This window comes from Poecilia mexicana, unplaced genomic scaffold (genome assembly GCF_051168715.1).
Source record: "Poecilia mexicana isolate PSO_F unplaced genomic scaffold, ASM5116871v1 scaffold_16, whole genome shotgun sequence".
NCBI lineage: Eukaryota > Metazoa > Chordata > Actinopteri > Cyprinodontiformes > Poeciliidae > Poecilia > Poecilia mexicana.
Window position 1 is genome coordinate 16,215,171 of NW_028263385.1, and position 133,597 is coordinate 16,348,767.

The 133,597-nt window shown below is 39.9% G+C and overlaps 14 protein-coding genes and 1 pseudogene across 21 annotated transcripts; 9 read left to right on the forward strand and 6 right to left on the reverse strand.

Moving 5' to 3' along the window:
- Nucleotides 1-10,927: 10,927 nt before the first annotated feature.
- On the forward strand, nucleotides 10,928-16,259 carry LOC148155034 (SUN domain-containing protein 2-like). Its single transcript, XM_088013838.1, has 6 exons — nucleotides 10,928-10,997; nucleotides 11,085-11,197; nucleotides 11,335-11,508; nucleotides 11,751-11,840; nucleotides 12,281-12,312; nucleotides 15,829-16,259. Exons 1-6 carry the CDS (start codon nucleotides 10,928-10,930, stop codon nucleotides 15,899-15,901), a joined length of 552 nt encoding a protein of 183 aa, XP_087869964.1. The 3' UTR covers nucleotides 15,902-16,259.
- A 474-nt stretch (nucleotides 16,260-16,733) lies between these two features.
- Nucleotides 16,734-18,815, forward strand: LOC148155035 (ribonuclease P protein subunit p38-like). 2 transcript variants are annotated; one of them, XM_088014210.1, is made up of 2 exons: nucleotides 16,734-16,925; nucleotides 17,716-18,815. In XM_088014210.1, exon 2 carries the CDS (start codon nucleotides 17,723-17,725, stop codon nucleotides 18,569-18,571), a length of 849 nt encoding a protein of 282 aa, XP_087870336.1. In that variant the 5' UTR covers nucleotides 16,734-16,925; nucleotides 17,716-17,722; the 3' UTR covers nucleotides 18,572-18,815. The 2 variants fall into 2 exon arrangements, with proteins under 2 accessions (XP_087870336.1, XP_087870335.1); XM_088014209.1 differs by having other exon boundaries at nucleotides 16,734-16,853.
- A 633-nt stretch (nucleotides 18,816-19,448) lies between these two features.
- Nucleotides 19,449-28,799, reverse strand: nmt2 (N-myristoyltransferase 2). Of its 3 annotated transcripts, XM_015005906.2 has the most exons (12): nucleotides 28,112-28,799; nucleotides 27,602-27,722; nucleotides 26,546-26,687; nucleotides 25,969-26,087; nucleotides 25,794-25,885; nucleotides 24,373-24,489; nucleotides 24,121-24,291; nucleotides 23,905-24,013; nucleotides 23,653-23,823; nucleotides 23,401-23,568; nucleotides 22,323-22,460; nucleotides 19,449-21,494 (listed from the first exon to the last, which is right to left on the reverse strand). In XM_015005906.2, exons 1-12 carry the CDS (start codon nucleotides 28,366-28,368, stop codon nucleotides 21,474-21,476), a joined length of 1,626 nt encoding a protein of 541 aa, XP_014861392.2. In that variant the 5' UTR covers nucleotides 28,369-28,799; the 3' UTR covers nucleotides 19,449-21,473. The 3 variants fall into 3 exon arrangements, with proteins under 3 accessions (XP_014861392.2, XP_014861391.2, XP_087869719.1); XM_015005905.2 differs by having other exon boundaries at nucleotides 23,401-23,823; XM_088013593.1 differs by having other exon boundaries at nucleotides 23,653-24,013.
- Nucleotides 28,800-28,904: 105 nt separating this feature from the next.
- Nucleotides 28,905-57,353, reverse strand: fam171a1 (family with sequence similarity 171 member A1). The gene is made up of 9 exons (XM_015005879.2): nucleotides 56,888-57,353; nucleotides 46,584-46,811; nucleotides 45,882-45,974; nucleotides 41,267-41,425; nucleotides 40,482-40,658; nucleotides 35,400-35,516; nucleotides 35,190-35,304; nucleotides 34,462-34,579; nucleotides 28,905-32,771 (listed from the first exon to the last, which is right to left on the reverse strand). Exons 1-9 carry the CDS (start codon nucleotides 56,997-56,999, stop codon nucleotides 31,233-31,235), a joined length of 2,658 nt encoding a protein of 885 aa, XP_014861365.2. The 5' UTR covers nucleotides 57,000-57,353; the 3' UTR covers nucleotides 28,905-31,232.
- Nucleotides 57,354-58,888: 1,535 nt separating this feature from the next.
- Nucleotides 58,889-60,702, forward strand: LOC106929183 (H-2 class II histocompatibility antigen, A-U alpha chain-like). Its single transcript, XM_015005894.2, has 4 exons — nucleotides 58,889-58,997; nucleotides 59,195-59,455; nucleotides 59,543-59,824; nucleotides 59,914-60,702. The coding sequence occupies exons 1-4, from the start codon at nucleotides 58,940-58,942 to the stop codon at nucleotides 60,039-60,041; spliced, it is 729 nt and encodes a 242-aa protein (XP_014861380.2). The 5' UTR covers nucleotides 58,889-58,939; the 3' UTR covers nucleotides 60,042-60,702.
- A 138-nt stretch (nucleotides 60,703-60,840) lies between these two features.
- LOC106929180 (H-2 class II histocompatibility antigen, E-S beta chain-like) lies at nucleotides 60,841-62,925 on the forward strand. Of its 3 annotated transcripts, none has more exons than XM_015005888.2 (6): nucleotides 60,841-61,195; nucleotides 61,336-61,599; nucleotides 61,719-62,000; nucleotides 62,344-62,454; nucleotides 62,579-62,604; nucleotides 62,681-62,925. In XM_015005888.2, the coding sequence occupies exons 1-6, from the start codon at nucleotides 61,135-61,137 to the stop codon at nucleotides 62,705-62,707; spliced, it is 771 nt and encodes a 256-aa protein (XP_014861374.2). In that variant the 5' UTR covers nucleotides 60,841-61,134; the 3' UTR covers nucleotides 62,708-62,925. The 3 variants fall into 3 exon arrangements, with proteins under 3 accessions (XP_014861374.2, XP_087870425.1, XP_014861375.2); XM_088014299.1 differs by having other exon boundaries at nucleotides 62,344-62,453; nucleotides 62,583-62,604; XM_015005889.2 differs by having other exon boundaries at nucleotides 61,336-61,485.
- Nucleotides 62,926-63,087: 162 nt separating this feature from the next.
- On the forward strand, nucleotides 63,088-65,816 carry LOC106929179 (H-2 class II histocompatibility antigen, A-U alpha chain-like). Its single transcript, XM_015005886.2, has 4 exons — nucleotides 63,088-64,011; nucleotides 64,093-64,356; nucleotides 64,443-64,724; nucleotides 64,824-65,816. Exons 1-4 carry the CDS (start codon nucleotides 63,852-63,854, stop codon nucleotides 64,949-64,951), a joined length of 834 nt encoding a protein of 277 aa, XP_014861372.2. The 5' UTR covers nucleotides 63,088-63,851; the 3' UTR covers nucleotides 64,952-65,816.
- Nucleotides 65,817-69,343: 3,527 nt separating this feature from the next.
- On the forward strand, nucleotides 69,344-71,632 carry LOC106929181 (H-2 class II histocompatibility antigen, E-S beta chain-like). Its single transcript, XM_088014007.1, has 4 exons — nucleotides 69,344-69,913; nucleotides 70,110-70,391; nucleotides 71,147-71,257; nucleotides 71,529-71,632. The coding sequence occupies exons 1-4, from the start codon at nucleotides 69,553-69,555 to the stop codon at nucleotides 71,630-71,632; spliced, it is 858 nt and encodes a 285-aa protein (XP_087870133.1). The 5' UTR covers nucleotides 69,344-69,552.
- A 3,359-nt stretch (nucleotides 71,633-74,991) lies between these two features.
- Nucleotides 74,992-76,174, forward strand: LOC106929178 (SPRY domain-containing SOCS box protein 2). The gene is made up of 2 exons (XM_015005885.2): nucleotides 74,992-75,715; nucleotides 75,791-76,174. Exons 1-2 carry the CDS (start codon nucleotides 74,992-74,994, stop codon nucleotides 75,919-75,921), a joined length of 855 nt encoding a protein of 284 aa, XP_014861371.2. The 3' UTR covers nucleotides 75,922-76,174.
- A 3,576-nt stretch (nucleotides 76,175-79,750) lies between these two features.
- Nucleotides 79,751-89,277, forward strand: msh5 (mutS homolog 5). Its single transcript, XM_088014015.1, has 25 exons — nucleotides 79,751-79,843; nucleotides 79,928-80,051; nucleotides 80,166-80,246; nucleotides 80,528-80,581; nucleotides 80,789-80,910; nucleotides 81,007-81,116; nucleotides 81,657-81,692; nucleotides 82,133-82,215; nucleotides 82,308-82,353; nucleotides 82,495-82,633; nucleotides 82,943-83,005; nucleotides 83,096-83,224; nucleotides 83,361-83,433; nucleotides 83,512-83,621; nucleotides 83,733-83,813; nucleotides 83,921-84,008; nucleotides 84,080-84,147; nucleotides 85,649-85,767; nucleotides 85,846-85,972; nucleotides 86,732-86,881; nucleotides 87,101-87,175; nucleotides 88,423-88,569; nucleotides 88,721-88,858; nucleotides 88,936-89,009; nucleotides 89,088-89,277. The coding sequence occupies exons 1-25, from the start codon at nucleotides 79,751-79,753 to the stop codon at nucleotides 89,206-89,208; spliced, it is 2,451 nt and encodes an 816-aa protein (XP_087870141.1). The 3' UTR covers nucleotides 89,209-89,277.
- A 100-nt stretch (nucleotides 89,278-89,377) lies between these two features.
- LOC106929182 (uncharacterized) lies at nucleotides 89,378-92,407 on the reverse strand (annotated as a pseudogene). Its single transcript, XR_015765633.1, has 3 exons — nucleotides 92,109-92,407; nucleotides 89,897-90,055; nucleotides 89,378-89,789 (listed from the first exon to the last, which is right to left on the reverse strand). The product of XR_015765633.1 is annotated as an uncharacterized LOC106929182 (transcript).
- A 50-nt stretch (nucleotides 92,408-92,457) lies between these two features.
- On the reverse strand, nucleotides 92,458-96,878 carry LOC148155036 (uncharacterized). The gene has a single exon (XM_088014014.1). It carries the CDS (start codon nucleotides 96,803-96,805, stop codon nucleotides 96,008-96,010), a length of 798 nt encoding a protein of 265 aa, XP_087870140.1. The 5' UTR covers nucleotides 96,806-96,878; the 3' UTR covers nucleotides 92,458-96,007.
- A 5,777-nt stretch (nucleotides 96,879-102,655) lies between these two features.
- l3mbtl1b (L3MBTL histone methyl-lysine binding protein 1b) lies at nucleotides 102,656-115,849 on the reverse strand. 2 transcript variants are annotated; one of them, XM_015005914.2, is made up of 22 exons: nucleotides 115,498-115,849; nucleotides 113,772-113,906; nucleotides 112,530-112,725; nucleotides 112,216-112,384; nucleotides 111,981-112,110; nucleotides 111,825-111,876; nucleotides 110,059-110,153; nucleotides 109,842-109,946; nucleotides 109,622-109,757; nucleotides 109,438-109,529; nucleotides 109,190-109,341; nucleotides 108,907-108,983; nucleotides 108,539-108,624; nucleotides 108,089-108,199; nucleotides 107,898-108,012; nucleotides 107,688-107,787; nucleotides 107,041-107,235; nucleotides 106,681-106,782; nucleotides 106,514-106,578; nucleotides 106,262-106,434; nucleotides 105,320-105,382; nucleotides 102,656-104,009 (listed from the first exon to the last, which is right to left on the reverse strand). In XM_015005914.2, exons 2-22 carry the CDS (start codon nucleotides 113,880-113,882, stop codon nucleotides 103,881-103,883), a joined length of 2,454 nt encoding a protein of 817 aa, XP_014861400.2. In that variant the 5' UTR covers nucleotides 113,883-113,906; nucleotides 115,498-115,849; the 3' UTR covers nucleotides 102,656-103,880. The 2 variants fall into 2 exon arrangements, with proteins under 2 accessions (XP_014861400.2, XP_014861401.2); XM_015005915.2 differs by lacking the exon at nucleotides 115,498-115,849 and adding an exon at nucleotides 114,796-115,236.
- Nucleotides 115,850-117,191: 1,342 nt separating this feature from the next.
- On the forward strand, nucleotides 117,192-120,083 carry LOC106929191 (putative transmembrane protein 244). Its single transcript, XM_015005913.2, has 6 exons — nucleotides 117,192-117,390; nucleotides 117,676-117,761; nucleotides 118,904-118,977; nucleotides 119,071-119,196; nucleotides 119,282-119,326; nucleotides 119,406-120,083. Exons 1-6 carry the CDS (start codon nucleotides 117,358-117,360, stop codon nucleotides 119,498-119,500), a joined length of 459 nt encoding a protein of 152 aa, XP_014861399.1. The 5' UTR covers nucleotides 117,192-117,357; the 3' UTR covers nucleotides 119,501-120,083.
- Nucleotides 120,084-122,949: 2,866 nt separating this feature from the next.
- Nucleotides 122,950-127,160, reverse strand: sgk2b (serum/glucocorticoid regulated kinase 2b). Its single transcript, XM_015005910.2, has 12 exons — nucleotides 126,950-127,160; nucleotides 126,304-126,379; nucleotides 126,144-126,213; nucleotides 125,996-126,021; nucleotides 125,587-125,644; nucleotides 125,425-125,508; nucleotides 125,202-125,333; nucleotides 124,995-125,107; nucleotides 123,781-124,000; nucleotides 123,547-123,702; nucleotides 123,375-123,464; nucleotides 122,950-123,294 (listed from the first exon to the last, which is right to left on the reverse strand). The coding sequence occupies exons 1-12, from the start codon at nucleotides 127,014-127,016 to the stop codon at nucleotides 123,133-123,135; spliced, it is 1,254 nt and encodes a 417-aa protein (XP_014861396.1). The 5' UTR covers nucleotides 127,017-127,160; the 3' UTR covers nucleotides 122,950-123,132.
- Nucleotides 127,161-133,597: the final 6,437 nt, after the last annotated feature.

The window sequence follows — 133,597 nt, forward strand, 5'->3', positions numbered from 1 at the left end:
TAGAAATCGACACCAGCCTCCACCCACTACCCAGATGTCGACACCACCCCCTGGTCAGGGCAAGGCTCTGACACCAACCACTGGTGAAGCCTAGAAATCGACACCAGCCTCCACCCACTACCCAGATGTCGACACCTCCTAGTGGTCAGAGCAAGGCTCTGACACCAACCACTGGTGATGCCTAGAAATCGACACCAGTCCCCACCCACTACCCAGATGTCGACACCACCCCCTGGTCAGACCAAGGCTCTGACACCAACCACTGGTGAAGCCTAGAAATCGACACCAGCCTCCACCCACCACCCACTACCCAGGGTCAGGGCAAGGCTCTGAGTCAAACCACTGGTGAAGCCCAGAAATCGACACCAGTCCCCACCCACTACCCAGATGTCGACACCACCCCCTGGTCAGGGCAAGGCTCTGAAACCAACCACTGGTGAAGACCAGAAATCGACACCAGTCCCCACCCACCACCCACTACCCAGATGTCGACACCACCCACCATCCCCTGGTCAGGCCAAGGCTCTGACACCAACCACTGGTGAAGCCTAGAAATCGACACCAGCCTCCACCCACCACCCACTACCCAGGGTCAGGGCAAGGCTCTGAGTCAAACCACTGGTGAAGCCCAGAAATCGACACCAGTCCCCACCCACTACCCAGATGTCAACACCTCCCAGTGGTCAGGGCAAGGCTCTGACACCGACCACTGGTGAAGCCTAGAAATCGACACCAGCCTCCACCCACCACCCACTACCCAGATGTCGACACCTCCCAGTGGTCAGGGCAAGGCTCTGACACCAACCACTGGTGAAGCCCAGAAATCGACACCAGTCCCCACCCACTACCCAGATGTCAACACCTCCCAGTGGTCAGGGCAAGGCTCTGACACCGACCACTGGTGAAGCCTAGAAATCGACACCAGCCTCCACCCACCACCCACTACCCAGATGTCGACACCCCCCACTGGTCAGGGCAAGGCTCTGACACCAACCACTGGTGAAGCCTAGAAATCGACACCAGCCTCCACCCACTACCCAGATGTCGACACCACCCCCTGGTCAGGGCAAGGCTCTGAGTCAAACCACTGGTGAAGCCCAGATATCGACACAAGCCCCCACCCACTACCTAGATGTCGACACCACCCACCACCCACTGATCAGGCCAAGGCTCTGACACCAACCACTGGTGAAGCCCAGAAATCGACACCAGCCCCCACCCACCACCTACTACCTAGATGTCGAGACCACCCACCACCCACTGGTCAGGCCAAGGCTCTGACACCAACCACTGGTGAAGCCTAGAAATCGACACCAGCCTCCACCAACCACCCACTACCCAGATGTCAACACCACCCACTCGTCAGGGCAAGGCTCTGACACCAACCACTGGTGATGCCTAGAAATCGACACCAGCCTCCACACACCACCCACTACCCAGATGTCGACACCACCCACTGGTCAGGGCAAGGCTCTGACACCAACCACTGGTGATGCCTAGAAATCGACACCAGTCCACACCCACTACCCAGATGTCGACACCTCCCAGTGGTCAGGGCAAGGCTCTGACAACAACCACTGGTGAAGCCTAGAAATCGACACCAGCCTCCACCCACCACCCACTACCCAGGGTCAGGGCAAGGCTCTGAGTCAAACCACTGGTGAAGCCCAGAAATCGACACCAGTCCCCACCCACTACCCAGATGTCAACACCTCCCAGTGGTCAGGGCAAGGCTCTGACACCAACCACTGGTGAAGCCTAGAAATCGACACCAGCCTCCACCCACCACCCACTACCCAGATGTCGACACCTCCCAGTGGTCAGGGCAAGGCTCTGACAACAACCACTGGTGAAGCCTAGAAATCGACACCAGCCTCCACCCACCACCCACTACCCAGGGTCAGGGCAAGGCTCTGAGTCAAACCACTGGTGAAGCCCAGAAATCAACACCAGTCCCCACCCACTACCCAGATGTCAACACCTCCCAGTGGTCAGGGCAAGGCTCTGACACCAACCACTGGTGAAGCTTAGAAATCGACACCAGCCTCCACCCACTACCCAGATGTCGACACCACCCCCTGGTCAGGGCAAGGCTCTGAGTCAAACCACTGGTGAAGCCCAGATATCGACACAAGCCCCCACCCACTACCTAGATGTCGACAACACCCACCACCCACTGATCAGGCCAAGGCTCTGACACCAACCACTGGTGAAGCCCAGAAATCGAGACCAGCCCCCACCCACCACCTACTACCTAGATGTCGAGACCACCCACCACCCACTGGTCAGGCCAAGGCTCTGACACCAACCACTGGTGAAGCCTAGAAATCGACACCAGCCTCCACCAACCACCCACTACCCAGATGTCAACACCACCCACTCGTCAGGGCAAGGCTCTGACACCAACCACTGGTGAAGCCCAGAAATCGACACCAGCCCCCACCCACCACCCACTACCCAGATGTCGACACCACCCCCTGGTCAGGCCAAGGCTCTGACACCAACCACTGTTGAAGCCCAGAAATCGACACCAGCCCCCACCCACCACAAACTACCCAGATGTCGACACCACCCACTGGTCAGGCCAAGGCTCTGACACCAACCACTGGTGAAGCCCAGAAATCGACACCAGCCTCCACCCACTACCCAGATGTCGACACCACCCACTGGTCAGGGCAAGGCTCTGACACCAACCACTGGTGAAGACCAGAAATCGACACCAGCCCCCACCCACCACCCACTACCTAGATGTCGACACCACCCAGCACCCCCTGGTCAGGACAAGGCTCTAACACCAACCACTGGTGAAGCCCGGAAATCAACACCAGCCTCCACCCACCACCCACTACCCAGATGTCCGGCTTTTGACCAAACGGTCCGCCTCAACCAAACTGTAGTCTCCGGGTTTTAAGAGCTGTCTGGGGGCCAGACTTTCAAGCAAAGTGAGCATTGGACCAAACGGCCCGCCTCAACTAAACTGTAGATAATCGAAAAAGATGTCTGCCAATCAGAATTTACACATCAATCTTAATTTCGGATCGTAAAATTATATATTTTTTTAAACTAGATTTGTTTGTTGTTTGTTTTATATTAGCTCAGGTCAATGCTATGCCATAGAAGGTTAAAGAATTGTAAAAAAGAGCAAAATCCAAAAATGTTTTCTGTTTTTTTCCTTAGTAAGAGATAAATGGTATATTTAATGACTCATGAAATGGTTAAAAGTTATAGAGTGAATTGTTAAAATGTAGTAAGATGCTAATTGAATGAAGGGTCAGGATATTATTTCAAAACTTAATAAAATGCAAAAGGAAGAAAGTGTTAGGTAAAATGCAAAAAGTCAACAAAATGTTAGATTGATATGTTTTAAAAGTTAAGAACTAAAACAGGAACCAAATTTAATAGAAGGTAAAATGAATAAAAGGTAGATATTACTGAAACGTTAATAGAATGTAAAATTAGAAATGTTAAGATACTATCCTTTAATGTCAACAATGCAATAAGGAATAATACGTAAAACAATATATTAGTGCGTTAATAAACCAAACTTATTTGAAATTTTAAGGTAATATTTAAAAGTTAATGAACCACAGAAAGGATGCAATGTTAAATAAAATGCTAAGAAAAGCTTAGAAGTAATGAGTCTGGAAAGGCACAGAACATACAATGAACACTAAACAGCAAACCAATAAATCAGGATCAAGGCAGCATAGTCAAAATATACTTGTATGAATGAACTATGATGAGGAAACAAGTAAAACTGCTTTCTAACTAAAATGTAATAATAGTAATGAAATCTAATCATATCAGATATATATATAGCGAGACCTCTCAATGTCAAATCAGTTTCTGCATGTGTCCAGATGTAGAGGCGACGCACCAGATGGGAAACCCTGACAGGCCTGCGAGGCTTCAGTGTGGCGTTTCAGCTGTAAATTGGTCCACCAATTGTGGAGGGCGCCCACAGTCTCACATCCCGGCACACTCAGAAAGAACTGGACTTCATTCTGCAACAGAAAAATCACAACAAAAAGCGAAATCAATGGATTATATAAAGAAAATTAAAGTGAAGGAAAACCTATATTTTTGTCACTAGATACTAGTACTGCCCTCAAACTCTGGAAAGCTGGAGTTCCACGGTCGTCTTTCGGTTCTGGGGAACCATCTGATAGGCAGGTGGGGTTCGACTGGTACCGCTGCCCTTCTCTATGTTGGAGGTGATGCACTGAACAGCCAAGGGCCTCAGGCAGGGAACATCAGCATCCACATGTGATGAGGAGAGCAAAGAAGATTCTTTAAGATTATGTTTACTAATCAGATGATGCACAATGTTTTTTTTATTATTTTTTATTTAAAGGCTGCTCCTTGAAGCTGAAGATCAAGCTTTTTTTTTTTACTAAGCCAATAGAGAATCAGTATATCAATAACATTTGTTCTTTAAGTTCTCCTCTTAATAATAGTTAAAGAAATGCTTAAATTAAGTAACACATTTCAACTTTCAAAAATAACCTTGCTTGTTTTAAGTGTTGCCATATCACCCGCTTCGGATGTTATCATCCCATAGAATGGCCATTATCAGTGGTTATCAGCCCCATTGAATGGCCTCAGTTGGTCCCTGCTCTGCCTGCTATCAGGCTCAGCAGGTGTTATCAACCATTCGTATCTGTGATTACAGCCGCTTGTCGCTGATAGAACCTGTAGCGGCTAAAATCCTATATTTTAGGCTACTGGTTGTTGTTGTTGAAAGGCATTGGTTTTACGTGCGCTCAATTAAGATTCAGCATGCCAATCTTCCGTTTGATATAAAATAAAGTCATTTATTTACAGTACAATGTCCATTGTCTTACTGTTTCCCTTGAGGTCCACATAAATTCGACATACATCCAAACCAAGCACAATAGAAAACTGTTTGCCTCTACCTATTAACAACACCTGAACAGAATCATGGTTGACCTTAAATAACCCATCCCCCCAGACACTCAGAACTCAAAATTAAATACGCCCCCTGGTGGCGATAAACACCAGAAAGGATAAATGGCTCCTACAGAACCTTTTTTCTTTTTCCTTTTTTTTTTTTTTTTACCTTTTTTAAAAACCTTTATTTACAGTGTATTATAAATCTTGGAGGCCATCATTCTTTATTTGTGGCCCCACCAGGCTAAGCATTGTTTATTTATTTAAGTCTTTGTAAAACGTTTGCATTTTTATGACTTTATAGTTATTGTTTAAGTATTAATCTTCCAATCTTTCAATAACACATAATTATCAAAATGTAATTTCAAATTTCCCGTCAACTTTAAACATTTTTTATCTCGAAAACATGTCCGGCCACAGGATGACTGACTGTCGTAAAACTCAACCACCGGGCTTATCATGTTTTCTGGGGGATACCCTGCAAGCACAATGCATGCTAATATTTATCACATACCAGAAAAAACAGTTACCTTCTGTTTACTCATAGTCATGGTGTCATAGGATGTGTGGTGGGTGGTGAGGAGAGAACGCTGAGACCCAGGTTATGGTGAAAAGATGATGATTTAATGAACTGGCTCAACACGGTCCAAGTCAGGCAGCACGGCAGGAACAATTAGCTCACAGCTAACAACCGGTAGCAACTGACAATGTGAATCTTGAGCTTAGCAAACCAGGACTGTACAGTTCTACTGGAAAGCATAAGACAAACGTTAGAACAGTAGACACGTTAGACATAGACAAGGACCCGACGAGGAACACAGACAACTGGTGGGTTTAAATACACACGGGGTAATTAAAGGAATGAGACACACCTGGGGAGCAATCAACGGGGAGGACAGGACAGAGACTCACAGGGAAACAGGAAAACATCGAAAACTCAAAACGCACAGAAAACCACGGATCATGACACATGGTTGTATTTTCTATCTTTGTTTTAGGTTCAGAGCTGATAAAAGTACAACAGGTTCAATCGGTTCGTGTCTCCAGCCACATGGTAGGAGCAACAAACCACACGAACCGATTCCAGTCACGAACATCGCGATTCCAGAAGAAAATCCACAAACCCCCCAACATAGCATGCGGGAATTTAGAAAAACCAAACACGGATGACGATGTAGAAGCAATAGTGATAGTTTGTGGAGTCATTTTAAGAGATAAAAGACATAACAAAAAGAAAAGGCGGTGGATAAGAGACGGGAGCAGCAGCTCTATTTGCTGCACTATGATTTTGAGGTGAGTTATGTTTTTTCATATTTTCATATTTTTAACTGAATAAACATATATAATAATGACCTTTACATATAATAATAAACATCCACTGGACTCAGTTGTGCGATATGTCAGCTGTTTGGGATTCCCCTCTGTTCTTACGTCACCGCGCTTTCTGATTGGCTACCTGTCACATTCAGCAGGTCGTATTCTCGTTCCCAGTCAGGGAAAACCCCACAGGCTGCGATAAAAGAGCCAAGACAACCCAAATAACCCTAAAGAATCAACCGGGCCCCTTGGAGTGAAACTGAAACTGTTGGGGGGGAGGGGGGTTTAACACTAAATACACCCTTCTCAACAGGCGAGGGCGCACTTTCTCTGTCTATAATCACATATTTCAATGACTTGAAGCCATTCCTCCCTCCCAGGCCCCCCTATAGCTCCGCGCCTGGCTCTACCGCTAGCAAACAACCGTACTGATTACTTAACATAAGTCAAGCAGTTCCCTAAACGTCCAACAGATGGAAGCAATGCGCCATGCAAAACAAAACACCCCCAGTTTACAGGACACATTCCTGCTAAAGAGCCCCTGGTGGTTGAAGAAAAATCCACATATAAACCAGAAAATACAATAAATGGGGAAAAAAAAAAAAAAAAAAAATCGGAATGCTCTCTGGTATTGTTAAGGAGGCCGGACCAAATGTGGAGGCGGGCCGTAGTTTGGGGACTCTTGATTTAGCGGGAACATCAACATTCACCCCGGCCCCCCTGGCCGCAGCAAAATTTTCCAAGTCTTGAAGGACAAAAAGTAATAAAGGACAAAAGAATACGTGCGCTCAGAATCTTTACTTTCCCTTAACTGCCTGAATTATTGTTGGCATGGTAACAGGAGAGAAATGTGTGATAGTTTGTTGCTTAGATTGCTCACTCGGTAATGTTCCTGCAAATATAAAGACCGTTTGTAATACATATGCCACACTCTGATCTAATTTCAAACTCATCATTGTTTGCTTCAGCTAGATCATTTGTGCTGCTGTCGTTTTAAAGATATTAAAGCTATTAAGAAATATTTCCAGAAGTCACAAAAGGTCAACCAGCCCCTCCCACCTTCTGCAAATCAGACAAAATTGATTTGGCTGCATTTCTGCTGGTTTGTGCAACAAATTTTGTTTGTGCTGCTTTAGCTTTGAAAATATTAAAGAAAGTTTAAAGGTCAAAAGGTCAACCAGGTACCCTCCTCCTCACTTTTACAAAGTCAAAATAACCAAATGTAGTCAAGTTGATTGACACCAAATTTGTCTGATTTGCAGAAGATGGGTGGAGTTGGTTGACCTTTCGTGACTTTTGGAAACATTTCTTAATATCTTTAAAATGATAGCAGCACAAATGAGCAATTTTGCTGCACAAACCAGCACTGTTGAGAATGAAAACGATCAGGATTTTCATTCTCAACAGCACAAAAGTAGCACAAATTTTTGACACCATTTTTGTCTGATTTGAAGAAAGATACATTCATTTGACAATATAAGAGATCAATTCATTTTTGCTGTAAGATTATCTAAAATTAGTTTTTAAACAGTCTCTAGAAGTCCAGTAGTTAATTATATGCGGAACTGTCCTGCTTAATATTGTGATATCACATAGGCTGATGTGTCATCAAAGGCTTTTGGAACTTCTGTCAATAAGAGAGCAGTTCTACGCAGAATTATCACATTTGTGTCAGTTCAGTGCAAGATACAAATCGCTCAACATGGAGAGACAAAGTGAAAGTAAGTATTTTTGTTTTTTAACTTAGTAAGACAAAGAAAACAGATGTAATTTTTGTGTTTATCTTTTGAAGAAATTGTGACAGCAATGTTAGAGATAGTTTACCCATTACAGGCTGTGAATAATCTGTTTTTTAGCTCCACGTCAAATTATTTTAGTTACTTTTGAGTCTCCATTACTCGTGTCCTTGGGTCACATTCACAATTTTTTCCCCCTCAATTGGCACAATCTGCAGTGCTCCAAAATATTTTTCTGCCTATGTAAGCCATGTAACCATATATAACACACAAATGCACCTCAGCAATTGATGAGGTGAATCAACAAAAATGCAAAAAACTTGTTTTCTGTTTAAGGCTGTGAATAATCTGTTTTTGAGCTCAACATCAAATCATTTTAGAAACTTTTGAAGCAAATATCAAAAGTGTCAGTTGTGCTTCTTGAACTTTTCTTGTATATTTGACAACTTCATTGAGTAAACATAAAAATGGCATCAGAAAAAAAAATTACATTGTTAAATTTAACAATTTGCTAAATTGCAATGCTTAAAGACTTCAACACTTGAACATTGATTTTACTTTCACTCTGGGCAAAAACAAAATATTCTGCAAACCCTAATTTAAATAATTAACCTTAGACAAGTGAACATGCTTTGCAAAATACTTATCCTTCACATTTTTTTCTTTGCAATTAGTGAATAAACTGAATAAAACACATTACATAGCTTCAAAATCACAAACTTCTGCAAGTCTAGGGGAGAATAATCTGTTCCACAGATTAACCTGGTGTCATGCCTTTAAGACAATACACAAGGCAAATCTGACCCGCCTCAACAGGTGTTACGTCGATTTGCGTTACCCCATCAGATACGTTCCTAGCGCTCATAACAAGCACGCACGTAACAAGCAAGCGCTTGTTCAGCGCTTTCACAGAGCGTGTTCATCTAGAGAACTACGTCTTTCAGCGAAGTTATATATATATATATATAAAACTTCTGAAGTTATATATATATATATATATATATAACTTCAGCGAAGTTATATAAAAAAAATTCCCTTCTCACCCTCAGGGGGTGGTCTCTCTCTCTCTCTCTCTCTCTCTCTCTCTCTCTCTCTCTCTCTCTCTCTCTCTATATATATATATATATATATATATATATAAAATTCCCTTCTCACCCTCCGCGGGTGGTCTCTCTCTCTCTCTTTCATCCTCTGAGCTCGGGTCCTCTACCAGAGGCCTGGGAGCTTGAGGGTTCTCCTCCAGTATCTTGGCTGTGCCTAGAACTGCACATTTCTGGACTGAGATGTCTGATGTTGTTCCTGGGATCTGTTTGAGCCACTGCTCCAGTTTGGGGGTGACTGCCCCGAGGGCCCCGATGACCACAGGCACCACTGTGGTCTTGACCTTCCAGGCCTTCTCCAGTTCCTCTCTGAGGCCCTGGTATTTCTCCAGTTTCTCGTGCTCCTTTTTCCTGATGTTGTGGTCACTTGGTATTGCTACATCCACCACAACGGCTTTCCTCTGTTCTTTATCCACCACCACAATGTCCGGTTGGTTCGCCATTACCATCTTGTCTGTCTGGATCTGGAAGTCCCACAGGATCTTAGCTCGGTCATTCTCCACCACCTTTGGGGGTGTTCCCCACTTTGACCTCGGGGCTTCCAGTCCATATTCTGCACAGATGTTCCTGTACACTATGCCTTCCACTTGGTTATGTCGTTCCATGTATGCTTTCCCTGCCAGCATCTTGCACCCTGCTGTTATGTGCTGGACTGTCTCAGAGGCCTCCTTGCACAACCTACACCTTGGGGCTTGTCTGGTGTGGTAGATCTGAGCCTCTATTGCTCTGGTGTTTAGGGCCTGTTCCTGGGCAGCCAGGATGAGGGCCTCTGTGCTGTCCTTGAGTCCAGCTTTCTCCAGCCATTGGTAGGATTTCCTGACATCAACCACTTCAGTTATTTGTCAGTGGTACATCCCATGTAGGGGCTTGTCCTCACATGATGGTTCCTCCAGCACCTCATCCTCTGTTCCCCATTGTCTGAGACATTCGCTGAGCACATCGTCCGTTGAGGCTCTCTCTCTCTCTCTCTCTCTCTCTCTCTCTCTCTATATATATATATATATATATATGTATGTGTGTATGTGTATTTAAAATGCTTTGTGACAGTTAGCGATCCCTCTTCCATGACTTTGTTTTTTCTCTTTTTGTGCAGCTACGCTGAAACGAAGCCTTCGTTTAGCAAATAATGGATACTACGACTCGAATGGGAAACCAACAATCTCATACCGAGACACGAGAGTCAGGTATTTTATATATCCATCCATCCATCCATCCATCCATCCATCCATCAGTTTTTTTTTACACCCTTGTCCCTTAGTGGGGTCGGGAGGGTATATTATATAAGCATTGTTTTAGCTATTATGTTTAACAGTCATCCGCTGATCAATGTACACATTTAAACATTTGTATTTTTTCCATCTTGGGCCAGGTGGACGCAAAGAAGACGCTTAGTAAGACGGGGACTAATAGATGGAGACAGTTTGGACAGCTACCAGGATAATGATATGATTTTCAATATAAAAGAGGAGATTGTCACTCTCATCCAACGTCACGGGATCATCTGTTTCATTTTGCTCCTTTTTGGTAAATACTCTCCTTCCACAAACAAGCAATTTGAAAGTGTTGTAGAAAGTCTGAATTTTTTATGATATGTCACTGACTGTCATCTTCTGCTCATGTTCATCAGGATGTAGCTGCCTATTTCGTGCTCGGCACTTGCAATCTTCCGAGTCATTTGTTACTCAACCTACAGTGGACATGGTAGTTTTCTCTTCCTAATATTAACTTTGATTTAAATATCCTGAACAAACTTGAGAACAATTTGTTAATTTCAATGTTGTGACAAACTTTCTATCTCTTTATAAGAATCCAGAAAAGATCCCAGAACCTTTCCACGAAGATCTGCAGGAGATGAAGAAGGAGATGAAAAAGAAATTCGACTACCTTCTGCCACCAGCGGATCTTTGGCCAAACTTTGCTCTGGAGTCTCAAGGTGAGCTATTAGAAATAATATCATAAACCAGATTGCAGATTTTCAGTATTAAGGTTTCTTGACTCAATATTTCGTTTTTTTGTGCAGGTGCAAAACTTCTGCCACAGATGACTTCAGCAACATTTCACAGCAACAGATCATGTAGATTGTTTGGGATATATGTTCAACAACCACCAATAGGCCCAAGCATAGCCATTCAGGTCTGAACAACCTCAGAACATTAAATGAATATTATGCAAAGTGGTATTCCTGTTTGATAAAATATTAGGGTTTATGATTTTCTTTTCTAATTAGTCTTGGTACCCCACCTAAACTTTGTTTTGTACTCTGTCTTCAGGGAAGAAATCATCCGAGTCCTGGACAATGTTGGGCCTTTGCAGGCTTCACAGGACGCTTATCCATCAAACTGTCCCACAGAATCACCGTTACTCATGTGTCCCTGGGTCACATTCCTAAGAGTATATCCCCGACTTTCACAGTCTCCAGTGCGCCGAAGGAATTTTCTGTCTATGTAAGTCAAGCAACATCACATGTATCATATATGTGTCCACCTATAGTGTGGAAGAAGGGGCTTTAAAATGTGTTAGCAATGATTTAGTATGACATCACTTGATCACATCCAAACTTTCTGTGTGCACAAATGAATTTTCTGCTTATCTCAGGGTGTGATATGTTTTTAGATACACCAACTAACTTTCACATATATAGAAAGAACAAGATAATGAACTGGATTTCTATCTAATTTTGTCTCAGGGAAAGAAGGATTTACACGATCAGGCGAGTTTATTGGGAACTTTTCAATATGACGAAGATGGCGACAGCTTACAGACCTTCAAACTTCCTGTAAATATGTCAAATTAATATTTTATTAACCAAATACAACAGTTCTTACAGAAGCCCAGAATGACTGACCCTGTTATAAATATTGGTAATTGTTCCTAACATACAACCATAAGGTTCTTCACACCAACTTTTATTATGTCTTATAACAAAATCTATCAATCTGTTATCACTAAATAGTTATTTTTGTTGTATCACAATAATAAACAAATCAAAATAAACCTCCAGTCTTACTAGATAAGATTTTGTTTTCTGGTTAGGAAGATATTAGTTTAATTCCATGGCATCTTGAGAAATCAATGCAAAATATATTTACAGCAAGGACAGTTGAACTGGGCTTCCATGCACTTTAAGCAGATCTCCTTTGTTTCCATTGTCTTGTCTATTTGTAGCTATGGATTATCAATATAACCCTCCTAATATGCATCTTTCTTGGCTAACAGGAAGAAAACATGGACTCCTTCAGCTACATCAGTCTAAAGGTGAAAAACAACTGGGGTCAACTGGACTACACATGCCTCTATAATTTTAGAGTGCATGGGGTAGTCGAGGCATGAAGAAGAAACCATCTTTCAAATATGTTTTGTATTTGTTTAATTAATTTTGTAAAAATATTTATTTATAGTGTAGCTTAGTTTTAAGTCCTCAATACAGCTAGCTGGTGTCAGAACCTGGGAAGTGGTGACTGGTCTGACAGCCTTAGCCTCGCCAGTGGGTGGTGGGCGGTGGTTGGTGGCTGGTGTCGATGTCTGGGCTTTGTTTTTGGCTGGTCTCAGAGCCCTGGCCTCACCAGTGGGTGGTGGGTGGTGTCGACGTCTGGGTGGTCGGTGGTGGGTGGTGGGTGGTGAGTGGTGTCGACGTCTGGGTAGTGGGTGGTGGGTTTTGGCTGGTGTTGATTTCTGGGCTTCACCAGTGGTTGGTCTCAGAGCCTTGCCCTGACCAGTGGGTGGTGTCGACATCTGGGTAGTGGGTGGTGGGTGGGGGCTGGTGTCGATTTCTGGGCTTCACCAGTGGTTGGTGTCAGAGCCATGCCCTGACCAGTGGGTGGTGGGTGGTGTCGACGTCTGGGTAGTGGGTGGTGGGTGGGGGCTGGTGTTGATTTCTGGGCTTCACCAGTGGTTGGTGTCAGAGCCTTGGCCTGACCAGTGGGTGGTGGGTGGTGTCGACGTCTGGGTGGTCGGTGGTGGGTGGTGAGTGGTGTCGACGTCTGGGTAGTGGGTGGTGGGTTTTGGCTGGTGTTGATTTCTGGGCTTCACCAGTGGTTGGTCTCAGAGCCTTGCCCTGACCAGTGGGTGGTGTCGACATCTGGGTAGTGGGTGGTGGGTGGGGGCTGGTGTCGATTTCTGGGCTTCACCAGTGGTTGGTGTCAGAGCCATGCCCTGACCAGTGGGTGGTGGGTGGTGTCGACGTCTGGGTAGTGGGTGGTGGGTGGGGGCTGGTGTTGATTTCTGGGCTTCACCAGTGGTTGGTGTCAGAGCCTTGGCCTGACCAGTGGGTGGTGGGTGGTGTCAATTTCTGGGCTTCACCAGTGGCTTGTCTCAGAGCCATGCCCTGACCAGTTGGTGGTGGGTGGTGGGTAGGTGCTGGTGTCGATTTCTGGGCCTCGCCAGTGGCTGGTGTCAGAGCCTTGGCCTGACCAGTGGGTGGTGGGCAGTGGTTGGTGGCTGGTGTCGATGCCTGGGCTTCGCTTTTGGCTGGTCTCAGAACCTTAGCCTCATCAGTGGGTGGTGGGTGGTGTTGACGTCTGGGTAGTGGGTGGTGGATGGGGGAGGGTGTCGATTTCTGGGCTTCACCAGTGGTTGGTGTCAGAGCCTTGGCCTGACCAGTGGGTGGTGGGTGATGGGTGGTGTCGACGTCTGGGTAGTGGGTGGTGGGTGGTGAGTGGTGTCAACGTCTGGGTAGTGGGTGGTGGGTGGGGGCTGGTGTCGATTTCTGGGCTTCACCAGTGGTTGGTGTCAGAGCCTTGGCCTGACCAGTGGGTGGTGGGTGGGGGCTGGTGTCGATTTCTGGGCTTCACCAGTGGTTGGTGTCAGAGCTTTGGCCTGACCAGTGGGTGGTGGGTGGGGGCTGGTGTCGATTTCTGGGCTTCACCAGTGGTTGGTGTCAGAGCCTTGGCCTGAACAGTGGGTGGTCGGTGGTGTCGACTTCTGGGTAGTGGGTGGTGGGTGGTGAGTGGTGTCAACGTCTGGGTAGTGGGTGGTGGGTGGGGGCTGGTGTTGATTTCTGGACTTCACCTGTGGTTGGTGTCAGAGCCTTGGCCTGACCAGTGGGTGGTGGGCGGTGGTTGGTGGCTGGTGTCGACGTCTGGGTAGTGGGTGGTGGGTGGTGAGTGGTGTCAACGTCTGGGTGGTGGGTGGTGGGTGGGGGCTGGTGTCAATTTCTGGGCCTCACCAGTGGTTGATGTCAGAGCCTTGGCCTGACCAGTGGGTGGTGGGTGGTGGGTGGTGTCGACGTCTGGGTAGTGGGTAGTGGGGTGGTGGGTGGGGGCAGGTGTCGATTTCTGGGTTTCACCAGTGGTTGGTGTCAGAACCTTGGCCTGACCAGTGGGTTGTCGGTGGTGTCGACTTCTGGGTAGTGGGTGGTGGGTGGGGGCTGGTGTTGATTTCTGGGCTTCACCAGTGGTTGGTGTCAGAGCCCTTGGCCTGACCAGTGGGTGGTGGGTGGGGGCTGGTGTCGATTTCTGGGCTTCACCAATGGTTGGTGTCAGAGCCTTGGCCTGACCAGTGGGTGGTGGGTGGTGGGTGGGGGCTGGTGTCGATTTCTGGGCTTCACCAGTGGTTGGTGTCAGAGCCTTGGCCTGACCAGTGGGCGGTGGTTGGTGGCTGGTGTCGATGCCTGGGCTTCGCTTTTGGCTGGTCTCAGAACCTTAGCCTCATCAGTGGGTGGTGGGTGGTGTTGACGTCTGGGTAGTGGGTGGTGGATGGGGGAGGGTGTCGATTTCTGGGCTTCACCAGTGGTTGGTGTCAGAGCCTTGGCCTGACCAGTGGGTGGTGGGTGGTGGGTGGTGTCGACGTCTGGGTAGTGGGTGGTGGGTGGTGGGTGGTGTCAACGTCTGGGTAGTGGGTGGTGGGTGGGGGCTGGTGTTGATTTCTGGACTTCACCAGTGGTTGGTGTCAGAGCCTTGGCCTGACCAGTGGGTGGTGGGTGGGGGCTGGTGTCAATTTCTAGGCTTCACCAGTGGTTGGTGTCAGAGCCTTGGCCTGACCTGTGGGTGGTGGGTGGTGTCGACGTCTGGGTAGTGGGTAGTGGGTGGGGGCTGGTGTCAATTTCTGGACTTCACCAGTGGTTGGTGTCAGAGCCTTGGCCTGACCAGTGGGTGGTAGGTGGTTGCTTGAGTCAATGTCTGGGGCTCATTTTTGGCTGGTGTCAGAGCCTTGGCCTGACCAGTGGGTGGTGGGTGGTGCCTGGTGTTGATTTCTGGGCCTCACCAGTGGTTGGTGTCTGAGCCTTGCCCTGACCAGTTGGTGGTAGGTGTTGTTGACGTCTGGGTGTGGGTGGTTGCTGGAGTCAATATCTGGGGCTCATTTTTGGCTGGTGTCAGAGCCTTGGCCTTACCAGTCGGTGGTGGGTTGTGGGTGGTGAGTGGTGTCGACATCTGGGTAGTGGGTGGTGTGTGGTGGCTAGTGTCGATGTCTGAGCCTCACCAGTGGTTGGTGTCAGAGCCTTGGCCTGACCAGTGGGTGGTGGGTGGTGACTGATATCGGTGACTGGGCTTCGCCAGTGGCTTCTGACTAGTCTCAGAGCCTGGACCTCGCTATTGGCTGGTAGCTACATTCAGGACTGACTCCAATGAAAAGTAGTTTCTTTTACTAGCTCACATTGTTTGGGGACCATGTACACTAATCACAGTTTCCTACTTTTTCTTCTTTCTGATATTTGTAATGTAAACTTATGTTGTAACTAACTGTGTTTTTCTTATTTCAGAGATTCAGTTCCAGCTTTATTTTAATGTGTTTCTTTTTGTTTGTTTGTTTTTTTTTATTTTTGCCCTCTTGAAACCAGCCAGCCTCGGCAGATGGCTGCTCATCCTGAGCCTGGTTCTGCTGGAGGTTTCTTCCTTTTAAAGGGAGTTTTCCTCTCCACTGTTGCCTTGTGCTTGCTCAGGATGGGGGATCCCTTGGTTTAAACATCCATCGCGATCTGCTGGTGACCCCTCCGCAGAATCGCCACCTTAACGTGGTGGAGGGGTTTGAGTATCCCAATGACCCAGATGGAGATTTTGTCTTGGGGTTCAGCCAGTAGCGAGGCTTCCCAGGCCAGGTTGCCATTGGGGAGGGATCAGACTAAGAGCGATTCAAGATTTTCAAAGGTATCAGGCGGATAGGAAATGGACAGGATCGCATATTTCTTCCTGTAAGTTCTTTGAGATTGTTCTTATACTTCCTTACTTAGATATTTTGTCTGTATGGAGGCCATGTGTGTGTTTGATCTTGGCAGTTTAGATAAACTGCATGGTAAGTCTGACTAACTTGCAGTACAATCTTGATAAAAACTATCAAGATTGCAGGTTATCCATCAAGATCCTGATAGGTTTGCAGTGCAGATAAACCCTGCACTGCACTGAAGGTTTTATCTGCAGTTCTCAAGTTAGTGCACTGCTCTGCTATGCATTGCTATTGCAGGCCCCAGCTAGAAAATTTCTGTAGAAATTTAAACAAGGCGTGCCAATGTGTGCCCATTGGTTGGAACTCTGAAAAAAATAGCTAAAATAATTATTTTATGGAAAAGGCTAATATTAATGCACCTCTTCTCCCACCAAATAGGAATCCTGCAAACAGCAAAAATAATTGCTGCCCCAGTTTATTTGATTTGGTGTGTAAAACCAGTCTTGTCTGCTCGTCTTATCAGTAATTGTCATGTTGCCTCCTTAACGCTAGTCGGCGCTGTTTCTGATTGCAAACTTTTCATTACAAACAAGATGGCAGCGCCCTGTTAGTCCCGTGCAGGACTGAAGACACGAATCCAACATTTAAAAAAATAAAGATAAACTAAGCGTGACGGCATTGTTAAATGCAGGTATGTTTAAAACAGTAAAATACTTATTTTATGCCTTTTATATCGTCAACGTGTGAACGTGGACAGCGAAAGGTAACGTCAGTTTATTTAAATCAGAAATGTGTCGATATAAACCTATTTTAAAACCGTCTCAGAATTACAGCTTCTGGAGCCTGCAGTAACAAACCCAACAAAGACAATGGGGCATTTTCATAACGATAAATTGTATATTTTGTTCCTACTCAGGATTAGTAACGAAGTAACGTTTAATACAGAACTGTTGAGCAATCATTTCATATAAAATAACTGATGGTTTTCTCAATAATAGCTGTCAGCCTGCAGTTACAAAACCCAAGAAAGGAATATGAAGCAATTTTCTTTATAACATAAACTGGATTTGATTTTGTTCTGTTCAGGCATGTGGCATTTAAGTTGAAGTTTCAGAGAAATATTTATGAAGAAATATAGACTTTTATATACGTTTTATCCGTCTGGTGTATGTATGTATATATATATATATATATATATATATATATATATATATATATATATATATATATATATATATATAAACTTAATGAGTTTTAATGACTTCTGGCGCAAAAGAAGCCTCATTTTGAAACAAAGGACAGGCTCATTCATCAAATTTGTGTTATTGTCATAGTATCAGAGAAGATTATGCAGGCTGAGGAAAGGATGGATTAATTTAATTCGGAGCAAATCAGCAATGGTTCATCCATTCTACTCTCACTGATGTAGAAAAATAAGACGGAAATATACTTAGGAATCCAGAGACAGCCTCAAAGACATTAGATAAAGATCATGGTGAGGAATGTTGCTGAAAATACAGAAAAAAGTTGATTTTTCTTGTTTTGTGATCTAGATGAGCCATGACATCTGCAGGAAAACCATCTAAGAAAAATCTCAAAAAGCATATCCAAAGTAAGGCCTCCTTCACATCACCCTTCAGTTCAAAATGGAGCCCACTTTTACCGAAGGACAAGGACTTCATCCTGAGAACTTTAAAGGACAAAATAATCGCCACAGGCCTGGAGAAGAAAGAGGTGAAAATGCCTCGTCAGTGGAGGAAAAAGAAGGAGAATAAACCAGATGCTGCTGCAGCTCCTGTTCCCCAGATAGGAGAGGAGGCGCAAGGGTCCAACCCGACCAGAAACGGCTGGACAGACTCGGCGGCCAGACGGCAGCTGGCCATCGGCATCAACGAGGTCACCAAGGCACTAGAGAGGAACCAGCTCCAGCTGCTGCTTGTTTGTAAGTCTGTCAGACCGCAGCTCATGACGAACCACCTGATCGCTCTGAGCGCAACGAGAGGCGTGCCGGCCTGCCAGGTGCCCCGCATGAGCGAGACTGTGGCGGCGCACCTGGGGCTCAAAAGTGTCCTCGCTCTGGGTTTCAGACGGTGTTCTTCTGAAGACAAGGAGATGTTCAGGGACACGGTGGATGCCATTAAAGCCAGAGTGCCTTCACTGGAAGTTGATTGGCTGACAGATGAAGCAGCTGCAGTGCCAGTTGAACTCACGGCCGACCTGGAGGAGGGAGAGGAGCAGATGGAGGAGGCGAAGGAGGAGGAAGGAGGGAGAAGAACACAAAAACGGAAGCTGGAGATTGAATCTGAAATCACAGACTCTGCCTTGTCCTGCGCTCTGCGGCCTCTGAAAGTAAAGAGAATTGTTCCAAACCCTGCTAAGAAAAGAACAAAACTGAAGAAACAGAAATGAAAGACTTTCACCTGTTGCTTCTGTTTTATTTTGTTTGCGTAATGTTGAAACTTTGACAGCCATCAAAACAGCTTTAACCGTATCAGTTTTGATGAATTGATCTGATCTTTTTACCGTTTTGTGATAAAACATTATAGTTTGCAGCTGTATAGCTACGACATTTCTTCTTTTATGAACCTTGTTTATAATGCTTATAAGTTGTTCTGCAAAATCTAATAAAATACAATTCTGTTCAAGTTAAGAACGGATGCATTGTGTTTTATTTCTAAAGTTTTATCCATGTGTTGAAATGTGTGTATTAGAGTTCAAAAAAGTATGTTTATGAATATATATATGTAAATGAATTTATTACATATTGCCAATAATGAAGTGCTTAATTATGCAATAGTCATTATTTAACCTTAATTGTGCTGATGGTACCAGATATCCACATGGTGTTTTTAATCTGCTATGCAAACGTTTCTATAAAACTAAAACTCACTTTATGCTGAATTTGTCACCAAGAGAAGATTTTCATGTTCTGTATTATGTCATTTTTAAAGTTATAATAATAATTGCCTCTAACACATAATGAACATGTTGCAACTTAAATGCGACTCGCAGGCATCAGAATGTGCCAGTCTGCCAATACATACTAACACCAGGTTATTAATTTTGGATTTGTACCTCTTGTGAGGTCATCAGTCCAAATGTACACAGAACAGACTTAGCATGTTGATTTTTCTTTACGTCTTTGAAAACATCTTGTTAATTTCTTCAGTGGAAATCAAAACTTCATTAGTAGAGGAAAGAGAATAAAAAAGAAACACCTAACAGGAGGACATCTTTAAAATAAATCTCAGCAACGACAGAAAAAGAAGTTGCGTCTCAGCCATGATTCCTTTTTAAAGTGTAAGAGTTTATTCAATCAAATATCCATGCTGGTATAGCTGATGTGTTGTAACAGACTGGTATTCGCACTGGGTTAATGCCTAAATGATGCTGGTACATGTTCTTCAGCTTTTTCACAGTTTACAATGGTTCTAGATTAAAAACATTGTTCTTCAGTTTGCCTGGGTGTTAATTCAGAGATACACACGTCGCCCGACCTTGCAGATCTCCTAAAGAGAGAAAAAAAAACAAACAAAAAAAAAAACAAGGCGGTTGTCTCAGCCACTGAAGTTTGTGGCTGTAAACCATCAATGCTGGAGTCAAGATGGGAGCAGAACCGACGGACGGTTCATCTGATCCACTGCGGGCAACACGAGGCACGCCGTCGATGGGGAAACCGGTTTTCATTGTTAAATTAATGACTGTAGCATATCTGAGAGTCGGACTCAGAGCTTTTAAAAATATAATAATAATAATTTTAAAAAAAGCAGATGCTGCCCGTTTGTCTTACATTTTGCAGAGTCACAAACATTAAACCACCAAAAAGAATCTAAAAAAAAGATTCTTCCTTAGAACAAGTGGTTGGTCAAAACCTTTGCTCAATGAAGCACACAGAACCGGTAAATACCCTCAAAAAAGTATGGGTGAAGGGAGAATTGAAGTTGACGTTTTACATTAACAAATATCACAACTTCTATACAGTTAGCTGCACATCACACTAAAACAAAATGACCCACTACATATTTTAATGTTTTTAAGAAAGAAAAAAAAAGATTTCAGAAAGCCAAGAAAAGTGTGTGATGAACTTACAGAAATGTATTAAAAGTTTCATCTGATTTTTTGATTAACGTTTCAATTTATAACCCAGGTTCATCCAGTCCAATGGTTGGCTTTCAATGTTTCGACATATGGATATATATTGCACTTCTGAACCAGTGGATGCAAGTGGCAATGGTTAAACTAAAAATAGACCGTGGTTGCTTGACTATTCTATTTTGAAGCCAATAAGCCGTTTAATTTCTACAAAAATCCCAATCAAAATTAAATATATTGCCTTTTTTTAGAGCTCCCGCTAACTGGGAAGTGTACCAAAAACAACAAAGATGGAGTACAACAGTAAATACTACTACATGTATGGGTTTAATGTTAAATTACAAAACCTCAGCTTTATAACGTAAAACAGTTCCTCCCATTTGTCAAAACCAAACGTTTTAGATTTTTGTAAGAGAACCATTTGACTTGTTTGTAAAATTGTGCTTCATCGATGCTGTACATTCGTCATTAAAAAGCCACCGACTTCTACACAACTCAAGAAGAAGAAGGATATAGATCAGCCCTCACAAACCTGCAACTCAAACTACAGGAATAAATGTGGTTTTGTTTTTAATGTAAACTACATGTTGCAGTTCTTGTGTTGTCTTGTACGAGATTTCCTTTGTTACAGATATTTTACTGAAGTTAAAGCGTTTCGGTAGGAGTCTGAAACACTTTCTTACAGGTCCTAATCCTACGTAGGCCTAAAACAGCCACATAATGACCACAGTGATATAAAAACGGAGGGAAACGATACATGGCGCAGCGGCACGATGGCGGACTGGAGAGGATGAACATGTAAAAACGTAACTGCCTCGTTGATCATCATTTACATAGGTATATGAACAGGCATTTCATACCAGCCCCCTGCTGACAATGTCTGTAGAGAATGAGGAAATAGAAACAAAATTCACAATGCCAAGGCATCCTCTGGAACGTCCGAGCGTCGTGTTTTAGGAGCGGGAGCGCATGTCAACAGCACTGTAACTGTAAGGATATCTCAGGCATAGCATGACTTCACATTCAGGATGATGATTGAAGAGTTTTCACCTCCGGGCAGACTGCAGGAGTTCTTAATGAGACCACAGCCCGGTCACGAGGTTGGTTGACTTGTGGTAGATGTCACTGTTGAGCTCGGGCGACCCGCAGGTCCAAGTGAGGAGAATCCAGAAGCTGAAGTTAACGACGCTCGTTTGTGGAGCAGCTGTGAAACGGGCCGCTACTGAAGGACGAGACCGACCTGGAACACGAGCGTCAGCAGACTATTAGATGACAAACTAACCAACACTGAAAATACTGAAATACAATGGAACTCCTGATTAAGTTAGTCTTAAAACTTAGTAAAAACTTTTAATTGTTTTCAGAGATTCAATGCATCATCCTTGTGGAACAGTTTATAGTAGTGTGCATAATTAGTTTTAGTTTCTGTGTTCAGTTTATAACATAAAATGAGTTTGAGTTAGCCATTCCTACAGGCGGCGGTCTGAAGGAAGGAAGCAAGAGAGAAAGACAACGAAGGAAAGGAAGGCAGACAAGGAAATAAGATGTGGGACACAAGGAAAGAAGCACAAAAAGTAAAGGAAAGAAGAACCGGCAAAGAAAAAAGGAAGTGAGATAGGAAAACTAGCAAAACAACAAATGGAAGACACAAGAAAGAACGACCAGGACATCTAGGCAGTGAGGGAAAGAATAAACCATGAAAGTACAAATACTTATTATTATACTCTTATTTTTGCATTCTTATCCCAATCCAGAAAATACAGAAATTAAATGCCATACTTTTCAGGTTTGTATAGGAACCCTATTTAATGCTCCTTTCACATGGTTCAAGTACTGAAACATGTTTTCTGACAACACAGAGACCAAAAATATCCTAGAATTAAAATCGTATGATTAAGGACTCAGATACAGTTAACGTAATCTTTCAAATGCTTTGGCACAACAAGGAGCAGCATCACATGAAATGTTCTTCCACTGAAAACTGCACTGCAATTCGTCTTTAGGACACAGGACTGCTGTCTTTTTGAATGATGAGATGCAAAAGGCGTTGTAGTAAAATGCTGCTGACCTTATCAGGGTCCATAGGGGGACATTTCCAATTGTAGAGGTAATACTGCAGATTTCCATCTCCTATGCCGAACTTCAGCTTCTCCAGAAACACCTTATTCTCCATCAGATCCAAGGCATTGAAAACGTCAAAACCTTTCTGTCAAACACACACACAACAAACACTGATGACGAGTCACCTTCTTAGGTTTCTACATTTAATGACACACAGCTCAGATATGTACAGACACCGTGGAGACACATTTTTTCCCCTCATTCCATCATTAAATCTAACTAAACATTTCCAGTTTTTTTTTATTTGCTAAATACCAGATTTTTACCTCTAAACAATTTGTAAAATTTTGAGCTTGTGATAGTATAATTCACAACATTCAGCAGATTAATTTAAAGGCATCACCTCAAAAATACTGACAGGCAATGATATCAGGAGAAGTGTTGATCTCCACATGTCTGCTTCATTCTTGGGTTCAACTTTCTGAAAGCACCACGTTTATCTCCTCAAGTACTTATAGAACATTATTAACACCATGGGAATGTCCAGATTAAAAATCTCAATTTTCAAGACGGCCTGACATGCTGCTTTTATGAGCAATAAAAAAAAAAACCATGAGATTTTATTACCACTGTTAATTTTTTATTTTTAATGTTATTTTATTAAAATGATCATATTTAATGACAGATTTTCTGCGTAGTAATTTTTTTCAGTCTTACCAAGCGGCCAACAAACCTGACTACGTTACAGAAGCTCTGGGGTCAAAATTTGAGCAAACTATTGTGGAAAAACTTGTGGAAGTAAAACCCAAGTTATACCAAATATAAAAGAAAATGTATGTGGATGTGCTGAATTTGAAGAAAATGATCTGAAACATATTTCAGAAAATATTCTCTCCCTTTCTTTACTCAAGATGTTTAGCAAAAACGGAATGATCCGGTAACAGTAAATGATCAAAACTACAAACAGTTTACTGATTTAATGTCAGACAGTGAGGAAAACTATGAGTATATGTTTTTATGCAATACGTGTAAATATCTGGCATCAACTGTGAAACTGAGGTTTTTGGCAGGAAGTGGCTCATTACCATCTTTGCCAGGATCAGTGCATCATTCATTAAGTCCAGTAGTGGAGTTACAGTATGAACGCAGTAGAATGAGTAAGCTGCCTTCAGGCTCCTATGTAGAGGGTGATGCATCACAGTTGAGGGTAAAGTGTAGAAACTAGTAAAGTCTGTGAGTACGCCACCTGCAGTCTGAAAGAGAGGAAAGCACATCTTTTTATAAGAAAAACAACAAAACGAGTTGCTAGCTTGAGGACAGGAAGTAGATGTACAGACCTCTACAACATAAGTGTCAATTATGTTTTCCTGTGGTAGGAACCAGTGAGCAACCTCTTCTTCTCCCATGGACGGTGCAAGGTGGAAACGTCTCAGGTATTTCTGCAGCAGCTCAGTGACCTGGTGGAGGTCACGTCTCTCCATCAGCCGTAGGCCTCGAGTCTTAGTGCTCTTCATGCAACACAGAAGCAAAAACATTTGTTTGATTTCTCTTACTATTAGAAAAAAAACGAGAAAAGTGCAATCATTTACGTCTGGTAGCCTGTAGAGCTTCATGGTTCTTTGCAACGTCATGTTTCTGCTAAGATGGGAAAATTTCACTTCCACAAGTTTCCTCGGGTTCAACGAACGATGCCAGTACCTGATGGGGGAAAAAAAACAAAACAAAACAAAACAAAAAAAAACAGGGTAATGAAATGGGGAGATGCCGTGCCACCATGTTCTAACATTGAGTACGGTTCGTCATACCTGCATGTAGACACGGGTTTAGGCAGCACAACTCCGGCTGTGTACACCGCCTGGAATATTCCCTCCAGGTTCACCCTCCGTGTTATCTCTCGGATCAGCACAGGAGCAACGCGCTTCGAACGCAGCTTCTTGTGAACACAGAGGAAGTTGATTTCTACCATCTTCTTTGTCCTGCACCAACAGGGACAAACAAGGCTTGAATCCCTGCCTGACAGACTGCAGAAACCTATAGACCCGGTTGGATGAGCTCACATGTCATAGACGCGTATGTCTGCAGGGATGGCACTGATGAATCCAACAAGCTTCTTATTTGAGGACACTCGTACTCCACAGTGCCACTGCGGTAACCAACCAGGTGGACGCAGAGCCCTGAGGGACAGCGACACTTTCAGCAAGTGGATAATAAAGTAAAAGTAAAAGGGCTGGTGAGAAGGTTACACTGATTCGTCATGAAAATGTACATCTTAATTTGGAGCTTTTAAAGATTTGCTTGAACTTTTCATTGTTTCAGCGTGGAACAATTACGCAGCAGAAAACTTCAGTGATTACCGTGCATTTTATTTAAACTATACAGGCTGAAAAATATGCCAAACCCTTTAATCAGTCTTTTTGTTGTTCCTGCATTTTTTCTCAGTCGCTTTGGTTCATTTCTCAGATAAGAAGTAACTTTTTTGGCCATGACATCAAGCGTGTGCTTGGAGGATTCAAGGTGAAGCTTTCAAACCCAAGGACAGCTGTGCAGCTGACAGGCACGGTGGGGGTAGCATCATACTGAGGGTTTGATTTTCACAGCAAGTTGGAAAGATTTCTGGACCATAACTTGTCCCAGAAGTTATAGAGGAAAGCAATAGTGTTGTTTTGAGACCATTTTCAAGTAATATGTTAATCGCATAATAACACAAGTACACAAATATCAATAAAATTTTATTTCTAACGAACAATTTTCACTGGAAGACATTTTATATATCCCAAACAAATAGAACAACTGAAATAAAGTAAATGGATATTAAAGTCTCCATAAACAAAATTATTCCTTGAAAAAAGGAGCAAGTGGAGACCAATGTGCCAGACTGAAGCTTTTTGTTATTCAGTCTTTGGTTAAATGAGAGAGAGACAAGAGAAAAACAATCATGCAAACCAAAATCAGACAGAATTGGTTTTGTAGCACTTACAGCAAACTAATAACAAAGCGTATTTCTAATCTTCTGACATTAAGCTCCTGAAACGGCCCTAACCTTAACCCATATTGAAAATTTGCCGTTTGAGCTTAAAAGCTAGGTCTGCGCCAGCAAGCCAGTCAATTTTAATGAAGTACACCAATTCTGTCAATAATGGAGGTTAAATAGCCACACAAAAATATAACAGAGCCTCGTTGATGTCTACAAAAAGGATGTGGCATCTCTGTAAACTTACTAAAAGACAGTTCTAATATTAGTGAAGGTATATGTGTATTTTTTTGACTCAGCATGTGTAATTTATCCCTGCGAGGCCTAGAGAAAATCTGAATAAAGTCAAATTTTCACACCAAATTCTGCTTAAAATTACTTAAAGTTGTGCCCTACCCTAAAGATATATAATGGTTCAAATGAAATTAAAGCAGACATAATATTAATTTACGATGAGTGTATGTAAACTTCTCACCAGCACTGTAAACAAACGCAGGAGGTACTTACCATTTGAGAAAGTTTGGTGAATAATCAAACCTGAACATGTTGTCATCATCCTCCACATAGTTTTCATTTAACAACGTGTACAACTCTTTCAACTACAACCAGAAAGACACCTTCAATTAGATAATTATCAGTGACCTCATTAGTTTCTTCTATCCGATACAAGCATCCCACTTACTACATCTGCATTACTAAGATCCAAGGTGTCCCACATAAAGCCTTGAGGTAAAGAATATGGCTCCTGTCTGATGTTTTCTTTGTCAGCTTCAATTGGACCGTGGCTTGTCACGACTTCATCTACAAAAATAGCACATCTCTCTCTCAGTGGTGAATTATTTTCCAAACAACACAAGAAGAAGGAGAACATTTTCTATATTTTAAATTTCAAAAAGCGGAAGAGTCTTTTTTTTTTTTTTTTTTAAATAACACTGCAGAAGAGCTGAGAGGTTAAATCCTGCTTGCGTTGGTCCTAAGGTGAGCAGGCGTCCCCCGTAACATGAGCCCAGCTACAAAGATGGGCAAGAGCTGGGATGGAAACTGCTCAGTATAATGACTCACAAAGGAAAAGCTTGGATGTGCAGTATAGCTAACACTCTTCTGCAGCACTGCACCCTGAGCAACTCATAAGGATGAAATAAAAGTCGTTAGTTGGAAAATGAATGCCCTTCGTAAACAGTTGCTAAACAAAACAGCGTTTACTGCAGCACAGCAGCCATTGATTGTGATTTTATTTGCTGACTTTATTTGAAACTTACTTAACTTTGGGACAGGCTGGGTGTCCCAGAACTGGTATTTGTGCTTGGTTGCCTCGTCGATACTCTTTGCTGGACCCTGGCAGGACAGCAGTTCCATGGCTCTTTGGATGTCCTGGAGCTTCTGAATGGGCAAGCCAGGGTTCTGAAAACATAAAAAAAGGATATATATGTCTTATACATATAAGCTGCTTTGGTCACGCAATTTTTTCCTGCACAATATGTGACGGTTTGATTGCTTTTTTTAAACTAATTTGGGTTTCTGGACTCAAGCCTAGTTTATAGAATAAGTAGGAGTTGAGTAAGCTTGGTGTTGGTTATTATTGCAAACAACTGTATATCCTCAAGTTGTAGCCTACCTGTAGTGCATTACAGAAGTATTTATACCTTGAACCTTGTCACATTTCTCCACTTTACAACTGCATACTTCAAAGTAGTGTACTAGTAAAGTTCAGAGCAAGTGATTTTCTTCACGTGTTATTTACCATAAAGTTAAAAAAAAACAACATTGTTCAACACATCACCACAAAATGGAAAGAATACAGCACAACCTAAACTGATAGAAAGGGTGAGGAGAGAAATATGAAGCATCCAAAACTTTTTGTGCAAATTACAATGTGGGATAAGAAAAGGAATTTTATCACCCAACCACATCATGGTGTGGGGGATGGATGTCCTCCTCAGGGGCAGAGAGAGCTGGTCTGTTGATGGAAAGATGGAGTTTAAACTGCACAAAAGATACAACTAAGGCGACTTCTGAAGGCAACAGGTTGCCTTTATTTAGGGGTATGAGAGTAAAGGACAATGAATATGAATGCACTCAATATTATTTGCAATTTTAGTTATAAAATCAATTGTTAAAAATGCACGACTGGTCTTTATAACTTTACAATTATACTTTGTGTTGGTATGTCATATAAAATCAAAATAAAAGACATTGACGTTTGTCATTATAAAGAGTCAAATTAAAAAAAAATATTCAAGAGGTATGAAAAGTTTTTTTCTTTTTTTACAGCACTAATATGATTCAGTTCTACAGATCCACCGTCATCACCATACCTTGATTTCCTGAGAGTCAGAAGCAGAGTCAGATTTGGCTCCAGAGCCCGAGCTGGGCTTCTCTTTTTTCCTCTTCTGCTTCTTCTTCTTCCGCTTAGCCCCCAGCTCTCCCCCCGGACTGCTACACAGATACACACACACAGGACAAAAATGACTAACTGACTCTGCTGGATACACACATACAAAGCTAACCTCAGCTACAGCAACCACTGACAGCTGAGCTACTTGCTGTTAGCCGACTAACGGTTTGCTCTAATGGCTGTCATGTCATCCAGGCGGGTAAAATAACAGAAACTACTACAAAAAAGGTCAAATATTCTAGCGATATAAAACAATTTAAACTAAAAAAAATGTAAAAACTCTAAACAATTGCCTGTTTGTCGCTTAGTTGTGTTTGTGTCAGCTAACATTGACTAGCTAACTGCGCTAACCTCACACATATAAACAGGCTGCTCGCAATACCGTTAGAGCATTTCTCCCCCCGCACCCGACGGGACAGGCCACCCTCACCCTTGCATATGCTCATTCTCCTCTTCGTTGTCTCCGTCTATCCCACACGTATCCTGATCGTCCAGCTCCAGGCTCTGCTGGCTGGCCGCGGACTCACTGTCCTCCGCCATCATCAAGATGCTTAAAAAACTGCCAGCAAGCGTTTTTTTTAGAGGCTCACTGACAGGAGGCGAGAGATGGGAAAAAAAAATAAAAACAAAGAAAGTATCGGGAGGGAAATAGCACCCCCTGGAGGATAAGTGAGGTGGAACAGACATTTATCGTTTGGCAAAAACTCCCAAATACACAGCGGCGGTTCATGACCAAATTTACCAGGGGGAATAGAGGTCAATGTTTTTTTGTTTGCTTGTTTTAAGCAAACAAAAATGAGGGCACAGAACGAAAAAATGAAAAAGAAAAACCAAACGGGGGGCAGAGGGAGGCAACAGGCTTTACTTGTGCCCCCACCAGGCTTAGTATTGTTTATTTATTTTAGTTTTTTTAATCATTGCCTTTAAGACTTTAAAGTTGGTGTTGGTAGGTATTAATCTACCAGTCTTCCTATAACACATAACTATCAGGTGATATTTTCAAATTTCCCATCAACTTTAAACATTTTTTAACTCTAAAACATGCCTGCTGGCTGGATGATTTATTGATCATGATGTGCAGTGTTAGTTTTACTTCAGATGTTACATAACGCATGTAGACCAGAAAATACAATTTCTCTCATTTCACCAAACACTTTCATCCATGTTTGCTGTATCCCTTACATGGCTTGTGGTAAACCGTAAATAACTTACGCCACAAATAATTCCAGCTTGGTTGTTTATTCAGAATAACAGGCTTAAAATATAATGCAACCAATCGATTTACACCGTCAGTATTCTGTATTGCTGCTCCACCTGGAACTGGAGGTCGTTGTGGGACACTGTGAAAAAAAACCTCATTCATTACACCAACTCACAAATGATTTCGACAGAGCAGAGGTAAGAACACAACTATAGACACTCCATAACATGATTACTATGGATGCACAAATCTTGGTTGGATTGATGATTTTATAGTCAGACTCAGAAGCATCACAAATGGACACTACCATGTTTTCAAATAATAATAAAAAAAAAACACACTGAAATAAACATTCATTCTCCAAAAACCAAAGGACAGGGTAGCTTCACGTACAATCACACTTAGCTTCATCTTTCCTGAAAAACCTACTTACTCTCAGGGAACGCCTTGCTGATTACTGTAAAGGCTTTGAGGATTGCAGCAGCTGGTAGACATTTTCTGAAATGTCTGCAGTGTAGCTGTAGTAATATCTGCGTGCTGAGGAAAGCACAATGCATGCTTCCCTTCACAAGGGAAAGAGAGAGGGCTGAGGTAGAGGAGGAAAGCTAAAGGCAAAGCAAAGGTACAAATAAATAAAGTTGCAGAATCAGGTTGTTTAAAGGCACTTGGATTATGTGTGTAAGGAAAAAAAAAAGCTAAAACGCAGCAGTTAGTTGGCAAAATATTACACAGCATTTGTTTCAGCTCCAACAATAAGCCAGGTAAGAAGAAAAAGCCCTTAATATGTTACAAGAAAGAAAAAAAACTGCCCATTTTCAGGTAAAATACTTCATGTTGGCATTTTAAAATCATAGAGGTTAACGTTTACAAAAAAAAAAAGCATCTGAAGCAGACGTATAAAAGTGATGCATAGCCTCAAAAATAAAAATATGCAACTCAGTGGTTCAGCAAATATAAAACAACCTTCATAAGATCAACTTCACAATTATAAAGAGTGAAACTATGTGTTTTGTAGTGGTGATTTACCGTTACCAGCAAACTGGCGTCACATTATCTGATTCGGCCAAGGAGCATGTAGTCATTTAGTTTGATCAGACCTAAAAGGTGACGTGAACAACCAATCATACTGAAAACCAGTTAAAGCACAGGGTTCACATGTTTATATTGAGGCTGATGCTGCAGTAGGACTCAAAGCAGAGTCTACAGATTCCTATTAAACTGTACAGTTATATGTCCTGTAGTGCACATGTGCTCCAAATCCATTAACACCAGTCACCGTGGTTTAACTGGGGGTTTACTCTCACTTTTAATAGGTACTTCCTGGGATTTTGCCAATATGGCTCAAGAAAAAACGGCGGCTACGGTCAAGTCATCAATTATTTCCACCACAGTCCATTTACACCTACAAGGCTCCATATATATAAAAAAAGGCATACATTTGTTGTGCATAAAATCTCCCAATATCTTGGCTCCAAAGTCTGTTTGTCAGCCGCTCAGTGGTCGTCTGGTGGATGTTCCTGGAGGGACCTGAATTGTTCAGTTCTGGACTTAGAAGAGATCCCAGTGCGGAAATGTGTTTTCAGTGCTTTCATAAGAGCAAAAGGTTTGAATTTAAAAGCATTTATCCTTCATGGTGTTGTTGAAGCAGTCGAGGAGCACTGGCAGTGGGGAGGTTTACATTTTTGTGTGTTGATAAAACAGTTTCATCTTTGTTTTCTTGCATTTTTTATCCTCTTCTGGGTGATTGCATATAGATTCTCTGTGTAAAACCATCGTAGTGTAAAATTCAAAGAAATCCCAAGTTCATCTTCAAAATCCATCATGTTTATAGTGTGAAACCCTCCCTTTGATGTGCTTCTGAACATTAAACACAGATTATTAAACTAGAATATCATTAAGTCTATTTCAGCACACATTAAACTGAGTGACATATTTCAAGTATTTGTTTGAGAATTTGATTGATAATGGCTTACAGTAAACGAAAACCACAAATTCAGCTTCTCAGACCAGTAAAAAATAATGTTTAATAATAAAATGTAATAGTATGGCTCATAATATATTGGGGGCAGCTAAATTGTTCCTATAATCATCAAAATTAGTAGAAATAAACACTTTAAATATAAAACTGTGTGAATAATGAATCTCTACAAGTATTAAACGATATTCTAATTTATTGAGATGCACCTGCAAAGTGAATTTTAAAGCTGGGTTGTTACACTGACGTCACTTTGCATAAAGATTTGGACACAGAGAAACTTCCAGAAATGATTTTAGTAAATTATGGCTTGTGATTATATAATGAGGACCGACTAGAAAAATGTAAACCTCTCCTTTAACCAGCCTCTGCGACTCATTTAAGGTTGAAGGCCAGCAGGGGGCGCTCCTCCCTTCTCTGCCAGGGGCTTTTCTTCTCCTCCTCTCCATCCTCATGTGCTGCATCATCATCTGGGGAGACAGACAGCAGCACGTGATCAGTCCTGAAAGTCATTTCCTCCGGCGTGGGCAGAGGAGGTGGAGACGCAGGAGACGCCGGGGAAACCGAGGGTGGTTCCTCTAGTATTTGGACATCCTCGGCTGTTTTCCCCTCCACAAGCCCTGATAACTGGTTCTCTCCCTTACGCTCAGCTTTGTCTGACAGGATTTTCCCGCCGTCAGCCTCTGGGCTGCTTTTCTCCTCAACGCCGCCTCCCCCCTCCAGATCATCCACGTACACCAGCCGGGTGTAAGCTGTGGCAGTCTTTCTCTCGGAAGCCTTCTCTTCCCGCTCTCCGTCTCCCCCCCTGCGCCCCGCTCTGGGCTCATTGAGGTCCACCCCAGAGTCCAGACTGGCGTCGTTGCCGTGCCTACCACCGCTGTCATAATCTTGCTGATCTCCTGAGCTCTGTGAACTGTTTTGACAGCCCGCCCGCTGGAGGTCGATGTACGAGTGGCGGATGTGAGCGTTGGAGCGTCCGTCCAGAGACACAAACCAAGCCCGGGGGTGAGGCAGAGGTTTTCCTCCTCTCAGCTCCATTAGAGTCTTTTCAGCCAACAAGGTATCCTCTTTGTTTATTTCAACAAGAGCCGTTTCCCCAAGAGCAGTAGGGATAGACAGAGACTCCGACAGGCCGAGAGCCTCCGCCTCGCCCTGCTTGTTGGGGTCTGGGGTGCTGTCGGACGGGCTGGGCCCCAGGGGCTGCTGGGAATGGGAGGCGTTGAGCTCAGCCTGGATGGTCTCCAAGTCACTTTGCTGGTCGGTCTGCAGCAGGAGGGCCTGACCAGACAGGGGGTGTTCACCTGGGAGGCGCATGTAATGTGCAGGGATCACCAGTGTGGGGCGCACTCTGGAGTAGCCCTCTCCCGCACTCAGCAGGTCCACCGAGCCGCAGCAGAGCAGCTGGCCCGGTCGGGAGAGCAACTGAGGGTTGGGGCGCTCCAGGTGGTCTACAGAACGGGACAGGAGGTGGTCGGGCGCCCTGCACTCCCCTCCTTCCCCCCTGCAGGGGGAGTGAGGTGGAGAAGACGGAGAGATGCAGTCAATAATGCCAACGCTGGTCAGCTGGGTAGCAGACACCTGGCCGTGATTGGACGACGAGAGCGCATCTGAAATCTGGTTGCTGGACGAGCAGACGGAGGTGTACGACTGACGGTAGCCCCTCTCTGTCCCGCAAGACAGGGCCGCCTTCAGCTGGAAAGTCTCTGCAGACTGCCGGTAGTCCCTGCTGCGAGGCGTCAGGTTGCCGAGGGACGAGCCGTGGTGGCTGTTGTTGCCGAGAGAGCAGCGGCTGTGTTTGCTGAGGTGGATCAGACTCTGCTGACGCCGAGTGTCTTGGGGCTCGTACGAAGAAGGCTTCAACATTGGCGTGGTCATGTCAGGCTCGGTTGCTGTGGAAACGAGCTCCAGCTGCACCTAAACAAAATAACATTTGGTCATATAAATTGTATTAGACTCATTCAGGGTTGAGTACAGATATGAAGCAGCGGTCTAAGAAAATAAGATGCGGTTTCTTTAGCAGAACCATTGGATACAACTTTTTAGTTCAAGGATCTTAAACATGTTACACTATAATAGACTCGCTTCTTTTAGCCTATTTAGAAAATTATACATTGTATAAGTCAAGGTAAGTTTTCAAACTTTTCCAGCGCAGCACTTTGGAGATAATAACTATACAAATGAACTAAAGACGACAGTTTCAATTCACTATTATATATTAGCACTTTTTTGTTGTCATTAACATTTTGTGATAATATTCTATAGTCAACAGCAGGGACAAAATAAATAAAAATAAAGCAACGTTTTATGTTTTTAAACGTCTTTATCTCTAATAAATGTTCTCCCATAGTTTTCTGCCCCTTTACTTTGGCAAATAGTAATAATTTTGGTAATTCTGTTTGGTGTAACTTAACTTCAGACAGTAAGAAAATAAATGTGAATGTGTCTTTTTGTTATCTTTAAATATCTAGTTTCAACTATAATTGCTCCAAATTTAGGCCTTTAATCAAACATTAGATCGCACTTTGCTACCAAACTGTGCAGCCTGAACCTCAAACATTTTCAAGGATTTTATACAGAATTCAAGCACTTTCCAAACCCATAGTGGTTAAACATAACATGTGTAATCTTTAAAACCAAAGGAGGAACTGGAATGTAAGCTGAATGGCTCAATTGAGCCCTAAAACCTGGATGGTTTTCAGACTGCACAGGTTGTGGTGCTCTAGCTGCACAAGACTTCCCCATTCTGTCGCTCTTGCTCATCTTTGACCCTTCAAACTTAGAGAGGAGGCGTAATGCTGTCAGAGTGAATCCTTTCTGACCAGCTTGCAGGCATTGCTGAGTCTGACTCACTGAGGAGGCTGTCACAGCTGTTGATTTCAATTCCAGATACACTTACTGCTTTACTCTCCACAATCTAAATCTGGGGACAGACTACATGACTTTCTCAGTCTTCACAGATTTTGGAAAGTCATGAAGTTCAGACTGGAAGATCAGCAAATTATTGTTTAAAGAAAGCATTTTTATCTTTCTGTTTAAATAGCATTTTAAATGTTGGCTTTATGTTAATAACCTTTCACTATTTAGGTTAAAGAGGTGAAAATTATTTACATGGCATGTTTCCAAAAGCACAGGCTACACAAAGTGCTCTACAAGGAAAAAAACAACCAAAATACTAAAAGGCATCAAAAGGTAAAGGAATCAAATCAAAGAGTTTAAAAAGTCTTAAATATCTGAATGTCTCTCTTTTTTCATTTTTACCACTATGTTTATAATCGATTAGTTTATTATGTCTACTATCTTGCATTTATGGTCATGTCATACATTCTCTCAAATATTTTAAGACATATTAATACGAGTATATAAAAATCAAATCATTGCTGTTGTAGTGGCTCTATTTTATTGGCTTTTTATTGGTGATCAGTTCACACTAACTGACTGTGTGACAAGATTCAACCTTAAAAAAAACACCCAAACTTGTGCTGCTGACAGAAACTACTGCAAACCTTTACTGACTTGGAGTTGGTGGTAACATTTAGCCAAAAACCTTTGACGTGTAAAAAGCAGAAGAGTTCCCTTTATAAAATGAATAACTGAGTAGACAGACCTCATTGCTGATGAGGTTCATGTGGGACATGGAGGTTGCTTGATCCTTCTTCGTGCTGTCAAGACCAGCTGACAGAGTGAACTTGCGATGAGACCCGCGAGGCTTCAAACAGCGGCGTCTGTTCAACACAGACACAGCGGAGCGCATGAGTTAGTCGTCTAACTCATAACAACAAAACAAATCATTTTTCCCACCATTAATACTGAGCAACCCCAATTTCTACAGTTGACCTGTAAACCCAGATGCTTACATTATTTGGCTATGAGTCCAAAACAACGTAAATTTTATTTGTACCGCTACTAGAGTAGAAAATACAGTAAGCTAGGCCGCTTTAAATTAATGTTCTTTACTGTCAAGGGGAGCTACTTTAGTGAAAGAGTTGCATCCTTAGTGTACAAATGAGCGTTATCGCAGATCCTTCCTCTAATTCTTTTCATTTAAGTATGTCATTTCTAATTACCACACAGTATTTTTCAAATCATGCTTTAAATTTCACCTTACTGTACAGTTTCTTATTTTTATTCGTTTGTTTTTGTATTTTTATTTTTGTGTGAATCTGCATTTTCTCAACCAGGATTTCCAATGGTAATCCCAAATAGCTTCGCATTAGGTCTGATCAAGGTATTTTTAAATGATTGGCTTTCAGGGTCCTTGACTAAGGCAAAAAAAAGCAACCTCTTGTGAATCAGTAAGACATATTGCTGTAAAAAGTTGATTACTATACATACCGGCAGTAGTATAAGAGCAGGCCCAGCAGGGACAGCAGAATAAAAGCCATGCCTCCCAGTATGGCCAACAGGAACATGGTATGGTAAGCGCTGATGTCCCTTGCCACAATTGGACCTGCAAAAAATTAACTTTATTGACTAAAAAGACAAAGAAACAGCTCATAAAAAAGAGCAAATAAACTTTACTTATAATTTTGTCTAATTTCTTACCTGAGTGCAGAGGAGACATGGCTGCCACCCAATACCCGAGCTGGGGAGCGAGGTAGGTCAGAGTAAGCTGGTTCCCCACCTTCTGCACCTGACCCGAACTGCTCTTGATCCAGGCACCTAAACAGACAAAACCACATTGATTAAAATATAACTTGGCCAAAAGTTACAGAGTCAAAAAGAACTTCAGAAGAAAGTGACAAAGTGAAAACTGGATGATCCAGTCTAAATTCCCATCTGACTCTCCCACATTAGGTAAAGACAATGGAGCATTATTGTAATCTTGTGCAAGAATTATCATCAATCCAACATAAGAAGTGGTAATGTATACAGCAGTTGGTGCTCCACAATTTTCAACTTTGCATCAATAGTTTTAAATGGAGAGAATGATTCAACTTTAAATAAGAACATATCAGTCTTGTAAACAAAAAATCCCCAATTTGTCTTCTTATATTTTTTCCCCCTGCCCTCATTTTCTCTTGTTTTTTCACAATATGGCGACATGTAAAGAAAAGGTAATATGCTGATTACTAATACTCGGTTAGTTTGTTGTGCAACACAGAACAGGACGGGATGCTAACCTGAAAAAGACCAAATTTGGTCACTACACCTTGGTCAATATTAGTTTTCTTTGAATAGTGATGTAAAATGAAAACAACAATCCATAAAGTGACTTTGATAAGAAGCCTGATGTACCATTTAAAAAAAATAAAATAAAAAATACCTGAGGCATCACAGCTGTTCTCTTAGAGTTCCTAAGTTAAACTACAACCAGTTTAAGGATATTTGACTAAAAGCTGGAAAAGTTAAACTTTTGAATCGAAAAGGCTGCAATATCCAAGCCCACCACAAGGAGGCAGCCTGAAAATACCAACAGAGAGCCACAAAAAAGAAATCACTAAACACAGCAGCAGTTTGAGCAATGTCATTACAATAAAACCACAACAAAGCCAAAGGCACTGATTGATTGGCTTACAGGGAATGTGCACTTAGAGGAAACATTCAATGGAGCCTTTACACTTCTGACCTGATGTGTTTTAGAGACAAATAGACGATATTTACACAAACATAAGCAAGAAATATTCAGGAATTTGCACAGACATTTAAAAAAGGGAAACTTAAAAGGGAGGTGGGGGAGTTTTAAATAGCTAAAAATATAAATACAATAGAGGTTAGAGGGTAAAAAACATGCCAGCCAGAGGAAACAACAGTGGACAGACAGGAGGAAAGGAAAGAGAGATAAGAGAAATGAAAGACAGGATGAAAGAAATGAGAGCGGCTGTGTGACTCTGCTCTCCTTTCACTGTGTTCAGGCCTGCTCAGATCCACTGAGGTCCTGTCTGAACCGTTTCCACCAGGGACTCCTCTCAGAGAGCGGCTGACCCGTTTAATAGGGACATTTAATGACTCTGTTCCCATGCTTCCACACAATGCAACGCAGGAAAAGTAAAATAGTGACTGCTAAAGCTTTGCAAACATTTAGAAAGTGCACAACCCTTTCACTCGTCCATGCAAAGTCAACACAGCCGGCTATAGTTAGTAGCAGGCTCGTCTCAGCGAGCTGCTCCGATTTGCATCCGACTCCCACCTCAAGATGAAGGTGCGTCTGTTTGCAGACCGCAGATGCACACAGAGGCAGCAGGTGAACGCGATCTGTTTGTATATGACATCATTTCGCTCCATGCCAGCTTGACATCCAACAATGCAACAGCTCGTCCGTTATACAAGACAAACAGGTTTTTGTGTGTCGTCCATGTGGATATTTCATAAACAAAACCGCTTCCATTGTATCCCGGCTTTTATCAGACCCCAAAAGCACTAAGGGATTTCAATGTTTCCTCATTGTTGGATGGTTATCATGGCTACATAACTGCAAATATGTATTTTAAAACAGCCATGTGTCCAGAGAGGAGACTTATTCAGAAGTGAGGGCTCTGTTGTCACTCAGTTGGTGAGTTGCTAAGGAACGAGGGGTGTAGCCTGGAGAAGGGTCTGGGCTTCTGTTGTGGAAATATACGCCGATACAGGCTGTGTTTCTGTCCTCTTTAGGTTCCCGTCAGAATATCCTCAGTAAGCTCTGGATGTAGATACCTTGAGCACTTTAAAGATTTGTGTCTAAAGCCTTTAAACAGGGTCTGTCGAACCCTGTGATTATTTTCTACAATGTCTGAAGGTATAGCTGGACGGTATGGCTGAAAAACCTGTCACAATATAAGCATTTCATATCAGTTGATATCGATAATTATCACTAATTTTATAGTAGGTTTCTGTTTTAAACTAGAGGCGTTACTTTTCCTGTTTTATCCACAGTTTTTATTCCAAGCCGCTGTTTTTTTTATTTTTTAAGTAGTTGTGAGGCACGGTGGCGAAACCTGAAACTGCTGCTGCGCAAGTTACTCAACAGATTGTTGCTAGACAACCAAGAGTTAAGTTTCGAACCGTGCTTAACTGTGAGAGTTTTTAAAGTTTTTTACAAATTAAAAATTGTAAAAATTTGTGTTCAGGGTGGTGTCCACTGTGCTCCCACCACACACAGCATTTTGCATGTAGGCAAAAAAGTTACACGTGCCGCCATCTGACCAGAACATCTTCTTTGACATGTTCGAAGCATCCTCTAAGAGGTTATGATAAACTATAGACAATATTTCTTCCAATAATACTTTTCTTTTTGTCAGTTCCGATGGTCAGTCGTGTCTTGGTAGGGTTACCCTTTCCATTCCCGGATGGTGAAATGAACAGAGCTGTGTGAGACTTTTAAAGATCGAAACACTGTTTTAAAACCTAAATCTGCTCTAAACTGAACCTCAACTTTTTCTTTGACTTCTAGTGTTTCACTTTTCTGTCTGTAAAATGAAAAAAATTAAAGGAATGCTATGCCTAATTTGCTTTTAGCTTAAAGTTTTTCCGTAGAAAAACATAATGGCAACAGAAAATATTCTACTACGGTTTATTTTATGTACAAAGACCCTCAATATGGCCGAAACATACAGACAACAAACAGCTGCTGTCTTTTTCAAATAATAAAAATGTGTTAACCCAAGAAATATAGGGAAACAAACTAAACAAAACAGAAAGGAGTGTTTGTATGCAAACCAAATTCCATGTAAATGCAAATCATGCTTGTTATATTACAAACAAGATCAGACAATGCATTAGTCATTGCAGTAGAAGGAGGATAAATGTTATCTATTGCTAGCTTCTGCAGCCTATATGTTGACATGTTATGATTTCCTGTTAGTCCACTCAGCTACCACTACCAAACTATTTCAACTCTAGATAAAACATTAAAGCACATCTTATTTTACTAGAAAAAAAATGTCCTAAAGACCTTGTTTCTGCACAAGAAGAGCACAAATACGACAAAGACACAGAAGAAGTCAGGAAATGTGAGCCTAATGTGGCTGCAGAGGAATGTTTAATAGCGCAGGCTTGTGTAACTCCACTTATGATCGCTTCATTGTCTTTCAGAGCCAACTGTCCGAGAGGAACTGGGTGTGTCCCACAGTGGGACGTTTGATAAACACAGATTTCTGGAAAAACATCAGAAGGTATGTCGAGGCTTTAAGCGTTCATAAACCAACGCTGCAAAATTCTTTGCTATTGTGTAGTTTGAGATTTAACAGAACCGGGGGAGATTATGCATTCATGGCCCAAACTTGTGATGCATAACACTACTTTGATTTGCAGATTAATGTGGAACTGGGTCTGGTCGCTGTATGACTTCATGAATCAAGTTATTCATTACTGACTCTGACCTGAGTGGCTGCACAGTAAGAGTATGCACATGGTTTGTAATAATTTGCATACTGTGGTATTTTAGTTAGTGATTTACCTTTAAGTGAAGATTCAAATAGTTACATGAAGCAACCTTGACCTTTGACTTTTTCATCCTCAAAGTGACTCTGCTTACCAGAACATTTAAGATGAATCCCATTTCACCAAAAACCCCTCAGTCTTCACCCATTACCTGACATTTTTAAGAGTTAGTGAGTCCCAAATGTCTTTATTTAGCAAAAGGGGGAGTGCTACGGGAAATGGTTTAAAAAGTGACTTTTTGGTACTTGCAAATCACCTGACAACTGTAAATATTTTCTCAGTTAACATGTTTGAATGGCACAGTAATCCCTGTAATGTATAACTTCCAACATTTGATGGCACTGTTTATGGTTTCCCCACTGTTAAACCATAAAGGATATTTCTGTTCTATTCTCTTCATCCCCCCATCTCAACTTTGTTTGATTTTTCTTAGATTTGTTGTGACTTCATGGAGATTTTAAAGTACAAATAGACTAGCTTGTGTATAAAAAGTTCTTTGAGATGCCATTTCTGCATGTTTAATCTTAGACAAGTCTTTTAGCTTTCAGAAACTTCTCCTGAGTTTGAATTCTTTGAATAAATAACTTGTTTCTGAATCCAAAGAGAAAAGCCTTCACAGATCCAAACCTGGTGTAAAACATGAGAGCACCACTGCTGTTTAAGTGACCTCAACTTAAAGCAGGTTATCCTGTGTCTTCGTGTCTAAGCCAAAGTCACAGTGGAAAAGAGACTCTCTCCCTAAACGTCCTGACCGGACACGGAGGTGAATGCTGGCGGACTCGCCTGCGATCTATCGTTTCCTGCTATTCCATTTTTCTCAGTGCTCCCTATTAGAACAGATATAAATAAAAATGTATCTTTTGGTCATAAATCCCTGAATCGGGTAAGCTTTATTGTTTTAATCAGCCTGATTATTACAGAAAAAAAAGCTTCAGATCCATCCAAACCATAAAGTTAGAAATGGTATGTTTTATAATTACCTATTTGTCTTGGCTGAGCTTGTTTTCTTTTATATTCTTCTGTGATACGCAATCACTGATTAACATTAGTTGTGGTATTTCATACATATTAAAACACAAATAAATTTCAGAGGGTAATTGTTAAAAACTCAATAGAGAAGGGCAAAATAAATAAACCTGAAAAGCCTCGAAACTTTTTGATTTTGACAACTCGTGAAATTAGTTATGCACATGAAATTCAAAAACATATTTAATGACTTAACGTTACATATTTCTCTCTACTCAGTGTTTGAAACTCATTCCTACTTACCTAAACGAGGGTCAAATCTCCAAGCAGGGATGTGATCATTTTCCCTCAAGTTGCTGTCTGGCGGGAGAGGAACGGAGAACGTGATTGGTCCGTTCACCTGCAGCTCCGCTCCATCGCTGGCCAATAGGTGTACAGAGATGGCTGCTACTGGAGTCAGCTCAAACTTCTTCTCTGTGCCTGCGAGAGCGCAAGTGAGAGAGCGTAAGAGAGAAAAATGCAGCAAAAAGGAAAGTAAGCGAGAGGAAGGTAACAGTGCAGGAGGAGGGGTGGAGACAGGAGCAAACAGCGGGGTTGTTACGAAGAAAACCAAACAACTTAGATAAAGGAGAGTCATTGAGCCGGACAGGAAAGAAAGCAAGGGAAAACAGGAAAGAAGGAAACAGAGTGGGAAAAAAAACCTGGATACAAAAAGTAGTTGAGTGTCACAAAGCAAAAAACACATGCCAGCAGGAAACATATCTGATATCTGGAGAGTTGCTCAAGCTCAAGGAGAATTGGGGACATACTAAATTATTATAACACATATCAAGATGTGGATAAGATTCCCTGAAAGCAGGCAGCCATGGGGCTTGTGTTAGAACAGAGAGCACACAAAGGGCTTATTGTGTTTCAGTAGATGAGACAGAAAGGCCTCCAGAGGTAGTGGCTCTACTTCTCCTGACTCACTCGACTCCCTCACTGCAGCTTTACATTCCTCTCAGCTGTGACTTGTTAAAAAAAAACAAAAAAAAAAAAAAAACACCCCTTTACCTACTTTGTGCTGGAGCTGTTAGCCTGACCCTCACCTGTGCTGTTGCTGCCCAGAACCTGCAGGTGGGGAAAGTGCTGGATGCGTGACGGCGAGCTTGCCACAGTAAGCAGAGCAGTCAGGTTGGCGAAGGACGTGTCGGCAGGAAGACTGAGAGCTCTGCGCAGGAAATGGATGCTGGGCTGGCCTCTTAATCCTTAGAGAATAGCAGACGGGTCACAGAACTATTTATTCAAATCAAATAAGGCAAATATTTTAAAGCATGCAAAAACACTGATGGTTGAGACTGATAAAACACTTCCCAAAACCATAATAATGGTTTCAATTAGTTGTTTTCCTGCTAACATTAACAACAGGAACTAAATTTGGTGGCTGGATTCTGATGGTTTCCAGTCTAATCAGAAGTTAAAAATGCGTCATGTTCCAGGCAGTAGAAACACCACATTACTCGCTACCAAACACTCTTCAGTGTGGACACCATTACTGAAGGAGAAGTGTTTTATCAGTAAGGACAATAGGAAGAATGCGATGATTACAGCTATGAGTCAGTTGTTTTTTTTGTTGTTGTTGTTTTGTATTTGTAAACCCCTGATTCACAGCAACAGCTAAACAATGTTATCATCAGTTCAGGGTTGTTTGCATTCGCTGATTAGAAGATAGATTAGATTTTTAGGCTATAATCAACTGTAAAATCAGCTGATTCCAGTTGCCAGCAGCAGCTCTACTCCCTTAGACATCTAATGTTATTCTGTTGTGGACATATTCTACACAAATTTACCATAAAACTAAAAGAAATGGCTAAAATTACTCTAACCCTTTTAATTCAGCTTCCTGCTTCACCATGTCTCTTGGAAGCCAAAGAATGTGCAATTCAAAACCGTAACATTAGCATATTTTTGTTTGCAAAAATCATTTTGAGATGTTTTGCAGGATTTGCTTTATTGTGTATACAGTTCATGTTAACCTGAATGACTAATATTCAATTCTTCTTTTGCACTTTGACAACTCCTCAGGACATAACTTTATTTGTATTAAATGCGCTACTTCAAAAAGATTCTCGGAAATGTTATTTGCACTTTAAACGGCAACAATGTTAGAATCCTGTCCTTTTTTTCTTTTTTTTTTTTTGAAGGTTATGTGCAGCAATTTCGACCTTTTTGTAAGACTATAATAAGGCAAAAATAAAGCCTAAAAAAAATCTCACAACTTTGACCACAGTAATTACAGGCCTCAACAACCAAAAAAAAAAAAACAAAACAACAACATTGCAACATTCTGGAGGGACTGACTAGATGAGCTAAAGGGCCAAATCTCGTTTGAAGTTACAAAAAGAAAAGAAAAGAAAAATAAGCTTTACGATTGAGGTTTTGAGGATTTCAACTGACGGAGAAATAACCCCCCCCCCTCTAATCCCTCCTGGAACAGCCGTAGAGGAAGACATGTGCAGGAAGTAGAAGATCAGGGGGTTTTCAACATATTTCTGCAGAACGCGTTAGATTTTCCATCTGATTAGCAAAAAGCTTGCTTTTCAAGTTCTGGGCCAGTAATGAGTTTTTGCCCACGGAGACAGACTAGCTCAAAGATTTGTGATTCCTTGGTTTACGGTCCAGATGTGCCCACTGTGCGTTTATAAACAACACCTGGGACATGGTCCGCCATCCAAAGCAATACCAGAAGACGCAGGAACTGCAAAAGCCATTTTTGCCACATGCCGTAGAAAGTTGATGATGCTGCAAGTCACTCTTGAAATAGCTAAACCAGCTACAACTCTCCTTACTTTTCTTAAAGAGGTTAGATTGTTTGTTGCTTTTTCTTAAATTAAAGCAATGAACTGATTTCACAAATTATTCTCATGAACACAGGTATCTTATCTGCAAGTCCTCCAGCTATAAAAAAAAAAAAAAAAACATTTGCTGAACCAACTTCTGCACCCAATAAGACATTCACAACCCAGCTATAATAATATTTGCTGAAAAGAACGGTGCACTTTAAGACCGAAACCCAGAGACTAACAAAATGCTTGTATGCTGGCAGTGATGAAAGCAGCTCTAAAGTTTAGCTAAGTTTGTCCTTTTACGGATTAAGATTGAGCAGTATTATGAATTAGAGGAGAGTAAGAAAGCAAAAAACACAGTGTATATTTTCAATAATAGTCAATAGCAAAAAAAAAAAAATAACTTTGAGACTATATTACTTTGCAGATTTTCAAAGAAAATCCAAAATTGGAGTGAAGAAAGTAAAGGGAAATTTAGTCACTCAATTTGTTTCTGTGTAGATGTCAAAACCCAAAAACACAGCAATAAATACATGCATTTTTTCTCACCAATGTTTGTTTCCGCATGTTTTACAAAGCATTTTTACTTTTCCCATCCTTGCCTAATGCATTTTTATAAATTCAGTCATCAATCAGGCTTAATGGAAGTAACTGGGGATCGATGCCGTAAAGATAATGCACAGGTCGACCTTTTCTCTCTCAACCATTCTGACGCCTACTTCTGACATTTCCCTGCAAAATAAAAGCAGCCCCTATTTAATTTCTCACATTTGCTGCCTTTTATGTACTTATCCCAAGCTTATCCATACATTGCATATTTAATAAAATTAAAAAAAAAAAAAGAGCGCATGTAGCCAGACTAAGTAAGGTGATGTCATTGTGGCCTGTGTTGAGAGCACATTCCTGAGCAGTGAGGCAGGCCCAGCAGCCTGAGTGCTCCCGGCTCCACTCTTTTTCTGGTGCTGTGTGATTTTTTTAACCTCCAGAATGAAGTCCACTTTCATGTTCCTTTCTAAAACTTGCTCTGAACATTCAAGTTTTAATGCCGTTTCCTTTTTGTGAGGCTGTTTTTTTTTTTTTTTGCAAAATGAAGCAATCCCTTCACTGATCTGTGTGTTCCCTTCTTCAATTTTCCTTTTTCCCTCCACTTTTTCTCATCTCATCTGTTCCTCCTTCTGTTGGACACTCTCTGCCCATCCCCCTTTCTAGAATTTACCCCCCATCCTCCCAAACTGCTCCACCCAGCACCCCATAACCCAGAACACTGTATTCTTCCTCTCCCCTTTTATTATGTTTATTTGGTGCCACACGCCAAGGTTTATTATCCCCAAGGTGCTCCTGCAGCAACACAAAACGCGGTGAAACAAAGTGTTGGAAACTGCGCTCCGGCACGTGCTCGGCCTCATGCTTTCAGGAGGTTTTCACATTAATGGAGTCTGCTGATTATTTTTTTCTTACTCTTTGTCAGACACAAAAAGAATGAATTACACCCCCGCTGGTCACAAACACACAAAAGAACCAGCAAACAAAGAAAGTGAATTAATTCACATGACGAAGACAGCCTTGTCTAATGTAATTTGTCCTGAACAAAAAAAGCTAAAACTACAAAGACACAATTGTGAATCATTTTCCGCAAATTGGATTTCTACTTCTACTGTCATTCAATCTACACAAATGACTTAATGTTTTCTATTGAAAGCCATTTTCTGTATTCATGCTTTCACGTTTAATCTGCTGAAATTCTAAAATTTACCATCAGTAAAAATGTTCAATGTTATTTATCAGACATCTGATGGTGTCAAAGGATGTTTTTTGGCAGAGTTTGCACTGCTATTTTATGACAGTCTAAAGTGTGCAATGAATAACAGGGGAGAGTGAGGCTCAAAATACCACAATTTGCTGGACTACCAAAGGCCTGGGTGCAGCTTACGTTTAAGGGCCTTTTTCATGAAATTGCCTGCAGTTTAACTGCAGGATGAGCCCCTCTTCAAGCTGCCTCTGCTAGGTCATAAATCGACCACTCCGGCTCCAGCTGGCCACATTTAACAATGATGTGTGCAAACAAAATTATGCCAGCTTGCAGAACCAGCTGATAACAGCAGAACTGTTGCTGCTGCAGCTCGCCACATCGAACCGCATCTAACTCAGTGGCTCAGAGTCGCACCAGCCGGTCATTTTCTTATGGAAAGTGATGCAACGTAAAAAAAAAAAAAAAGGGAAAGAAAGAAATTCTACAAATTTTTAGACTTATTTTCAATTAAATACATTATGCTCTTGTTTAAACTAATTTATGTTTGGCGGAGGATGTTTCACATTGAATGGAAACAGACCGTCTTCTCTATAAATCATTATCTAAGGCAAACGTGGCTGCTGTATGACAGCAGTTTTCACTTTGACAAATCTATCATACTTCATAACAGGCAGAGGTTGAAAGGTCAAACAGCCTTCCTGCCCTCTGATTGTTCCTTTGCTGATTTGTCTAAATATACTCAAGAATGGACATCCTGTGGCAGCCATTTGGTGCAAAAGTACCAAGTGGCAAAGGGGTGAAATAACCAGCAGATAAAACAACAAACATGGATTCCTTCTGGGCAGCGTTTTACATTCTTACTCCGAATCTTCTCTCAGTAACAGCTTCCACACCAAGAGGTTTGGCTGTCTGGTAGCAAACAGGCATGGTGACTGAAAAGATCAGATGCAGTTTCTGGCCAGCTGGTCAATCTGAAAATGGACCAATTTTGGTGAACAACCAAATTCTGGGAGGATCTCTAAAACCTGAGTGTGAGGATTTCTGACAGCATTTTCAGGACTACAAACATGTGTAACAAGCCTTTATCAGCTGTAGGACAGTTAAATCCACCCAAAAGCTCTTATGTACCTTGTAGACTTGACTTAATCTCCACAACATCTTCATACACCATCAGGGTAGCGGCTCTTTCTGGAAGCAGATCCAGACTGATGGAGGAGAACACTAGAAAAAGAAACAAACCACACAGTAAGCACATCGCTCAAATTCACTACCTGATTAACATTCAGTCAACTACCTGAGCAATGTACTGATCGTTCAGACATTACAAGTCATTAATGTTGCGTTCTACATATTTAATAGCCCAACTTTCATCCTGTGTGCAGCGCAGGACTGAAACCTGACCCAGCAAACTGTAGCTCTTTCCTCTTCCTTCCTTCCTTTCACTCCTTCATTGTTCAGAGCTGGTAAGCGTGATAATCCAATTGGCTGCCGTTCTGTTGCCTCATAATAACCTTCCCCAAATAAACCCCCTGCAGCCACACACACACACACTACTACAGGCTCTTGGGATGCATTTTGATGGCGTGTGTGTGCGTTACTGAAAAGGAGGCTTAGGAAGACCCCATGCTGGGTTTTGGCATCTAATATAATAAATTAGTAATGGAGCACCCCACTCATCATAAGCTCACACACCTGACACACACATGCGGTGTCTATTTTATACACAAACTGGCGGAAGGAACTATAATGTACAGATAGTAGAAACATTCTCATTGGAAAACGTTCATCGTTTTCAGTGCTTTTGTTTTATAATATCACACACAGACCTACCTGGCAATTTGGAGGGAGTCCAGGGAACAGAGTTTGGCACGTATCCCTGTCTGGTTGCGGTGACAACGAGCGGCGTCCCAAGGCGGTAAGGGAAGCGCAAATACGTGTTGCCATCAGCTGACGAGGTTTCTGTGGCTACAGAAGTGTGATTGGCGAAGAGCTGTATGGTTGCTCCGAGCAAGGGCTGCTGAGTGCTGGCGTCACTCAGATGAACCTTCAGAGTCACTTCTGTGGACGCAACAACAAACAGTCCAGTCAGAGCGCAGCATCTACAGTCTAAATCACAGTGAAAATTGAGTGATATATGGGTGAAAAACATAGAGGTGTTATAATTACAGTCATCTAAAATACCATCGTCTCATTATCTGGGCTTAGTTTCTGTGCCAGACGTTTGGCCTCTAATCCACATCCCAGAAAATGAGAGCCGTCTGACCATTTTCTGGGCCTGAGCCAATGGCACTTCCCCTCCAACACAATGGACCATTTCCCTCTGTCAAAGAAGCCTTGGAGCAGATGGAAAAACAGCTGCCTTTATAAACAACTCTAATGGAAGTATGGAATAAAACTTGCTACATCACCATAGCGGTACCAGTAATATGAGTATATAAATAGATATTTCTCTACACTCTGCCGAGCAGCAATGCAACACGGAGGGCTGATTGCCTCGCATGTGGCTCCCCTGGAGTGTCGTAAAAGAGTCAAGCTGATTTAGATGTTTAACTGGTTAGTCAGAGCATAAAAACTGTTTGCGACTGCTTTTGATTAGCACTAACAGATCAATATTCCAGCTTTCCAACTTTTGAGTGTTGTGTAAACAGAGTGAATAATTTCACTTTTTGGATGACTGCGTGTTTGTTGACTGCTAACAAATTTAGCAAACCATTCTTGACCGTCGGCCGGGAATCTAAACAACAACTGGAGGGCAAAAAAATAAAAGTACTAAATTATTTTTACTTCCCTTTAAGAACTTAATAAACTGTTGCTCCTTGTTTTTAAATAGTAATAAACAAAAAAAAAAGATGCAGGATGGAAGCATTACAAAAAAATCCAATTAAAAATGTATTAATTTCTAGATGCCCATTAGTAATATACTATTGGTGTTTGGTTATTGGTGTTTTCTACTTTAAAAGATTATCTGTCAATAAAGAGTCACTTCATTTTTTCATCACCACATTTATCATACCTTCAACTTTATCATATTTGGTCACATTTCAACCACAACCCTTAACGTATTTTAATGTTACTATATGTGCTAGAAAAATACAAAGTAGTGCATAACTGCGGAGGGAAAAACATGATGCATGGTTTTCACCTTTTTGCACAAATCTGAAAATTATGATGCTCAGCCCTATTTACTCTCACACCTCTTCGAAATCTAAGTGCAGCTAATTGCCTTGATTAATCAGCCAATTAGTAATTTAATATGAGAACAATCCTCAGTACAAATCCAGCTGTTCTGTGAAGTTTGTTAGAGAACCTTAGGGAACAAACAGCATCATGAAGGCCAAAGGACACAGCAGACAGGTCATGGAGAAAGTTGTTTAAAGAAAGGTTGGGTCAAAAAGCATTTCCCCCATTTTTTATCATCCAACAGAGCGTAAATCCATCAACTGTAGAGCTGCACAATATATTGAATCACGACTGTCATCCCGCATTCGGAAAAGACTGCTTGGAGGCAAAATCTGGTTGACTGCTACCGCTCAAGTGACAAGCGTTTGATCGGTGGACTGGGCTTTCTCTACTCTTGATGTCAAAAGCAGAGATGACATCGCAAAAAAAAAAAAAAAGAGGAAAATATGAGTTTTTCATAAGACAGATTGTCCTCACAATGTTAAAAAGCAACAATGTTGGAGTTGAATATCTTCTTAGGATGACGCAGTCCTATTTTAAGCTTTCTAAAACATGGCGGTCCACCTAGACTGACAGGAGAAGAAGTCTGGTAACTCTGGAGTAGCTCAGCTGGGAAAATCTGTTGACATTGTCATTTGCAGACAGTGTGTGTGTGTGGAGAAAACGAATACCGTACATTACTCTGAATACACCATCCAAAATTGATGGCGAAAATTCAGGGCAATACTGGATGAAAATCTGTTAGATGGTACAAAAGACTTGAGCCTGGGGCACTTTGCCTTTCGCCAAGACAGAAGCCCAAAACATAAAACCAGATTATACTTTGGATGAAAGCATAGTCATTTGACAGAGTTGCACAGTTAAAGTCCAGATCTAAATTCCTTTGTGAATCTATGGCTAGACTTAAAAATTGATTTCCAGATGCTCTTCATCCAATTTGACTAAGCTTGAGCTATTTTTGGATCAAATAACAGGCAGAAATTTCCATGTGTAGATGTACAAAGCAGGTAGAGACATTCCCCAAAAGAGTTCAGTAGCTGTTATTGGAGCAAAAAATGGTCCTACAAAATACTAACTTTTCAAGTATATTTTTGACATAAAGTAGAAGGTCTAATCTTCAAATATGTTTTATGGGACAATTGTATTTATCTGGAAATGCAAAAAGTTTTAAGGGGTCAAATCAAGCAATGCTTCAGGTTTGCTTTAAAATAACCTTCAGCTCAGTACGAGTTATTTCTTACAGCAAAATGAGGACAACATAATGACAGTGAGTTGGACTTTTACTTTGCATTTTATCCTCAAATCCTGCTTGTTGTACAACAGAGCCAAAGGTGGTTTGGTTTAAAAATACTCAACTCAAATATTCGAATCACATGCTGAAACCAAACATCCATTTTATCCTCATGGCCCAGAGGTACGACAAAACAATCTCAGTAGAAAAACACTATATTTTTCACAAACACACAAAGCCGCAGTCCTCCAGTCTTCGTTACATGACAAGAAGGACCCAGTCTGACCCATGGCGACCTCTCACTTACAGCTAAAAGGTTCCTCCACCTCTCCGTCTTCACTAAACCATGTTCACTCCCCAGAGCTCTCTGAAGCTGGATTTTGTCATAACTCCCTCTTGAAGCCCCACCCTCAGCGACACACACACACACACACACACACACACCAACACATACCTATCCATGACTAGACATGTTCCCCACCCCCCACTCAGGGATCCTGTGGTCAGTGGGAAACCACTCTGTCGACATGGAGAGGAGAGTTCAGCCACAGTGCAGGCTCCACCTAACAATAGTTTCTCTGCCGGAGAGAAATGGGTGGAAGGTAACTGGTGCTTAGTGCGAGGCTAGATTTGGCAGAACAGTGTGTCAATCTCACGCTGAACAGATGATTATCCTCCAGAGTGAAGATCTGCTTCAAGTCTTTACCTCATTCTCCTTTATTATATCACTACCACTCTAATGCAAGCCTGGATTTCTCTCCCCCCCTCAACAAGAAAGTCTTCACTGCCTTTTATGACCTCACGTCCTGTCCCACTCCCACAGATATGCTGCTAGGGGTACCAGCTGTGTTCACTTAAAAAAAGAAATACTCCCCTGAGAGAGCCGGGCTTAAATCACAAGTACAAATCCAACAGTCTCCTCCCAGAGCTCATCCAATAAATCACTACTGAGGTGACATCATGGTTAAACAAGCTAAGAGTCTCCCTTTTTTACTCCAACACACATAAAAAAAAGGAGGCGATCAGTCTGGTCCAAGCCTCTATATTTCCAAATCTGCCTCTTCTTATTCACCGACTTCCTATCTGTGGGTGGAAAACAGAGGCATGAAAGCGTTTGATCTGACCGACGCTGCGATCTCAGATTAATTATCACCTACGACGGCAGCCAAAGCAGCAGGGCGGCTCTCTGTTTGGATGCAAGCAGAATCAATGACCACACAGAGAGCACAGGAGGAGGACAGAATACATGTGCATGTTTGCTCATGCTACACCTTGGATTACGTTTTGGAGAGGCCATTCATTGCAGCACCTTTTACCAGAGGTGTAATGAGCTGGTAATGGATGGTGTGGCTGGCCTCCACTGGGTGTGTGAAATATTTAGATGCTGTTCCAAACGGGGGAAGAGAAAATGTTGTCTTACTTGCACACAACACTTAGCGTAATAATAGACACACTAGGACTCACTGGTGTAGCATAATTAGTTGTTATCTCACCACTAGGGGTCAATTGAGGTTTTAACAACCAAACACTAATTTCTTGAAATATAACCTTGTATCTGGTATTTATAGAAGTTACTCACCAGGCTTTAAATGTATTGTATTGGATAAATTATTTATATTTTACATAATAATACTCTGTTGGTACCGCAAATATTTGAATGTTCGATGAATAACTTTCACTTGTGGGTTCGTTGAAATTCACCAAAAAATGGGCTGGTGACCAGAACCTGATAGATTTCAGTGCGACTAGCCAGACAGACTCAAAAATCAGATCAGTGAACGCACCAATAACAATCTTCAGTCAAGAAGACATTGAGAGAAGAAGACTACATGTAGAAGCTCCAAAAAAGGAAACTCTTATTTTTCCACATGTCAAACTGTGATTCATTCAGGCTACAAGAGAACAAGACTTCCTGCTGCTAACAGGAAGGCTGAACAGGATATAGCAAAGTTTAATTCTTCCAGAGCTTTTAATTATTGTCCGTCAATGAACATGCCGAGTTTGGAAATGTTGGCAAACTTTTTGAAATCTCAAGAATTAAGGATCTACAGTTTAGAGTCCATTTTGATTATTTATCTTTGGTGATGAGTCCAAATCTTCAAGTTTAGAAGGCGTCCTTTCCATCACCCTGATCAGATTCAGGTCAGGATTTGGGTGGGCCGTTCCAGAACATTAATGTTGCTTTAAGTCAGAAAAAACTTGCTAGTCAAATTAAAGGATTGCTTTATAACCTTTATCTGTTAGGAGTATGAATAGTTTTGGCTTTATTCGTAAAAGTATTTTAGAATTGTAATTTTAGTAGAGCCAGCATGTGCCAGTAGCTAAATACTAAATCTAAACAATTAGATATGAGATACTAAAGGAGCTTTCAAGTGTCACCTTTGACATAATTTCATCTATGTTTTGAAATAACCATTTCAACCCACCAAATCCCCTGATTTTTCTTGTCTTTTACAGGAATCCCCTGATGTCGCCTCTTCTCTTATTACGAATAATTATTGACTGCTCAACATTGAAGACGTAAAGTCTTATGTCGTTCTTTTATATATAATAAAGACAATCTGTTATTCTCAAAGAAATGCCAATTCACTTTTTCTGATAGACCTTTAAAACTCACAGATAACCAATTACAAATCATGCAAAATAAACCACACCAGGTATTAAGAATATGGAAAACATGTATACTGAGGTTTTAAATAATAGTTAAAAGAAATGAGTCAAATATCATCGTAAATAGTTTCACCACTTTAGCACAGAACAGTAACCTGAAAAAAAGGGCCAATTCATCATCTCAATTAGAAGCACATGGATAATTAGAAAAACATCCTGCAGTCATGTGAGAAGAGTTAAAGAGCAGAAGACGCCTTTCACTCCCTCCTCTGCTGTTATTCTGCAGACTTTACGCAGTATGATGGTAATATTCATACTGAAATATTAATAATTAAATTCAACATTTGAACTGTTGAACTGTAATCATGTAACTGTATTACTGGGTTGACTTTTTCAACCACAACAAATGTATCACCAATACCGAAAAGAAAACGAGGAGCTTGGAAAAAGTGAAACAACAAAAACAGGCACCTCCAACTTTATTGACATGTCCAGCACGTCTACCGTAAAAATACTTAAAATTAAAATATCTTTAACTGCATTAGCATAACTTCTAACTGGATATTTAATAAGTAGACAGCCTTTAATTTAAAGTTAATTTCTTCATTGGGGGAAGGGCTGATTTGCTTTTACACATAAATCAAGACAAAAATTAAGCTTTTTTGTTAAAATAAGTTACAAAAAAAAAAGCATAATATCAAACTGAAAACAAATTTCTACAGCCATAATGACAAAGATATTTTATAGTATAAATTAAATGGCTGAATAAAGATTTACCTCGTTTAAAGTGACTGATCCAATTCAAGAGCGGTCCAAACAGTTAGTATTGGTCATCTCACAATAAATGGATACAACATAGAGACAACTCGAGTGTGTAACAAAGTCACCAGTGTCTGAAAGGTCTAATCCATGGTTAATCAGTACTGGCTACCATTACGGCATAAAGACTAAAGAACACTCCAAGCAAAGCAGACAAAGGGCTATTGAAAATCTCTAAGACACTGAACATGCAATCATTAAGAAATGGAAGGAAAATGTGTAAATCAACCCAGACCAAACAGAGTGACAATCCAAGATGGAGACTAGTGAGAGAGGATTTACAAGCTTCAGCAACTGAAATGAGAGATGCAAGAACCATTACCTGGGTTTTTCACCAGTCAAATAACAGCGGCAACAACAAAGACACTGTTAAAGAAAACTCATCAAAGATTGACTAGTTTTCCAAACAGCATGTGGGAGACTCCATCGTCATCTGGATGAAAGTTCTTTGGTTTGCATCAAATCGTATTTGCGGCAGATGTATTACTGTCTAAACTCCATCATCAGCAAGTAAAGATGCTCTGCTTCAAGTCAGAACCTAAGATGTGTGACGTCACGTGGAAAGAGCGTGATCTTTGGACTGACGAGACCAAAATTGAGCTTTCTGTCCATCAGACGAGGTTCTGTGTTTTCTGGACACCAAACACTGTACATCACCACCCCCACTGTGAAGCAGAGTGGTGGAGGCATCATGCAGTGGGGATGCTTCTCAACAAGCAATTTAAAAAAAAAAAACAACAAAAAAACAAATGGTAAAATGTCCAAGAGCTCAACGATTTACTGGTGAATGTTGAAGAGTTATTTCTTTTATAACAGATGTAAAACTTTTAAACATAAAGTCACTTCCTGTTTCGCTGGGGCGATGATGAGGCACAGAGAGGCCAGTTTCTCTAAAAACATTAATTGAAATGGGAAAGACACTATAAGATGACATTCAAGTAAGGCATATTATGAGAATGTATCACCATAAATCATAAAATGACTTCAGGAATAAAAAAGTCTCGTTTATTCTTGCCCAAAAGTCCACTCATCAATAATTAAGACGTTTAGCAAAGAGGGTTGGACAAATAGTGATATTATGCTTTGCAGCTGAACTATATCAAGTTTGTTTTCAGTTCCACTTTAAAAATATCTATTTCTAATAACATAACTTGACCGGCTTTTTTAGGAAATAATTGATCTTTTTAAAATGTGGACAGTCTCACACTGGACGGGAAGCACAGATGAAAAAGTGTGGAAAGACGTAAACGGGCATAAATCCCACCTGATATCACAAAATTTCCTATCATGCAGCCCTACAAAACATTTAAATGTTACTTTCCATTAGATATATAAATAATTTCTATCAAGCACCACATTTCTTTCCGTCCTTGCTTAGACTTTTCCCTTCAGTTAATTGTGCATTTTGTTGCTTTATTACATAGTTTTCTCTTTAAAATTCGCAAGCAACGGCTTGTGCTTTGTAAGGGGAAAAAAGTGAATATTTTATAGTAGACGACTCCATGACATACAAAATTATTCCAGCTTCTTTATTTTTAACCTCTCCACAAAAAAAGTGAGTCTGCTCTTCTGGTTAGCTTCTTATACATTGCAGGGTCAGTGCTGCTGTTTACTTGCAAAGTAACAAAGTAACAAATGTCAATATGAAAAAGGAACAAACAAAATGGGAGGACAGCATCTTATGTGCCAGCATGGATCAAAGTTAGCAGTGCAAAACATACACAAATCCCATGTTTAAATAAGACGGGGCCACTACTGCAGGCAAGGAATCAAGCTAGAGTCTGGTCCAGACTGCTATTTTTACCTTCCTCTGGATTTAAAGGTAATGCCAGACTCATTAACGCACCAGGAGGGGGAGATAATTAGATTACGTCATCAGACTAAAGACCAAATGGACTCTCTTCAGTTCCCGTCAAAACACAGTAAGGCTCTCCTCTCGGGCTAAAAGGTCACCGACCTAATCTCTAAATGCAGCGCTCTTAATGCTCTGACACATGCGAGTCCTCACACCAAGATCTAGTGCTCTAATTGCCAGGCTTTGTTAGATGGTGACGATGCGATTTGGTTTGTCTGCATCACAAAATGCTTCTCCGTTAAAGGATGCAACACCATGCCTCCTCTGGGCAGCAGTAACGTAAACGAGATCTATATCTGCAGGGAGAATGTCTGTCTGGCTCCACTCATCCAGGCTGCTTGCATGATACATCAGGATGAATACCGAGTATCGACCTGAGCTCGCTCTCCTTTGAGACAGCTAAAGGTCAGTCTGAGCCGAAGTGAACACCAGAGGAGCAGAAAACAAGAGAGCCGAGGACAGAATGAACTTAAAAGTTTCACAATCTTGAAAATTATCAGATTTTTTTTTTTTTGCATCTCATCTTAAATCAGCAGCTTAAAGGAAAACCTATCTCCACTACAAACTCTTGGCTTGTTTAAAGGGAAAGTAACTGTATGTTTACATTTAGAATCCCTCTGTAAAATCAAGTGCTGAGACAGGCCCAAATGTAGGCCAGCCACATCAGTAAGTGAACACACACAACAGCGACGTGTGTGTGCTTGTGATGATAAATAAAAGTGATGAGTAAAACAGATGTGATTCCATGTTACTAGCTACTATGACAGGGCAGCTTTGAAGTTAGCAACTGGATGAGATGCCAGCAGATAACTGGGATTTATAGCCACTTTAAATCTTTGCTGGGCTTTGCTTTGTGCAGGGAAAAGACACCATGACAGATCTGTTTATTGTACAAACCTGCCAGAGAAGGCAGGGTTATGTTCACTTTACACATCCACTTTGAGACATCTGTAGCTGCTCTTATCTGCACTGCTGAAGTGCTTAACACTCACCTTCAATCCATTTCATAATCCTGTTCTCTGTTATCATATTCTCTGCAAATAACGGTGAATACATTGAATTTTAAGACTATTCCAGTGGATTAAGCTACTAGCATCTACATCCAGGTAAACACCTTTAATTAGGAGAGCTTGTTCATAAAACTCAGCCATGTTTGGTGCCTATTTCAGTATTTGAGATATCACAAAATAAAATATGCCAGCAGAGATTATGTCAGTCCAGGAGGAACTGAAAGAGAATAATCATAAGTCTGCTATGATGTTTTTATCAAGTCTTTCATGTATTTTTACTGTTCAGGGGTTATTTGCTTAGTTATCTTAAAATGAGGTGTGAAGTTTTGTTTTTGTGAATTTTAACTATAAAATTACTAAATATAGTTTGAATAAAGTAAAAAAAATTCTTTCATTTTGGACAATGACAAAAAACTAAATCTCACATAAAAACAACACACAAATCTTACTTTGTGGAGAGAAAAACATTTTCACTGAATGTTTTCTTTTGTTTTGCAGCATTTTGGTTTAGCTTTGCTTTATATGTTTACATACACTGATGTTAAAAATAGCTCAAACTCACATCTATACATTGAAAATCATATTCTAGCATAATTTTAATGCATCACTCAACATGAAATTCATTTTATTATGCTGCATCCAGATATGTAAAAACAAAATAAGAACAAATCACTTGGCTGTCAATTGCAAAAAGTAAAATAGTCATTTAAGTGAGCATATCAATACATAAAAACCAACAATTAAAGACATATTATTTTTGTTCTTTTATCTCTTAGATAGATTTGTGCATTAACATAATAAATTAACTTAAAATAGTAGAAATGGTTCTATATCTATTGTTATTTTTGTACTGTTTCAATATTTCAACCCACAGATTAAAAAAAAAACACACACACACTGAAAAGAAATTAAAGTGCGGATAATAAACCGGGAACCAGCACTGGTTTAAATTTGGTCACTGATTTAAACAAGGATGCTCAGTTTTAAAGGTAATATGGTAACTTCCTTACACCTAAAGCATGCAATATAAATTTTGAAACACCTGAAATAAAGTTCACTATATTTTAACACGAAGAAAAGCGTTAAAACTGTTTTTACTTGGGAAAAACAAGCTAAGTTAAAAAGACAAATCCCAACAGCTGGAGTCATCTTTAAATTATCCTGAGGTTTCTAGATTTTAAATTTATATATTCCCGTAGGTTAGAGTGAATTATTAAATTATGGGTTTAATCTCATAGTGTATTATCACCACTTTAAAGATGGTAAACTTCTTGTTTCAGTGTGTTTCCAGCTAACATGCTAACGTTAGCTTGGTTAGATTCCCCCTCAGCATCCGAGCTGACTAGCGGCTCCGCTAGCCTCTACAGCGGCCAGCTAGCTTTCCTTTCTGACCGCACAAACAAGCAAAACATTAAATTAACTTTTTTACCTTGCGACGCTGTGCCCTCCGCTGAGGTTTTGGCTGCAGCTCTGAAGGTAAGGTATCCCAAAAGGCAGAGCACAGTTGCAGCGGTCCGACTCCAGTCCACAGCCCACATCATTGCAGATGTTAGTATCAAAGCAAAACGGCTCAAGAAACAAAGTAGAAACCAAACGTTTGGACTTTAAAAACTCACTGCAGGTCAACAACTGCGTTCATTCCGCAAAAAATGCGACACCCCATGTTTCTGCGGCATCAGCAGTCCTGATTTTATGCCTGGAGAGCTGTGTTTCATCTGCCCCGTCGTGCATCCCCAGCCCTTTTTTTCTATCGACGGGCCAGGGTCAGGGAGGAAGACGGCCCCATTCCTCTGAGCCTCATGCCCCAGAACAGCACCAACAGGCGGCTTGCTCCACGCGCAGCACCGCTAACATCTATGGAGGTCTACCGCCACCTACTGGTAAAGAAGTGCAATGATTTAGCAATAATTTCTGTTCATTCCTCAGTTTATATGTAAATTCACTAATTGAAAAGCACTGGATCTACAGCTGTTTAATTAAGAAGCAAATGAAACTTGAACATATTTTTAGTTTAAAATCTGATTTATTTATTTTTCTAACGGAGTTATTCATGGTGATTCACTTTGACGGTCAAGAAATAAATTAATTCACAATATGCTTCAGCAAAGGGATATGTAATGTTTTAAATTTGAAACACTTTTGTACTGATTTTCACATTTATTTTATTATAAATGTAGACATTTTACATATATGTTAATATTTCTTAATGTACTTTAACATTTTATATAAGCTCATGATTATTAAGGTCTGTCTCAATTTATCTATTTATTTATTATCAGATCGATGGATGGATGTTACCTATGCTATATACTGTCACATAGACAGATCTACAGTAAAACATAATTAAAATATGATTTTTTTTGAAAATGTAAAAGTTTGTGTTGTATTGTTATCATTGAGGATTTTGTTTACATTGCAGAACCTTTTCAATTCTGCTGTGTATTAAGTCTTCTTTGCCTATCATGTTCTATAAATGTACTCAGGTAAAATCCATATATAATTAATATGGAAAACATTGACAAAGTGAAAAAAGAACAGATGTAGTCTGTACAGTGACTGATGTTTTTAATATTTCTATTTTCTTTGTGTTTTCACAAAAGAATGGCGTATAAACTATTTATGGAAAACCAAAGCCAAACATTTTATTTCATAGTTTAATTTTGCTCCCAAAAACAGGCTAGAAAGGTAAAGAAGATGAAAAACTCAGTTCAAATTGGACATGTGATTTAACTTGACATTGAATAATGATTTAGGAGACAAAACAGGAACATTGCAATACATTTTGATGCATTGCTGTTTTTTTCATTTTTCAGTTTTACCTTCCAAATTTCAAAATATAAAAGTATATGAAAAGAACACCAGGACACCTTAAAGTTTATTCCGAAGATAATCCAAGCTGATAGCTCATAAAAGCCCCACTACACTAACCACTGCTAATGAATCACTAAAATCTACGGTACTATCCTGGTTCTGATTGGAAGAAGCTCTGGATCCACACCCAGGAAATCTTACTAGCAAACATGTTTGGACAAAAAAGCTGGTAAAAATAGGTGGCACTGAGGAATGTTGCTTGTTCACCTTTCAGATCTTCCTTATTTAGCGTTGTTGTGTTAACCTCTTCATGTCTGATTAATACCCAGGCCAAATAATGTGGGTCACAATGATACACTAATCTGAATGAGGCGTGTCTAGTGAAATGTTATTAATTATCTGTCATACTTCATGGCAAGAGCAGGCAGGTTTCAAACATAATATAATGCTGGTGTGTCTAAATTAGCTCATACCTCTAATATAATCCTGCATACTTATAGCTTGATTTGTATTATTTTGGTCATGTTTTGCAAAGTCATCCAATGTTTCTCTAATGTGACGGTTGATTTCTCCTGATCTACTGGAGAAATTACATGTTCACCTGTAAACTCCCTTTTTGGCCACACCTATAAAGAAAAGCTGATTGTTAGTGAGAAGCTGTCGCTCCAACATGAAGGGCTCTACTGTCATAATCTTCTTTCTGAACACTGTTAACGTCATCGCACTTGGTAAGAATGACTTTAGCTCAAACTCAACTATAAAGTGAAATGTTGTTTATTAAGTGTTATGCTTTGGATGTTATTGCATTCATGAGATATGTGTTAGTGTATACAAAATTTTATAAAATCATGTTTAGAAATAGGAAGCACGTGTTTTTCTTCTGTATCCAGCTTTAAGTGTTTATTTCCTCTTTGTTGTTTTTCAGTTCCCCATGAAATTACATATTTTCTGGGCTGCTTTGAGAATGGCAGCACTGCGGTACAATTTGAATTTGATGGTGAGGAGATGTTATATGTCGACTTCCAAACAGACGAGGTAGTTTACACCGTACCCACCTTCATTGACCCTGACCCTGCCCAGGTTTTAGTTGGTTTGAGTATCCTGCGTGATGCTCATGATAACAAGGAACTGTGTTCAGGTCTACTAGGTGTGTTGAAACACGAAGATACATCTCCACAAAAAGAAGGTAAATCAACCCTAACATTAGTTTTCTGTGATAACAATATTGATCAAATGCTGGTGAAACTTTGGCTTGTCCTTTGACGTTCTTTAGACGCTCCGAACTCCATGATCTTTCCCTCAAGAGAGGTGGAGCTGGAAGTTGAAAACAGCCTCATCTGCTTTGTAAATAATTTCTATCCACCCTCCATCAAAGTCAGCTGGACTAAAAATGGCCACCCAATCTCAGAGGGGGTGTCACTCAGTCGATATCATCCCAATAACGACCAAACCTTCCGCCAGTTCTCAACTTTGACCTTCACACCGAGTGAGGGGGACATTTACTCCTGCACCGTGGAGCATCCCGCCCTGGAGACGCCTACAACAAGAATCTGGGGTAATGAGCTTTATTATATATGCAAAATGTTATTCTGACAAATAAAGTGTGTTTATGTCAATTCATATATTTATTAACTTTCTCTACAGAAGCAGAAATCATCAAAAAGGATGAAAGTCTTTGGCCTGATATTTACTGTGGAGTCGGTCTTGGTGTGGGTTTGTCGGGAATCACAGTCGGAGTGTTTTTCATTGTCAAGAGTCAACATGTAGCATAAGGTTTTAGTTTTTAAATATAGTAAACTGTTACAATCTTCACATGATTTTCATTTGTGTTTTTTTTTAATCATTTCCTTGTTCATCTTGTTTCTTAGGTCTTGCCATATTCTGTTCATTCTGTATTATTGTCAGAAGGGTGTTGTCATAAAGTTTATTACTTTGTGTTTAGTTTCTTTGTTTATTCTTGTGTTTTCTTCATTGCACATTTGAATTTAGTTGTATTAGATCACTCTCGTTCTTTTACAGTGAGTTTATAGTTTTTTGAGTCTCCCATTTGTACTCGGAACTTGAAAAACCCGACTTCCCAGTCGAAGAAAATCGACTGGAACGCCCCCTGAAGTCGGGCTTCCCACTAAAAGAATAGGAGAAACTCCGACTACCCCTGGTTAGGATTTTAAGACCAACTTTGTGTTATTTTGTGTAAGAAGAGTCCATCTGAAATCATTGTTACATGTAGCACCTCCATCTCTAAGCTGAACAAATTAAAAGTGCTGTTTTCTTGTGGAAAGTAAAGCTTAAAACAATGTTTTTAAGACATGCCATATATTTTGGATACTGTTTAAAAACAAAACATTTTACTCTGCATCAGATGTCATTTTTAAATTTAGTGAACACTGTGTATAATTTTCGTCCTTATTTAATAAACAAAAAATGTTTAGATTTGTGCTTTCTCCTACACTTACATCTGCTTTGAATGTTAAGCTGTTATCCATGATTCTATCGTGGTTTGAAGGGATGTTACCCATACTATGAAGGATCATGATGAAGAACGACACAGTCAAATGGAAAAAAGAAACTTGCACAAACTGGTGGAAACAGAGAAAGAGACGATGAGAAACAAATGAGCGACATGAGGAAGGGCAACAGGAGAGTCAAACACTTGATTATTCCTTACATTTAGACATTAAACTACTAACAACATAGATTATTTGACACTAATAGAATTAGAGAACAAAAAGTGTTTACAGATTAATAAGAACGCCACGCCTGCACTGAAAAAATAACGTTGGTAAATCTATTTCTGTACTTCCTCATTGTTGCTGATCAGAACCAGTTAGCGCTCAGTCGGACCTCTGTTGCCAACCTGACAGGATGCCTCAGGCTCAGGGCTTCTCTGTTTTCCTGGTGCTTTTTCTGACATTTTCACCAGGAGGTAAGGGACTTTAAGCTAAAGCAGTTTGTATTTTTTATTGCTTTCCAACTACAGTTGCTTCTGTGTGGTTCAGATGTAAAATGTGTTTCTGTAATCATTCAGCATTTGCCATTTTAATAAAAATATTTCCTCATTTTTAGGTGCTTACTATTTGTATGTGATGGAACGGTGCCAGTTTAGCTCAAGTGATGGTCATGATGCCGTGTTACTGGATCAGTTTTACTACAACAAAATTCTGGAAGGACAATACAACAGCACTGTAGGAAAAGTGACTGCATACACAGAAAAAGGTGAAGTATATGCCATTATTCTAAACAACGATCCTGGGTTTATTAAGCGCGAGATATGGAAAACAAACCTCTGCAAAAGAAATGTTCCACTGGGACAAAAACTACTAACAGCAGGTAATCTACAGACAAGGCAGCACAAGAGTAATCAAAGTGACATCTTTTTCTGGATGTAATACTCATCCCTGGATTGAATACGGTCTACTGAATCTTTTTGTTTTGTCCATGTTTTCTAGTGGAGCCCTATGTTTGGTTGAGGTCAGTGAAAGCAGAGTACAGTCAACATCAGCAGAAGCTCGTCTGCAGCGCGTACGACTTCTATCCAAAGAAAATCAGGGTGACGTGGCTGAGAGACGGAAAGGAGGTCACATCTGATGTGACATCCACTGACGAGCTGCCCAATGGGAACTGGCTTTATCAGATCCACAGCTACCTGGAGTTCACACCTAAACCTGGAGAGAAGATCGCCTGCATGGTGGAGCATGCAAGCCTCAAGGAACCACAGCTTCATGACTGGGGTGAGAACGTCTGCATGCAGACAGAAAATGTTTATATGAATAAACCATTTTATGCCCAAAGAGTCAGAGGATATTCATCTAGATTGTCTTCCTTATGAAAACACTTCAATGATGAGCACCCTAAATATAATGATTGATTACTGTAGTCAAACCATGTCAGAGTTGACACATTAAGTTTGTGTTTAACTCAGGTGCAGTGTTTAACTTCCTCTCTAAATTCAAAATCTTCTTTGTTTCATAAGGTGGTGATGAATGCATAAATCACTGGCAAAAATCTGAAACCAGACATTGAAACAAGGAGCATTTCAGTCTAACTTAGTGTTCATGATGAATCTGATTTCAGAGCCGGAGTCGGATTCAAAGTGGAGTAAGATTGCTGTTGGCTCAGCAAGTCTGCTGCTCGGTTTGCTGTTTTCTGCTGCTGGCTTCATCTATTACAAGACAACATCAAATGGTGAGACAATAGTTCACTTTAAACTTAAAAAACACTTTCATAACTGACTTCAGTATCTAAATTATGTTCATGTTTAAATACATTTTATTGAAACATTTTCTAACTTTTTTGGTGTTTTACCCAGGACGGGTGGTGGTGCCTACAACAGAGGTGAGTTTTAGTCTCTTTATCTGTCCTGTGTGTTCCTGTATACACCTGATTATAACTTTATTTATTTGTTATCTAGGATGTATGTCCAGAAGAAACCCTTTAGGCTGCAGAAATGTTGAGAAGCCCCACACACATCTATCAACCACTGGAAACTCTTCTTAATCCCACATTTGAGAGACTTCAAGCCTTCATATGCCTCAAGTTTTTTTATTTTGCCTTTTACACATTTCTGCAGACAAACACTAACATTGCAGCACTTTTATTTTATACTGAACTAAAACACTATTGTAAAACAATAATAAATAAACCTGTTCTTTGTCATTTTCTTCCAGTTCATCACTGGGATGAAACAAATGCAAAGTCATTGTGTTTTGTTTTAAAAACCTTTAATGTCAAGATACTGCCCAAACAATCCACATCACTTTCTAAACCAATCTTCTGACTAATTTGAAATCAAATTAAGATATTACACCCATTTTTTAAAAAAAACAACCATACAAACAAGATTAATAATTAAAATGTATTTGAACCTTCTGTGTTTGTTTAACTTTCTAGTAAATGTGTATTTTACATTATACATATTATTATCCAATTAAATTAAAAGTCCACTAACCAACAAGTCAGTGAAGTGACTAAAACACAGGAAAACCAACAGGAGAGAAGTGGCAGCTTTTTTTTTGCTTCTTGGCAGGTACAAAAGCTAAACTATTTTATATTAAAAGGTCACAGAGTGCCTTAAAACCAGTCATATATATATATATTTTTACATTTTACAACTTTTACATGTGATCTAATGTTTTTGATGCCTTTTGCAAGCTCATGTAAAGTTGAATTATTAATGCTTTGGTTATGTTTGCCACATTCTGGGGTTCAGTATTTTTTTTTAAAACTATTATGGTGTTGTAAGAAAGAAGAGTTGGCAAGCATGGTTAAGTGAAAATTACTGTCAGGTTTATTATCAACCATATTTATGAGAGGGACAAGATGAAGTTATCATCTTAAAAGCTCTGCCAGTAAACAGATAACACACCTGTTTTATAGAATCAGTATAAGGAAAACAAATTAAGAAAACAATCTGAGGCTATGTGGATCTAGTGAAGAAAATTTCTCTGGGAAAAACGTCAGCATGTTGAGTAAGACAAATTTCCCTCTGACAAAAAATAACATCATGAAATTACTCTACCTTCAAACTATTAAAGTCATAATGTTTTACACTTGTAGTAAAAGCTTTCCACCACATTGGTCACATGTTTCACTGTAAAATCCAGCGTTGGCAACGGCTACAAAGAAAGGCGTGCCATCCACCAGACAGAGTGAGACTATTTTCATTTACAAGCTGCAGGTCCGAAATGAAGCGCTCTGCTCTACTTGTCTTCATTCTCAACTCCTATTTTGTCTTCTCTCAAAGTAAGAACCATTTAGTGTTTTTTGTTCAAGTAAGAGCTAAATGTTTTGTTGAATTTTAAATTCCACTGTATTGTTTTTCAGAGCCCCATGAAATAACCTATTTTGTGGGCTGCTTTGACGATGGCAACACCGACATACAGTCTGAGTTTGACGGCGATCAGATTTTATACATTGATTTCCCAAAGAAGGAGGTTGTGTTCACTGTGCCACCTGTTATAGTTCCTGATCCACAAAAACTTTTGGGTGGATTTCATATTCTAAAAGAAGCTCTGTATAATCAAAAAATGTGTCCAGTTACAGATGAATTGATTGAATATGGAATGAAGTCCGTGTCTGAAGAAAAAGGTAAATAAATCTCAACAGTCGTTTTCTCTTTTGCCATAGCTGATAAAATGCTGATGAAACTTTTCTTATCTTTTGACGTTCTTCAGACCCTCCAGACAGCATGATCTTCCCCTCTAGAGAGGTAGAACCTGGTGTAGAAAACAGCCTCATCTGCTTTGTGAATAATTTCTATCCACCCTCCATCAAAGTCAGCTGGACTAAAAATGGCGTCCCAGTTAGGAGGGGAGTGTCTGTCGGTGACTACTCTCCTAATAACGATCAAACCTTCCGCCAGTTCTCAACTTTGACCTTCACACCGAGTGAGGGGGACATTTACTCCTGCACCGTGGAGCATCCTGCCCTGGAGACGCCAAAGACAAGAATCTGGGGTAAATGCTTTATTTCTTTCATGCGATATGATGAAAACACAATGTAAATATTTCAATATGGCAAACCTGATCTATAATATTTCAATTTTTCTTTTACAGAAGTTGAATTTTACAACACAGATCCAAGTCTTGGTCCAGACATTTACTGTGGAGTGGGTTGGGGTCTGGGAGTGATGGGGATCACTGTGGGAGTGTTTTTTATTGTCAAGGGACAACAAGCGAACTGATTTATCTGATGCTAAACATGATTAATATGGACGGTGGAGTAAAAATAACATGCATATTTTCATATATAACAACTTGAATAAAAAAAAAATCACACTACACAATTTATCACCTGTAAACTCTATGCAGCGTTTCTCTTGAACTTGCTTTATCAGACGTAAAGCCTGCATATTTGTAAATATTTTAGTGGTTATTCATCTGTGAAATCAGTTATTCAAGCTTTTTGCCATGGAGGACAAAATTATAGTTGACTAGAACCACTCACAGGTCACATTACATTTTTATAATTTTTACAGTTTTTCTCAGTTGCTTTATTGCATTTCTCAGAATTGTTGTTCAATCTTCAAATCGTTGTGTCACTTCTGCACATCAAGAAACCAGTTTCTGGTTCCTTTGGGCAAGTTGCAAAGGTATGTGGACATCCAGGCAAGTGATTAAGTACAATTTTCTGCTTTTTCCTACATTTTTAATTGCCTTTGTCATGTTGATCAAAATGTATTATATGGGTCTCTGTTGAGTGGTCTCAACCTACACAACATGAGCATAGGTTTGTAGGATTAAGTCTTTACATGCAAAATGCTTGAACAAGATGTGAAAATATGTCAAGCGCCTTTCTAGTTCCATTATGCATTTATTTTTTATTTTTACTGAACTTATAAATTGCTCCCAGATGCTTAAATGTGTTAAACATTAGATCAACCAATAATAAACCAGTTTTCTGAAACAACTCAAAAGTACCATGAACCATCACATTCCAGAAATGCGCTGACGTCATTGAGTAAAACCGAAAATAAAAAAACTGGCAGCATTGTGATTTTTTTTTATTGTTTTACATACTCAAAAATAAACTGAACATGCAAAAAAAAATTATTGAGTTGTCTGACTTTTTTTTGCTTATGGTAGATCTAAAACTTAGAGAAGGGTTTTGTGCATGAAGCAACTTCAAAGTTTTGCTCTTAATCATTTAAGCAATTTTATTTCAGTGTGGATACCAGATTTCTCATATGTATGTCAGCAGGTATTAACCTGCTGATATTTAGTTTTACAACCTAAAAGGAAAGGCTGAAAATGAAAAAATAGAGGGATTTCCATAATCTTGATCAAGAGAATATGTTTTAGTCTATTCTCAATAAAAAGAGCAGGGGAATGGTGTATTGGTCGATTTAGGTTTAATTTATTCCTTCTGAGAAATTTTAAGCCGTCTTCATATTGTGAGATAGGTCATATTCTTGATTTTACAGTTCAAGCAGCTTTCAGGTCAGGGTGATTGCTTATTCCATTTAATATCCATTTCTTTTTGTTTTAAGATTTTTTTTTATTATATCATTACTACTCCCAGTGTTGTGTTCAAGACCACCTAACCCGAGACCAAGACAAGACCAAGACCAGAGTGTATCGAGACCAAGACAAGACCAAGACTTTTGGGGTCCGAGACCAAGTCAAGACCAAGACCGAGGGGAGTCAAGACCGAGTCAAGACCAAGACCAGCGGCCCGCGCTACATGACACAATAAAATGTAAAATATGATCGAAATTGCTTCTCAAAATAATCTGAAAGATCCATATTACCATAAAACACCTAGATATTAAATACTTTATACATTTTACCAATATTAAATATTCCATTTCTGTGCTAAAAAGTGTGATGGTCTCGTGCCATCCCTAAAAACATAACGCCCTGGGCATTTGCCCATATTGCTCATATAAGAAACCACCACTGTCTGCACCATTAAACATAGCAATTGAGGCAATGCTCTGACGGTAAATAACGCTCAACCATGAACACTGACCAAGGAGCAACAAGCAAGAAGTAACCAAACAGAAGGCGCTCATCGTGACTGTTTTCACTCTCTCTCCCAGTACATGAAGCCAGGTAGTCTGACACCATGGCAGACATTACAGCTGCCACTTTGAACAAAAACAAAGAGCAATGTGCATGCTCTGCGTGCTCTTTCGTTCTTATGTTTTAGTTATTTGTTAATTTAAATATTAACGTACATAATAAAATAAAATAATGATGCAGTGTACACAGAGCAATACAAGAACAAAGAACGGGTGTTCTGTCAGGTCAGATCGTCGTACGCTTAACACGAACTCACAGTGTTCTGTCAGATCAGCATACGTTGTCAGATAGTCGTACGCTTAGCTCAGATATGCATACGCTGTCATTACCATATGATTTTATTTAATCAGCAACATAGGATCATGACGTAGATCATCATACACTTGGTTATTAACAGTTGTATGGCATCCAGCTGCAGCCAGACCTGCTTTAAACACACTTTGAAACCACGACAACGCATGTATATCTATCTAGTTATCATATTATGTCATATTATAAACAATTTAATGACTTATTTTGGTCATAACTTGTTGCGTATACTGACAACTCCACTGACGGTCGGACTTCTTAATACGCATGCGCTGTCATGGTACTCACTGCATGTATGCCATTCTGACAGCGTATGGCTATCTGATAGAACACCGGCTATATCTGTCAGACACGTCATTACCATAAGATTTGATTTAATCAGCAACATAGAATCATGACGTAGATCGTCATACGCTTTGTTATTAACAGTTGTATGGCATCCTGACTTAGCGGTTAAGTGAGTTTTACACGGTCGTGTGTTGTAGTTGACTCCAGCTGCAGCCAGGCCCTGCTTTAAATACACTTTGAAACCATGACAACACATGTATATCTATATAGTTATCATTGAAAACAATTTAATGACTTATGTTCATCATAACTTGCTGCGTATGGTGAACTGACAACTCCTCTGATGGTCGGATTTCTTAATGCTTAATGCATGTATGCTAACCTGACAGCGTATGGCTATCTGATAGAACAACGGCTCTCAGTGAGTGACACTCCAGTCCTATCTAATAAGTAAAGAGCCGTGGAGAAGAATCGACTGTTTCTGAATGTCACCTCACTATATTGCAGACTTTTGGACATAGCGTTGTCCCGTATATGCGACAAGTCAGTCTACACCTCCGCACAATAATTCAGCACAGTGAGTGATAACATTTTTCATCACAATGCTTATGTGTCTCTGTACAGCTAGCTTTGCTAACATCACGTTAATGGAGCTTACCTTCTTTGAGCTACTTTTCTAAGTGACGAAAAAAGTTAGACGTTGTCTCCACCGTCTGTGAAAGCGAAGCGCTGCTGAGTTAGCTGTGGCCATCGGATTTCTTACTATTTATGCAGCGCTATTATATTACTGACGATTAGACAAACATTTTCTGCCGCTGAGAGGAAACCACTGCGCATGTCCTGGAGCGCCGCGCGCGAGTGAAAGGTGGGGAGCGGAGGGGGAGGGAGAGCAAAAGGTGAGGAGGGGAGAGGGGAGTAACAGAAACACTTAGTTGCTTGGATTTTAATCGGTGCGTTTTGCATCCACTGAAAACAAAAATGTTAACAAATAAAGTGGACAGAATGCTGTACGTTTAGTGATATTTTCACAGTTGCGGTCTTGACTGGTCTTGAAATAAAATGCCGAGTCCTCAGAGCCCGAGACCGAGACAAGACCGAGACCAAATGCGGTCGAGTCCGAGACGAGACCGAGACCATCAAAAAATGGTCTTAAGACCGGTCTTAAGACCAAGACCAACTTCGAGTACCACAACACTGACTACTCCTATTATTATTATTATTATTATTATTATTATTATTATTATTATTATTAATAATAATAATAATAAATCTATAAGAAAGCATTTCCTTGTCCATAGTGTTGTATGTGTTGAAATAAATGATCATTTGAAATGAAACTAATAATGTAACAATGTGGACTGTTATGTTCCCATTTTTCCTGATGTGTCATTTCTTTCCCTTGTCTGTATGTTTCGTTTACTACGTTTAGAAATTGCGGAGTACTCGTTGCTTTAGACCAACATTTCACGATATAATTTTAATATCGGAGCAAGACGTAGTGAAAGTTTACAAATCTGGAAAAAACTCAGAAAGCTCCATCTATTTAACAACCCTGAACAAAAATCAAACATGGAGAACAAACATTTAGTATTATCAAAACAAGAATCCAGAGAAACCCATATTAGTTTATAAATTACTAATTCTTATTGAACATTTTAGTTTTGTTTTGTTTGTATTTCCTTCTAATTCACGAAAGACATTTTGAACTGCTGAAAATGTGCTATGTAAATAAAATGACCTTACCTTACCTTTTATATTGACTCTTTCAATGAATGATTAACCAATGCTGAATTACCATCTCCTGATACAGAGATAAAAACAAATCCTGTTTTGATCAGCAAAGGTGCCAATTGTGCAAGTGTGACAATGTGGGCAGCCATATTTTGTTTTATATTGACTTGTCAATAATTAACTTATCTTCCACCTCCTAAAATGGAGGTGGAACATGTGTTTTTATTGGTAGAGGTGCTACTCCTTTAAAATAGTAATGTTGATAAATCTACTGCTGCACTTCCTTGCTTATGCAGAATCGTATATTTGCCAGTAAGCCGTCAGTCAGCTCTCTGTCAGCTGACAACATGTGGACTCAACGTTTAATTTTCTTGGAGCTTTTACTGGTGTTTTCATCAGAAGGTACGTGATTTTTGGTCAACATAATCTTTATATGCGGTGCTGCTCTTGTACTCACATACTCATTCTCATAATTGGAATGAGTTCACCTGATTTATTGATAATGGTTTTTTTTTCTTATTTTTTAGGTGCTTTTTATGGCTATTATTTAGGCCGCTGCCAGTTTAACTCTCCTGACAGCAATGATGTTGTGTTAGTGGAACAACTGTACTTCAATAAGATTTTACTTGGCCAATATAACAGCACTTTGGGAAAAGTGGTGGCGTTCATTGAGAAAGCCGAAGCTTATGCAGATATGCTCAACAAGATGCCAAGATTCCAGGCACATCAAATATGGAAAATAAACCGCTGCAAAACAGGTGCACAACTGGCAAATGAAAATCTACCAGCTGCAGGTAATTTTCACAAGATGGTAAAAAAAAAATTGTACAGATATTTGGAAAAATATGTTCTTATATATCTAGTGTTAACAGATTAATAAGTGTTTTAAACGTAAAAGCATATAAAGGTGCAGTAGTGTGACTCTTCAAATGTTATGACTATGATAAATATTTGTCATCCAATGACAAATTTAGTCTTTGTTTTATCCAGTGGAGCCCTACGTTTGGTTGAGGTCAGTGAAGGCAGAGTACAGTCAACATCAGCAGAAGCTCGTCTGCAGCGCGTACGACTTCTATCCAAAGAAAATCAGAGTGACGTGGCTGAAAGACGGAAAGAATATCACATCTGGTGTGACATCCACTGACGAGCTGCCCAATGGGCACTGGCTTTATCAGATCCACAGCTACCTGGAGTTCACGCCTAAACCTGGAGAGAAGATCGCCTGCATGGTGGATCATGCAAGCCTCAAGGAACCGAAGCTTTATGACTTGGGTGAGAACGTCTGAAAATAAAATACTTTTTTTTGTTTGCACTCAGTTTCAACTCTTTAAATCTTTCGTACATTTACAGTTGTACTCACATTCACATAAAATGTATTCAGGAAACAGACTCACTTCTACTTATATTAGCCAATATTGCAGTACACACACAATATTTAACTAAAGGGACAATTTACTGTGCTTAACTGGGAAATTACTGGAATATTTCTCCAACTGCCTGAAGTTCAGACATGACTTGACCTGGAATTAAACAAAAAACAACAAGCCATAAATAAATAACACTTGTAGAAAATGTCACAGTCCCAAGAACCTGCATCTGTTTTTACCCAAACCCAGGTTTTCATGTCTTAAATCCACCCTGATACAATCAGGCATCTTGAAAAGCACATACATGTGAGAGTAAACTCAATTCATACTCAAACCACATACTTATCTGACCGTCTTTTTATAACATTACAACAAAATGTGGACACTTGCTTCAATGCAAGATTTGCAACTTGGTTTTTGAATATTTTAGCTATCTAAAAAAGATTATGTGAGTTTATTCTGACTCTAAGCATAAAGCATAATTTTTCATATCATCCAAACGTTTATTGATTTGGCTTTCCTTAATGTGTCATTTGTGCTATTACTGATTTTATAACAGTGCCTGGGTGACTTATGGTATAAATATGGACGTGAACTTTCATTAGTATGAATTGGAAGCATTTAAATCTAACATTGTGTTTAAAATAAATGTTTTTTCAGAGCCTGAACCGGATTCAGGAAAACACAAGATGGTTGTTGGTTCAGCTGGGTTGCTGCTGGGTTTATTGTTTTCAGTCATGGGGTTTATCTTCTTCAAGAAGAAATCAATTGGTGAGAGAGTCATTCAAAGTAACATAAATACCATCAAAATCATTTAAATATTTTATTTTTATAGTGTTTAAAAGTAGTACGTCAGTTTCATTGATTTTCTTGCTTCTTTTGACAGCAGAGCGGGTGAGAGTGCCAACAACTGAGGTATGCTCTTAAATTCAGTTAATATATTAATCATTTCTAGAAACATTCATCTAACACCGTAATATTTTTATATATTTAGCAGGAGATTCCTGAAAACAACCCTTAAGTTTACGTTTAGCTGTCTCAGGATCAGTGGCAAAAGATGCTGAGATTGATTGCAGCTTCTCCCACCACGAAACACTCGACAAGGAGCCAAGCCTTGACCAGTGTTACTCCAAATGCAGACCTTAAAAGCACATTGTGTTAACATTGGTTAAAAAAAAATACTTCAACTTAATGCTTTGTTTGGCATTTTTTACAGGACACACTTTAAGAACTGCAAGGCCAGTTCAATCTGATTTTAAAGTTGTGCAAAATGTCCAAAAAGGTAGTGAAATGTCCCTTTTTTTCTTTTGATTGATCATACAATAATCCAAATTATTGACGGGTAACATTTTAAAATTAATCTGTGATGTGACAAAGCATATTTAAAGGATGTCATTTTATTAAAAATCAATGTAAAATCCACTGCATCAATTAGATTTTTGTCTTTTAGAGAATAGAAAAAGTGGAAAATTTGGGAAAACCAATCAGTTTTATTTTTGGCATACTTATCGAGTCAAGATCAAATTATAGACTTTTCCACGGCTGTGTAAGAACCTTGCTCAAAGCTCCTGATTGAATGTATTTGAAATGTATTACCCATATCAGTATTTTTTTTATTTCTGCAAGCATAAAAGTGTGTAAGCATACTGCTTAAAATCTATATGAATGTGTTCATTTTTAAATGAATGTTAGAACAAGATGACTTGTACAACTCATTTTCATGTATATTCCTGATAATTATAAAATAAATTTGATAATTAGCAGAAAAAATACATTAAAATGCTATTTGTTTTCACCTTTATATGTGACATTTAATCAAGTAGTATTAGGCCAGTTGGTAAGAGTGAATTTCTTTTTCAGCTTTTGAATATTTTCCTTTAGTTTAACCCTCTGTTGTGCTTGATAAGAGAAGTCTATAAAGCACATAAATACACACAGCAGCAGATGTCAGAATGTGTTTACCTACATTATCTTCTACTTTCGCCTTGGGCAAATTAAAGTACACACTTCAAACATAAAGTTCATGCTAAGAGAAGAACAACCTGTGATAGTTGATGTGACATTAACTGAGGAATCTTCCAGAAAAAAATGGTTGCATCAGACCTAATAATAAACCTTTGAATTTAAAGACAAAGCTGGAGAGATTGGTGCTCCGTGGTGAAACATGCATCATACTAAACTTTACCTGTCAGTTAAAAAAGAAAAATCATTGCTATTTGCTAAATAATTCATATTAAAACTAAATCAAATGTCACAACTTAACGTATCTATTGTTTGGCTTCTGAATAATAACTTCAGCTCTCCCTAGAGGCGTCTCCGAGACATTACATAAACAAAGTCCATCCCAAAAATTAAGTACAGAAATTAGCAAAAGCCCCAGATATTAGATTAGGAAAACAGCATTTTCAGCGTGCCAGACAAAATTTCACAGATAAATGCGTCTTTTATATAAGTTGTTCTGAATGACTGACAAATTAAACCCTAATATCTGATCCGTAACTAGAAGGAAACATTCGCCTGTAAGACTCTACGCAGGGCTTAATAGCCCTCCGCTCTGCCTGCGCCAACGCCGCCTTTATGCTCCAAAATAATGAGCCGCTTTGCATTTTATTTCATTTTTCTCTTCTTGTTAATAAAAAGCCCGAGTGTGATTTTATTCCTGTGTTTCGCCATTTATGTTTACATCCATTACAGAACCCGCTAGGGAAGGAAAAAGCGGCGTGGCTGAATCTGATCAATGCAGGCAAAGTGATGATGAGGATGTAGGTCGTTTCGTTCAGCATCCGTCTTATTTATTTACAAACACGTCACGGATCTCTCGTCCTTGTCTCTACGGCTGGAGGCCCAAGTGATGGATTGTGCTGTTCCCGTCCCGGAGGTCGACACCGAAAACCAGGTCAGACGGGGGTGGTACCTCACCGGGCACCGATAAGACCCACAGGATGTTTGATAAGAGATGTCTATAAAGCGGAGACACAGAGCTGTGTGCTACAGTCCGGATAGACGGTAGGACCCAAACCAGCTGGTAAGACTCAACTCCTTATTTCATCCAAAGGATATTATTTGTTTTACCCTACAGATGAAATACTCCGAGCCAGCTAGAGAAGCAGTATCTTTAAATTAATTATGTTTTTAATTTATCACAAATTTCTGTTTAATCAAAACTTAGTTGATATCATATGAAGGAAGACGCGGTGAAGTGAAATGTGAAATATTTCATTCTGATTCGGCAATAGGGATCTGATAGAGATTAAATGCATGTAATACATTTATAAATCCCCTAAAAGCAGGAATATTTCCATCACTAAATTAAGTAGTGTAGTACATCTATGATGATTATACACAGAGAGAGACATCATTTATATTTTGCCCAGTTTTGATTTATTGTTGGTCTCACCGGTAAATATGTGCAAAAAGCCTGGAAATAAATTTTCAATCACAAAAGCTTAATTTTGCTGTATTTTAGAAAATGTAACTTTTTATCCCATGAACCCAGAGGTGGTCCTAGCCTAACCTCTCTGACGTCCCCCCACCCTGCAACAAAGTTGTTGACTGGGGGGACTAAGAGTTGGGGCATTTGAGGACCGGTTGGGAGAAGAGGGTGGTGTGCCGCCCCCCATAAGATACCACTCTGGAAGGCTGCCCATGTCGCCCATATTGAAACCACCACTGCCGGTACCTGTACCATTACCTTTAAAAATTAAATGCAACCAAAGATTAATTGCTTAAACGTTACTTTTAAGTTGATCTGGTTTCTTGCAGCTTCCTATTAATTAATTCAGGAGTTACTTTTTCCTGGGAAAAAATTCTGAATATAATGTGACACAGTGAACTATTTCTTTCAATCATTTTCCATTACGCTGAATCAGGACCCTGTGGAGGATTGTTGTGCCTTACTTCCTAAAAACTAATCAAAATCCTGGAAATCCTCTCAGATGTGGCGTGCTAAGATCAGCAGCAAACAGGCTGCACTTACTCAACACAAGAATTTATTACTGATACATGCAAACAACACAAAACTAATTCAGAGGGGAACTGATCAGTGCAACCCAAACGACACCCCACCACTACTGCATTAACCCAACGCTGCCCTGGATAAATGACGCCACTGTGAGGCCATTTATTTATGTTTTACCACCACGTTAAACATACTAAGTGCTGTTTTACTACTAATAATAAGAGGACTGCCAACCATTGCCCTAGCATTAATTTATTATTTTTTTGAAGACTGATTTTATTTCCCATGCTAAATAAATGTGCTTATATCAGCAGCAGTATTTTTCTTTGCAATAAAGAGAAAGTCCTATTTATTTCAAGGCTTGTTAGACTATCTTTGTTGTCCATGTCTGTGTTTATTTGTAAGTTTTATCACCAGTTGCTGACCTACATGTTAATTTTAACTCATGGTCGACTATCTTGGCCTTAACCTGCTTCTTTTTAACACGCGTGTTTGTTTTTCTGTTTCCTCCACAGCTCTTATTTGACACAGATTTATCTTCATCCTAATGGGTCTCGTCCTGTCTGCCTGGCTGATCGGCCCAGCAGCTGACCGCGTCCCCTCCTCTTCATCATCCTTCCCTCCGCTGGCCGTCCCAACATCGTCTAGAGTCACCCTCATCCTGAGCTCCTCTGCAGCGTCTCCAGGAGACAGACGCTCACACTGGAGCTCGCAGCACTGCTCTCCTCACTTCCAGCTCTCTCAGTGCAAGCAGGAAGCGACACGTGCACCTGCCGAGCTCAGCAGCGATGGGGTCAGGGCCGAGGCGGGCGTGGAGAGTGGGCTCCATGTGTGGGAGGTAACTTGGAAACCTGAGCACAGAGGAAGTCATGCAGTCATAGGAATTTCGAGGCAGGACTGCCCTCTGCAAGACTCAGGTTATAAAGTTCTGGTGGGTGGAGATTCCCTGTCATGGGGATGGGAACTACAAACCAATCAGCTCTGGCACGGCGGAGAAACTCTGGCGTGTTTTCCGTGTGAAAGGAGGGGGTCTCTTAGACTGAAATCCTCAAACTCACTACACAGCAAAGAGACAGATGCACCTCTCCTTATTCCTGAACGCGTCCAGCTGGTCCTGGATGCTGATGCGGGGACTCTGGGGTTTGCTGTTGATGGCAGCTTCCTGGGTGTTGCATTCAGGGACCTTCCTCCTGGAGTGGAACTGTTCCCAGCAGTAAGCAGCGTGAGAGGAGGAGCACGGATTGCATTGCGCTATCTGAACGGAACCACGCGTAAGTGTCCAACACATGAATTGTCTTGATAAACCAAGTTTAATACTGACATATTTGTTTCTACTACATTTGCAGGTAATCCTCCCGCCCTGAAGGCTCTGTGTGGACTATCAATTCTGCAGAATTTAGGGCAACAAAGGCAGAACCAAGTGGACAAACTGCCTCTACCACCTTTACTCCAACATTACCTGCTTTCCTCTTTCTAATTCCCTTGCACATTTACATACAAATGTTTTTGTATTTTCTTTTAAATTCATTTGTTTGTATTTCTTATGTTATTTATTGATAGTTTTATAATTGGCAAATTCACTTTGGATAATAAAAACCTTCACGCAAGCCTAATAAAGACTCCTTCAACTGCAAACACATGTAAATAGTCTGAATGTTTGTTTTAATAAACCAGACTTGCAGATACATAAACCTTTTCCAGGTATCAGATCTTTCTTTTTTCCTTTTATTTCTGAAATATTGAAGCACTCTGTCAGTAGTGCTGCCTGTTCAAGCTGATAGATGGAAATGTCACACTAAGCTTAAAAACAGTCATGCTGAAAACGATATTCTTAAATTGTTGAAATTGATTTGAATAGTTAGAAAGCTGAAACAAATGTGATCGCAGGTTGTGATCCAGAAAATACTTTTACTTTTGTTGTAAGAAACATCCAATGATGAGTGCAAATGTATCTTGTTGTTTATTTTACAGCATATTTTTTTGCTCACATGTTATTGAAATGATTAAAACTGAAAAGTTCTAGTTTTCTTAATGCATTATTATTCCCTAAATGTGATCGAATTCATAGCTTTAAATTAAGTTAAGCACAAAATTATCCACACCTGGCAGATTTAAATTTCATATTGTTTTCTTTCCACCAACAAGTGCATTTCTGATGTGAAATACAATAGGTATGTCTCAAAAGGCAATAAAACAATGTAAAGGGAGAATTGGTTTTGAAAAAACAAAACAATTTTAATAAAAAAATTACATGTCAAAAATTATTTACAACGATTTCCATAATCAATGGAAAATGTTCATTGGTATTACAGGTAATTAGCCCTTCCTTTTACTTCTTATTACTGCTGGCCACCTCATCCTCTTCCCACAGGTTCAAATTCCAGTTCAAGTTTGAACTTTGACTGGGCCACTCCAAAATGCTAGTACAACCTCAAGTTCAAAATTTTATTTTGAACTTATCTACCAATTTCTGCCATCCATACATGCATGTGTATTGATGCTGACATGTCATTCTGTATCACTGTTTGTTTTTAAGTAATACTTGATGGTGCAATTATTACTCCACCAGTATTTGATGAATTGTGTCTGAACCGCTATTGTTATACTAAATGATTTACACAGATTTCTCTTATTGGACGTAGTCTGGATATTTTTTATGTGTTAAAAAATTGTGCAAAGAGAATAAAAACTTCGAAATTGGAGAACAGAGAGTGAAATTCACCTTCTATTTCTTTATCTGTCCTTTTTAGACCATTTTAGACTGAGAATTGATGCAAATCAGTGATTCTTGAGAATAGGGACAAAACAGGTCCTATGGATAAAGCATGAAATTTGAATAAAATATACACAAAATATATTTTTTTCAAATATCTAACTAAACTAACCTGGGTCATGTGAGCACAACAATGTATATTTTTCTTTTTTTTGCTGAATATTTTTTTATTTTAAACATTGTAGTCGGTGGATGATGCCTGTAAAAGCCCTTGTCCAGGAGCAGAACTCAACACATTCTTATAGTTTAAAACAATTAAAGAAATACTAAAATTATATATTATGACAATTAAGTATAAGTAGTCATATAAATAATTATAAAAGTATCGATAAATTGAATTAAAAATAATTTTTAGATATTTTCCAACTCCGTTGAAATTTGTCCTTAGTTTTTGTCAACACCGTCAGAAATGAAAAGAATGTAAAAAAATCAGGCATTATTGGGGGGCACCAGAACTTCTGAGGACCCCATGACGTTGTCTTTTCTCTTCTTTTGCTAGGAGGGCTAGTTAGCTCCGGTTAGCTTAAGTTATTCTTTAGTTTTTTCTTCTGTTTTATTCCTAAGTTGTTTGTCACAACCATGATGTGTCAACTCCATAACTGACAATTTACAAAACTTTGATGAAATTTTGCGAAATAAAAGCTTAATTTTGGTATAATGTAAAGATTTCATGGACCTGACGAGCTACAATATGGCCTCCTTCAGAATAACATCATATAAATTGAGGTAGTTTGGCATTTCGTCAACTCCATCAGATGTCAACTCCGTCAGAGTTTTTCTGACTCTTTCAGTGAAATTGTTGTCAAATCTTACTTAATTGTGCAACTAATTCATTTTAATGTATTTTACATGAATTGCATTACTTCACATGTACCAAGTTTTTCATTTTACTCACTAGTTTGTCACCACCTTCAGTTCTGTGTCAACTCTGTCATGCACTGTCAACTCCATCAGATGGACTTTTTCTTGTTTTTTGTTTTAAATAATATTTATTTTATTTCTTGAGAAGCATTTGTCTGTAAATTGAGTAAAAATATCACTAATGGGGTATTTTAAAAATTATTTTAGATTTATTTTTGTCAGATGGTGATGACAAAGTTTTGGGTCAGGTCGATTAAAAATGTATTTTTTTTAAAAAAATTCGCAACTGGGAGCCTGTACCTTAGCATCTTCATATTTTCTAAACATTATTTGTCATATTTGCATACATAAGGTTGAGAAATAATAAAAAAAAAATATGGGAAAATTAAAACCCATTTTGTCCCTATTCTCAAGAATCACTGAAATACGTTCACCAAAACAGCATGTGACTAAAACCTTAATGAATATAAATAACAGTCTCAAAATACTTTAAGTTTATGTGAATATTTTGTAAATTAAAAAACAGAAGCACCAACTGCTGCCAGAGGCATTAAATATTTTTTAGACGGGGATGGGGAGAGCGTTGTTGCCACGGCAACAAAATGAGCAAAAAGGCTCGCGAGAGAAAAGGCACACTGAATATTCGGATTTTGACCGCATATAAAAACTTTCTTCGAAATAATATAACAACTGGTGTAAGAGGCGTATGGAAAAGTTTAAAGTTATTTTCAGTCAGGACATAAGACTGAAGTAGGTATGTAAATAAACACGGTTTGACTTAGTGAGGAAAGAAAAAACATTTGTGACCTAGCTAAGACGAGGTAGCTTACTTGCTAATTAAAGTCGTCAACGTCCGGCTCGTTCATAGATAGTGGTTGGGTAAAGGGTATTTATACAGAATCTTTTTTTTTACTTTGTATTTTCAAAGAGTCGAGTTATGCATTAGTATGATAATTTTTCAGTCAGATTAAATGTTTTACAAATCTCAAACGGTGCTGAAACAATTCTGACTTCACAGTAATTCAGTTCAGGTTTGGCAATTTTAGGTACTTTACAGTTCAGAACTACAGCTGATCAAGTCAAGTACAGACTTTTTACTGAACTTACAAATAAGACCTGCACTCATAATGTAGGGATATAATTAATATTTCTAACGTATTCCTATCACCTACTATTAAAACATATTAGAAGATTTTTTAAAAACATATGTAAATAATTAAAAATAATTCAGTAGCTATACAAGGCATCAATCAATTAAATAATTACAACACAAAGAGGGGGGCAGTGATCGAAAATATGTTTGGATACACAGCTTAAGTTGAGTATTTATAGAGTTTATTCATCTTTATTATTTTAGTGTAACATTTCCTGCTGTTGTCTTGTCACAGGTATTCTGTGACCTGTTGCTACAGGGGTCAGAAAGTGATTGTCTTTAATTTTCAACTCAAAACTTGGACGTCCTGATCATGCCGCAGACCTCCTAGTGGAACATCAGAAACATCCCAGTAATTTGCTTTTCATCTTAACCTCTCTTCCTTAGATTTTACTTAAATGACCAACACAAACATTTAGAGTACAAATGCGCCTTTTAAGCATTTTTACTCTAAATGCTTAAAAGGAGCATTTAGAGTCATCCTGTATCAGCTTAATTCAGCTCTTTCTAAACAGACTAATGGCAGCCACCCTTGAGGATCCAAGAGGAGCCATAGGTTTCAGGGACCCTGACAGCAATCTTGATGAAGAGGAGGAAGATGACACAGCAGCAGTAAGATGGACCTATTTACTAAGAGAGGCATTGATTCTAAAAGCATCAGAATAAACTCTGCGATATTTACATTTTTATTTCTAGGTTTTATTGAGTGTTTTAGTGCAGCGGGGACAGTTGGGCCTTTGTTTCTACGATAGTGGAGACTCGTCTTTACATTATATGGTAGATTCTCCTGATAACTATGAGCTTCACCTGTTGTCCAGAGGTAAAGAACAGACCTTTCACTCTTGCAAATTAGGTTACAGCTTCATCTTTTAAGCAGCATCTTATGTTTCATCTCCTATTAAACTCCAACTCATCTCTCTTTCCTGTTGTGAAGTCATTCAGGAGGTCAGGCCCCACGTAATCCTAACCAGTGCAAAGCAGGAACGCTGCTTGACCCAATATTTGCAGCAACTTGGTGAGCTCTGAAAAAACAGCACTAATATCAGATAACAAGTGAAAAACAAAAATGTTAAGTATTTTTGTTTGAATGCAATGTTGGATGAGTTGTTTCTGTGTCAAGGGAACTTACTGAGATTAGAGATGTTTGACACTGTTGCTGGTAAATGTGATAAGTGGAAAACTGATTGTGAAAGCGGCTGTGCCCTGTTTTTCCAGCTTTCCTAATCAGGAGCTGCAGGCCTAGGTGAAACTAGTCAGTAAATCAGGATTGTTCTAAACTCATGCTTTGGATTTCAGGTTCTGACCCACACTATAAACCCGAGGTGGTTACTTATCCATATGTTGACTTTGGTAATAAAAACATACACAATCACAAACTCCATACTTCCTCTTAAGCTTTCATGCTAAAGATTTGTAAAAAAAAAAAAAAAAAAAAAAAAAAAAAAGCATAATATTTTCCAAAAATGCTATCTTGAGCATTTTTTTGCTCATATTTTCCAAAAAAAATGAGCAATTTTTTAAACATGAAATTGCTCATCATGTTTTTAAATGTTGCAGGTCTGGAGGTCGGTAAGCAGAGGCTTCTTTCTGCTCATCTGCCTTTCCTCCCAGCTTGCATTTCAGAGAGGGACAAAATGTCTTATCTTTCCTCCTGTATCACCTTTGACTCACCCTTGATGGTGAGCCAGATCTCTATATGTTACCCTGTCCTTATAGCCCAGTTATGAATCAGTCATGTTCTAGCATTTGAAAAGGTCTGTTCTCCTGTTGGAAAGCTTAGGGCAGTGGGAGCTCTGCTGAAATGTCTGGACAGGAGGAGAGTGGGAGTGGAACTGGAAGACAGCACTGTTGGAGTCCCAATCCTGCAGTTTCATGCCTACACACTGTGAGACACACAAACATGCAGTTAGACACACTCTCAGGCACCTTAAGGTGTCTGTTTATTTTCCATTATGAGGCCCTTTGAAAGGTTTCTTGGAACTTCAAGTCAGCTGCCCCTTTGACAAAATGTTTCTGAGTTTTATCCCAATTTACTTCCATTTTGTTCCTGTAAACAAAACATTACGTGCCAGTATGTTTAACCCATCTGTATCAGTTAATTTCTCCTGGTATTTTAGAATTTTCATAAATTATGGAAATAAATTAAATAAAATATTTGTAAAGCTCATTCATAATTCAATATAAATTTAAATTACTTCAGAAGATTTTATATTACACCATGTTTCTGTTTATTGTTGTTCTAAACCCTTTTGTGCTGCTTTTCTGTTATTCTGAGAAATTTCTGAGTGATTATAACATTTGATTAAGCCAAAAAAAAAAATCTCTGATACTTTTTATTAAAGTCATATATTTCCAAGACTAGCGATTTAAATGGCTTAATAAAAGGAGGTCAAAATTTTTGTCTGGTTTTTTTTTCTCATTATAGTAAAGAAGTGGTTTACATCGACCGGGACACCTACAGGCAAGTATTCAAAATGTACCTTTGAAATTAATCTAAGCTTTAGAAACAATCTGTTATTCAACCCTGGCCTTTAGTGTTCTGTAGTCGCCATGTTTATCTGACAGTAAGACACCTGATCGAAGTTAGTGAACAATTAGTTTCTGACATGGTAATGACAAATTATTCATCATCCAAATCAGGTTATTTAAACAGAGAGATGCAGCATGGACTGGTAAACATGCAGAACTTTACATTAAAAACACCCAATTTTAAAATAAGTCAATTTAATTGCTTCTAAGTGTGTTTGATTGCAATACTTTCTGCTTTATCATTTTTTTCTTTTCACTATAAGTTCAGTTAAATAAAATAAAATAAATGCATTCTACTTTAATGAGTAGAACGGTAAATCAGTTCAATTATGCTTAGCTTTGTGTGTGACGGTGTGTTTTTTTCTGTTCTAGTGTACTTCAGATCTTTAAATCGGATCTGCACCCATCAGTCTACAAACTGCAGTCAGGTGAAAAGGAAGGACTAAGTCTCTATGGTAAGCGCTTCAGATGGCAGAACTTTTCTGATGTCATTTCCTCTTATTTAAAACGGTTTATATAAATACATTTTTGTTTGTGTGCACTACAGGAATATTGAACCGATGTAAGAGCAAATTTGGATCCAAATTGCTACGGTGAGAAATTATATGTTCAGTGGCACAAAATAAAACAAATTCAGGTATCATGATTATCTTCAAAATTATGAACAAGTAAATATTTTTGTTTGGTATATTTCAGTGTAAAGAAATACTATTTTTCTTGCTTTTGTCTGACAGGCAGTGGTTTCTTCGACCTACACGAGACCTTGCAGTGCTGTACAGAAGACAGGAAGTGATTCGTTTCTTTACTTCGCCTCGAAACTCGGACGTCCTGAACACCCTGCAGGCCTCGTTACGGAACATCAGAAACATACCAGTAACTAACTTTGTATCTGTCTACTTTAACCCTTGTGTTTACAAATGGGGTCCAACCGACCCCACACCTGTATCACTTGTATCATTTGCCTAGGCCTCGTACGTTTGCCTCAGTCCTCGCACGCACAAGGGTTAAACGCCTCTCAGTATTCATACCCACTGAACTTTTTCACACTTTGACGTTACAAACATTTGTGGTTGTTACATGAAAAGTTGTGAAAATGGTTGAAGAGTTGTGTATAATTTTGTAAAGCATTGTAAAATATCCTTAAAAGAAAAGGAAGTTTTCATGGATGCCTGTACATGTTAGGGTGTCCTGCGTCGCATGACTCTCTCCAGCACCAAAGTCACTGACTGGCAGTGTCTCTACAAGGTTGGAGCCACTCTATTCTGTAGCTTTATGTGTCTTTATTGTTTGACGTGGCTTCTAAAACACATTGATATGTTTCTGTCTGGATGTCAGACAGTATACAGTGCAGTGTGCATCAGGGACTCAATGCGGCACCTCCCTCAATCTATTCAGCTGTTTTGGGAGATCAGTGAGAAACTCTCTGAGGATCTTCACTATGTCGCCGCTCTCATAAACAGAGTTGTGAGTTTTTCCTCTTAAATTGCATCCATTCTCCATTGCTACTCATAAAATGTTATACTTTCATTGAGATCTTATGGATTTTGTTATTGCAAGCTGGACAGAGTTGATGTTAATGAGTGTAGTGATATTTTTGTAGGTGGATTTTGATGCCAGCTTAGAAGAGAGCCGCTTCACTGTCAAACCCAACGTTGATCCTGCCATTGATGAGAGTAGGTGCACAGATTCACCCATTCAGCTCTCATGTGCTGGATCTTTATGTGCTTGTGTCTTGGCTCTACTTTTTTCAGAGAAAAGGAGGATGATGGGGCTGTCTGACTTCCTGACTGACGTTGCCAGAAGAGAGCTTGAACATCTGGACTCTCGAATCTCCTCCTGCTGTGTCATTTACCTCCCTCTGGTCAGATACTTCCACATATTTAGATTTTTTTTTGTCACCTCAGGCAGCGGTAACTCATATTACTCTAATTATGAAAACTCATAATACAACAAGGTAAAATTCTCCTTCCAGATAGGATTTCTGCTCTCTGTGCCTCGACTGCCCAGCATGGTGGAAAAAGAGGATTTTGAAATGGAGGGATTTGAGTTCATGGTGTGTCTGTGTGGTCTCAACGGGGTGACAAAATGTCCAGTCAGGTTTCTACATTAACTCACTTGTCAACATTGTATTTTACGCGTCTGCTCGCTTCGATGAGCCAGTTCCTCTCAGACGACCGGCTGCACTACCGTAGTCAAAGGACCAGAGAGCTGGACAGCCTCCTGGGAGACTTGCACTGTGACATTAGAGGTCTTTTAAATTCCCTCACCAAACAGTTTTCTGGTTTTTGTTCAGCTAAGAGTAAATATCTTGTTTCTCAGACATGGAGACTGCAGTGATGACACAGTTGCAGAGTGCCGTCCTGGAAAAGAGCAATTCTCTGTATCAGGTTGGTGGGCGTCATTCAGAACAGCAGGTTGCAGTGTTTTCAAAATGACTCCCACTGTGATAAAACTGTTGTTGGCATGAGTGTAAAGCTTTTAATGCGTGTGGGTGGACTTTGTTGTGATTAATGCTTTCATCTAATTAAATTGTTCACTTTATAACAAAAACAGACCTGGAGACCTTTTAGAAGTTGTAATATGTGTTTCTTTACGGATCATTGCAGATGTTATTTTGAAGGGGAGGCTTAAGTTCAGCTGATGCATTATTGTTAATGGATAGTCTGTGTGTCAACTGTTAGGCAAATTGGAGATTAATGTAATAGAAGCAATATATTTTGTTTTACTATAGGGATTCTAGAAACATTCCTGTAAATAATGTAACACTCTGGAGGGGAATTTGGGAAATAAAAACACTTGCTCAGACTGATAAATATTTACAAATGTTTTGTATGTGCGAGGTGCTTTATTTCTGCCTTGGATTTAAATCACAGATTGCAGTAACTGCGTGCAAACAAGTGAAAGCAGCTGCAAGCAATTTGCACCTGCTGTGTATCACCTCACAGTTGTTCTCAGCTCAGCTACAAACAAAGCAGGTGTAGAAATGATCGCTGAAAGCTCCAGATGTTGACCTGATGAGGCTCTTCTCATCTGACTCTATCAGGGAAGAATCTGGTTCAAATTGCCTTGGATGCTTTTAGTGCGCCACTGCAGATCTTTAAAGCCAGGGGAAGAATTTATCCCCTCAACTTATTCATTCAATAGTTAAAAGGATTGATTGCATTTAAAAATGTATTAGATTGTAAGATTAATCCACAATATCTGCTGATCACATTTTGCCTTGACAGGAAGTACATCCTTTTATTTGCACTTATATATACTTCCAGGTCTCGTTTGAGTTTATTTAAGCTTCATGTTTGATAATCTGCATGTGAACTTTTTCTGTTGTGAACGTCCCACAATAATTAGGATTATATTGTGGATTTTACAACAAAAAATAGGATTTTAAAAACAACTTTAAACATTTATTTTAGTTACTGTGACATCTTTGCCCCATTTTTTTGTAAAGCTGCCAGTGCAGAAGGTCACATTTTTCTTTTTCTCTCCACCTGCGGCTAACCTCCCACCAGCTTGTAGTAGCTAGTTTTTCTTTACACTCAGCTGCAAACAACTCTAGTATTTTAAAGGCATTTTGCTCTGGGATAGAAATCAAAATAGGCAGACTTTTCCCCAACTACATGCATAGAGATGATACAGTCAAGAGGACTTCTTTGCATTTTTTGAGAATTAGAGGGACATATACAAACTCCACTTTTTACAGAATTAGTGTCCACAAATAGCTTTGTGAATTTGTCGTTCAGTGTTGTCAACCATGTTATGTGCCACTATTACAGCTTAATCTGCTTCTGCTTTTTCAGTCCATAATATTGTGTGCAATGGTTCAAAAAAGTATAGCTGCTTTTTTTTGTCCCTGCTAAGCCTAAAATATTCACTGTAATAAATGTATAGGTTCTGGATCTCCTGGCTGAGCTGGACTGCCTGATGGCGATGAGCAGCGCCTCCCAGGAGTACAGCTACTCCTCACCCAAGCTCGCCAGACATAGAACAATAGCAATAACACAGGGAAGGTACCGACTCACTCTTATGGTGACTAATTTGCAGGATGAACCCAGATATTCTTCCTGTGCTTCGTATTGATTTTCCAGACACCCGCTCCTGGAGCTGTGTTCTCCAGTGTTTGTGGCCAACTCCTTCCAGAGCTCTGAATCAGAGGGCAGAATCAAGGTCATCACTGGTCCAAACTCATCTGGCAAGAGCATCTTCCTCAAACAGGTAGAAGCGTCTGATCCTGGCCAAAAACAAGCATTAAGATGTCAGTAAGGTGCAATTAAAACTGTGATTAATTATTTTATGTTGGTCTGCTCCTTTCTCAATTCTTTGTTTTTATAAGTGGCTGAGTACATGATTTAGTACGCTCTCTGATATATTAAAACTGGGAAATTTTAGGAACAATTTTATCTTATTTTTTGTTAAACTTACCAATTTAGATATTTTATATACTGCATTACTAAATGAAACTTCTACATGCGAGACTGTTTTACTTGAAGTCCCAAAGTTAGGATCATTTCAGATAATCTACCAGCACTATCTGCTGATGCATGATTTTTATCTTGGTTTAGTTATTGATAAAATACATAAATTAATGTAAATCTAAACCAAGGCACTTTTCATTTGCATGGTAAGATGTAGTCACCGGCCTACTTTTCGGTTAAATAGTGTCGTGAAAAAGTGTTTGACTCCCTTTGGATTTTGTTTTCTTGTCACACCAGAAGTTATCAAATAAATTAAATACAAAAAATAGTTTTCAAATGATTTTGTTTATTAAGGAGGAGGATCCTAGCCAACCTGGGCCTATGTGAATAAAATAATTGCCCTCCAACCTAATTGGCAGCAACAACTATTTTGTTTTCATTTTACACTCTAGTTTTCAGAGTCTGAGACTTTTCATGAATATACCCGATGTGACATTTTCAGCACGCTTGTCTATATGTGGCCTTGCAGTCACTGCTTCCTGCCGTTTCATATTTCCAGGTGGGTCTGATTGTGTTCATGGCTCTGATTGGCTCAGACGTGCCGGCTAAAGAGGCAGAGGTAGGTCTGGTGGACGGGATCTTCACTCGCATGCAGAGCAGAGAGTCTGTGTCTGTGGGCCTCAGCACCTTTATGATAGATCTCAACCAGGTACATCATAGACACACTGTTAACCACCAGCATGTGCTTCCATATGTGGATTTATACAATTTAAACCGGTGCATTTGCTCCCAATCTTCACTTGTTACATGTTTTTAATAAACCCAGGTTGTTCTTTCTTCAGCTAGAGCAAAGTTCTTTGTTCTTTGTAAGTACAAAGAACAAAGAGAAACAGCGGTTTTCCTTTAATGTGTTGCTCTTTTTCTCCAGATGGCCCTGGCTCTTAACAGCAGCACTGGCAGCTCATTGGTGCTCATCGATGAGTTTGGAAAGGGCACCAACACAGTAAGAAGAAAATTGTTGCAGCACTCAGTGCAAGAAATCCAATGACTTCAACATAAACCAGAACCAGACTCAATGAGAACAGCAGCAAATGCTTCAGTCTACACAAATAAATATCTCTGTGATTGGTGCTTAAATCCATGCAATTTCCTCTCTGACAAAAACCCATTAACAAAATAATACCACTGTTTAATAATTTATGTTAGAGCAGCAGGACAAATAATGTGTTTCCTATTATTGATTGATTTTTCTCACTCTCTTTTCATCATCATAATATCTGCACCACTTTCTCTAAGCTTAAGCATTTTTTTTGACTGAAGTTTATTTCAATTTAGCGCATCTGGGGCAATCCAACTGGCCAAATGCAGAGTTTACATGCAAAGAGTTCATGTATGCCCCTTGAAATATATAACAAAAACCTTTCACAGAATATTTTATGCTGAAGCCAGCTTCAGTAGTCTTATTATTATGCCTAAATATGATAAGAAAACCTAATAAGGTAAATGTTTTGTTCTCAGACATCCAGAATGTTGTGGAAATGCAAAAATAACAGAATTTTGAGTCTGATCAGTGTAAATCAGTGCATTAGTGTACAGTTAAACTATTACTCACACCTCTGGTAGATTACATTTAAAGATGTTGATTAAGGATGCTGCATGTTTTTTCTGTTGAATATGTCACATCACAGTGCCAGATATGAGCAAATGTCTCCTGATAAATAAGAACCTGTGTTATCAGCTTGTTGTTGTCCCAGAACATTTCAATGTTTGTAAATCCAGCCCGCAGGGGGCATCAGTGGAGGAACAGCATTTCTGTACAATGTTAAATCTTTTCTAAGTTTCAGATGAATTTACTTGATAGACATAAAGCTTTGCTGCTGCTACTGCTTTATTTCTTTTAGGAGATGCATACTGGTATATGTTGACACAATCAGAGAATCAAATAGGAAAGCATGAAAGTAAATGTTTCCATTGTTAAATCTGTAACAGGAAACACTCTATCTGGAGGGATTGTCTGTTTTTAGTATTTAGTTACCGGTACGTAGTTTTTCCAACAGACTGTTACTTAAACTAAAAGAAAGGAAAGATATGTTGTCTCTCCAGGCTTATTGGCAGGAATGTCTTGTTAATTGATTTTCTGACAGCAGGTCAATAAACATCCTGTTTGCAGTTTATGTGAAGTGCTTTGATTGAATTACAACAGAGCTGTTTGGCCAATAGCTTCACAGTAGCATTAATGTTCTCCTTCAGGTTGATGGGCTGTCTCTACTCGCTGCATCCGTCTCTTTTTGGCTGAAAAAGCCTCTGGTGGATGTTCCTCACGTCCTGTTGGCTACAAACTTCCACAGTCTGATGCAGTTAGGCCTGCTACCAACCACTGGCATGCTGTCTTTTCTGGTAGGGGAGAAAAACAACCAACAAAGCATAAACAACTGTGTCTACTGCAGCATTTCAATGTAATATTGTCATTTTAAGATGTTAAAAAAAAACATCTGACCGAATAGTTGAATAGTAAAACTTAAAACTAGTTTCTGCTTTTGTGCTTTAGACTTTAGAAACAGCCGTAGACAGAGATGAGTTGGTGTTTTTGTACCAGCTGAAGGAAGGGATTTGCCAATCCAGTTACGCTGCCAACATTGCTGCACTGGCAGGCCTGCCAACATGCCTTGTACACAGAGCCATGGAGGTCAGGAAATGCAAACACACACATTCCCTCCCTCACACAGAGGCATGCTCACAGACGGACTGTGTTTTCTGTCTAAGGTGTCTGAACATTACCGAACAGGAAAACCCATCAAACGCATCGACAAAGCATCATCAGACGAGCAGGCCAAGAGGTTTGTTGAACTTTATTTAATGTAAAATGAATTGAGAAACTTTATCTGAGACAACAAAAAAGTGCATGTGGTCAACAGATGCCAATCTGTGGTGCAGAAGTTTTTGAGTCTTGACCTGGAGGACAAAGATGTGGATCTGCAGAGCTTCATGAAAGATGAGCTTCTGCCCTCCGCTGGAGAGCTCCTGAACCGCAGCTAGACTCTGGAAGTGCTGCAAACACCTTTCTGTATTTCTCTGCTCCGTGTTCAGTGAGAAAATGTTTGGGGTTTGCTTTTCTTGGGAAAACAGATTCACTTCCAAACAAGGTTTATGTTTACGGAGTTTTATGTTAATAACAATAAGATATTTATTGATGTAAAAAAAGCAGTTCAAGCACATTGTTTATTTTGTGAAGGAATTTCTGTATAAATGTACATGGTTTGTGTTACGTATATCTAGTGTTTACTTATTGATTACTCAGTACAAACATTTTGCAAATCTGGCTGTGTCTTTGCTTGAAGCTGCATAAATTGTGTTTTTTCAACAACAAAACTGAATAAAAGTATTTTTTTTTTTTTATCCAACCAAGGCTTTAGTGATGTGAGTGATGGCTAAACTGGCCAAAGTGATATGAAAAACTGTGTATATGGGTAATTCTTGTGCAGAGTTGCAGAAAGGGGTGTCACAGCAGGATTTGGTCATAACAAAGATTGTATTATTTAAAAAAAGCGCCACCGTTGTCTTCACATTACACTCCTCGGCCTTCGCACAGCCCATCGTCTTTATTTCCAGAGAATCAGCTGAGGAGACGAGGTAAAGTGCAGTCAGAGTAATCCATACATGATTCAAACTTTATGAATCTAACTTTTACATGTTTCTTTGTGCCTTTAGATGGACAGACACATACCTGCCTTCCCTCGGCCCATGTAGCAGAGCTCCCCGCGGCTGCAGTTGGTTTCGGTCGTGTAGCAGGCGTCCCAGAAGCCCAGATCGCAGCGGAAACACTCCAGGTACAATTCCTCTGGTTCCAGTCCCTCCAGCTCCATCAGCTGGTCCTCTTCCTCACCTGAGCACAATGAGTCGCAATGATGATCCTGCATTAGATCTATGTGTTTTTCAATTATAATTGATGTTAAAGGCAAGAAAATATGTATTTTTTTCAGCTGAAAAATGTGAATGTGACTTCATACTGAGGGTTCTGGCACAGTTGAACCCTCTGTTCAGGGTAGAAAAATTACTTTCCAGACTTTTTTTTAATCATGAAGTAGTGTTTTTTTTTTTGTTGAATTATACTTAAATGATTGTCCATCCATTTTCTGTACAGAAAATGGATGGATGTGTTTAAATGATTGTTTGTGTCTATAATTTGTCAGTACTTTGACTCACTAACAGGATGTACTCTCAAACATTTAAAAACTATTTCTCTTCACTTTTTGAACTATAGAAAACTTCAAATTCAGTTTGAAATTGGAGCTGGTTAAAATGCCAAACACTGAAAGTAGGGCTATTTTAGGTGTTTTTACAAACAAAGTAAAAGTACGAAACTTCACAAAATGTGCTTTAAAGAACCTGCATTTATGTCAGGATCTTATTGTGCATTCTAGGCTAGTTTAACAGAGCCAGTTTATATTAGTCCAGATGTTGGAAAAAAGCAGCAAAACCACCCTATACTACACTCCTAAAATACAAACTCGTTTCAGCTTTGTTGTCTCATGATTAGTGGAACTTACCCGATGACTAGTTAAACATTTCAAGGTGGGTATTTTGTACTGAAAGGCCCCGGATCTTAGAAAAACAGCAGAAAAAAATCCCCCTAGGAAATCTGAGAAGGAAAAAGTTTTGAATTTTAGGATGGAAACATATGTAGGAACCCTAAATGAAGGTTTCAGTAGAAAGGCATCAAGCGTGGTTGTCACCTTACTGAAGTGGTTCTGGATGTGTTGCAGGGTTGTAAGAGGACATAAAACCAAATTAGTCCATATTGCAACACATTCTGTTTAGCACTCAGAAATGTTTTGTTTATTCTGCAGCAGTCTGGAACGGGGGAACATGTTTCTTTAAGTGGATACCTTGCCTTAGTTGGTCAAGTTTTTTTCTAGCAAGAAGGTAATGGAGTAAGCAGATGGCATGAACGGAAAGTTTGTCTGTAAAATAAAATAAGCAAGTCCTACCTCAGTTATTCCTCCTCAGGGTACTTCATTGAAAGTGTTTTATTTAATAAAACCACTTAATTGTCTGTTTACTACCTCTATTAATGCAGTTAGTGGACAGCACATTACTTCACAGGTAGTTTTAGATTTAGTTAATCTCTTCCTGAGGGCCTTCAGATGTGTGAGTTGTCGTATTTCAGAGACTCGCAATCCTTATCTGCTCTGATCTCGTTAGTGTTAGCTCACTTAACCCAACAGGCTAAACACGAATGAAGATGCGTTCAGTCGGAGGGAAGGACACATTTTGTTTTTTTCATGGGCTCGGCCTAATTTTGTTTTTGTTGCATTTTTATTTATCTGATTCTGCAAAACAGCAGAGCAACAGTAAATCAAATAAATTGTTTAGATGAACTGTTTTACAAATCTGTTTTTAGATTTTTTAAAATATTCTGTCTACAATTTTTATATGAAAGAGATTTTGCTAAATTATGCACAAATTAACCACAAACACTTTTGTAAATCAATTTCTGATTTTTTTTTTCATTAGAAATGATTTGAAGAAAAGCTTTAATGATGAGCCAGGGATTTATTTAATATTGAAAAGCAACATTTCCAAACTGAAGATGATCATTAGGAGATTTTGCACCCCAGATAATGAAGGTAATGAGTTTTGATTCTGGAGCAATTATTGCAGGAAACATGAAAATGAAAATGAAAATTACTTATCTTGTGGATGTTTTGTTTTTTGTGATATTTTATTGATCATAATATTAATTTTCAATTTAAGCATAAGCAAACACAAATGCAGGTTAGTCTGCAGACTTAACGTAAGTTGTTAATTGAATATTTTTTTCACACGTAGCCTGCAGAAAGGTGTTTTTAACTTCGACATCCAGTTGTTGGACTGTTATGTAATCCCTACAGTCATTTGTAAAAGCTTCCCACAGAACAGGCTGTTGGATTTAACACTTCTTAGACAACTAGGTCCTGCCTTGGTGCTGAAAACGCCCCCATGCAGCAATGCCGAGGACCCTCTGAGGGCAGCAGAAACACCTCCAGACTTTGGGAAGAAGCCGGCTTACCTTGAGCAGGTGTGAGCATCATGATGGCAAAAACACAGAATAGTAGTCCTTTCATTCTGAGCAGGTATCTCCCTTTGACTGCACCATGAATACACGCCACGTAACTGGAAGCTGGGCAGAAATTGGATTAGCTTAGCAATGCACCTTTAGAACCAATCATAGCCGCTGAAGGGCTGTGGATCATTGAAGTTTTGACAGCAGATGCAGAGATAAAGAAATCAAATTCACATAAAAAGTTGTATAGAATGTTTCTTTTAATATAATAAAACGCTATTTGGTATATTGGCAGTTTTAAACACGGATTAAATGTCAATGTTACACCTTTAAAACGCTGACATATTGTTTCAGTCAGAAAGTAAATGCCTTCTCGGTGACACACAGCTCTCCTCGTTAGCGTCGTTAACTTTCCATGACTTCTTAGCTGATTTCGCTGGTCTGGGATCTGAGGTGATCTCTACTTAAGTAATAAACAGAATTTTTTCCAGCTGGCTGAGTCTAGGTAAAAAATGTTGATTGAAGCTTCTCTCTTATAGGGAACAGAGAAATAGCTTGGATACTGAGTCAGCGCAGGGCTAAGCAGCTTACTGCTTCCTGTCCGTCTGCTCAGATATGTATCAATGCTCTCACATGAGCACAATACTCTCTGAGAGTAAAGGATTTGATTCAGTTGTACTGTCAATGCAGCATAAAACCTGCACTGCTGACTTATGTAACGCTGCTGCACAGACACAAACACAGATCTACGTTTGAGAAGATTTCTCCATTTGTGTAGCGGCAGTCATTTCTGCATGCATTTAGATATGCGCTGACATTATTCCCTCTGGTCGGTTTACTGTCACACTCAGTTTTATAAATAAATTATCAGCGACTGCAGCCTCACAGCGCAGCCTCGTTCTCACTAAATTCAAATGCATTAGATCATCTCACACTGAGCAGGACTCCCCCTTAAGTGTGAGAGGGAAGAAGAGTGGGCAGATTTCTTTTTGTGGGAGATGTTGACGGCTCAAATCAAGAGCCATTTTTCACCCGCTGCAACTGAAATATACATCCTGCATCCTAAAACAGCACTGAGCTCCTGCCAAGACAGCTGCGGCTGAAATGGATGGGCGCAGATTTACTGTAAACTCCAGTCTCACTCATCATCTAGATGGCGGGATCTCAGCATGAGCCCAACCTGCAAGGAAATACTTAGCAGTCCTTAACTACCTATAAAAATGTTCAAACTGATCTCCTGCGTAATTAGAGACTAGAGAAAAAAAGCTGGTGATAATTAAAATAAAACCCAGCCCACTTTCCTCCCTGTCTGTGCTAATGGGCTGATTTTGGCTTAAAGGGATAGATCAGGATTTGTAAACTGGGATTCTGTCAAAATAAGTAGTTAATACCCTACCTGCAATAGATAGCTCTCTGTGTCCTCGTTTTGCATAAATCCTGATTAGTAGGTTCTGGATGCTGAAGCTAAAAGTGACCAAGACCAAAGTAAACGTTCACAAAAAAAATTCAGATTTCTAAAGCCTCATACCTGTTGATTGTTTTTTTTTTTCCATTGTCAGGCACTACTGAGGTGTTTGTTAAATTATTATTTTTTGAAGTTAGTTGGGATTAGTTAGTAGTTAAAGTGACAATTAGTTATAAGCGTTAAACATCCAATTCAGGTATGAAACCAAAAATAACACTTTTACATTTGCATATAGAATTTGGGAAATTTTTCATGGGACAACCTCATATACAGTGGGGGAAATATGTAATTCAGCGTCAATTTACTTACAAAGTGTGGATAAGTCTGTAATTATCATGGTAGGTACAACTCAACTGTGAAAGAAAGAATGTTAAAGAAATCCAGAAAGAAATCCCCAAAACCTGGAGATCTGTATGAAGGAGTGGTGAAAATAACTACTGCAGCCAGCATGTGTAACCTGGTCAACAACTACAGGAACAAAGGTTTCTGCAAGCCATATTAAGTTACATTTTTCTATAGCACCAAATATTTTTTTCATGCAGTAAAATGCTAATTATTATTATTAAATTGCAAACCTCTCCCGTCTTTGTAAGTAACTTCAAAAGTCAGTTGTGTATTAAATACTTATTTCCCCCCCTATATTGTACAAATACATTTTGCCTACAAATGTAGCACCATTGAAAGGGAGATGAACAGGCTTTCCAAAAGCGTAAGATTTATTACCTAGAAGAATTGTCACAACAAAGAAATTATTAACCAAACACAAATTCTCTTATTTTATGCTGAGTGTACATTTATTTTCTTTCAGATAGTTACTCTTGAGTTGTATTTTAAGTTTGTTTCACAGGGGAGATTACTGGTAGCGCACCACCTCTAAGCTTTATTTCAGCTGTAAATATTCAGCGTCTTCTGTAAGAAAATACAACAACAGTCCAATGCAATTTTAACATTTTAGAAGGTTGTTACTATAATTACATAAGCGTCTACGATGTTTGAGTTTGGGTTTGTTCCATGTTAGCATTGAGCATTTGACAATAGAAAATACTCAGATTATTTACACCTGAGAAGGAGCTTGGAGGCGGAGTCCCACCAATAATCTTCCATGTGAAACACAAGTTGAAAATTAGCATCTCAAACATTGCTTGTTTGGAAAAATCTGATAGGACAGTAATCTTTTATAAAAATCAGTCAAATATCGTTTTTGTCTACCGCTATGATGTTTTTGAGGTTGGGTTTTTTTAAGATGGCAGAAGTCCACTTTGGTCTTGATCTCCCTCTTAGACTATCTGGTATCTTCACTGTCGAAGATCAACTAATTCAAAGAATTAAATATTTGATAAGAGATAATATTAACTCTTTACAACAGAATCTTATTCTGAAACATCCCTTCAATTGTACTTCCAAATGTTTTCTTGTGCTTTATTTACTTTTTGTGCTCTTTCTCAGTTGTGCACAAGCCAAGAATTGAGATGGAGTAATGAAAATTTGAATAAAGCGTAGGAAACGAGGTGATGAAGAGATGGGAGATGAGAGGTCGCGATGGTGGGAGAGTGAGGCATCACTTACTCAAACCGACAGGAGTGATTTTTCTCAGTTACGTCAAGAATAACTCATCGCAGCCTCACCAGAATTTGTGTTTTTAAATGCTGTTACACGTTTCTGTTCATCCACTCTCAGATTCTCTCAGATCTCTCGACACCGCACTGAAGGAAGGGGAGAAATGTGAACAGCTGAATGTGGGAATCCAAAGAAACTGTTGAAATTTACAGTAAGAAATCCGGATCTTGCAATCGAGCACCAGCTGGTATTAATAGCATGGCTGTAGGTGTCGAGTGAGAGGAGTGTGGCTTTTGTGCTGCTCTTGTTTACACCGAAACACAACTTTCCCCGAGATAAAGAGAAGATTATACTGCACGTGAGATAAGATAAGGACTCATTCAGGACCTAATCTGGCTCATCCTCTTTAGCGAACCTCTTAAGAAAGGAGAAGTCCACCTCTAGGGGAGAGGATGAGTGTGAGAGGAAGCATTTATCACCCAGGTTGGCACCCAAATAACTTTTACAGCAGGTCCATGTTTGGTCACTCCAGAAGTGAAGTTTTATGGGCAGCCGGGCGGAGCTCTGAGACAACAAGATGGCGAGTTGACATCAAACAGCGCAGCTTAAAATTTTTCAAATGTGGATGAGTCAGTGAGCAATGTAGGACAAAAACACCCTTCAGAGACAGTGACTCAGTGTGCCACTCAGAGGCACTATAACATACAAACAACTCTGAAGCTCTTCTTCACTGAGCAGTGCATAGTCCGGTGGTTGAGCGTGGCGGAGCGTCAGTCCTGAGGCAGATCTAAAGACTCTGTCCGGTCATTAAAGTCGATTTCACTCGAGTTGCTTGAATCTGAGTGAACCGGGTCAGAAGAAGCGGACAGGCAGGGTGAGGATGGGTGAGGATTGGGCGCCTGGTGGTGCAGAACTTGGGTGAGGAGCATCAACTTTCCCTTTTTCTCCTCTTCCTCCTCCTCCTCATCCTCCTCCTTTTCCTCTTTCTCCTCCTTTTGGTCTCCCTCCTCATTAGCTGCACCTCCTGCATCAGGAGGAGGAGAATCACTGCTGGCGAGAGGCAGGATGTGGACCGGGCTGGCCCACGGTGACTGCTCCTCATCCGAGTGCTCCCACTGCTCCTGAGTATCCTCCCAGCAGCTGCTCCCCTTCAGGTCCTCCAGGTCGTTCAGAGGGTCTCGAACAAGACTCTCTCGGTCCCGGTTCTCGTACAGCAGCGTGGCGGCGCAGATGAAGATGAAGAGGCCCACTCCCATGACCACCGGCCCGGCCAGCTTCATCCTCTCAACGTGGGTGCTCCCACGTCCGCCCACGGCCGGCCTCGGAGCGGCGGAGACGTAGCCCGCCACCGCCACGCTCATCCCCACCAGCACCACCATTGCGCCCAGCATGAGCCACACGCCCGGCGGGGAGCCCAGGCGCAGCTTGGTCTGGAGGGCTTCTCCTTTCCTCAGGTGTTTGTGGCAGGCTGGGAGGCAGACGGGTGAGGAGTGGGAGGAGGCAGGGCTGCAGGGCGGACTGGCAGCCGTCATCCTCAGACTAAACACAGAATGGAATAAAATCTTCATGAAACCTTGTACCACAAAATTTGGATGCAATTCTCCAGATAAAAACACTGTCTCACTTAAAGAAAGACTAAATAATGACTTATATTGCACTTATCTCTTGATTAAAAAAGTAAACGAGGTCAAATCGACCACTTAGCAGCATTCAACATGGTGATGGCGGGCAGGTTAAACTATTTCTCACTGTTGATGTTAGTATTTAGAGATCTGAAACGTCTCCCCGAATAAATGCAGGCATTCAAGCAGTGCATGTCTGGGGTGTGATGAGTCTTGGAGAATTTTCTTTATGCTGTTGAAGCAGCGAGAACTATCCAGTTCTGTTTGGGAGAGGACATCCAGTTATCCGCTGGGCGACCTCAGTGAACCTACAGAGCTCTTTTTTCTTTCTCTTTTCTTTTTCTCTTGAATGCAGCATCTGTTAGAGGTGTGTTATACTGATATCGATACAATACCAAATAAATACAGCACAAGTATCACCAATACCTTTTATTCAAGGTTTATATTTCTTCAAATTTCTGATATTTTGGTGTTTTTTGTGGTTTTTCCTTTAATTTTCTGTTTTTGCTAAAACACAAAACAGAATTTGAACAGTTTATAGGTGTCTACAAAATATTTAACATATTAATATGATAAACAGAAGTAGAAAAATAAAACATATTTTTGTTCATATTTTCTTGTATAAATGAGAACAAGAAACATGTTTTTAAGGTAGTTGAGAAACTACAAAACCAAACATAAAAAAAAAAACATTTTAACTAAAGTATTAATCTACTCTTAACGCTCTAGCATCAGTCCGATACTGATACCTCCTCGGTATCGATATTTTGGATCGATCCGCCCACCTTTAGCATCTGTGAATGAGCGCCTGGCGGCTGCAGGGAGACAGTTTACTCTGCATTGCACACAACAGGAAATAGCTGTTTTAATAAGACATGTGGCCGAGTTAATGAGATGCCAACCTCTCTGCAGTTCCTCCCTGTGGAGCAACACAGCCTCCTCAGCCCGAACCCGGACTTCTCTTGTTATTGGACCACTCCATCAGCGCTTGTGATTTCACTTCACGATCTCACTGCGGTCATAAGAAGCAGCTCCGTGGAAGTCCTCTGAACTGAACTCATAATTTAATTTGCCCCCGAGGGAGATTGGACTCAGAGGGCGGACTGAGACCGGTCGTATTTCAAGTTAGGAGAAGTGTTTTTACGCATAAATCTTTTGCGTTCATCTGCGCTGTTGCTCAATAAAATAAGCCGTTTAATGTGTTGAGGCGGTGTGCATGCAGTGAGTGGGTACTTGCCTTGTTTTGGATGTAAATCTGTAGCAGAAACCGGCTCCTCGGCATTATCAGAATACATAATCCCGAGTTTCGTTATTCCTCCCACTCCTCCACTTTTGATCCGCGGCTAATCCACTCTTTCTCCCATTTCCTCCTGAGATCGGGACGTTTTTGTTTTAGGTGGGTTTTTTGTTTTTAAACCCTCCTCTCTGCACAGTGTGAGTCAGTGCAATGCGCAACAGCGGAGCCTGAAATGTAGCTTTTATAGTAAATAAGAGAAAAAAGTGGTGCAGCGCTGCTCTGCCTCTGTCTACGCGCTGTCCGCCTGTGCGTCTCTGCAGCCTGCTTGCTCCTCTGTGTGTGTGTGTGTGTGTGGAGAGGAGGGGTCGTGGGAATCTGAGGCTGGTCCAGGCCAGTCCCACGGTGAGCCCACCGTGGGACTATTTATCCTCACCCATCAGCAGTCAGTCGTGTTTTCTGTAGAAGTTACAGAAAGTGCAGCCCTCCTTTTCCGTCCAAGCAAAGAAAATGACGCCACTTTACTACAAATTATCATTCATGTACATCTTTGCTGGCTGAAAATGCATGCAGTCCTAGATTTGAGGGAGGATTTTCTTATGAATTTAGCCACCATTCAATGCCAAGCAAAACATCAAATGCCTCTTATTTATAGTAGTCCGGAAGTTATCACACCTCTTGAATTTTCCAGAATTTGTCGACTACAAGTTTAACTTTTTTTTATTAGTAATTTTTGTGACATAAAGGTTGAAATGTTCGCCTGTTGTTTTTTCAGTCAGATTGTTGCTACGTGCCCACCCAGGAGTGACTTAATGAAATCTGCTGGGTTTCCAGATGGAAAACTTTATAACTTATCTGAAAAATAATCTGCACTGCTTGATAACTCAGTTTGAAATTGACTTGACTTGAAATCTGTCTTGGATTGAGTTGACTTTTTTTTGGTAAAGTGACATTTCTTTAGTGCTGAATTTAATTTATTTGGAAAAAGCTTTAATTTTTGTCAGATTAAATGCAGGGCTACCATTCCTGACACCGATATTGATAGCAATATTTTTTTTTATTATTTAAGTTTGACAAACTTTTGACCTATAGGTGTTTTTTCTTTTTATAATTATATTAAATTATTTTGTTCAAACCTATGACAGAATATCAAAAAGTTATTAAAATACTTTAATAACTTGCTAACATGGCAAACAGTATCAATAGAAAAAAAGAGCAAATCAAAACAAAATCTTTTTTGAGGTGCAGAAGCTAATATACAAAAGTAAAATTTAAAAAGTGAATCTGAATCTAAAGTACTGATCCAATACTTGAGATTTTGACTCATTCCACTCTCCTTTACTATCAAGGAAAGTTTCCAAGTCTTGTCAGATTTTTACATGCATTTATGTTTTTATTTTGCGTTGGTTTATTGCAGCTTTGGCTGAATGTTTCTGGTCGTGACCCTCTGCCCTGGTCTCCAGTCATGTGGACTCTGTTTTCTTCCAGTATTACCCTCTATTTATCTTAATTTCCCATCATCTCTGGTGTGTTCAGGATGAGAGACCGTGTTGGTGATAAAACAGTTCATCTGTCCAGAGGGCCTCATCTCCACTGTTCAGGACTTCTTTCTTCTTGCCACTCTTCTGGAAAGGGCCATATTTTTGCTGATTCCCTGATTGTTGCTTGTCTTGTCCAGCCTCATGATGTATAGGTGTGTCTCCCCGTCTTCCTCAGATGATAGATTGAACCTTGCCTCATTAGATATTTCATGATATAACCCTGCTTTAACCTTTGTTTTTAACCTGTCTGCTGATGATTGTCTAATGAACCTCTGAAGTCGCCACAGAGCAGCCGGATTTATGCAGAGATCAACACTAATGATATTCATTGAAGGTCGTGGCTTTAAACATCTTAAAATATGGAAAAGGTGAAAACTGTACGAACGCTTCTACAAGCAAAGAATCTCAAAGTTTGTAAGCTGAAGCAGAACTGTGGAGGTTGTGTGGTTCACATGAACTGAATTTAGTTTTATTTGGTTTACCTCAAATTTGGGCCACATGTTGATCCCCCCGCCGCCGCCGCCTCCCCCTCGTGTCTCGGTTTGTCATGTGTCACAGGACCAGATGTTACGCCAGCAAATGCAACACAGGGCAACTTTGTTTGTGAACGTCATGCAGAAAGGTAGTTTAATGAGTTTCATTTCAGCCCATGTGGGCCGGATGTAGCCCACACAGGAATATTGGTGGTTTCAGGTTGATTTGTGCATGTGGGCGACACACGCAGCAGGTCTGGGTTTAAGTTCAGTGTAAACCAGAGCAGAAGCACGCATTTATAGAAAATTTAGGCCACATTTATGACTCTTTCATTCGTGTTACAGGACTTTATATTAACTGATTTAAGTTTGAGCCTCCTTCAAAACACCAAGAAGTCTTATTTTACATTTTATAAAATTTATGCAATGCAACAAATGATCCCATGAGTTTTTGTTAAAACACATTTATGAGTAAAAAAAAAAAATAAAAATGAGGGAATATTACATTTACTCAAAGTGCAGTTAGATGAACACGTTACTGCTAACTCAAAATTGTTTAAAAATTAACTATACTACTTTCTTTTGAAGGACAGGAAGTAAGCTTATGCACTCTCCACACTTACCAACGGTAAAGATGTGAAGAAGGCTTCAAATGAATATTTCATTTCTGCGCCATATTCCCACCATGAAAACTTAAAAAAAAAAAAATCTGAATCTTTCAATTGAAAACATGTTGTAAGGGAAAAATCCCGGGTTTATTTATTTATAAAATCATCAGTGACAGTTACTGGCGCCCACAACGATGCAACAGAATAATGTTTGTAATTACAAAGTCGATGTGAATGTCTAAGAAGTGTTGAACGTGATGCGACACGTTTCTCTCTGCTCCGCTCTTCAAGATGGATTGCAGAAAGGCAGATGTGTGTTTGTCTTCATAACTCGGTTCTCACTAGGACTGCATGATGCACGAAGACGTGTAATTTAAATACTTCTGCTAATTATTGTATTAATTATGGTCAGCACACATCACAACGCCCCCCTCCATTTCATGCAAACTCTTGCGTACCGTTGGCATGCAGAGGGAAACGCATTGCCTTTGAAATGTGATACGCCACCAATTACTGCAACCAGTGTAGTAGCAATATTGCAAAACTAATATTGCAATGACAATTATAATTTCATTCAATATATTGTGCAGCTTAGCTAAACTTGTCCACATCTACAGTCTGAGCAATAATTACGTTTGTGACTAATGAGGCTGGATGAGAGTCGGCGCTTGTGTTGCCACCGCCGAGTTTCTGACCAATGTATTACAAAAATAACTCACTTTTAAATCACTGCACTTGTTTACTAAGCGTTGCTAAGTACAATATTTATACTCCATTTACATAAACGCTGACTGCTTTGGAGACATGCCACTAAAAAAAAACTTTTCTGACTAAGATTGAGTCAAACACTCCAGATTGGTTTGACTTGAGACAAAGGATGAATATATAACAAAAACACCTCAGGGCCACTGGTTAGCACGGTGGAGGTTGTCTAATGCGGTGGGTCTGTTTCTCAGCTTGTTGAAGTACCGCAACATTTTGGAAAAAAAAAAACTTTGATGGCTTCAGCTAAAATGTAGGATTATTATCAAGTCCAAATGTATCTTCTTCCATGGACATCCCCATCCCGATTTAAATACTTTAAGAAAACTTATGTTGGGAGAACAGAGAGAGCGCAAGAAAGAATCCAAAGACTTTGGATTCTCTAGAGCAGGAGTGTCTAAAGAGTGGCTCAGGGGGCCATTTGTGGCCCTTGAAATGGTTTAGTTCAACCCCTGACCACAAGTCAAGAATGTTAAAGAATTTGGCCATCAAAATAGAAAACAATTTTTGCCCCCAGAAATTTGGAAATCCTGTTTTTCTTTTAAAAAAGTCAACAGCCTTTTGTATGTTTTGGACCTTCAATGATTTACAGATTTCCTAAAAGTTTTTATTGTTGAGACTGAAAAGAAAATAAATCCCAATAAACTAATGTTTACATTTTTTCATTTAATGAACTTTATGGCCTGCCAGTAATTACAGTTTTCTGGTTTTTGCCCTTGGAGCAAAAGGTTTGGACACCACTGCTGTAGAGAAAAGAAAGATCAAATTTACTATCTAATATACTAATATTTAACACTAATATCACCTCCTAACAGGGGGCAGTATTAGTATAGCCAACAAAGGTGCCCATAATTGTTCCAACGGTGATTTTGTTAGAACCAATCATTTAATCCTATGGGATTTTTCCCCCCACACCACTGAATAAATATATAAGAGGTGCAGAAGTTACTTCACCACTTCCACATTCATACAAACACACAAAAAGCTAAAAACTAGAAGATAGTTTGACTTTCACTGAAGTCATAAATCAGATTGTCGTCTGACGAAGCGTTCAGAACGCTGTGGTTGATCAGCCAAACATGGCCGACGCGTAAACAACAGGGAGACGCGGAGCGCAGCTTCAGATGATCGGTGAGTTTGTGTGGCGACACGGCGGGGGTTAAAATGAGGACAGCAGACAGTGTGCATCTCATTTATTGTCTCCCATTCACACGTTCCGTCAGAGGAGGCAGAGCAGCGTACCATTATCCCATAATTTACAAAACATAAATAAAAGCTGTTTGCATGAACCGTTACTGATGTACACATCCAACCTGCCGTGGCGTATTTACAAAGGCCCCTCCCCCTTACCATTAAATTGCTTGTTTTGTCAGTTCACGGTCTTCATGTCCTTCTTGCCTGTACAGACAGATCATGAGTCTTTGCATAACAAAGCAGGACTAAACTCTGGTAGAAGAAAAGAGAGAGGCTTCTTCTTTTAGCTCTACTTACAAAGTCAGAGCTTTTTCGAACCAGGAACAAAAAGGTGGATACCAGAACAACTTTAAGTTGTTTAACATTCATATTTGTGTGTTTTCTACAAAAAAACAACAAACAAAAACAGCTGGTTCAGCATCTACAGAGACGGGACAGGTTCCTTGATTTACCGAGCCGGCCGTCGCAGCTCGGCCCAAAACGATCTGCAGACCAGAAACGCAACATACACAGAACAGTGGGAACTTGCATCTCCATTCCTCAAACACACTTAATCATCTCTGCACACAAACAAGGACGCCGTTTCAAGCATTCTTATTGAATCGAACCTCCTGCCAACTCCAAATGACCAAAACACCGATGCTCTTTGAGCCTGCTGAGCAGTCATCTCTCTCTAATTTATAGGAGAAACGCTGAAGTGCCTCTGCTCCTCTGGGTTTCACATTTTAAAAAAAATCTTCTCGCCGTTTTCCGATTGTATTTTGCAGCTTCTCAAAGCGAAACAAACAAAAAATTTATAATAATAATAATAATAATAATAATAATAATACTTGTTCTACCAGCTCGGAGCCGCAGCACCTTTTCTTTACAAACAAGAAATCCAACAACTGGGACAATAAATCCAATCTGTAAACTGTACAATGTTAAGAAGCCTTAAAGGCGCCTGCATGTTTTCAAGATTCTGTAAACAAAACAACTCGGGTTAGTAAATCTTCATGGTGTCTTAAAATGCTCTCCAAAGCTGGCCGTCGTAGAGGAAGAGACGCTACACCTTCCAGACAAAGGCTTTCTCCTCTCTCCTCTCTCGTAGCTGCACCACTGCAGAGAAACTAATTGGCCTTGTTCTAGTTGATTTTTTTCTCTTCTTTTTTTCTCTGAGACTTGAGTCGAGACCTGCGTGGAGGGAGAGACTCCCCCTGACGTCGGGTCTCACTCTTCGTCGGCGTTCTTCAGCATGAGGATGGAGTTGTAGATCTTCAGAGCCGGTCCCAGCTTGATGGACAGGATCTTAACGATGTCTGCCTGGGTGAGAAGCAGGAAGGCCTCGCCATCTATTTGCTAGAAAGAGAACAAAAAAATAACTTTTTTTCCCCCCCAACTTCAGTAATTGAGTATTTTAAATCAGCTCGAATGAATGCTTGTGGTCAGATAATAAAAACCTGCATTTGCAAATATTGATGTGGACAAGAATGTAAACCTTAAAGGGGACATATTGTGAAAATAAGTCACATTTTGCACATTTTTATACTAACATTTGGTAATAAGTTATTGTTTTTTGTGGGTGTCTGGAAAAAAAAACTGTTTGAAAAAAAAAAAAAAAACTCAGATTGTGCGGTCAGTCCAGCATCAACAGATGAGACCAATATGTAACTTTCTGGCCTACATCCTAAATAATGTATGTTCAATCCCACCACTGTGAACATGGTGGTGGCAGCATCAGGCTGGGGGAAGGTTCTTCCTTCCAAAAAGGAAAGCTGGTCAGAGTTAATGGGATGATGGATGGCAGTGTTTAGGAGGACACTGAGCCTAAACAGGCTGGCAGAGCACCTGGGTTATATGGACAGGTCAAAGGTCAGACCTAAGCTGGAGCTGTTTTGTAAAGAATGAGCAGAAATATCAGTCTCCAGATTTCCAGTGCTGCAGTGAAAGGTGGAAATGATTGAGTCCAGCTGGCTAAATACAAAGGCTAGCCAAAAATAAATATATTTTAATTATTTGTACCTTTTCTTCGTTTTGCATTTACGTGCTGCTTTGTGTTGATACACCACATAAACTCCCAAAACAATAAAGTTTGGGTCTGTGGTGTGACAAAATATGAAGAAGACAAAGCGGTCGCTGATTAATACAAAAGTATAAAGTTCATCTTATTAGCAACTGATATTTAGTTAAATGTTTTTAATTATAGTTGAAATGCTTGAAACTGCATAAATTAGCAACAGCATGCAAACTAACAAAGAACCCCAAACACCAGAAGACACATCTTTGCCAGTAATAATTAAATATTAAACAAACTGAGTCAACACAATAAATTATTGCTGCAGAGTTGCTGTATTAGAGTTCTTGTCCCAATCTGCTTCATAAAATAGGAACCTGGAAGCCACTTCCTTTTTGTGTGAGCAGAAAAACAGAAGCCCTCACACTGGACTGAATTAATTTAATTATCCTTATTTAAGTGTTGTTTATTTAAATCAACAGTAACGGTTTAGTCAGTTCAATTTTGAAGAGTGCAGAAAGAATGATCACGTCTACATTTCATTTTACTTCATTAAGCTGCTTGACTTTAAAAAAATCAAACATATTGATTGGTATCAGTGGTGACCAGGTGTTAGTTGAATCTCTAATCGTAGGAAACAAAGGGGATTACTCACCTCTGTTTTAAAAGTAGCAGCATGCTCTTTACATCCTGGGAGTCCTTTGACAAAACCGGCCACCTAGTGGACAAAGAAACCAAGACAACAATCATCTTGACTGCGACTCGTTCTGTAAAAATACATCGATCACAATTCTGATCTCCAAGCTCTGCTTTTTACAAAGCTTGACATTCTGACTCTAGCTGATTCTGGTTATATTTCTCTTTAAGAAATATGATATAAGACGACAGAAGAAGAGCATTCACAATAGATTCCTTGCTGCCATGAGCTGTCATCAATTATTTATCCTAAGTGTAAGGGCAGCATCACGCAGCATGTGTGAGAGAGCAGTAGCTGTGAAACAGGATTTTTAATGAAAAGGACAAACAAAGTTGACATTTTAAACTGGATTTATTTGCAATTAGCCTGATTAGCAAGGCTTGGATTATAAAACAGCACTCTGGGCGAGTCCTGGAACCATTAGATGTCGTCAGCATACAAAAACGTTCTGCAGAGTCCTGCTAATTACTTGATTCAGAGACACATCTAAAAGTTGAAGGACATCAGCCCAGAGAATTTAGAAGCTCATTTTGACTTTGAGATGCTGAAAAAGCTGCTAACGCTTTCAAATCCAATAAGGAACAGAGGATAAAAGCTCTAAAAAAATAAAATTAGGCAACAATGTGGCCTTCCAGTTATATAAAACTACTGTATAAAAGCTGATACATCCTGGGATGTTTTAAATTTCTTCTTGCATCTCAGCTATCTTTAGTTATTACAGATAAAAAAAACACCTCAGCTGGTAGCCTGCCAGGCAGAGAAGATGATCAGAAAAGCTCTTTCTTGAGGATCCATTCACTGTTGCCGTTCATCCGAACAACCAGTTGTGTTCATGTTGGATCGGTGAATGAGGAGCATGTCTGTTTTTAATGTGTTAAACAGTGTGCAGGCATGTCTGACCTCCTCAGCGCTCCAAGTGGCCACTCTCTTGGCAGTCAGCCCCAGGACCTCGGGCAGCAGCTGGCAGTGTTTGTCCCAGCAAAGAGCCACTCTGTGCGGGGGGGAGGCGGAGATGCCGGGGGGGAACACTGACTCGTGTAGTGCTTGCTGGAGTGAGATGGTTTCTGGGGACGCTGCAGACGGAGAACAGAGCAGCAGTCAGTGGGATGCGGCATTGAGGTGCGTGCTTTATTGTAAAGCTCCCCCACTTACATTTCCCATCACTAATCTCATCCTTGACATAGTGCATTTTTAGATACTTGGGCAGTGGAGCCATTCTGAAAAAAAAAACAAACAAACAAAAAAAACAAAACACACACACAAAAGTTTAGATGATAGTTTTGGCCGGAAAGCTTTGGCTCAGCGCTGATGAGTCCCACCTTTTAGGCCTCGTTCCATTGTGGCTTTGCTCGTTGGCTCCACCTACTGGCTCTGGCTGGTTGTTGCATTCTGAATGCTCTGCTTCCACAGGCGCTGGTTTCCTAGCAACAGACACTACAGTTCAGATACAAATCCTTTCAAATATTCATATAATACTATAAATACATAATTGAAAACACAATATGAGTGTACATGTGAACAAGCAAAAAAAAAAGAAAATGTATTTATTTTGAAACACTTTCTAGAAGTAAATTTAAATCCATTCAAGCCTCCAACCTCTTACCACCACTGTGATTTTTGGTGAGTTTTTCAGTGAACTGCTTTTGTTTCTTGTTAAAACATTGTTTTCAGGAGCAGACCTGCTCTGGGGATCCAGTGGCGGCTCGCTCTGTGCCGGCGCCGATGTGGTCTGGGCTGGATTGTTCGGGTGCGCGTCGGGGCGCCGCCCCCGTGCCGGAGGCCCGCTGAGGACGAGAGGTCGCTCTCCACCGAGACGATCTGGCAACAAGCCCTCCTTGTTCAGGTTCATCTCAGAGTAAGGGCAGCTCACCTGGCTGCACACAGGAGGAAGAGCTAAACATTTTATACGGGCAGAAAACAGCCTTTTGGATGTATTTCGCATTTCTGGCGACAAGCATCCTGCAACAAATAGGAGGTGGAGGCCGCCATTATCACTTTGATTCTCACAAACACAGAGAGCAGCAACACATTTAGATCGCGAGCCACCCACACAAATATTATTGACATCTGAGAACAAAGTCTCCTGTCCTCTTTTTACACCATTACTAAATACGATAAAAGCAGGAGGGTATTTTTCGGGTTTTCAGGAGAGCGGAAGTTCAGTTTAACGAAACATAGAGCAGTTAAAACAAAGAACATACATGTTCTGCATCAAGGCAGGAGGGAGTGGATAAATTACTGTAAACAGACATGCTTTTCCAAAGCCAAATTTTCATACTTTTGCAGACTGGCTAGAAGAAGCTGAACCTAAACATGAGCAACTAACGTGTAGTGCGTCCCGTAGCGAGGCCCCCTTATGTGTCCAACCCCGTTGCATCCTGGGGTGGGACAGCCTTGTCCCGGGGCAGGCAATGAATCACTTGTGCCTGAAATAAACAAACACAAGGCAGCATTAAAGCAATGCTGTGGGGATTTCTGCAAACTCATTTATTGAAGTTTAACATGAATAGGCAGGCTGAGTTAAAGCATGTCTTACTGTTGGGGTGCTGTAACGGGTGTCCGGTTTTCTGACACCATCCGACTGGGTGCAGATCTGGGCAATCTGTCTCAACCCAGTAGTCGTAATCCATATTCCAGCCATCGAAGTGGACCTACATGAGAGGTATATGAATTGCGTAAGAAAAGTAAAGAGGGAGTTTGGGAAACTCCTCTGGAGACGCGTCACACCTTCAGTCGGTGGTCCTCTGTGTTCACTATGGTAGCTACACGGATGAGCATGGGGTTCCTCTTATCAACGGCTTCAACTTTCATCCCAACCTGGAAGCCATGAGGAGGTCGCTGCAAAGATAAAATGGGTTCAAAACCAAAAAAAATAAAGAACAAAATAGAGACAATTGGACATTTTCTGGACATTAGTCTGTTTGTTTTCAACTCAAGACATAAAGATTATTTTAGCGGCACAAGAAAACTGTTGCAGCAGAAACCACAATATGCATCCTCAGCAGAGCGTAATAAAAATGCAACAGTGACCATAAGTTAAATCCTTATTGCTGTTTTGCGTTTGCAGAGACCCGATATGAAACTACACAAATATTTTAGGGAGGCAGCATTGCCTCTTTGGTCTAAGAGACAAAACAAAGATACAGTAAATGTGAGTGAACCAGTTTATAATTGTACCGGTTTGAAAGCTCTTGCAGGAGCAGGTTGTGCTCCTGCTTCCTCCATGTACTTTTCCCATGAGAAATTCTTGGGATCTTTATGTTCTAAGAAGAAGAAACTTTGAATTAATGGTGGAACTTCTCACTTTTAATACCTTGTTAAAAAAAACACAGACACACACACACACACACACACACACACACACACACACACACCTTACAGAACACCAAAGATTACAAATTATTTACACAGTGCATTTCTGAAGGAGCAACATGCACAATTCAATTCAGTTAGAGACTATCATTTTGTTGCCATTTATTTGTGATAACAGTGAGATACTAGTAATGCTTGTTGTATAAAAACAGGCTTAGCCAGCAGCGTCTTACCAGGTGGAGTTATTAGAGTCAACTGAGCTTCTTCACAGAAACCAACAGGATGTATGTACGGACTGCTGGCATCACACCTTACATAAAACAACATAAACATAGTAAAAACATAAATATGATTTTACAAACAGATATTTAAAAACAAAAAGATTTTGGTGTTTAAAAACCACATGTGCATGTTTATTCACATAATCCCACATCAGAGGTATAGAATAGTGGCAGGGATACAGGAAGCATCAGCGTGCAGAGAGAGGGAAATAACCCTGGGTAATAAACTTCCTACCAATAATCATGTGTGTCATCCAGGCTGTCAAAATGAATCAGAAGGCGGTTGTCGACAACGGCAGCGATTGTTGCTACACAGATCTGTGAGGGGTTCTTCCTGTCGGCTGCCTCCAGTTTCATCCCAGCTCTAAATCCAGATGGGGTCACGGACTACAACCAGAACAGCGACGACGAGGATGAAATGAGTTGCAACGCAGTCAGGGTGGATCAGATTATTTAGTGGTGCATCGTTTGTGTAGGACTCACTGTGTTGAGGCTCTTAAAAAGATGCTTTGGAGCCAGTTGGCCTCTGCAGTTTTTCACATACATACTCCAGTTAAACTCTCCTTCTTTACAGCCTGCAGTGAAGTAAACAAATTCATACAGATGATTTTTAGAAAACATTACTTCCAATTTCATGTAAAAAATGAATAAACATGTCTGGGATTACCTTTAGGCAGTAATAACTTGTGCCCGTTCTTCTCACACCACCCGGCTGGCTTCAGATCCCACGAGTCGGCATTGGCCCAGAAGTCGTAGCATTCAGGGTAACCATCGAAGTGGAGTCTGACTCTGTAACCTTGGATCTGTAAGACAACGTGAAAACAGTCTGTGAGGATGAAATTTCTGATTTCTGAAAAAGAAAGACAAGACATTATCAGTGTTCTGACCTCTGCAACAGTGAGCACGCAAAAGAGAGAGGGGTGAGATGGATCAAGCCCTTCGAGCTTCATTCCAACCTTAAAACTGTTCCTGCTTTGAGGAAACGATTGGTGCTGCAAGGCAAATACACAACGCCATTAGATTGGATAAATAAGACACCACATTAAAACAAAAAAAATAAATAAATAAAAATAAAGTGATAGTAAAATTACAGTTTGTACGTACCTCTTTGAAAAGTTTCACAGGTGCAGCAATGGTTCGCCCCTCCTCCAGGTAAGCAGGCCAGCTCCACGCCCGCTTCTTATTGGGCGTGGCAGGCACTGACGTTAAAACAAACACAAATATGACATGTAACAGATGTTTGACTGGGTTCCTAAACATTTGTCATGCCAAAAGTGGCTCAAGTATGGAGAGTTCCCAGTCTGTTTTAGCACATTATAAAAGTTTAAAACGGAAAATTTGATGATGAATTACAGAATTTAGAAATAAAAAAATATATATAACCTTAAAAAAACACACATGGATGAATGTATGAAAATTTATAAAGAAACATATTTTCTTTTTTTCCATACGTGTTCATGGATGGATAAAAATGATAGAAAAGATGTCAAATGTTGGTCTCATTTCGCCCTTTAGAGTTACTAAGATTACAAACAAGTGTAAATCTGCCTAAAATCTCATTATTCTCATTGGCTTTTAGTATTTTTTCAAGGTTAAGTTTCAGTTATTTTTAGAGGTGTGCCGATCATAATCGGCCGATTTCCATGAAAAAGTGTATGATCGGTGATCGCTGATCATTGGCTCTTGTTGCCGATCACACGAACCGATCACCTGCATCTCATTTCCCAGCCTGCCTGTGCAGCTGGTCTCCTCTTTCCTTCACTCTGCGCAAACACGCAGCAACAAATCCTAAGCGATGTGTAACTATATCGCACTGAGTGAATGGGGAAGTTTGCATGTTGCGGTGGAAAATTGAAGCACGTGGGGTGAAGCAGGTCAAAATGCATCAACACGACGAATCTAATATGACATAAAAACAATGCCATACTTGACGGAGTTTGGCTACATCAAGGCTCACTCCAGTAAAAAAGACCTATGGAGGATCAGACAGCAGGTAAAGCAGCGCACAGCTACAAACACTCACCCGGATTAGCATGACGGTCAGAAAGCTAAACAAATAACCCGCAAAATTATTTAAGTCTTCGAGCTGCGATGTGAGACGCTGGTTCTGCTCTCGCTGTTGAACCGCTGCTACGCTACAGGTAGTTAATATTTGACAGACGGAGCTTCGCTTCTGCTCCACCTGGTAGTGACTCTCACACCGAACCTGCTAAAAGCTGCAGCATCTAACCTAAAAAAATAAATTTTACATATGTATTAAAACTGTCGCTGTCCTAACATGAGACAGATAATCTCTGAAAAAATAATCGATCTCCTCCCTGTTCTGCATAATTATTCAGCTCAGTCAGAAACAGCCAATCAGAGCTAGCAGTAATCAGCTAGCCACCATGCTAACAGGAAGTTTTCATTCTGTAACTCTGGATTGTTTATTGTAATGAATGTTAAGTTTTATACTTGAATATTTTGGCAATGTTGAGAGGTTTTATTTTGACTCTTTGCATTATTTAGCTTCTTCAGAGCCTTCATATGTTATCAGTCTGTTAAAGATAGTGTTATCAATAGCAGTACAATTTACACAATTTCTGTTTAGTTTTTTTCTTGGAAAATGTTATTAAAAACAAGTTTTTGTCTAAATTAAGGTGAATTCATGGTTCCTTTTTCCACATAATGTAACCGGTAGTGCTTATGATTAAAAAAATAATAATTATGTGATCGGTATCGGTGATCGGCCCTCATGGGTGATCAGAATCGGAATCGGCAGGAAAAAACCTGATCGGCACATCTCTAGTTATTATTGTTACTCTCATTTATTTGTGTAACTTAATTTATTTCTTCACCTTTACTTCCTTATTATCAACAGTATAACCTACCAAGTTTGGCCATTTTGGCTCCCCTCCTGCCTTTGGTAGACTTAGCCTTTTCCTATCAGAACAAAAAGTGAAACAACTTGGTAACAACTTCTATAAAAACACAGATAAACAATAATTGACGAAATTTCAAGGTGATGTTCATGGTGTTGTCCTCACCTCTGGTTCTTCTTGATTGTCCTCCTCTTCATCACCAGAATCCATGTAGATCTTCCTCTTTTTCCGAACACGTTTCCCCAGTCGCTCACCCTCCACTGCCTGACTGTCACGGGCTTCTGCTGGAGAAGATCTGCAAAAAAAATAAATAAATAAAATAAAATAAAAAATAAGAAGGCTCACATCAAACTATTCCAGAAGGCAGCAGTGAGAAAATATTGCATATATTTATTTTTACCTGCCGCTTGAAGGCTGAACACAAGAGCTACAGTATTTTCCCTCTATAAGGGCGTTCCTGGAAACGGGTCCACCACAGGACCGACACCTTAACAGCTCCCCGTTTGGACCTGGATCCGTACCAGAAGCAGCTTTAACCCTAGGGCCAACCTCCATGCCAGGGTCCCCCTCTGAAAACAAGAGCACAGCCCCAGAAGCTCAACACACATGCAATATAAGAGGGTCTAAACTGAAAGATTTATATTAATGAATAGAAGGAGATTCTAAATAATTCAGATTTTTTACGATGTCAGTGATTAAAACAGAGCGTCGTACCTTTAGCTTGAGATGAGCCCGGTTTGCTCTGATTGACCGGAGCTGTGGCCGTGCTGGCCTGTGACTGGACTTCGGGTGGAGGGGTTGGAGTGTGAGACGGCACTGGGTTCAAGGTCTCACGATTAGCCTCTGCCTCCTGCCCTTTGACCTCTACGTCTGTGACTATCTCAAGGGTCCCAAACTCTGTCATGCGGAACTGAAACAAGGAGGGAAATAAGCAGATCAGGACTTGCACCCACGCTCCAGATTATTTTATCTCCTGTTCAGATCCTGGGACAACCAGATAATTATGTAAAGCAAAATTATTTCTCTACATTTAAACTAACATTTACAGTAAAGCATTCACAACCCTTAAACTTTTGTGCTTTTTGTTAAAACTACAAACTGCTATGTATTTTATTTTTGATATGTGATAAACATACACACAACAGTGAAGTGGAAAGAAAACGATGAATAAACACATATTTAGGGCCCTTTTATTCTAGTAACCCTAAAGAGGATCCAGTGCAACGAGTCGCCTCCGGGCGCCAACTGATTAGAAAATACTGTCGACCTGTGTGTAATTTAATGCCAGTATAAATCCGTTAAATTACATAAACAGCATTCTGAAGATATAAAAACACTGCTAACAGGTCAGGGAGAGAAATGTTGAGACGTTTAAGGTTAATTTATTAAACAATGTCCTAATCTTTGAACATCCCAAGAAAAGACTGCAATAGACTTGGAACTGGGATGGAGGTTCGCCTTCCAACAGGACAACAACTCCACACACACAGCCAAAACCACAGAGTATTACTTTAAAGCATATTTTGTGTTAGAAAGACCCAGTCAAAGCCCAGACATAAATGCAGTAGAGAATCTGTGCTAAGACTTATAATTGCACATTCACAGTTTGTTCTCCATCCAGTCTGACCGTGTTCGTGCAGTTTTACAAGGGAGAAAGAGCAAAGTTTTTGGGTTTTACATGCACAAAGCTGGTAAGAAAATACTCCAAAAAGGCTTGCAGTCGTTACTACAGAAAGGGCATCATAGGTTTTTAGTGCTGAATAGAAAAGCAAGCCACACTTTAAAGATTTTTTCCCCCCTTTCATTCACAATTATCCACTATTTTGTGCTGGTCTACTAAATTAGATACCACTATAATCCATTGACCTTAGTGGTTACAAAATCTGAAAAAGAGGTGCGATTACTTTTGAACGGCACTACATCTGATTAAGAGCAGGAACAAAGAAAAACGTGTACCCTGATATCACTGCCTGGAAGTGTAGCAATACCATCCTTCCAGTCCAGAGCGCCCATCATGTCAAACTCGGCTCCCTGGGAGGGTCCATCACTGGGTGGAGTGTCAGTCATTCCCACTCCTCTGATATGACCTACCTGAAAAGCCATAATATCCACAGAAGAGCAAACACTTGAATCCTATAACTATGAGTAGTCTGTGCATTTATTTAAACTATCGATGTTTTTTTTTTTATTTGCAGTGAGGCGGTCGGTGTTATGTTTTTGTCTTCTCAAATACTAAAACGCAGATTCAACCTGCGCTTGTAAACAGTGATACCCAACATCACCACTAGATGGCGAGTGTGTGCAGGCTTGCAATGGTACACCATGCACTTCTGTTTCAGACAAAACACTCAATAATAATATTGTTTTGCCGGTCAACTAACGGGCAAATACACAAACAAACGACCTCATTAGGATAAACATTTGTTAAGACCATTGACAAACAAGGGAAAATACGTCTCAAGTTTGAGTTAATCACAAAAGTTCGTCTTTTCCTTGTTTTAACGGTATCTCTTAAAAACCAGAGTTTGTCTGGTTGCAAGCAAGCGAAATGGCAATGTGTTCATCGATTTCACAAAGAACACTATTTTCTGCACTGACTGTCCAAACTTAAAAGCGTTTAAAAACGTATGTTATTACGATTAAACGTTTTAGTCCTGACGCATGTTCAACATTGAATTAATGTCATATTTTCTGTTTGCAACGTCGTCACAACCATGTGCAAAGTAAACAACAGTGAGGGTTAATGTGTCCTGTTTGAGTTTGACGTTGCAATTGATGCCTCAGTTTTATACCAGCTATAAATAAAGTGTATGTAAGAGCGCCCATGATTAGCATTCGCCCTATACAAAATGGCGGAGCATAGGAAGAGGCCACCAACATGTTTAAACTATGTTAATTACTCAAGTTGCCCATTTAAACTAATCATGCGAGGTCCCTTCGCGTCAAACAAAAGCAAAGGCTGGCTATGTAATTTCCTGACCGAGTGTTTTCATTGAGTCTGCCCGTTTTTCTTCACTTTCTCCTTGTCACGGAATGTCAGCCCAGGTTGCTACGGTAGCTAGCTGAAGCTAACCGTCAGCTAGCGCCGGTGTTGTGCCGTAGAAAGCACCCCTGCCGTCAAAACAGACCCCAGTTTCAAGACGCATATATGCACCGATAAACCAGGTGGAAGTGACTGGGAAATGTTTTATCACCATGCCATCACTATATTTATCTGATTGTATTTGTGAAAATAAATGCCCTAAAATACGATTCTAAACAGTGGGTGCGTTTGACGGCTGGGGCACTTTTTTCGGCACAACACCGCTCCGTAGAAATGAACGGACGACTGCTAAACAGCTAGCCGTAGCATTGTGACTGGATGCAGCCAGATAAGGACAATCTGTAATAAATAAGTTTCCCGGTTAATAACTACCTAAAAATGCCAATATTTCAAGGAATATCACAAAAGCATAAACAATAAAACTACACTGCTGTTATGAGATTTGACAATGTTGCCTGATTAATTTCTTCAATAGAAACTTAAAAAACGATTTATTCACGCCGTTTTAAATCAAAGTGGAAATAACGCGAACAAACACCAACTACTCAATCTTAGATCGGGTTTTAAATTTTTTGCTCACGTTAACAGAGATAAAAAAGAATTAACGGTCGTATTGTTTAGAAAAATTGTGGAACTCACCTCGTTTCTGTTTAACTCTTATTTAGAGCTGGATAAGACCAATGCGCATGCGCGCAAGATGCGGCTGCCTGACAAGTTTGGGTCTCGGGAAAAGTTCAGCTCGCTATCGGTAGGCCTGCGTTTGCTCGCAGCACGCCCAAAACTCGGTTCGGGACTGATTTAAGGGATACCAGAAGCCTTAGTGGGGCTCGAACTTCCCTGTTGCCCTCGAACAGGCGTTTAAAGTATATCCCTCTCTCCTCCTTTCCCCCACTGTCAGAAGTAGGAGTGAGTGTATCAATGGAGCGCAGACAGGGACTGCAGCGGCTCCATTATAACCGTTGGAGAGCGTTTGGTTCCTGTATGGTGAAAACGTCCGTTTGCATCTCTGTTTTCAACATTCCACCTCCGTTAAACGGCATATTTATATGAGTATGGTCCCCGGCATACGGAAACACGTATCACACCAGCGTGCTAACACACATCAGTCTGACGTGAAGTGATATTTCTTGCCTTAACAGATTGAATACATTGTAACACAAGAATCCAGATTGTTTTTAGCCGAACAGTGTTGCTGGCAGCAGTTTGCGTCACAATAAAACGAAGCCATGGTGTAAAAAAAAAAAAAAACGAGTTTAACCACGCAAATTGTACGAATTAATGCGCAATACGTTTTGTGGTTGTAATTTTTTTATATGTGTTGTCTAATGCACCGCGTGTCGTCTTATTTTGAGGCAACACACTGGAGACATGGATTCATGGATTTAAAACTGTTAATGCTTCTGACATACTTGAACTGAATGGATTAATAGAAGTACTCCTCCGTACGTCGTACGCGAATATTAAATTATGGTGGTTTATGGTCAAGTCTTGCCCAATTCACCATGCCCTACCGACGTTACGTTCCTCCCTGCTTACCCGTTTCATAACCACGTTCTGAAACCATTGCATGCCCATTTATTTATTTATTTATTTATTTATTTATTTATTTATTTATACATACCTCTGTCATTCCTCACCTTTGCGGTGTTAGAATGTGCACCTATTTCATCCCTGAAGACATTAAGTAATAAAATATATTTGACTAACTGCCTGCTGGACTCCTGTAAATATTTAATAATATCTTCCAACAGGAGATCGCCCAGAGTTGAGCAGTTTTAAGGCAGGGGTGTTGATCTCAGTTAGCAGGCCCTAAATTAGATCAACAAAATTAAATTGTCATATAATCTGATTTAATATTTTATTTTTTATGACTCGTGTATTTCTTGAAAATAAATAAACTTCGCCAACTTCAAAGTGGATGCTTTACTGACTAAAAAAAAAGTGTGACGTGTCAACAAGTGGGTGCAAACTGGGGAGGAAGTGAATTCAGGAAGGTTCAGCAAACGGATTTTAATCAAAAACGTAGGGTACGAAACGACCAAACAACCCCACAAAAGTTACGAAGTGGCGTTACCAAAGATGGCGGCAGGGGAATAATGGACAGCAGTAGAAATGTTCTCTCTCACCACCTCCTCCCATGGTTAGACAGTATTATGCATATTTTAAGTTTGAATTCAGCACTGTGTTTATTTATTTATTTAATGATATATTCGTCTGCTTAGCTTGCTTTTAATGTAGAGAAACATCTGGCCTCAAAACTGCTTCCTTACCCGAAGACGTGGTGTACGAAATTACCACAAATGCAAAGTTCCGAAATGGCGATGAAACGAGTTCATCTTCTTGGACGTGAAAGCGGCGGCGGACGTTGCTCTGTGTTTTGTGACCGTTTGGTCGCTAGATGGCGCAAGTGATCCAGCTTCTTTGGGATTAGCGGCAGATTGCAGCTTGCATCACTTTTGCGTTACACCATCAAGTGGCTTCAAAGCTGCAAAGCATGAAATGGCATTCAAAGGCAAAACGGTCGATTCAAAGGTAAGCGGTAATAGATTGCGATGTGCTGCTGTTTACACTAAAGCAATCCGCTGAAGCGTCTCTGTGGCGAATGATGTGCTAACCATGGTGTGGATACCACACGCTTTTACTGTGTCACGTTCAGATTTTCTCATGCATGATTCAGCAGCTGGTCAGAAAGCTCTCTGTTCGCCTATAACGTGGATCTCAGTAACATTTTAATCCTGTGCATGTTCAGCTTCGGGTTGCCTTCAGGTTTAGTTGACTGGTGGCGCATCCTGTCTTTCTGTCTCCGTCACCCCACAGACCGTGCTGCTCAATCTGCTGCTGTGCCTGCTCATATTTTACTCCCTTTTCTACATGATCGGGAGTGTGTGCTTCGGTGCTTTCAGGTGAGTAGAAATTCCCCACGCATGCGCACAAGCACAAGCGCAGGAAGGACAATGCCCAGCAACGCGGTTACTAACACGCACACAGCGACCCTGGAACGTTTTCCAAAGGCAGCAGCGAGATAATTAATTATTGGCAACTTTCAAATAAAATCAATGTAAAAAAAAACAAAACAAAACAGCTTAGTTTTATCGAAGGCGTGCGTATCCTATATCTTGCTAAAGGTGGTTTAGATAAAATTACATAAATTAAAATGTGGCGGAAGTATTTTGATGATTACTTTACACATAAATGTTGTGTTTTGTGTTTCATTTCATCTTACATTTCTATATGAATTACCTGTTTATCCGGAATCGTACAACGTCTTCTACTAAATGAATCTTTTATTCCAGGTTTTGGATAATCTCACACTGAAAATGTTAAGGGAAAACATCCAACCATTCATTTGCAAACATGAACTATAGTTTTCAACGTGGGGGATTAACTAAATCCCTATTTAAGAAATAACTGTTTATAACAAAATAACCATATGAAAACATTATCAGGGTATTATTTCCATTTGAAGTAAAAGGAATGTTATGTATCAACATTTGTGCCAGAGATTGTTCTTTGTTTTTACTTCTGAGTAAGGGTTCTAAAATTATGGTTTATTATTATTATTTTGAATCTGAGATCATGCTACTGCAAGAAAAGAAGAATACTTCTTTTTAGACATCTTTATCTGTGGTGCCACCAATAAAATGCGGCTAACATTTCGCCTCCAAGGAACCAGAACATTAAAAACATTGAAGGGAGGTTTTAATACTGTTTTTCAGACTTTCTAAATAGGTTAGAGTTTTACACCTTGCAAACTGGGCCTTAATATCACCATTAATTACATTTGGATTGTTTGTAGTACTGACTTTTCCTATTTAATCCTCCACTTGTTCTCCTTCCACACAAAGCAAAATATGCTTTTATGGTCAAGTAAAAGAAATGGGAGAAACAGCAGCCAAAGTCCAAAGAGAAACTTCAAAAGATAACAGGAAGGTCCGAGTAATAAGAAATTATTGCACAATTCTACCGAGATCCATTTGCTTCCTAGGTTTAGAGAATAATAAAAACGTGAGTCTTTCACTATAACAACTGATGTTTCCTTATGCAGGTTGGATCACTTTGACGGGCTGATTCCATTCGATTTTAAAACTGAACCTGCTGAGTCTAACTCCAAATACCTGGGTGAGCATATCGCATACAAACAGTGTGTTCAGCAGCACTGATTGTCAGCTCTCTACAGATAATATATTTCATCACTTTGCTTGTGTCCTTCAGTCAACCTCCTCTCCTTGGAGCTGACCTACTTTTGTAGTGGCATACTGTTTGCTGCAGTGGTGAAGAGGCGGGTTTGGGACTACGCCCTCACTGTCACACTTCTTCATGTTATGATCACCAGCCTGGGTGAGCAGAACAGCACATCTGTATTTGTGCACGGCAAAACGACCAAATCTGCAGTGTAACTGCATGTTTTGCCTCTACATTGCAGTGATGTTGGAGTTTCCCACAGTGTGGCAGTGGTGGCTGGCTTTAGGTAAGCAAACGTCAATGGCAACCCGCCTTTTTGTTGTCAGTAACGAGCTTATTAATTCTCTGTGTTGCTTTTTCCACAGGTAGCGGCTTGTTTTTGATGATTTGCAATGGTCAGCTGATTGCTTACTTCACATGTCAGAGTGAGCAGAGCTACGCCACTTTCAGCTACTACTGACAAGCTGGAAAGGAAGCAAAAAATTAGGATAACATCAGTTCATTTAAATTATTCTGTTAAAAGGGTTAAACTTGTGTTCATATGCATTCACTACACACAGAGTGGTCTATTTCAAGCTTTTATTACTGTTAATTTTGATGATTATGTTTTACAGTTAATAAAAGCCCCAAATTCTGTCTCTTAGAAAATTTAAATGTTACATAAAACCAATGAAAATGATTGTTAAAATGTAAAAGACTGCTAGAAGCTGACTCCTCACAGACTGCTGTATCCAAGCATATCAGTGGAAAGTTTAGCGGAAAGAAAATAGTAATAGTAGAAAAAGGTGCATAGGAAAAGGGCTGATTACAGTGAAGTTAAGTGTTTAGTGGGAGATTTACAAGACGTGGACAGTACCTGCATTCAGAGCTTCATGAACTTCCACAGACAGAACATGGGCTACAGCTGTCCTGTTCTCATGTGAAGTCACCGCCAAACAAGAAACAACAGAAACCTCCGAGCTGGGCCAAAGACAAAACGCACTGGTCTAAGCATGGTCTGGTTACTGGTATTAAAGCTGCAGATGGTAACTTTTATTAAAAAATGTATGTTTTTTACATATTTGTTGAAACTGTCACCATGTTGTGGCTGTATAATATGAGACTGATAGTCTGTGAAAACAATCAAGCTCCTCTGCCTCCTCCCAATGGTCCTACTGCTACCTGCAAAAATTCTCAGCTCAGTCAGAAACAACCAATCAGAACTAAGAGGAGAGTCTTAGCACTTTCAGTTATGCTTGTGTATGTGCTGCTCACACGTTCCCCCACTGCCGTGAATGTTCGGGCCAGTTAGCTTAGCCACAGATGACGGATAAACAGTTTCCTGAAACAGTAAGTTCTTTCTCCGCCATTAGCACATTGAGCAATGCGTACATAAGGTTGATTGACATCGCTAAGACCCTCCTCTGGGCTGTGATTGGTTGTTTTTGACTGAGCTGTGACTTTCAGTTAGCAGTAGGAGCACTGGGAGGAGGCGGAGGAGCTTGATTGACAATCTGAAATTCATAGCTCAGTCATAAACAACCAATCAGAGCCCAGAGGAGGGTCTTAGCAATGTCAATCAATCTTATGTACGCACTGCTCAAAGTGCTAATGGCGGAGAAACAACTTACTGTTTCAAGAAACTGTTTATCTGTCATCTGTGGCTAAGCTAACTAGCCCGAGCATTCACAGCAGTAGAGGAACGTGTGAGCAGCACATACACAAGCATGACTGAAAGTGCTAAGACCCTCCTCTTAGTTCTGATTGGTTGTTTCTGATTGGAGCAGAGCATTTGTGCAGATGGGAGTAAGACCACAGTGAGAAGGCAGAGGAGCTCAATTTTTTTCACAGATTATCTGTCTCATACTGTCACAACATAGAGACAGTTTTAACAAATATGTAAAAAAACAACAACATATTTTTTATAAAAGTTACCAACTGAAGCTTTAAGGTTTACCAAGGCTTTAAACAGTTACAGTTTTAAAACACTAAAGCTTTCTGTCATACTATTCTCATCGTTTATGGTTCTTTCAGTGAGACGCCAGAGAAAGCAGTGGAGTGATGGGACTTCTCTCTGGCTCTAAGGATTATGGAGGAACACAGTGCTCCCCTCCCCTACGTGTTGCTGCACACTACCAGGTAGCAGCCTAAAAATGGCTGATTTGTTTTCCTTCACTGACAAGAAATACAAATCTGGCTATTTGGAAGTATTTCTGCTGTGATAAACACAGACAATCATGGTTTGGGTTCCTTTTGCCTGACTTATTTCATGCAGTCTCTGCTTTTGTGTTAATAGCTTCCTTTCTGTCACTCATCTCCATTTTATGGATCTCATATCTCATATTTGCCTTTTGACAGCGAGCCGTTGATTCTCTGTGACTGGTGCCTAAGTCCAGTTCTCGAGATCTGCCGTCCTAAAACTTTTAGATTCCTCTTGTCTCCAGCACACCTGAATCAAATGCCTCATTACCAGGCACCTGTAGAGCTAAAAGATACAGATTTGATTCAAGTGTTGAAGAGAAGGGATGTACAAGTTATGGACTTTAAAAAAAAAATCATTGTTTCTGGAGCTGCTAAAATAAAATTAGTAGTAATTCTTATAATTTTAATAATGTTGGCTGTATTTTTTTAAGAAAAAGATGCATGTCCACAGTCCATGTTTCTTGCAACCAAGCAGATTGTCTTCCTTGTAAGGGAAGACCTTTCTGAGGCAGCTAGCTAGCAGTGTGCAGAAACATGTAGGGGAGCACTGTGTCGTTTCTTTATAACCAGAGAAAAGTCCAGTCACTGCAGTGGTTTCTCTTGCATCTCCATAAAAGGACTTAAACACAGAGAAAAGTTTGACTGAAAATGTCCGCAGTTCTGACACTGTAACTGTGAAAAACGTACCGGTAACTAGGCCATTTCTAGTCTGGTTCTCGGTCTCTTAGCCCAGCTAATGTTTCTGACACCATTTCTGGTTTAGGAGTAGCTTAACACAAAGACTGATAGTTGTATCTCATGTCCTGCATCTTGAAGCATTGACACCAGCCACAGTCCACACCGTGTGAATCTCTTGAACAAGCTGCTCTTCATACTTTTTCCTTCCACTAAACTTTCCATTAATATACCTTGATACAGCACTATGAGAGTAGTCAGCTTCCTTAGCAACAATCTTTAGTGGAGGCTGTCAGACTGTCAGCACAGCAGTCTTCTTCATGACCAACTGTGAGTGCCCAAATCCAGTCGTTAAGGGTTACCATCCTGCAACTTTCAGACGCATTCCTTTTCCAACACACCTGAATCAAATGAATTGCCTCTGCAGAGCTGACTGACTGCTGATGAGGGGATTCAGCTTTTTGATTCAGGCGTGATGGAGCAGGGATGCATGTAAAAGCTGCAGGATTGTAACCCTTAACAACTGGACTAGGGCTCCCCTGGTGTAGAGCATGACATTACATTTCTATACTGCAAATTATTGGTCTTATGTAGTTTTCTGGGAAACAGAATTTGGGGTTTTAAATATCTGTAAGTCATAAATGTCAAAATTAACAGATAAATATTTAAAATAGATCACTTTGTGATAAATTAGTTATATTTTCTGAATTAATTGAACTTTTTGATATTCATAAACCATTTTTGTTTGTCACAACACAAAGGGCAGTGTGTATTTTTGCTAAGAATGGCATTCAGCTGTATTTGGATACAAGTGCAATATATAGAGAAGCTTTCCTGTTACGTTTGCAATGCGTTCTGCTTCCGTCTTTAAGTATGTAATATTAAAAAAGCCAGTAGGATAAGATGTAACTAGTGAATGTATTTGTAAGTGGGACCTGTGCAATAAAGGATGTAAACATTTTTATATAAACCAGCTCCTGGCTCTGCTATATATGAAGGACTTGAAATAATGACCCGCCTCTCCTGTATAAATAACTCATACTGAGAAATCAGTGAAAATCTAAAAACATATCACAGTTTATTCAAAAGCAACAAATGAAACATGCTGGAAATTGCCATATCACGGTTTTCATTTTCCATTTAAGTACAAAAAATAGACATTACATAAAAAAGATAAAATAAAATAACTTAACAATAAATATTTAAACAATCCCGCTCCAGGAGGACTTGGTGGCGTTATGAGGCTGGCTCTGCTGCCACGTACTCGGCTGGGTTCATGAAGGAGAATCCAGAAAAGGTTGCGCTGGAGGCGGCTGCCTCCGACCTGTCGTTGACGGAGGCAGGGACAGGCTGCAGCGTGAACGCAGGAGCGATGTAGCACACATCACAAGGACTGGTCTAGAAAACGACAAGACAATCAGAACCAACTGGGCACATGTTGAAATTACGTTTCTGACCATTTTCTGATTTATCCATACCACTTTAGGGATGAACGGAGGCCGGACTTTTCTGGCTATGAGGTCGTCCCAGTTGATGGAAGCGAAGAACTGATGCTCCTTCAGCTCCTCCTGAGAAAACAGCAGAAATGAAATCCTGTGGTCATGAGCCTCTTCACTCATTCTGGATGCTCTCTGTTCTGTACGCACTTACAATATCAAGCCTCTGGCCCAAGCGCTTGGAGACGTTTCTCTCTAACAACCCCTTCAACAGAGAGTGGGCGCCTTCAGACAAGCCGCTGGGCAGCCGCAGAGGAGAGTAGAGGATATTTTCCAACATCTCTAGCCTGCTGCGGCTGTAAAATGGAGGCTGGGAAGCAGAAGAGGCGATACAGTGAGTTAAAGATGCAGAAAACAGTGAGGCGAAGCTTAACCCAGTGAGACTCACCAGTCCAGAGAGCATCTCAAACAGCACCGCTCCCAGTCCCCACCAGTCCACAGCCAGGCTGTATGGCTGGCCCAGCAGAACCTCTGGAGCCAGATACTCTGGGGTCCCACAGAAGGTGTGTGTAATCCCACCCACAGCCACGCCTTCCTTACAAAGACCAAAGTCTGTGAGCATCACGTGGCCTTCACTGTCCAGCAGGACGTTTTCTGGCTTCAGGTCTCTGCACAGAAACACATGGAGCAGAAAATGTGTTCAGTAGGCTTGTCGCAATAAATCAGCTTGTCGCATGATCAATTAAAACAAGCTCAATAATTACATTTGCATGATTTATCGTTTTTGTCTTTTCTACCAAAAGCTGGATAACAAAAGTTTTCAGTCTGGCTCTTTTTGTTCAGAGGACAGTTTTGTTTACAGAAACTTAATAATTCATTTTATTTGTTGTTTTGTTTATTTCGGATATTTGAAATATCTTTCAGCTCCAGCGTTAAATGTTCAGTAGAAAGTTTATTGAGTTTTGAGAATGTGTTCTTCAATTATTATGCCGTTTTCAATATATTACTTGAAAATGCTCTAAAAACAACAATGTTATTTATTGCAATAACTTAAGGGGCAATTTATCATCCAGCAAAATTTGTTATTGTGACAGGCCTATAGTTTAGTCTATAAAATATCTCTATTTAATAGAGATATTTTAAAATCTATCTATCTATCTATCTATCTATCTATCTATATGTTCTCTAGTTCTAATTGAGGCAATTTTACACTTTGACAAAACTTTAAAGCTCCTTATGTAGGGCAGTAAAAAGGGGGACCTTCCTGTCTACAAAAAATGCTCTTCTGACTAAACCAGTTAGTTTCCATTGGGATATAAAAATGTGTCACTTATTTACGACAAGCTCATTTGCTGTGAACAAAACAGCATAATTAATGTTTTACTTGAAATCAGGGATTTCAGTAGTTTTCCTCTTATGACGTTTAAAACATGAAGGAAACCTGTGGGTGTAAAAGCGTCACATGCAAAAAGTAAAAAAAAAACCCCACCAACCTTAGAGAATAAAGTATTTTAACTTACCTAAATTTTTCAGCTAATAATTAGTTATGTTGCATAATTTATAGAAGTCTACTATTGTTTTCTATAAGCTCTTTAACTGAACTTTAGCCAAACTCGCAGAACTGCTGACGGAGCTATCTAAAGCCGTGTTTCATCTGTGCACCTGTAAACGATGCTCAGAGAGTGGAGATATCCCAGCGCAGCGGCGATCTCTGCAGCGTAGAAAGCAGCTCGGGGTTCTGGAAATGAACCCTCTCTCTGCAGGTGGTAAAACAGCTGAAAGAAACAAAGGTTTCACAAACAAGAAATGAAACTCTAGGAGATAATTTGCGAGACTCAATCAGACAAAGGACTTCTCTAACCCGCATACCTCTCCACCGTTTGCAAAGTCCAGGACGAAGTAGAGCGTCTTTGGCGTCTGGAAGGAGAAATGCAGCCCCACCAGGAATGGATGTTTTAGTCCCTTCAGCAGCACACTCCTTTCAACCATCACGTGCCTTTGCTGCAGAGACACAACCCACGGACACGGTCAGACAGACAGACAGACGCTCAGATGGACAAACAGACGCAACGAAACACAGAGAAGGACAGACCTCTTTCCTCTTGATGATCATCTGCTTGTCCAGGGCTTTAACTGCGTAGTAACCTCCTTGTTTTCTGTGTCTTGCCAGCAACACCTGTTACAAAATTCATTTTTTAATTGATCATTTCACAGCTTTTAGAGATAAAAACTAATATATTAATGAAAAAAATACCTTTCCAAAGCTTCCCGTGCCAATAACTTTGAGGTAGTCGAAGTCTGATGGTTTCACCCTGATGAAGACAATGACAGAAAACAGTGGTAAGTAGTAAGAAATGTATTAATGATTGTAAGACAAGTATACAAATAGAGTGATGTTGCTAAATACATAATGTGTCCACATAATGAGTTAACCCTGGTTCTTTTTGCTTATTTGTTTGTTTTTTTCTCAAAAAGCCCTCATAATTGCTAATGCCACAACCTGTGACGTGAGCTCACAAGGTTAGGAGCCAATTAGGGGACCCTCCCATGGACCTTCACTGTGCTTCTCAATTGACTGCTATAAAAGAAAGGGGTTGCTCTGTAATGTGAAGCAAAAACTTTTTCTCGTGTCAAGAAAAACGCTGCGAGTGGGTGTGACTCACTGTGAGGTTTCTGTGTTCACTGGGCTCTGAAAAAGTAAGACAGACAGAGAGGGGAGGGATTGTCAAGTCAGAAGGTGGGATTGGGTTTCATCCCCCGTCAACGACGAGGCAGCGTCTCCTAAGATTCCTCCGCCAGATCAGAACTCACCAAGGCAGCTTTCTCCTGCTTCTGTCTCCTCATCTTGCTCTGTCTCTGCAGCAGTTTCTGGGTGTCCAGGCTTCAATCGGGAGGTCAAGCACAGCTAAGAGTTAAAGGGGCTGGACTCAAAGTTTTAAAAAAGAAAGTCTTATTTTCTTTGCTAACTTACTGTTGGCAGGGCTTCTGGGTGGAAACAAGTTTGTGCAAGAAATTGCTGAAGCCAACTTTCTTCTCTTTCAGCACATCTGTAAGACAGATGGATAGACAGACAGGCAGAGAGGGGGTGGGTTAGTCCATTACATAAGAATGTACTAGCTGGATTTAGTCTGATGATGTCTGGCAGCTTTTCAAAGTGAGGTCGTACTGAACATTAAACGAAATTTAATAGCTTTCTGGAGTAACCAAGTGATATCAACAGGCAATTCTGTGTTAAGTTATTTTAATATTAATTCAATAAATGAAATTATTTAATATAAACCTATATGTCCTATTGAGGAATACTTTGACATTTTCCAAATAATTTGCGATGTTTCATATTATCACTTTCGTAAAATAATATCAAATTTAGCTAAACGTGATTTTGCACCCTCCCCCCCTCCTCCGCCAAAAAAAATAAATAAATAAAAATTAAGGTATTTTTTAAATTACCACCTCTTTTTTTTTGTCAAAAGACGACTTAGGGGAAAATAAAAAAAAAATAAAAAAAAAACTTTTGGCACAAAATGACTTAGTCCAGTATTTTAGGAAGGTGACGATATTTAGGCTAACAGTTAGCTAATTTTACTTTTCAATTAAGCTTAAAAATGGCGACCTACCTGAGATAAATGTAACAAGCCCCTTCATTTTGGCATAAGTCAGCGGTTTCTCCTGAGTCAGAGTCATCTGGAGGAAGTTTTATTTAAAAAATAAAACTCATGGGTTATTTAAAAAATAAAACTCCAAAGAGAACAGGTTCTGGTTCTGGTTTTAGATCGACCGTCCTCATCAACTAGGCCCTCGGGACTGAAACTTCAACCGCTCTGCTGCTCGATTTAAGACCTGTGACTCACTAGGTGATGCGTTCAAGTTCCCTCGGACAACTTATAAATACAACATGAGAGGCTCAAAATGAGCGCCGCTTATGACCAATATGTGGGGTATTCGTCTCTACAGCTGTATCATACGTATTACTGGTGTTGGGTAAATAACTTTTAGTTAGGATACAATTACTTGTTCTCACCAAGTATTTAAGTTTGAAAGGGAAGACCTTCATAGTTGTGTTTTACAACATATTCTTTGCAATTAAAGCATCCTGGCACTCGATTTCAGCACCCATGACTGAAAAAGCTCCAAAGCAGATCCATGACTGCATGGTGGCTCATGTAAGCTGTCAAAACCAGTTGAGAAAGTAGCCTGACCCTGATATCTGTCTATGCCACACTTGGCGATAGGAACTGCCTTTTAGCATTTGGGTTAACAGGCAGCGAGTCTCTTAGGTCGCTGTCAAGGAATTTTGTCCCACTCTTTTTTGCAGAAGTTTTTAAACAATGTAATGTCTTCAGCCACATTTTTGAGAATGAACAGCCAGTTTAAGGTCAGAGTATCTCATTTCGATTTTAATCCAGACTCCAGAACTGTCCCTTTTTTGAGCCCTACAGAGGATGTACTGATGTGCTTTATGTTGTTCTCACCCAACATTTTCTGGAAGAGAAATTCAGGTTTTCATCAGTTAAAGCGAGTCGCCCAGCTCCTGAGGAAGCAGAGTAGACCGAGGCCATCACACAACCGCCACCATATTTGGCTGCAGGTATCACCTGTTGTCTCAAATGCCCTGTTAGTTTTGTACCAGGTGTGACGGGACACACACCTTCCAAAAAGTTCTTCTTTGGTCTTGCCAGTCAAATATTATCAAAATGTTTTTGTCAATGTGAGACGGGCCTATGGTAGGAGGATACATGGGGAAGGTTCATTACTGTGGAGTTAAGTCTCAAAACTTTTGGTGCTTAGCCATGTCAAAACTAAAAACAATGAATTTCTTTAGTTGCTTTTTGAGAACTTTTAGCTTACTTAATGTCATCATATAGATTTTATTAAATCCATTACTTGATTTTACAGGTCTGGCAGTAATCAGATCTGTATGAGACAAGTGAAATTTAACTGAAAGACATGGTTAATCCTGGGTAAATTATACACAAATCAGATTGTTATATATATATATATTTTTTTTTTTACTCAGGTAATTTTTGTTTTATACCAAATTTTATTTGATGATTTGAAACATAAATGTATATTGTCTTTAATCAAGAAAACACAAAAGCCAAATGGCCCTAGCTGCTATACTTCTCACAAGTAGTTATAGGAAGGACCCTGCATAGTAGCAAACAGATAGGAGCATGTTTACTCAAATGAAATGCTGTGATCACGTGTTGGCCTAATTTTACTGTAAAGTTCAGCTTTCATGATTTGCTCCTCAGTTTCTGAATGCACCCACTAGTTTAGGGCTATTTTTGATTTCTGGAAACTGTACTACGTGTGTAAATTCCTGACAGTGCTCCAAACATGTGCTGTTAGACGTCTTGTCTGTGGCACGTCTGGGAAACTGGCAGGACCTGTTTGGATCATTACTGACCCAGTTTTAGGACTGTGATACGGTCTGGTGACTGCTAACCAGAATGTGCTGATTGACACTGAGTGATTTGTCAAGACAGCGGTTGTCTTCTATCTGATTGGACACATTTTTACTTGTATTCAGAGTGTGAATATATGTTATTGCACTTTCATACAGGATATAGTCATATTCAGTAAATTAGAATATGCGTTTTGATGCGGCTGAATGGGTATTTTTTTTAAATAACCTTTAAGCAGACATTGAGTTCACTTTTCTGTATGAAAAATATTTTTTATTGATTTGTAGTAATATTCTAATCTGTGATCTTTATTTGTAAGCATAAACTCATCATAATTAACAGAAACAAAGACTTGACAACATCGGTTTGTGTGTAATTAATCTTTATAATATTCTGCAATCTGAGTGGATGAAATAAATTAGCCTTTCAATTGTATTCTAATTTACTGAATACATCTACACATTAGGTATCAAAAGGGTGCATTAAAATGTATTAGTAATGTAAAAATGAGAGGATAATAGATTTATTGAAAATCTTGTTTTAATCTTTATTGTGACTTTTATTCTGCAAGATACAACCGTAAAACTAAAAATAAATAAACAGCTAATTAGCTGGTTGCCAAAGTCAGTATCCCCTTAAACTAAAACTCTGTTTGCAGCATTTTGAGTTCATGCGCTGTCCATTACCAAAGCTCTGTGTGTGTCTGATGGGTTTCTAATGTGCAGCCATAAGAAGCATGAAGGGACGCTGATCCGCTCTTTGAAGGGTCGCACCGCTGCAGGGTCACTTGGTTCCTCACATACTATACAGATTTTAAAAACTTAGAGTTTTGCACATGAGTAAATAATGTCTCATCTATGCCCAATAGTTTGCATTTTCTTTGAGGGTTGATGAATAAATGTATTAAAGTTTTCCAGCTTTTTGTGGATTGCTGTGTCCTGCACGTGAATGGAGATTCTCTGACAGCTAAAACTGCAGCTCAAGTTTTTTCCTACTGCTGTGTAACATGAACTATGTTAGAGCGCCTGCGTAAGGAAAAAAAAAAAAGAAAAAGCCTTAAGTAGTCAAAAACTAATTTCGAAATTATGTGATACAGCTGTACCTTTAACTTCATTACCTACCTGAGGGATCTCATTGTTAACCACTGTATTATGAAAACTTCTTAGCTGCAGATTTTGGAAAAGATTCTTGGTTTTAAATTGAATTTATGCCTTGGAAGGATTTAAAAGATTTACCTTTTACCTGTTAAAAAAGTAAATATTTAATTCTAACCTCCAATGCAGGAGTCTCATCTTCCTCAACAAAGAGCATGATGCTGCCTCACCATGTTTTTGCCAGGCCTGTGTCGTCTTACTGTCATGCTACTTAATCTAGACATACAGGAAATACTGGAGAAACAGCCAGTGACATAAGTCATTCTTTGTTGCCTCTGTGATCATTTTCCATCAGATTTCAGATGTTAACTTAGACATACTTGCTCTATTGTGACGGTGAGATATTTAATCTTAAACTTCTGTTTTATTTGTCATTATCCTTGTGGAAATCTGTTTCTCTTTCTGAATCAGCCTGCATGAGCAGAGCAGCAGCAGGTTTTATTTGTAAACTTAGTCAAGGGAGATTTAATTTCATCCCAAGTCAGACTTCAAACCTGTTCTGAGAGATGAATGCATGACATGTGTATAGCTTTCTACTTCAGTTTGTCCATAATAATTGATTTGAGGGAAGCATTTCCTGTAGATCCCGTTGTGAAGTGTGAACATGTGTGTAGGGAATATTAAACATTAAAAAAAAAAAAAAAAAAAAAAAAAAGAGTCCAAAACAGCAGCAATAATAAGCATACCGTGAGGATTTGAGTTTTTCTGTGTGTTTATTTTTCAACCTGGGTCTCAGTGTCTCCCTCACCACCTCATGACACATACATTATCATACCCTGAGCTACTGAGGAAACCCAGGTGAGAATCAGTCGATCTTTCTGTCCTTAGGACTCCGTTTATTCTGATTTTCTCTAATTAATGACATTTGTGAACTCAAGAAGACTGAATGTTGTAACTAAAACAAAAGCTCAAAAATGTGTGCATATATACACCCAGGTTAACGGATTTGTTTGTTTGCAAGTTAAATTTTGGAGGATTTATGTTTGTGCTCACACCATTTCTAAGAGTAATTTAGAAAAAACAATTGTCATGTTTTTGGACTGTGGGAGGAAACGTATTCACAGAGAACATTTATTTGTTTACTTCGTTTAAGAATGAACACGTCACATGTTAAAGCAAACATAAGTTCTGAATGAAAGGAGTAGTTTGAAGAAAAAAATCTTATATAGTCTACCCCTTTTCCCAGAAGTCAGTCTACTGCACCACAAACGTCAACAACCATCCATATGGACAAGTTTTAAAGAGGAAATGTATATATATAAAGGCAACAATAAAGAAAAAGATCTCACACCCCTCTACAGAATCAACACACGTCATTATACCTTGAAAGAAAATTACATTTGATTAAAAGTAAAACTGACGTTTGTAAGTAAAACTGCATGAAACAAAACAACCTCAAACTCAGGAGATTCTTGCTGCAAGGCCAAAGTGCCACCGACTGCACCCATGCTGTAAACATTTCTAATAAAACACAAATGCAAGCGTTTTTCTTTCAAAGCTGCACCACACATGTTCAAGGACTCAATCACTGCTGTGAGCTCCTTCAGTATCACTCATAAATCTGGCTGGAAATGTGCTGATTGGCACCTTATGCTGTTTGTCGAACAGCAGAGCTTTGAGAAGCAGATTTTTTTTATTTTTATTTTTTTAATTCAGAGTGAGACAGAAGAAAGAGGTATGAGTTTTTCTTCATTTACAAACAGCAACATGAGCACAAATTCCTCCTGTGGATTTATGACCTTTCAATAAAAATGAACCATGCTGGATCTTAAAATCATTCAGAACTAAAAAGACTCGACTCTCTCCCTCTTCAATAATTTCACAGCATAGTGCGAGGAAGACCTGAATTGCAATAATCTTGCTCGGCTTTCACTAAGGCTTTAAGCGTCGTCCTGGAAATAAAACGAGCACGGTTAATCTCTGCACAAAATGTAGATGCAAACCACCCAGTGACATTATGAAGGCTTTCTACCAAGAACTGAGTTATATAACCAAACTTTGACACTAATGTGTTCTTATGTAATGAGGGGGAAAAAGAGAGGCTGGGTCCGGTTCTGCTGCTGGTGGTAAACAAATTCTTGAGTGAAACAGAGAAGAACGGAGATACCTGAGGAATTTACAGACGAGGAGTAAAACCATGTGTAGAAAAGAAAAACAAGTGTGAGCGCGAGCTTAACGGTTTTGTTGGAAACTGGAAATAATGAATGAAGATGTTGTACCTGTGTTTTAAGAGACGTAAATCAGATGGAGGACATGAAGTTCTGGTACTGAAATAACATCGGGTTTGTCCCTGTGTCTCTGGGGGTCTAAATTTGGAGACACTGCAGGGGTCAGAGCGGAGAGGGCACTGTGGCTCTAGGTTTGCAGAAAGCTGATCCTCTGACAGAAACGGGGGGAGTTTTCCTGTCTGCCATGGAGACTGTGTCTGTGAGGAAAGGAGTAGACGCCCCTTTGCCCCCTGTCAATCTGTACGCTCAACCAACCAGTCCGTGCTGGCCTCCAACCAGCCGCCCTCGGCGGCGCACGTCGAGCCGGTCTGAGCTGGTTTCTCCTCTCGGGGAATGCAACAAGTGACGCAGAACATCTGAGCGATCAACAGCATTCCTACATGTGAGTTCAGAGGGGACGCTGAGGAAGCTTCAGCTCTTTGGTCTGGAGTGTTTCCAGAATGCCAGCTTTCACTTTACAGACACGAAATAAACAAACTCATTGGAATTATTAAAAGGTTTCATGAAATTTGCTAATTGGAAGTGATGAATGTTTGCACTGGATAAAATAAACATGTGTTTTGTTGTTGGTTATTAACCTTTTTATGTTTTCGTTCAGTTAGGATTTCCATAATTATTTTTGTTTCACTGAATATCAGAATGATGAGGATTTTTTTTAAATTGCCCTCAAATTCAGAAGTTTATGTATACTTCCATGGCGTTTGATATTTTCTTCAACTGTAGGGCATTATCTGCATAATGTTTGTCCTCATGACACTATTTATTTTGTAAAGTGCACAAGTTCCTCTAAAAGCAAAAAAAAAAAAAAATAAATAAATAAATAAATAATAAATAAATAAATTTAAAAAATGCTTCACAGGTGGGATTGTGGTCTTATTTCTCAAAGTGTAAAAATTGATGTTATGGTCAAAGACTTAAATTTTATTCTTATTAGGTCACAGAAAATTTCTCCAAAAATGAAGGTCTTTGTCCCTGAGTTCAATTCCAAACTTAATCTTTTATTTATTTATTCTTATTTTTTGTGGCACTTTTGAAGTTTTGACTTCTTTTCTGATTGATATTTCTGCTCATGTTAGCACAGATTTCACTCTGCATGATTAAAAAAAAATAAATAAAAATAAACAGCTCTGTTTAGTTTATAGTTCTCAGAAAAGGAGCTCCATTTGTGAATGTGTTCAAACTCAACTGTGTCTAAAACAAAATAAAGACATAAACTTTCTTCAAATCTCTCACTTTAAATTCTAATGTATTTAATTGCTCATGGTTTTTATTAAAAGCTTGTCTGCTCTTAACATAATTAATCAGGCTTCATCTCAGCAAGGTCACTTTCATTCTGTCATTAACAAAGCTCTAGCCTTAACAAATAAGAAAAAAAAAACATGCTTTGTGATATAACTCCTTTGAGTTGCATTGTAGAAAATACCTTTGAGCTTTGAAGTGCGACACTTTCTGAAAACTGATGGCGCCTTGAGTCA

Bases quoted from the DNA above. Each gene is read 5' to 3' on its own strand.
- LOC106929191 (XM_015005913.2), top strand. From the start codon at position 117,358: ATGGCATTCAAAGGCAAAACGGTCGATTCAAAG. The intron at 117,762-118,903 runs GTGAGTAGAAAT...TTCCTTATGCAG, and splicing joins GTGTGCTTCGGTGCTTTCAG to GTTGGATCACTTTGACGGGC. The intron at 118,978-119,070 runs GTGAGCATATCG...TGTGTCCTTCAG, and splicing joins GTCTAACTCCAAATACCTGG to TCAACCTCCTCTCCTTGGAG.
- LOC148155035 (XM_088014210.1), top strand. From the start codon at position 17,723: ATGACATCTGCAGGAAAACCATCTAAGAAAAATCTCAAAAAGCATATC.
- LOC106929179 (XM_015005886.2), top strand. From the start codon at position 63,852: ATGTTTCACTGTAAAATCCAGCGTTGGCAACGGCTACAAAGAAAGGCG. The intron at 64,012-64,092 runs GTAAGAACCATT...ATTGTTTTTCAG, and splicing joins CTATTTTGTCTTCTCTCAAA to AGCCCCATGAAATAACCTAT. The intron at 64,725-64,823 runs GTAAATGCTTTA...TTTCTTTTACAG, and splicing joins GCCAAAGACAAGAATCTGGG to AAGTTGAATTTTACAACACA.
- LOC106929181 (XM_088014007.1), top strand. From the start codon at position 69,553: ATGCGGTGCTGCTCTTGTACTCACATACTCATTCTCATAATTGGAATG. The intron at 69,914-70,109 runs GTAATTTTCACA...TGTTTTATCCAG, and splicing joins TGAAAATCTACCAGCTGCAG to TGGAGCCCTACGTTTGGTTG. The intron at 70,392-71,146 runs GTGAGAACGTCT...ATGTTTTTTCAG, and splicing joins ACCGAAGCTTTATGACTTGG to AGCCTGAACCGGATTCAGGA.
- l3mbtl1b (XM_015005914.2), bottom strand. From the start codon at position 113,882: ATGACTGACACTCCACCCAGTGATGGACCCTCCCAGGGAGCCGAGTTT. The intron at 109,758-109,841 runs GTCAGAACACTG...GTTGTCTTACAG, and splicing joins GCGTGCTCACTGTTGCAGAG to ATCCAAGGTTACAGAGTCAG. The intron at 106,579-106,680 runs GTGGGACTCATC...TTTTTTTTTCAG, and splicing joins AATGGAACGAGGCCTAAAAG to AATGGCTCCACTGCCCAAGT.
- fam171a1 (XM_015005879.2), bottom strand. From the start codon at position 56,999: ATGATGTGGGCTGTGGACTGGAGTCGGACCGCTGCAACTGTGCTCTGC. The intron at 45,975-46,583 runs GTAGGTCTGTGT...TTCTTTTTCTAG, and splicing joins GACTCCCTCCAAATTGCCAG to TGTTCTCCTCCATCAGTCTG. The intron at 41,426-45,881 runs GTACATAAGAGC...CTATTCTCTAAG, and splicing joins GATTAAGTCAAGTCTACAAG to GATTAAGAGGCCAGCCCAGC.
- nmt2 (XM_015005905.2), bottom strand. From the start codon at position 28,368: ATGTCTGTTCCACCTCACTTATCCTCCAGGGGGTGCTATTTCCCTCCC. The intron at 26,088-26,545 runs GTAAGTTTCAAA...CTATTTTTGTAG, and splicing joins CCAGCCTGTCCCAAAGTTAA to ATGAAGTCGTGACAAGCCAC. The intron at 24,490-25,793 runs GTAAGTACCTCC...GCTGTCCCTCAG, and splicing joins TCACCAAACTTTCTCAAATG to GGCTCTGCGTCCACCTGGTT.
- LOC148155034 (XM_088013838.1), top strand. From the start codon at position 10,928: ATGAAAAAGAAATTCGACTACCTTCTGCCACCAGCGGATCTTTGGCCA. The intron at 10,998-11,084 runs GTGAGCTATTAG...TTTTTTGTGCAG, and splicing joins CTTTGCTCTGGAGTCTCAAG to GTGCAAAACTTCTGCCACAG. The intron at 12,313-15,828 runs TCTAAAGGTGAA...TATTTTTGCCCT, and splicing joins GACTCCTTCAGCTACATCAG to CTTGAAACCAGCCAGCCTCG.
- LOC106929183 (XM_015005894.2), top strand. From the start codon at position 58,940: ATGAAGGGCTCTACTGTCATAATCTTCTTTCTGAACACTGTTAACGTC. The intron at 58,998-59,194 runs GTAAGAATGACT...GTTGTTTTTCAG, and splicing joins TGTTAACGTCATCGCACTTG to TTCCCCATGAAATTACATAT. The intron at 59,825-59,913 runs GTAATGAGCTTT...CTTTCTCTACAG, and splicing joins GCCTACAACAAGAATCTGGG to AAGCAGAAATCATCAAAAAG.
- msh5 (XM_088014015.1), top strand. From the start codon at position 79,751: ATGGCAGCCACCCTTGAGGATCCAAGAGGAGCCATAGGTTTCAGGGAC. The intron at 81,693-82,132 runs GCAAGTATTCAA...TTTCTGTTCTAG, and splicing joins ATCGACCGGGACACCTACAG to TGTACTTCAGATCTTTAAAT. The intron at 88,859-88,935 runs GTCAGGAAATGC...TTTCTGTCTAAG, and splicing joins TTGTACACAGAGCCATGGAG to GTGTCTGAACATTACCGAAC.
- sgk2b (XM_015005910.2), bottom strand. From the start codon at position 127,016: ATGACTCTGACTCAGGAGAAACCGCTGACTTATGCCAAAATGAAGGGG. The intron at 126,022-126,143 runs GTGAGTTCTGAT...TTACTTTTTCAG, and splicing joins AGCAGGAGAAAGCTGCCTTG to AGCCCAGTGAACACAGAAAC. The intron at 125,108-125,201 runs GTATGCGGGTTA...TGTTTCTTTCAG, and splicing joins ACTTTGCAAACGGTGGAGAG to CTGTTTTACCACCTGCAGAG.
- LOC106929180 (XM_088014299.1), top strand. From the start codon at position 61,135: ATGCCTCAGGCTCAGGGCTTCTCTGTTTTCCTGGTGCTTTTTCTGACA. The intron at 61,600-61,718 runs GTAATCTACAGA...CATGTTTTCTAG, and splicing joins ACAAAAACTACTAACAGCAG to TGGAGCCCTATGTTTGGTTG. The intron at 62,001-62,343 runs GTGAGAACGTCT...ATCTGATTTCAG, and splicing joins ACCACAGCTTCATGACTGGG to AGCCGGAGTCGGATTCAAAG.
- LOC106929178 (XM_015005885.2), top strand. From the start codon at position 74,992: ATGGGTCTCGTCCTGTCTGCCTGGCTGATCGGCCCAGCAGCTGACCGC. The intron at 75,716-75,790 runs GTAAGTGTCCAA...CTACATTTGCAG, and splicing joins CTATCTGAACGGAACCACGC to GTAATCCTCCCGCCCTGAAG.
- LOC148155036 (XM_088014014.1), bottom strand. From the start codon at position 96,805: ATGAAGATTTTATTCCATTCTGTGTTTAGTCTGAGGATGACGGCTGCC.